Source organism: Bombina bombina, chromosome 6 (assembly GCF_027579735.1).
Source record: "Bombina bombina isolate aBomBom1 chromosome 6, aBomBom1.pri, whole genome shotgun sequence".
NCBI lineage: Eukaryota > Metazoa > Chordata > Amphibia > Anura > Bombinatoridae > Bombina > Bombina bombina.
In genome coordinates, this window is record NC_069504.1 from 660982763 (window position 1) to 661126941 (window position 144179).

At 41.2% G+C, this 144179-nt stretch overlaps 1 protein-coding gene and 2 non-coding genes across 3 annotated transcripts; all 3 read left to right on the plus strand.

Annotated features, from left to right (window-relative positions):
- Nucleotides 1-7390: 7390 nt before the first annotated feature.
- Nucleotides 7391-102041, plus strand: LOC128663414 (TP53-binding protein 1). The gene is made up of 7 exons (XM_053717735.1): nucleotides 7391-7529; nucleotides 12982-13169; nucleotides 13851-13944; nucleotides 27238-27325; nucleotides 59570-59640; nucleotides 59831-59986; nucleotides 101838-102041. The coding sequence occupies exons 2-7, from the start codon at nucleotides 12990-12992 to the stop codon at nucleotides 101918-101920; spliced, it is 672 nt and encodes a 223-aa protein (XP_053573710.1). The 5' UTR covers nucleotides 7391-7529; nucleotides 12982-12989; the 3' UTR covers nucleotides 101921-102041.
- Nucleotides 44326-44439, plus strand: LOC128665327 (U5 spliceosomal RNA). Its single transcript, XR_008403088.1, has one exon. It is a non-coding gene; the product is annotated as a U5 spliceosomal RNA (small nuclear RNA).
- A 5467-nt stretch (nucleotides 102042-107508) lies between the features above and the next one.
- Nucleotides 107509-107675, plus strand: LOC128665292 (U1 spliceosomal RNA). The gene has a single exon (XR_008403063.1). It is a non-coding gene; the product is annotated as a U1 spliceosomal RNA (small nuclear RNA).
- Nucleotides 107676-144179: the final 36504 nt, after the last annotated feature.

Sequence of the window (144179 nt, forward strand, 5' to 3'; positions counted from 1 at the left end):
AGAGTAACCCATGAGTCGAGAAGTGCATGTGGGGCTAAGTGTTCATGAATAGCATTGACTATTCTGTTATGTCTGAGTTGTTTAGATGTGAGTTTGGTGATGCCCTCTATGTGTTTGGACAAATTGATATTGAAATCTCCTGCTAATATAATCTTATGTTGTGACCAATTAGTAAGTAAAGTGGAAATGTTCTGAAAAAAAGTATGCTGGTTTTCATTGGGGGCGTATATATTACATAAAATAATATGTGAATCGAGCAGGCGGCCTGTAACAATAAGATATCTCCCCTCCTTATCCGCTATAGTGGATTCATGTTCGAAAGGAAGGCCCGAGTGAATCAAAATTGATACCCCTCTTCTTTTGGAGTGTTGTGTAAAATGTTTAGCCCAATATTTAGGGATTATATTCTGTGTAAAGTGTGTTTCCTGGAGGAAAATGACATTGGCTCCTATATGTTGGTACTGTGACATTGCTGTGCGACGTTTAATATTAGTATTTAATCCTCTCACGTTATGAGAGATGAGGTGTATCTGAGGGGTCATATCAGTATTAAGATGGAGGATCTTAGCAATAGCAAAATAGCTCTAGAGCTGTGTGATACATACTGACTGGGGTTATTCGGCTTGTCCATTGGTTGCCTGAGTGTGTAGGTTGCTAAGTCAGGGAGGAAGGTGGCCCCGGCATCCTTGAAAAAAGTAAGAGATAGAATAAGAAACATTAAACAATAAGAGAAAACATGTACATAACGGTACAACTTCGACCCACCTAGTGGGTGAACATACAGCAAATACAATAACATTACCGTGTCAGGGTTAGAGCTGCTAATACCTTAATAATAGTAAACAAATTAAAAAGTCAGCAACAATTAAACTTATAGTATTTGGTGAACAGAGATGATATTATGTAAAAGCTATCATATGAACAGCTAGACTTTCCAGTAAGGGGAGAGAGGGGAGGGGAGGGTGGACAATGTCAGCCCAACTCCGCATGAGGGCGTGAGGAGGGTTGTCTCTTTAGTAGGCCCTGTGAATGTAGGATGCTAGTACTTTGTAAGGACATGTTAGGGCAAAAAGTGAAGGACTTCGAGTCCTGTAGGGTATTTTGAGTGATAGAAAAAGGGGACGATCTCTCTTGTAAGGAGTCATTTCTTGTTTCCTTTGCGATTCATCTTTGTCCATCTATTTTGTCTGATAAGGGTAGACTGAGATTGCGGTAGGTCCTCAGTAGGTATGTGTGGGATATCAATACCCATAAGTTTGCATGTTGGATCTATTTCTTCCTGTTCTCGAACTGTATAGGTCTTGTTGTCTTTGAGAATATATAGGGCGAAGGGGAATCCCCATTTGTATTTGATTTGGAGTTTCCTTAAGAGAGTAGTCAGAGGACGAAGAGAGCTTCTTTGTTGAAGTGTCCGAATGCTAAGGTCTTGGAAAAACTGAATAACAGTTCCTTGAAACTTGTAGGTCGGCTTGGTTCTAGAGGCCTGGAGGATTTTCTCCTTGTCTTGGAAGAAAGAGAGTTTAACGATAACATCCCCTGGGGGTGCATCTCCTTTAGGCTTCGCTTTAAGTGCTCTGTGCGCTCTTTCTATTTCATAGTCAGAATCCTCCGGGTCACTTGTGATGCCACAAAAGAGTTGTTGTAAGTATGTGTGGAGGTCTGAGTTGGCAATGGTTTCTGGGACACCTTTCAATCTTATATTATTTCTGCGTGATCTGTTTTCAAGATCGTCGACCTTGTCCTGTAGGTCTGCAATGGCTTGTTGTTAGATTTGAATGGTTTGAGAGGACGCTGCTAATTCATCGGTAACTGTATCCTTGTGTTCTTCCAGTATGTCGAGTCTGCCTCCTAAGTCGGCCATATCTGATCGAATATCAGAGAGGCTCGAGGTGACTGCATTGTGCATGTTGTCGATCTTTTCCCAGAGTCTATCAAAGTTGCTGGTAATATCTTGTTTTGAGACCAAATCTCTCAGGTCGGCTTTTGTAACGGGAGTCATGTCCTCCCCAGAGGTGTGGGGTGTTGTGTCTGATTCTGAATCACCTCCCGCCTCCATTGCTACCAGTTCTGTATTCTTATTGATTTTGGAGGGTTTAAAAAAGGTGTTCACAGTGGCAGACTTGCTAGATTTCTCTCCCTTAGTTGGCCTTCTGGATGACATACTAGGAGAGCAGAAAATAGTCGGAGAGTTAGAACTTTGGCTCAGCTGGGTCAGGGAAATATATATGGTTAAAGTTTGCTGTATAGTCCTTTAGTGTGGGGAATCCATTGGCATCTGTAGTGTAAAAGCTGGGGGAGTGGGGGTTGTATTATAAGATGATTTGTAGTCCCAAGGAAGTCAGGGTGACCCCTCCCTGTATCAAGAGGTCTCTATGTAAGCTGTAAAAGGGAGGGAAGATAGTACAAAGAAATTATGTTGATATGTCCTTGAGGCTGTTTAAAAGAGGCATCAACCAGTTGCTAGATCTTGTGAGAAGAAAAAATAAAAAATCTTCTATCTTCCTTTTTGCTGCTGGGTGTGGGTACACCTAAGTGGATAGTTCCCCCTTCTTATTATATTGTGTTCTCTTTTCTCTAGGGCTCACGCTGTAATAGATTCCTTCCCCCTCTCACATACACCTCATCAATAAAGCTGCGTGCTTTCATCCTTTTTCCCCTTCTCCGTATAACATATAGTGTAATTTTAAGTGCTGCTGCTAATTCTCTGCCCCAATATATCAGAGTTCATTGTTCAGTGTTCATTCATGGCAATATATCGCCTAACTATGGCTGTTAGATCCCCCAGGGGTTTTATTCCCTGCTGCAAATTTACCGCCCTGTAAAGCCCCGGCCCGTTACATTTGTCCGCTTCCGCGGCCTACCTGCGTGTCATTGTGGGACCGGGAGAAAGCAGAGGAGGGAGTCTCGCGTGAGTTGCTGTTACCGGGAGGTATTCTGTATCTCTGGACTTCAGTCCGGTGCTGCGGTATGTTAGGCAGCTCCGGTATGACTGCTATGGCTTTGTAGCGCTTCTCCCGGTAGTCAGGGCCTTGGGTCTTTTGGCGCGAGTCCTCTAGTCTGGGTAGGGAGGTGATTCTAAGAGCTGCGGCTGGAGATAGAAGGCAGGGAAAAAAAGAAACTTTCTTTTACAGGCGTAGTATCAGCCTTCTCATAGCTGCCTTGAGGGGTGAGTTTTGTCTCAGTAGGATGTTTTTGCTGCCGACTTTAGCTAGATGCAGCGTGGAGCTCAGAGATTACACGTCCATCTCTAAGCTCAGTCAGGCTCCGCCCCATGTTATTTAATTTAAAGGGCCATTCCGGTCAAAATTAAAATCTTTATAAATGAATTACATCTTTGAGTAGAAACATATTTGCAATATACATGTATTGACAAAAATGCTTCTAGTAAACGCTATCACTGTTTCAGTGTTAACATTTTTCTCTGCACGTGCATGTGAAGCATAACTAGATATTCTCAGTGCACCAGCATCTTAAAGGGACAGTCAAGTCCAAAATAAACTTTCATGATTCAAATAGGGCATGTGATTTTAACCCCTTAGTGACCACAGCACTTCAATTTTCTTACCGTTTGGGTGTTTGTGTTTAGTTGTAATTTTCCTCTTACTCATTTACAGTACCCACACATATTATATACCGTTTTTCTCGCCATTAATGGACTTTCTAAATATACCATTATTTTCATCATATCTTATAAATCACTATAATTTTTTTTTATAAAATATGATGAAAAAAACACACTTTTTCTAACTTTGACCCCCAAAATCTGTTGCACATCTACATTCACTTAAAAACACCTATGCTAAATAGTTTCTACATTTTGTCCTGAGTTTAGAAATACCCAATGTTTACGTGTTCTTTGCTTTTTTTGCAAATTATACAAGTAGCACTTTGCTATTTCCAAACCATTTTTTTTCTCCAAAATTAGCGATAGTTACATTGGAACACTGATATCTTTCTCTTTCAGGAATCCCTAAATATCCCGTCACGTGTGTGTGTGTGTGTATATATATATATATATATATATATATCCTATATAATAAAAGGCCAAGTGTGTTTGTCCGAAGCTGTCATGCGCAGTAGAGACAGCACGAGGACAAACACACCTGGCCTTTGAGTCCCTAGCTGATCTGCGACAGAAGTGGGCGTGGCCGGGCATGAGCGGAGGCGTGGCGACATGAAGGGGACGTGACCCGACGTGAAGGGGTCGTGGCCGGGCTTGAAGGGGGCATGGCCGGGCGCAGTCGCGCTAGAGAGGGGAGAGAGATGGGGAGGGGAGAGAGATGGGGAGAGAGAGAGCGCAAAAGAGAGGGGAGAGAGAGAGCGCAAAAGAGAGGGGAGAGAGAGAGCGCAAAAGAGAGGGGAGAGAGAGAGCGCAAAAGAGAGGGGAGAGAGAGAGCGCAAAAGAGAGGGGAGAGAGAGAGACCACAAAAGAGAGGGGGAGAGAGAGACCACAAAAGAGAGGGGGAGAGAGCGAGTGCAAAAGAGAGGGGTGAGAGAGAGCGCAAAAGAGAGGGGAGAGAGAGGGGGGAGAGCACAAAAGAGATGGGGGAGAGAGAGAGCACAAAAGAGATGGGGGCGAGAGAGAGAGCAGAAAAGAGATGGGGGCGAGAGAGAGCACAAAAGAGAGGGGGGAGAGAGCGCAAAAGAGAGGGGGGAGAGAGCGCAAAAGAGAGGGGGGAGAGAGCGCAAAAGAGAGGGGGGAGAGAGCACAAAAGAGGGGGGAGAGAGCGCAAAAGAGATGGGGGCGAGAGAGAGTGCAAAAGAGAGGGGGGAGAGTTTAGCGCAAAAGAGAGGGGGAGAGAGAGAGCGCAAAAAAGGGGATGAGAGAGTGCAAAAGAGAGGGGGAGAGAGAGAGCGCAAAAAAGGGGATGAGAGAGTGCAAAAGAGAGGGGGGAGAGAGAGTGCAAAAGAGAAGGGGGGGAGAGAGAGAGCGCAAAAGAGAGGGGGGAGAGAGAGAGCTCAAAAGAGAGAGGGGAGAGAGAAAGCTTAAAAGAGAGGGAGAGAGAGAGAGCAAAGGAGAGGGGGGAGAGAGAGAGAGCAAAGGAGAGGGGGAGGGAGAGAGCGCAAGGGGTGGGACCGCTGTACTGCAAAAAATGGCCCATGTGAACAGGCTTTAGGACTAGTATGTATATATATATATATATATATATATATATTTTTTTTTTTTAATAGACAACCCAAAGTATTGATCTAGGCCCATTTTGGTATATTTAATGCCACCATTTCTTTGGCATTGCTTTTTGGTAATTAGAAGGCCGCTAAATGCTGCTGCGCACCACACGTGTATTATAATCAGCAGTGAAGGGGTTAATTAGGTAGCTTGTATGGTTAATTTGAGCTTTAGTGTAGAGATCAGCCTCCCACCTAACACATCCCACCCCCCTGATCCCTCTCTTTCCTCCCCACCTCACAATTGTCACCGCCATCTTAAGTACTGGCAGAAAGTCTGCCAATACTAAAATAAAAGGCATTTATTATTTATTTTTTTATATTTAGTCTTCAGTGATGGATCCCCCCACCCCCATACAGCTCTCTAACCCTCCCCCCTCTACCTATTTGCCACCATCTTGGGTACTGGCAGCTGTCTGCCAGTACCCATTTTGCCATAAAAAAATGTTTTTTTGTTTTTAAATATTAGAAAGCATTTTCTGTAGTGTAGCTGCCCCCCTCAACACCCGCCCCCAGCCCAACATTTTATTCCCCCCCTCTCCCTCCTTCCCATACATTTACAATAGATTTATGTAAATGTGGCTTCCACGCGCAACCCCCCACGTCCACCTGGCCGCACTCCCGCGCATACCGCAAACTACTCTGTGAACGGATCCGGAACCAACGATGGGCTGCCCCCCCGCTACAGCTCCCACCCACCAACGATCTGCACCATTGATGGCCGATGCAGAGAGGCACAGAGTGGCCCTCTCTGCATCGGTGGGTAAAAAAAGGGTATTGCAGTGATGCCTCAATATTGAGGCATCACTACAATACCCTGAAAGCGTCTGGAAGTGATCACCATTGCTTCCAGAGCTTGAAACCCCATAGGACGTGCCTGACACGTCCTTGGTCGTTTAGGGATTAAACAACTTTCCAATTTACGTTTATCGCCAATTTTGCTTTGTTCTCTTGGTATTCATAGATGAAAGCTAAACCTAGGTAGGCTTATATGCTAATTTCTTAGACCTTGAAAGATGCCTCTTATCTGAATGTTTTGACAGTTTTCCACCACTAGAGGGTGTTAGTTCATGTGTGTCATATAGATAACATTGAGCTCACGCACGTGAAATTAACTAGGAGTCAGCACTGATTGGCTAAAATGCAAGTCTGTCAAAAGAATTGAAATAAGGGGCAGTCTGCTGAGGCTTAGAAACAAGGTAATTACAGAGGTAAAATGTGTATTATTATAACTGTGTTGGTTATGCAAAACTGCGGAATGGGTAATAAAGGGATTATCTTTTTAAAAATAAAATTCTGGTGTTGACTGTCCCTTTAAATACTGCAGCTGCTCAGATCTCCAGTGAGGCTTGTTTCATGTTGGAAATGAACAAATTGAGTCATTGCCAGATGGTACAAGCACCTTAGGCTCTCTGAGCAAGTGCTGTATTCACAATGCTGGTGCACGGTGCATACTTAAATACACCTTTGAAACAGCTATAGCTTTCATTAGAAGCATTTTTGCTAATGCATGTATATTACAAAAATGCTTCTATTCGAAATTGAAATGCATGCATGTGGATTCCAATTTTGGCTAGAATGTCCCTTTAACCCTTTCGTGACAGGGTTAAAGTGTCTACATCGGAACACCTGTTCCGATGTAGACAAATTGAAACTACGCGATCGTGCATACGATCGCGAGATTTCAATTATTGGATCGCATCTGGGGGGCGTCCCTACAACCCTAGGAACGCCCTCCAGACCGCGATCAAGTCCTTGAAGCGCAGAAGGCTTCAGGACAGCCGTTTGATATGACGTTCTATTCCGTCATAACGGCTTTAAAGCCCAGTGTAAATATGACGGAATAGAACGGCATAACGGCGTTAAAAGGTTAATGTTGTATTTCGCTCCGTTTGGCAATATATCTTTGAAGCAGTTCTCATAGGATGACGCAAAACAGCAAGCTGTCTGTTAGTTTTAACCCCTCCAATGCAAAAGCACCATGACGTTGTATTGCTATTGCATGCAGTTGCAGTAGCTATGGGGTTAAAGGTCTCAGCCATAGACTCCCGGTAGGCTAGTAGGAGGTATGATCTGCTGTTCACTTAGTAACAGTAACCATGGAGAGGCGGAGCTTTTACAGAGGTAGGATTTCCTTTGCATGGAACCAATGTATACGTTTGCAGGGATTTGCGTTATTTTTTCGGCTGCCCAATAGGAAGGCGTCTTCCTGACGTGGTTCCCGGGCAAGAGGCAGCGTGTTCTGGCGGCTTGCGTAGTGTTGCCCCCCTCTGCTCAGTGTTGCTAGCCCCGGTGTCAGCAGCTCAGGCCCTTGTTTTTGTGCGGCACTGCGGAGCAGGCGATGATGGATATTTTACTCGGTAGGGGAATAGTGGGTGATCGTGCTCTGTCAGTACAACTTATCAAAACAATAGGTTATTGCTAATTCATGAGGACTATGCACACTGGGTTTGTTGTTCGTTACATATTACAAGCTTAGGCAGCACTACACAAGTCTGTCATACAAACTAGATTATTAAACACAGCTGAGGAAAAATGACAGAGCAGCGTGTTTGTAAATGCTTATTTTTAAAACTTGGAATCTCTAGAAAATGGTGACATTTTCTTTCGGTATTCTTGCATCCTGTCTATTATCAGCCATATTATGTATTTCACCTACCTCCCAACAAAGCAAGAGATTGTTTATTCAAACTAAAACCCTAAATCTATTATTAATATGTACTGAAAAAATAGGGTATTTTAATACTGCATTTCTAATGTATGTGATAAGGATTTATGGAAACTTTTCAGGCATAGGCTTGCAATTAATTTTTGGGGCTATCATGCCCAATTTAAAGGAAAATTTGTTTATGTAATTTGGTATCAAAGTGTATAATACATGTTTACTTTCAGAAAGCTAAAAATAAAAAAAAATCTGCCAAAACTGCTTCAGACTGTAGTAAAAAAGGTAATTATATTGATACCATTACCAAATACTATTTCTAGTCCTAACGAAATGGCTAGTCATGTTTGACTTTTTTTAAGCTATTTGCTTATAATATGCTCCCTTTCATTGATGTACATTATAGAAACACATCCAATAGGGGATCACAGCACTGACACTCACTTCCCAGTTTTCTTGTTGCTAATGGGGTTTTTGCTCACCCCAGATTCCATGAAATACAATAACCAAGCAACAGCATTACTGTTCAATGTGGACACATTTTTATTGAGGTGTAATGTTCATAAACGGCATTGTATCGGTCTCTTTTAAGCCCTTAATAATGCATGTGGTGAGCGATACCCCATTAGCCACGAGCACACTGCAAAGTAATTGTCAGAGTTCTGAGCTCCACTATTGGATTTGTAACTTTTAAATAATGTATAACAATGAAGAGGTGTGCATATTACATATAGTCTATTTCTAACAGTAGTAATGTTTCTTGGTGATTTGTATTTCATTATTTTAAAGGGACAGTAAAGTCTAAATAAGACAACTTTATTTACTTTTATGACAAAATATGGTTTCTACGTTTTGTATCTTGTCGAACATTAAAGGGATAGGAAAATCGAAATTAAACTTGCGCAGGACATATAGGTCAGCATGCTACGGCACTGTGGCTGAGCTCTGTAGCAACCCAAGGTTCGATCCCCAGCGAGGTCCACTCAGCCTTTCATCCTTCCAAGGTTGATAAAATGAGAAGCGCCTTGAGACCGTTAAGGGTGATTAGCCGCTCTTTACAAGTACATGTCATTTTAAGATTCGTTAAAGACACTTTTAAATTCACTTCTATTCTCAAATGTGCATTGTTCTTTTAGTATCCCTTGTTAAAAAATAAATATGTGCATATTATACACTAGTATGAGCTGCTGCTTATTGGTGCCTGCACACATTTGTCTCTTGTGATTGGCTAAATAGATATTTTTAGCTTCCTGACAGTAGTGCAATACTGTCCCTTCAGCAATGGATAACAAGAGAATGAAGAAAATGTGATAATATAATTAAATTGGAAAGTTGTTTAAAATTGTATGTTCTATGTGAATCATAAAATAAAGTTATGGGGTTTACTATCCCTTTAAAGGGACACTAAACCCATTTTTTTTTCTTTCATGATTCAGATAGAGCATGACATTTTAAGCAACTTTCTACTTTATTCCTATTATCAATTTTTCTTTGGTCTCTTGCTATCTTTATTTTAAAAGCAGGAATGTGAAGCATAGCAGTCAGCCCATTTTAGGTTCAGCACCATGGATATCGCTTGCTTAATGGAGGCTTACAGTTAGCCAAGAGAACAAAGAAAAATTGATAATAGGAGTAATTAGAAAGTTGCTTAAAATTGCATGCTCTCTGAATCATGAAAGAGAAAATTTGGGTTTAGTGTCCCTTTAAGCTTAGGTAGGCTGATAGGAGCTTATGAGTGTGCACCTGCCTTATAAACTTTGTTGCATACTCTGTATGTATTTGTTGCAAACACTGCCGGACAGATAGGTCAGCATGCTAAGGCACTGTGGCTGAGCTCTGTAGCAACCCAAGGCTTGCAGGTTCGATCCCCAGCGAGGTCCACTCAGCCTTTTATCCTTCCGAGGTTGATAAAATGAGCCGCGCCTTGAGACCCTTACTGGTGATTATCCGCGCTTTACAAGTACCCAATACATACATAGTGCTGCCAGGTGGCTAAGGACAAGTGTACATTACTGAGCTCACTTCGGGTTACCAAGATAATTAAAGGGATACTGAACCCAAATTGTTTTAGTGATTCAGATAAAGCATGCAATTTTAAGCAACTTTCTAATTTACTCCTATTAATTTTTGTTCATTATCTTGCTATCTTTATTTGAAAAAGAAGGCATCTAAGCTAAGGAGCCAGCCAATTTTTGGTTCAGAACCCTGGACAGTACTTTTTTTATTGGTGGCTGAATTTATCCACCAGTCAGCAAGAACAACCCAGGTTGTTCACCAAAAATGGGCCGGCTTCTAATCTTAGTCTTGCTTTTCAAATAAAGATACAAAGAGAATGAAGAAAATGTGATAATAGGAGTCAATTAGAAAGTTGCTTAAAATTGCATGCTCTATCTGAATTAAGAAAGACATTTGGGTTCAGTCTCCCTTTTAAAGGGATAGTGTAGTCAAAATTAAACTTTAATGATTCAGTTAATTAAATTTTTTAAACTTACTCCTTTTATTATTTTGTCTTCATTCTCTTGGTTTCTTTATTTGAAAAAGCAAGAATGTAAGCTTAGGAGACGGCCCATTTTTGGTTCAGAACCTGGGTAGCGCTTGATAAATGGTGTCTAAATATAGCCACCAATCAGCAAGCGCTACCCAGGGTTCTGAACCAAAATTGGGCCAGGAGCCGAAGCTTAAAAACCAGCCTTTTCACATAAATATACAAAGAAAAATTTATAATAGGAGTGAATTAGAAAGTTGCTTAAAATTGCATGGTCTATCTGAATCATGAAAGTTTTTAATTTTGACTAGGCTATCCCTTTAAGGAAAATTAATATAAGTAACCGGGGGACATGTGTTTAAAATTCCTTGCTCTATCCGATACATTTAAGTTTGACTTTACTGTTTTTTTAACATATCTAATAAAAAATAAGTGTGGTAGCAGTTGTGCACATTATATTGTTGTGTAGTGTATGTATAAATAGTTTTAGCAAATATATATATATATATATATATATATATATATATATATATATATATATATATATATATAAAAATAAAGAGAAGGTTGTTGTCAGCACTATCAGTTTTACCAATAAAAGGGGTAGTATACAAAGGTCCAAATATTTAGTACTTATCAGACCTTTGGTGCAAGTGGAAAGTAGAAAATTTTTATTCACAAATGTAGAGATAATGAGCCTCTCCTGTCCAGCACTAACCAATCCCTAAAAATTGTAATGGAATAAGCAATTCCAAAGTGATAAACACTATAGAAGCATAAAGAAATAGTAAATATCAAAAACATCAATCAATTGCCGCAACCAGACATTGATTGATTTTGGAGCCGGAAGAAGCCCCACAGCCTTAGGGGTGAAACGCGCGTAGCTGGCTGGAGTGTTTGTTGGGAACTCCATGAGATAAAGAATTTTGCTGTGAACTGCAAACTAACTGCAAACTAAAGGTTACTAAGAAGTGCGAGAGGAGCACCCCTGGAGGTGTGGCACCGCGATAGTGGGACTCTCAGACAACGCAAGTATAACCGCTACGGCGGTAGATATTTTCAGACACAGTATCTGCTATTTGTACCAAGACTGGTAAACATCATTACCGCTACAGCGGAGTTTGTTTCTCTAACAATATGAAGTATTGCTGACAGCCAAGAACTGGTTAATACTTACCGCGAAGGTGGAATTGTTAGTTTAAAATTGTGCCTGGAAGTGAAGTGTGGATTATATCTTGCATTATACTAGAATATCCTTTTCACGAATCTCTGCATAACAAGGAAGATAATGTAACCATTTTTGCAGGTTGCTACAATATTTATGATTGATCTGCTGGGAACTCTTTTTACACTACCTACTGGGACTTTATTACCTGTGATCCAAACAGGTTTTTTTCTTTTTTTTTGGTTATTCGTAGAATTTAGCTCTATATCGTTTCAGCATTATTATTATTATTATTATTATTATTTTTAATATTATGTTTTTGCATCCAGCTGGTAGGATATTTCATAGTGCACTATGATCGGAATTGTCTAGAGTAACCTTCTGGTTGTTTAATATTACACTCTCTCATGGTTTTCTCCAATAAATCACTCCTTTTAATGCTCCCTGGTTGCGGCAATTGATTGATGTTTTTGATATTTACTATTTCTCTATGCTTCTATAGGGTTTATCACTTTGGAAAGCTTATTCCATTACAATTTTTAGGGATTGGTTAGTGCTGGACAGGAGAGTCTCATTATCTCTCGGATATAAAAAAAAAAAAACACTTTCAAGCACAGGTAATTGTTTCATCTGCTGTGGCTTGACTCTCTGAATAAGCTATTGAAAGGAATAAAAAAATAATAATAATAATAATTTGGAAGTCAGTTTCATATACAGGCATTTATATGTGAGAAGTTGTTGCACAAAATAGTTGAAATAAATGTGAATAATACTCAGGCTTGTAGATACTAAATTTATATTTTATTAAAAGAAACCTTTTAAACATACATAATACTTAGGTACTTACCTGTTCCATCTGAAAATAGTTATACACAATTATGTATTGTTTGTTTCACTTTACATTTAAACCGTGTTTACTTAAATGGACATAAGTGCAAACAGTAATGTTCTTGGTTATATAATTTTATTATTGCACTATTGCTTTCATATTACTACGTGTTTAACCCCTACAAACACACAAAGTCAGCTCATGAGCAGTAATACACTATTGAGACCTAGATTAATACATCTGGTCAGCCAGTAACAGGAGTCATATATGTGTTTAACCAATCACCAGCTAGCTCCTAGTAGTTTCTTGCTTCTATTGAGCCTGCCTAGGTATGCTTTTCAACACAATGCAGAGAAAATAATGTACATTTTGTAATAGAAGTATATTGGAAAGTCTATTTATAGCATGTTCTACCTGAATCATAAAAGTTTAATTTTAAAACTTTTATGACCCTTTAACTTTTTTAATTTAAAGAATATTTTTAACATATCTACCTTCCTGCGCCATAGCTACATGTTACTGTATATAAATAATTCACATTTTAGCAAATTTGTGTTTTAATTTGATATATATAGCTTTCCTTCTTACCTCTTTCTATAATTAATAGCAATGGCACTAACCAATGGATTGCGATTCAGATTATTAATGGGTATTTTTTTTTTTTTTTTTAGCATAGCTGATGGACCCCTCTAAAATCCAGCTGGATTCCGATTTCTCTCAGCAGGATACACCATGCCTTATAGTTGAAGATTCTCAGCCTGAAAGTGTGGGGGTGGAGGATGATTTGGAACAAGCCCGATTTGGTTTGCTAGCACAGCATTTACCAAATCTACAGGCTCATGCTGAAAGCCCTGTATTGGTAAGCTAAACTTGTGTCCTCCCACTGAAGTTTGCTCATGTCTCTGCAGAGCAGCTTCCTATCTGATTACAACTGTGCATGCATTAGAGCAGGAGCCATAGATAAGCTTTGATAGCATAATCAGGCGTGCGTTCACAAATTTATTCCATAGCGCGACAGAAATTTTAGCAATAGGTGGATGGCCATTACTTTGAAATAGAAAAAAAAGGCAGCGGAGCGGTAGATAAGCTTTGATAGCATAATCAGGCGCGCGTTCACAAATTTATTCCATAGCGCAACAGAAATTTTAGCAATAGGTGGATGGCCATTACTTTGAAATAGAAAAAAAAGGCAGCGGAGCGGTAGGCGGCAAGTAATATACAAGGGGGCTAAAATTTTAGATAAAATTAGTAACGAAAAAATACATAAATATGAAAATTGATGAATGAAACTTATTGTGATTACATCTTGCAAATGCAAAATTGAAGCATTAATTTCTTAGTTTACTGTCTCTTTTTAACTCAGTACAAACTCGAACTATAACTACTTTTTTTTTTTAAACATTTGTCTATTTAACACAATCTTATTAAATATATTCTTCAGCTGAGTATGATAATTGAGTTATGTTTATGTAGTATAGAATGTGTATATTATTTAAACCATTTGATATTTTTGGTTCAGTTCAATTTGTATATTTTCTAGGAGTTTGTGGCTGACTGTCGGAACAATAAAGTTTCTGCTGGTGATAAAGGAGAACCAAACTTAATTGACCCTTTGAAAGAAAATCATCTAGCTGGTAAACTCATATTAATTTTGTTTAATAAAGTAAATAAAAAATGTTTTATTTAAATTTCAGGAACAGATGCATTCCAAATCAGGGTGGATTTGATTTAAATTAAATAGATTTAAATCGGGGCTTCTTAAAATTAGGCCCTAAAATAATATATTAGATAGTATTACAATTATATGAATATAATGCCACCCGGCTAACAACATTTTCTGTGGAGAACATTGATGTCAAAGGGATGGCAAAAGTTTAAATTACTAGTCAGTAAGGCTCAATTTAAATGGTGGTGTTCTACATAAAGACTTATTCTTGCTGGTGGTTGTTATCTTGATATTTACAAGATGAAAGTTTAATTTTTAGAATAACATTTCAGAATAGGTTTACAGTCATATCAGAAAATTACTAATTTGATTATATACCATTAGAAATACAGGTAGTTCACCTTGCAATAATTTCATAATTATCTATCTACAATTTAAGCTTTCTTATTTGAATATATTTCTGCTGTACTTTATTAGAAATAGAAAAAATCATTACCTTAATAATGACAATTTCAATTTGTTTAATTTAACTAAAACAATATAATAAATTTCACTTTAACTGCCCGTCCCTTTTTCATAATACTTGGCCCCTTTTGCTAGCTGTGTGACATTATGAAGTAGCCTGTTGGGGAGAGTGTGCTCACAGATAATTTAAATCATATTTCAAGAATTAAGCCAGACTGAGTTAGATGTTATAGTTCACCTAGGTACAAATGATCTGGCTAGCGATGATGTTGTGCAAAAGGAGTTTTTTAGACTAGCAAATTGTTAAGCTCATGTGGCTGCATCTACCTGTATGTCTCTTTCTGCTGTTTTTGCCTGTTTATGTACAGTAGGAAGAATACACAGCGTGTTACAGATTTTAACTCTTGGTTAAGAAGTTCTGACTGAGTAAAGAATTTAAAGACTTTATTAGTGGCAATTTTAACATGCCAATCTGTCCCCCAGAGCATGACAAAACAGTTAACCAAAGTTTACATTCTTGTTTGTTTAATGAAAAAAAACACTACGTTTAGGAGTAAGACCTTGACTAATGTAAGCAGGGGATGCATTGACCATGCAAAGGGATATGAGAATTTTAGAAAAGTTCTTTGTGCAATGTGCAAAAATGCTCACAGTTTAGTAAATACATTACCTGAACTTACACTGAACAAATGCAAAGCACTAAAGCTTGCTACTAATATATATATATATACATGCACAGAAAGCAGTATTTAAAACTTTAGATTCTTGCAAAAATGTATCTCTCTATACATATTTCACTGATACAGCACACTAGTAGGGCTGCAACAACTAATCGGTAAGATTGATCATAAAAATAATTGTCAAAGAATCTCATTATCAATTAGGTGGTCAGCGATTAGTTGGTTAATTGCACAGCACCAGCTGCTTCAATCCGATGAACTCCTGCACATGGTATTGTGCAAACATTTTTATTTATTTATTTTTTTTCTATCCGATTAATCGGATGATTATTGTCCAATTAATCGGATAGAAAAAAAGATTAAAAAAATAAATTCAATTTTTTTTTGCACAATCTTAGTTGCAGTAGAGAATCAGATTAAAGCAGCTGGTGCTGTGCAACTGACCAGCTAATCACAGACCACCTAATTGATAATGAGATTTGTTGACAACTATTTTTATGATCAAACTTACTGATTAGTTGTTGCAGCCCTACTATACAGCTATAGTATTATTTATAAACAGACAGATATCTCTCTCTATTGGTGGTTTAATTAAGACATGTACCAGAAAAAAAGTTACATTAACATCAATTGCATACAAACGGAATGGAAGACTTATTAAAAGGATATATTCGTATGCAGTAGTAAAATCACAGATTCCTGGTCAGAGTGTACAGTCCACACTGCTGCTCCTTCATAGACTCACCGGTAGGAAAGGGTGATACTAAGAAACAAGCAAAAGAGAGAAAGGAGACAGGAGTGCAAGAGACTGATCTAAGAGTAGTATAAAAAGACACCTTTTAATTGTCACACAATAACATCTCACTCACACTCTGTGACTTCAATCTTATGAGGTATATAAACAGCACATCAATAGGTGGACAATACAGTCCGGTCTCTCTCTATGGAAATTCAGAGTCCCAGTCTTATTACCAAAACTTCCAGTCGGTGCTTGTCAGCAGGAACAGCTGTATTGCTCCCCTCCTCATCAGTTTGCACAATGTAATCCGTCAAGGTATAGCAGGGGCTCCGGGTCCGTGACTGCTGTCTAAGTCCACACTAAATTGTCTCTTGACATTGACAGACACTTGCAACCTAGAAACACACAGCGTTCTAGCCGGCTTGTGAACGTCTGTTGTGTTTTGATTATTGGTAGCGGTCTTGTTGTTTTTTTGGACTTACACAGCAGTCACGGAGCCGGCTAGAACGCTGTGTTTGTTGGTTGCAAGCATCCGTCAATGTCAAGAGACAATTTAGTGTGGACTTACACAGCAGTCACGGACCCGGAGCCCCTGCTATACCTTGACGGATTATATCATGCAAACGGTTGCGGAGGGGAGCAATACAGCTGTTCCTGCTGACAAGCACCGACCGGAAGTTTTGGAATAAGACTGGGACTCTGAGATTACCTGAACTTGGATAACAAGAGAATGAAGAACATTTGATAATAGAATTAAATTTGAAAGTTGTTTAAAATTGTATGTTCTATCTGAATCATAAAATAAAATTTTGGGGTTTACTATCCCTTTAAGGGATGAAATAAACAAAATACAATTAAGGGCAAAGTTATATAGTAGTGGGGGACTTTAATATGCTTGATGTAAACTAGGAAGTATGCGTTGCTAAATCAACTAGAAGTATATTCTGGAAACTTTACAAGGGGAATCTCTTGAACAACTAGTAAAAAAACCAACACGTAAAGGAACTATATTAGATTTAGTACTTACAAACAGTGATATAGTATCTGAAGTGTCTGTGGGTGAGAAATTAGGCTCTAGTGATCATCAGTCTGTATTAGGGCTGGGCGATATGGGTAAAAATGAAAAATTACTCAAACACTCTCACATGAAACATTACTGCTGCTAACACGGGGTCGTGATCTATATAGAGCTTGTGCTGAAACCCTGCTGATGCCTATGTATCCCATATGTACCAATAATACACATCCCAAAAATACCCGCGCTGTACCTGTGGCCTTGTGCTCCGTCTGACACCTACATATCCCAAAATCACTAGTGATAAAAACTAAATAGCCCGATAGTCTTTGGTGAGATCCTGCCTAAGCCTACATACCCCAGAATTACTAGCGATAGGAACCACATACCCCATTAGTCTCTGCGATGAAATCCTGCCAAAGCCTACATATCCCAGAATTACTAGATAGGAACTGCATACCCCATTAGTCTCTGCAGTGAAATCCTGCCAAAGCCTATCCCACTGCAGCACACAGGGAAGAGAAGGGCACACAGGTAGCGGATCACTCTGCTGGGCTGCCTGGGGTGTGATGTCACTGGCAGGCGGCTTTCAATTCCGGGGCACTGCATTGTCCCGAAATGAAGGTACCTAGGATCGACCTGCACACGGCACAATCGTCGTGACGTGATGTCCCCCCAGGCACCGTCCCCATAAAAACTGCGGACTCTTGCGGTTTTTAAATCGCATTGGTTAATCGAGGTTTAAAACGGCATATGAGGTTAATCGCCCAGTCCTAGTCTGTATGGTTTAATATTCAGGCAAATGTATTGTGCAATCATAGTTTTAGACTTTAGAACGACTGAATTTTCTTACCCGGGCAAATACCTAAATTTGTCTCTAAAAGGGATGGCACAGATTACAGGAGTACAAGAACATTGGTAATATTTTAAAAATGCTATTCTAGATGCAACATAACAGTGTATTAGGCTTGTTTGTAAAAGTAAAAGAAAGCTAATATGGTTTTCAAGAGAAGTAGCACATACAGTTAAGACAAAAAAGAAAGTCTATAAAAAATTTCAAACTCACTGGCTCAGTAGAGTATAAGGGAAAATGGAGAACCCAACAACAGATGAAAAAACAGTTAATTAGAAAGGCCACCAATCGGCAAGTGCTACCCTGGTGCTGAACCAAAAATGGTCTGGCTCCTAAGCTTTACAGTCCGGCTTTTCAAATAAAGATAGCAAGAGATTGAATAAAAAATGATAGAGCAACTTTCTAGATTACGTCTATCTGAATCATGAAATAAAACATTTGGGTTTAGTATCCCTTTAGGTTAGAGGGTAGCAGATTCAGGAGAAATGTGAGGAAATATTTATTTACAGAAAGGGTGATGGATTCATGGAATAAACTTCCAATTGAGGTGGCTGATTTTAATGAAATTGTTGGCTGCAATGTCTTTATAGAAAAGAGTAAGTGCCCTTGGGATTGGATTCCAAGATTCTCACTCTTTTCCCACTTAATTGGTACCCTGAGAGCAGAGTATGTAAAACCCCAGGAATGAAGAAAGCTTGAAAGTCCAAGTGACTTAAACTTTAAGAAAAATCTATCTATTGAGAATATTGTGCCTGAAACGGTTTAAAACAGCATATTGAACCCTTATGGCATCATGAGATGTTTAATGAGATGCCACAATTCTGTCAAGAAGTTGGATGGTATTCAGGGTGGGCAAATAACAGCCCCCTTACAGTGCGTAAAGGTGATGGATGGGGAGAGATAATCAAGTAATAGTGTGTCCTGTTCCAGAGCATCAAATTTAACCTGATTATAAAATTACTTGACAAAAGGGGAGATCTGCAATGTTTTGGAATCCAAAGTACATCAGTTGGTGTTGAACCTTGAGGAAGAGCAGCTTGTTCTAGCTCTTTCAACCAGCTATTAAAAGCAGTGTCTCCCCATGAAGTGATATGGGATAATCTAGTTGCTTTGTGTTACATCATTAAACGGACATTGTTCTGTAATTTTTCTCCACTCCTAATTATCTGTTTTACATGTTGGATTGTATAAAATTGTTGATCAGTATCTCCTTTATCTTGATTTTGCCATTTGACATAACTGCTTTTGTACCACCCACTGCAAATATGAATACATTAGTGTTCTCTATAGCAAAGCTATGAAAACAAGATACAATTAGCAGCAGTCAAGTTCCCAGTGGGGGGGTGGGGGGGGGGGGGAGAGAAGTAATGTTTCTTTTCAATTGCCATTGTGTAAAGATAGAAACAATAGAGGCGTTAATGTATATTATAGAGAGATAAGATTTAGGATTCCTATTTCTGCAGCCTTAATTAATTTATATTTGCATGTTCTTGAGAACAATAAACGGAGGCTTCAATCAGCAAAAACAGGTATTTTATATAATAAAAATAAACCTAAATAATTGATTTTATAGTCTGCAGCTACTATAATTGGTCATTTAAGAATACATCAAGTGGAAACTAATTTTACAGTACATTGTCCCTTTAAGTTAGGAGCAGTTATTCCATTAGATAAGTTGCTGAAGGATCCTTGTTGCCACCCTAGGTTTTGTATATCTCCATACAAAGCTGCTGAAACTGAGCAATAAGTGATTTGGGGGTGGGAACCTGTAGGCCCAGAGACAGAACTTTTTTCAATTTCTGCGATTAGATTTTTTTGTGTGAATTTCTCTGCAGGTCATTTTTAAATAAAATTGTAAATTTGTCAGTTGCACTAAAGCACCAGATCAATTGCAATGAGTTGGTTAACTGGAGAATAAAGCAATATTTAAAGTTGTATAATCTAGTGCAGTAGTTGAAAATTGCATTGCAAATTAGCTGCAGGCAAAAAAAGTAATTGTAAAATGTCTCTTGAATTCATTTGTATCCTTTTCTCTTAGTCTAACATAGAAATGTAGTAATAAAAAAGGTGCATTGCTCATACCGAACATCTTGCATTCAGAGAAAAACATCTTTGCAGACTGTGAAAAGGTAGGGAACGAACTTGCAAAAATCTCAAAGCCAGACAACAATCAATGCACTGCTGCATATTTGACTGTTGTCTTCAAACAGCACTTTGCCCTGGATGCACTGTGTTAAGGAAAACTTATACAATGCAGCCAGGGAACAGCTCTGTTTAAAAAGAACAGCCTAATGTGGAGCAGCACTGAAAAGTTACGGTGCTAACAGTTCCTGTTCTTTCTGCAGACATGCTGCATTTTCTGCGATGACATCTCATATCACTCTATGTTCTGCGGACCTGTAGGGAAAGAAAAAGTTGTTGGTTTTAGTTTCAGAAGCAGATTCATTTTGAAGGCTACAATCCGGCCCAGCCAGGATATAAATGGGAGTTGCCATTCACTGAAACTCTCTTGCAAAATACGTGGAACTAGATTGAAATGAAGAATATAATCTATCTACCTCTTGTTAGCTCCCAACTTGCAATTCTATCTACAAATTCTTGCCAAATGTCTATACATCGAAATGCTCCAATTTAATACACAGCTTACATGCAGCATCACACTTTTTTTTTTTTTTTTTAATAAGGGCTAACATATCGGATTTCTTCATTCTTTGCATAATGCAAACAATCACACTCTGACTCGCCAACCCACTCCACACGTCATTGAGGGTGAACTATCCAATCAGTAAACAATTCTTCATCTCCCTGTTCATTAATCTTTCGACAGGGGAGGGATAATAATGCTTCCCTTTATATCGTTGAGAGAATGGCCTCCTAAAACATTCCCTGTGACACCCCTACTGTCGGTGTCCATGGGATGTGGATAGTTCCTATTTCTGTTTGGGAAGTGGGCGGCAAGACACAGCTCGGGTAACGCCAATTTCTTCTGTTAAGTGTGATCAGTCCACGGGTCATCATTACTTCTGGGATATTACTCCTCCCCAACAGGAAGTGCAAGAGGATTCACCCAGCAGAGCTGCATATAGCTCCTCCCCTCTACGTCACTCCCAGTCATTCTCTTGCACCCAACGACTAGATAGGATGTGTGAGAGGACTATGGTGATTATACTTAGTTTTATATCTTCAATCAAAAGTTTGTTATTTTAAAATAGCACCGGAGTGTGTTATTACCTCTCTGGCAGAGTTTGAAGAAGAATCTACCAGAGTTTTTGCTATGATTTTAGCCGGAGTAGTTAAGATCATATTGCTGTTTCTCGGCCATCTGAGGAGAGGTAAACTTCAGATCAGGGGACAGCGGGCAGATGAATCTGCATAGAGGTATGTAGCAGCTTTTATTTTCTGACAATGGAATTGATGAGAAAATCCTGCCATACCGATATAATGTCATGTATGTATACTTTACACTTCAGTATTCTGGGGAATGGTACTTCACTAGAATTACACTGTAAGAATTACATAAAGCTGTTTAATAACTAGAAATTATGTTTAACGTTTTTGCTGGAATGTAAAATCGTTTTCATTTGCTGAGGTACTGAGTGAATAAATGTTTGGGCACTATTTTTCCACTTGGCAGTTGCTTAATCTTTTTTCTGACAGTTTCTGTTCTCTCTCACTGCTGTGTGTGAGGGGGAGGGGCCGTTTTTTGGCGCTTTTGCTACGCATCAAATATTTCAGTCAGCAGCTCATTGTATTCCCTGCATGATCCGGTTCATCTCTACAGAGCTCAGGGGTCTTCAAAACTTATTTTGAGGGAGGTAATTTCTCTCAGCAGAGCTGTGAGAATTATAGTTGACTGAGATAAAAAACGTTTATTCTGTAATTTGTTTCCTGCTTTCAGAATTTGTTATCTTTGCTAATGGGATTAAACCTTTGCTAAAGTTGTGTTGTTTACACTATAACTGTTTTCAATTTATTAATTTTCAACTGTCATAGATCTTCTGTGCTTCTTAAAGGCACAGTACGTTTTTAATATTATTCTAATTGAATTGTATTCCAAGTTGCAAGTTTATTTGCTAGTGTGTTAAACATGTCTGATTCAGAGGATGATACCTGTGTCATTTGTTGCAATGCCAAAGTGGAGCCCAATAGAAATTTATGTACTAACTGTATTGATGCTACTTTAAATAAAAGTCAATCTGTACAAATTGAACAAATTTCACCAAACAACGAGGGGAGAGTTATGCCGACTAACTCGCCTCACGTGTCAGTACCTGCATCTCCCGATCGGGAGGTGCGTGATATTGTAGCGCCGAGTACATCTGGGCGGCCATTACAAATCACATTACAGGATATGGCTACTGTTATGACTGAAGTTTTGGCTAAATTACCAGAACTAAGAGGTAAGCGTGATCACTCTGGGGTGAGAACAGAGTGCGCTGATAATATTAGGGCCATGTCAGACACTGCGTCACAGGTGGCAGAACATGAGGACGGAGAACTTCATTCTGTGGGTGACGGTTCTGATCCAAACAGACTGGATTCAGATATTTCAAATTTTAAATTTAAACTTGAAAACCTCCGTGTATTACTAGGGGAGGTGTTAGCGGCTCTGAATGATTGTAACACAGTTGCAATACCAGAGAAAATGTGTAGGTTGGATAAATATTTTGCGGTACCGGCGAGTACTGAGGTTTTTCCTATACCTAAGAGACTTACTGAAATTGTTACTAAGGAGTGGGATAGACCCGGTGTGCCGTTCTCACCCCCTCCGATATTTAGAAAAATGTTTCCAATAGACGCCACCACACGGGACTTATGGCAAACGGTCCCTAAGGTGGAGGGAGCAGTTTCTACTTTAGCTAAGCGTACCACTATCCCGGTGGAGGATAGCTGTGCTTTTTCAGATCCGATGGATAAAAAATTAGAGGGTTACCTTAAGAAAATGTTTGTTCAACAAGGTTTTATATTGCAACCCCTTGCATGCATTGCGCCGATCACGGCTGCAGCGGCATTCTGGATTGAGTCTCTGGAAGAGAACATTAGTTCAGCTACTCTGGACGACATTACGGACAGGCTTAGAGTCCTTAAACTAGCTAATTCATTCATTTCGGAGGCCGTAGTACATCTTACTAAACTTACGGCGAAGAATTCAGGATTCGCCATTCAGGCACGCAGGGCGCTGTGGCTAAAATCCTGGTCAGCTGATGTTACTTCTAAGTCTAAATTGCTTAATATACCTTTCAAAGGGCAGACCTTATTTGGGCCCGGGTTGAAAGAGATTATCGCTGACATTCCAGGAGGTAAAGGCCATGCCCTGCCTCAGGACAAAGCCAAAGCTAAGGCTAGACAGTCTAATTTTCGTAATTTCAAAGCTGGAGCAGCATCAACTTCCTCTGCACCAAGACAGGAAGGAGCTGTTGCTCGCTACAGACAAGGCTGGAAACCTAACCAGTCCTGGAACAAGGGCAAGCAGACCAGGAAACCTGCTGCTGCCCCTAAAACAGCATGAATTGAGGGCCCCCGATCCGGGATCGGATCTAGTGGGGGGCAGACTTTCTCTCCGCCCAGGCTTGGGCAAGAGATGTCCAGGATCCCTGGGCGCTAGAGATAATATCTCAGGGATACCTTCTGGACTTCAAATACTCTCCTCCAAGAGAGAGATTTCATCTGTCAAGGTTGTCAACAATCCAGACAAAGAAAGAGGCGTTTCTACGCTGCGTACAAGAGCTCTTGTTAATGGGAGTAATCCATCCTGTTCCACGATCGGAACAGGGACAGGGGTTTTACTCAAATCTGTTTGTTGTTCCCAAAAAAGAGGGAACTTTCAGACCAATCCTGGACTTAAAGATCCTAAACAAATTCCTAAGAGTTCCATCGTTCAAGATGGAGACTATTCGGACAATTTTACCTATGATCCAAGAGGGTCAGTACATGACCACTGTAGATTTAAAAGATGCCTACCTTCACATACCGATTCACAAAGATCATTACCGGTACCTAAGGTTTGCCTTCCTAGACAGGCATTACCAGTTTGTGGCTCTTCCATTCGGATTGGCTACAGCTCCAAGAATCTTCACAAAGGTTCTGGGTGCTCTTCTGGCGGTACTAAGACCGCGGGGAATCTCGGTAGCTCCATACCTAGACGACATTCTGATTCAAGCTTCAAGCTTTCAAACTGCCAAGTCTCATACAGAGTTAGTACTGGCATTTCTAAGGTCACATGGATGGAAGGTGAACGAAAAGAAAAGTTCACTCGTTCCACTCACAAGAGTTCCCTTCCTGGGGACTCTTATAGATTCTGTAGAAATGAAGATTTACCTGACAGAGGACAGGCTAACAAGACTTCAAAGTGCTTGCCGCACCCTTCATTCCATTCAACACCCATCAGTGGCTCAATGCATGGAGGTAATCGGCTTAATGGTAGCGGCAATGGACATAGTACCCTTTGCACGCTTACACCTCAGACCACTGCAACTGTGCATGCTAAGTCAGTGGAATGGGGATTACTCAGACTTATCCCCTTCTCTGAATCTGGATCAAGAGACCAGAAATTCTCTTCTATGGTGGCTTTCTCGGCCACATCTGTCCAGGGTGATGCCATTCAGCAGACCAGACTGGACAATTGTAACAACAGACGCCAGCCTTCTAGGTTGGGGTGCCGTCTGGAATTCTCTGAAGGCTCAGGGACAATGGAGTCAGGAGGAGAGTCTCCTGCCAATAAACATTCTGGAATTGAGAGCAGTTCTCAATGCCCTCCTGGCTTGGCCCCAGTTGACAACTCGGGGGTTCATCAGGTTTCAGTCGGACAACATCACGACTGTAGCTTACATCAACCATCAGGGAGGGACAATAAGCTCCCTAGCTATGATGGAAGTATCAAAGATAATTCACTGGGCAGAGTCTCTCTCTTGCCACCTGTCAGCAATCCACATCCCGGGGGTGGAGAACTGGGAGGCGGATTTTTTAAGTCGTCAGACTTTTCATCCGGGGGAGTGGGAACTCCATCCGGAGGTCTTTGCCCAAATACTTCGACGTTGGGGCAAACCAGAGATAGATCTCATGGCGTCTCGACAGAACGCCAAGCTTCCTCGTTACGGGTCCAGATCCAGGGATCCAGGAGCAGTCCTGATAGATGCCCTGACAGCACCTTGGGACTTCAGGATGGCTTACGTGTTTCCACCCTTCCCGATGCTTCCTCGATTGATTGCCAGAATCAAACAAGAGAGAGCATCAGTGATTCTAATAGCTCCTGCGTGGCCACGCAGGACTTGGTATGCAGACCTGGTGGACATGTCATCCTGTCCACCTTGGTCTCTACCTCTGAAACAGGACCTTCTGATACAGGGTCCCTTCAAACATCAAAATCTAACTTCTCTGAAGCTGACTGCTTGGAAATTGAACGCTTGATTTTATCAAGACGTGGGTTTTCCGAGTCAGTTATTGATACCTTAATAAAGGCTAGGAAGCCTGTTACCAGAAAGATTTACCATAAGATATGGCGTAAATACCTATATTGGTGTGAATCCAAAGGTTACTCTTGGAGTAAGGTTAGGATTCCTAGGATATTGTCTTTTCTACAAGAAGGTTTAGAAAAGGGTTTATCTGCTAGTTCATTAAAGGGACAGATCTCAGCTCTGTCCATTCTGTTACACAAACGTCTGTCAGAAGTTCCTGACGTCCAGGCTTTTTGTCAGGCTTTGGCCAGGATTAAGCCTGTGTTTAAAACTGTTGCTCCACCATGGAGTTTAAACCTTGTTCTTAATGTTTTACAGGGCGTTCCGTTTGAACCCCTTCATTCCATTGATATAAAGTTGTTATCTTGGAAAGTTCTATTTTTAATGGCTATTTCCTCGGCTCGAAGAGTCTCTGAATTATCAGCCTTACATTGTGATTCTCCTTATTTGATTTTTCATTCGGATAAGGTAGTTCTGCGTACTAAACCTGGGTTCTTACCTAAGGTAGTTACTAACAGGAATATCAATCAAGAGATTGTTGTTCCTTCCTTGTGCCCAAATCCTTCTTCGAAGAAGGAACGTCTACTGCACAACCTGGATGTAGTCCGTGCTCTAAAATTTTACTTACAGGCAACTAAGGAATTTCGACAAACGTCTTCTCTGTTTGTCGTTTACTCTGGGCAGAGGAGAGGTCAAAAAGCTTCTGCTACCTCTCTTTCTTTTTGGCTTCGTAGCATAATTCGTTTAGCTTATGAGACAGCTGGACAGCAGCCTCCTGAAAGAATTACAGCTCATTCTACTAGAGCTGTGGCTTCCACTTGGGCCTTCAAGAATGAGGGCTCTGTTGAGCAGATTTGCAAGGCTGCAACTTGGTCTTCGCTTCATACTTTTTCCAAATTTTACAAATTTGACACTTTTGCTTCATCGGAGGCTATTTTTGGGAGAAAGGTTCTTCAGGCAGTGGTTCCTTCTGTATAAAGAGCCTGCCTATCCCTCCCGTCATCCATGTACTTTTGCTTTGGTATTGGTATCCCAGAAGTAATGATGACCCGTGGACTGATCACACTTAACAGAAGAAAACATAATTTATGCTTACCTGATAAATTCCTTTCTTCTGTAGTGTGATCAGTCCACGGCCCGCCCTGTTTTTAAGGCAGGTAAATATTTTTTAATTTATACTCCAGTCACCACTTCACCCTTGGCTTTTCCTTTCTCGTTGGTCCTTGGTCGAATGACTGGGAGTGACGTAGAGGGGAGGAGCTATATGCAGCTCTGCTGGGTGAATCCTCTTGCACTTCCTGTTGGGGAGGAGTAATATCCCAGAAGTAATGATGACCCGTGGACTGATCACACTACAGAAGAAAGGAATTTATCAGGTAAGCATAAATTATGTTTTTACATGTTAAAATAAGGATCTGATACCTCTCATATTTATCTTTGTAATACTGTATAGAACAGGTGTGGGCAATAATCGGCCCTCCAGATGTTATGGACTACATCTACCATAATGCTCTTTGAGCCATAATGCTGGCAAAGCATCATGGGAGATGTAGTCCATAACATCTAGAAGGCCGATAGTTGCCTACCCCCGGGAAGGTAGGTAATCTATCTCATTATTCACATCAATGTATATAACTAAAATGTTGCTTTCTATAATACGAAAAATAAAGACAATGTTAAGACTGGTTGCTCATGCATGAAAGTGTATGGTGGTATGTGTACCACCAGTGTTATCTAAAGGAGATTTTGTAATTTCCTCATCAGTTTCACACATCGGTCACCAAGAGTTAACTATTATAATTGAGTAAGGTTTACATGTTTGATAACACGCACATGTACACAACTCAGATGTGCAACTGCTTGGTACCAGCAGTGCACCATCGGTCTTGAGTGGCATTTCTACTGTGTGTTTAACCCCTTTTGCGGTGGTTAAACACAGTAGAGGGGGTTTGATAGCATAAAATTACATGATGTAACAGAGTAGACATATTGATAACTGAACTATATCACTATGTTGTATAAAGTACACTGTTACACTTATCTTCTATATTTTAGGTTCTATGGAATCATCACCTACATCAGAAGGTGCTGCTCCTCTAAGTCAAGTGATTGAACGGATTTCCTGTCCAAGCAATAGAATAAGGTACTAGAAATTATTACTTTTTGACCTGCTGCGAAAAAAACCCAAGTTTTCTTCTGTTAAGTGTGATCAGTCCACGGGTCATCATTACTTCTGGGATATTAACTGCTCCCCTACAGGAAGTGCAAGAGGATTCACCCAGCAGAGCTGCATATAGCTCCTCCCCTCTACGTCACTCCCAGTCATTCTCTTGCACCCAGCAACTAGATAGGTCGTGTGAGAGGACTATGGTGATTATACTTAGTTTTATATCTTCAATCAAAAGTTTGTTATTTTAAAATAGCACCGGAGTGTGTTATTACCTCTCTGGCAGAGTTTGAGGAAGAATCTACCAGAGTTTTGCTATGATTTTAGCCGGAGTAGTTAAGATCATATTGCTGTTCTCGGCCATCTGAGGAGTGAGGTAAACTTCAGATCAGGGGACAGCGGGCAGATGAATCTGCATAGAGGTATGTAGCAGTTTTTATTTTCTGACAATGGAATTGATGAGAAAATCCTGCCATACCGATATAATGTCATGTATGTATACTTTACACTTCAGTATTCTGGGAGAATGGTACTTCACTAGAATTACACTGTAAGAAAGACATAAAGCTGTTTAATAACTAGAGATTATGTTTAACGTTTTTGCTGGAATGTAAAATCGTTTTCATTTGCTGAGGTACTGAGTGAATAAATGTTTGGGCACCATTTTTCCACTTGGCAGTTGCTTAAATCTGTTTTTTCTGTCAGTTTCTGTTCTCCCTCACTGCTGTGTGTGTGGGGGAGGGGCGCTTTTACTATGCATCAAATATTTCAGTCAGCAACTCATTGTATTCCCTGCATGATCTGGTTCATCTCTACAGAGCTCAGGGGTCTTCAAAACTTATTTTGAGGGAGGTAATTTCTCTCAGCAGAGCTGTGAGAATTATAGTTTGACTGAAATAAAAACTTTTATTCTCTAATTTGTTTCCTGCTTTCAGAAATTGTTATCTTTGCTAATGGGATTAAACCTTTGCTAAAGTTGTGTTGTTTACAAGGATTGAGGCTATAACTGTTTCAATTTATTAATTTTTAACTGTCATAGATCTTCTGTGCTTCTTAAAGGCACAGTACGTTTTAATATTATTCTATTTGAATTGTATTTCCAAGTTGCAAGTTTATTTGCTAGTGTGTTAAACATGTCTGATTCAGAAGATGATACCTGTGTCATTTGTTGCAATGCCAAAGTGGAGCCCAATAGAAATTTATGTACTAACTGTATTGATGCTACTTTAAATAAAAATCAATCTGTACAAATTGAACAAATTTCACCAAACAACGAGGGGAGAGTTATGCCGACTAACTCGCCTCACGTGTCAGTACCTACATCTCCCGCTCAGAGGGAGGTGCGTGATATTGTAGCGCCGAGTACAGCTGGGCGGCCATTACAAATCACATTACAGGATATGGCTACTGTTATGACTGAAGTTTTGGCTAAATTACCAGAACTAAAAGGTAAGCGTGATCACTCTGGGGTGAGAACAGAGTGCGCTGATAATATTAGGGCCATGTCAGACACTGCGTCACAGGTGGCAGAACATGAGGACGGAGAACTTCATTCTGTGGGTGACGGTTCTGATCCAAACAGACTGGATTCAGATATTTCAAATTTTAAATTTAAACTGGAAAACCTCCGTGTATTACTAGGGGAGGTGTTAGCGGCTCTGAATGATTGTAACACAGTTGCAATACCAGAGAAAATGTGTAGGTTGGATAAATATTTTGCGGTACCGACGAGTACTGAGGTTTTTCCTATACCTAAGAGACTTACTGAAATTGTTACTAAGGAGTGGGATAGACCCGGTGTGCCGTTCTCACCCCCTCCGATATTTAGAAAAATGTTTCCAATAGACGCCACCACAAGGGACTTATGGCAAACGGTCCCTAAGGTGGAGGGAGCAGTTTCTACTTTAGCTAAGCGTACCACTATCCCGGTGGAGGATAGCTGTGCTTTTTCAGATCCAATGGATAAAAAGTTAGAGGGTTACCTTAAGAAAATGTTTGTTCAACAAGGTTTTATATTGCAACCCCTTGCATGCATTGCGCCGGTCACGGCTGCAGCGGCATTCTGGATTGAGTCTCTGGAAGAGAACATTGGTTCAGCTACTCTGGACGACATTACGGACAGGCTTAGAGTCCTTAAACTAGCTAATTCATTCATTTCGGAGGCCGTAGTACATCTTACTAAACTTACGGCGAAGAATTCAGGATTCGCCATTCAGGCACGCAGGGCGCTGTGGCTAAAATCCTGGTCAGCTGATGTTACTTCTAAGTCTAAATTGCTTAATATACCTTTCAAAGGGCAGACCTTATTCGGGCCCGGGTTGAAAGAGATTATCGCTGACATTACAGGAGGTAAAGGCCATGCCCTGCCTCAGGACAAAGCCAAAGCCAAGACTAGACAGTCTAGTTTTCGTTCCTTTCGTAATTTCAAAGCAGGAGCAGCATCAACTTCCTCTGCACCAAAACAGGAAGGAGCTGTTGCTCGCTACAGACAAGGCTGGAAACCTAACCAGTCCTGGAACAAGGGCAAGCAGACTAGGAAACCTGCTGCTGCCCCCAAAACAGCATGAATTGAGGGCCCCCGATCCGGGATCGGATCTAGTGGGGGGCAGACTTTCTCTCTTCGCCCAGGCTTGGGCAAGAGATGTTCAGGATCCCTGGGCGCTAGAGATAATATCTCAGGGATACCTTCTGGACTTCAAATACTCTCCTCCAAGAGAGAGATTTCATCTGTCAAGATTGTCAACAATCCAGACAAAGAAAGAGGCTTTTCTACGCTGCGTACAAGAGCTCTTGTTAATGGGAGTAATCCATCCAGTTCCACGATCGGAACAGGGACAGGGGTTTTACTCAAATCTGTTTGTGGTTCCCAAAAAAGAGGGAACTTTCAGACCAATCCTGGACTTAAAGATCCTAAACAAATTCCTAAGAGTTCCATCGTTCAAGATGGAGACTATTCGGACAATTTTACCTATGATCCAAGAGGGTCAGTACATGACCACTGTAGATTTAAAAGATGCTTACCTGCACATACCGATTCACAAAGATCATTACCGGTACCTAAGGTTTGCCTTCCTAGACAGGCATTACCAGTTTGTGGCTCTTCCATTCGGATTGGCTACAGCGCCAAGAATCTTCACAAAGGTTCTGGGTGCTCTTCTGGCGGTACTAAGACCGCGGGGAATCTCGGTAGCTCCATACCTAGACGACATTCTGATACAAGCTTCAAACTTTCAAACTGCCAAATCTCATACAGAGTTAGTGCTGGCATTTCTAAGGTCACATGGATGGAAGGTGAACGAAAAGAAAAGTTCACTCGTTCCACTCACAAGAGTTCCCTTCCTGGGGACTCTTGTAGATTCTGTAGAAATGAAGATTTACCTGACAGAGGACAGGCTATCAAGACTTCAAAGTGCTTGCCGCACTCTTCATTCCATTCAACACCCGTCAGTGGCTCAATGTATGGAGGTAATCGGCTTAATGGTAGCGGCAATGGACATGGTACCCTTTGCACGCTTACACCTCAGACCACTGCAACTGTGCATGCTAGGTCAGTGGAATGGGGATTACTCAGACTTATCCCCTTCTCTGAATCTGGATCAAGAGACCAGAAATTCTCTTCTATGGTGGCTTTCTCGGCCACACCTGTCCAGGGGGATGCCATTCAGCAGACCAGACTGGACAATTGTAACAACAGACGCCAGCCTTCTAGGTTGGGGTGCCGTCTGGAATTCCCTGAAGGCTCAGGGACTATGGAGTCAGGAGGAGAGTCTCCTGCCAATAAACATTCTGGAATTGAGAGCAGTTCTCAATGCCCTCCTGGCTTGGCCCCAGTTGACAACTCGGGGGTTCATCAGGTTTCAGTCGGACAACATCACGACTGTAGCTTACATCAACCATCAGGGAGGGACAAGAAGCTCCCTAGCTATGATGGAAGTATCAAAGATAATTCGCTGGGCAGAGTCTCACTCTTGCCACCTGTCAGCAATCCACATCCCGGGAGTGGAGAACTGGGAGGCGGATTTCTTAAGTCGTCAGGCTTTTCATCCGGGGGAGTGGGAACTTCATCCGGAGGTCTTTGCCCAAATACTTCGACGTTGGGGCAAACCAGAGATAGATCTCATGGCGTCTCGACAGAACGCCAAGCTTCCTCGTTACGGGTCCAGATCCAGGGATCCAGGAGCAGTCCTGATAGATGCTCTGACAGCACCTTGGGACTTCAGGATGGCTTACGTGTTTCCACCCTTCCCGTTGCTTCCTCGATTGATAGCCAGAATCAAACAAGAGAGAGCATCAGTGATTCTAATAGCACCTGCGTGGCCACGCAGGACTTGGTATGCAGACCTGGTGGACATGTCATCCTGTCCGCCTTGGTCTCTACCTCTGAAACAGGACCTTCTGATACAGGGTCCCTTCAAACATCAAAATCTAACTTCTCTGAAGTTGACTGCTTGGAAATTGAACGCTTAATTTTATCAAGACGTGGGTTTTCTGAGTCAGTTATTAGTACCTTAATACAGACTAGGAAACCTGTTACCAGAAAGATTTACCATAAGATATGGCGTAAATACCTACATTGGTGTGAATCCAAAGGTTACTCTTGGAGTAAGGTTAGGATTCCTAGGATATTGTCTTTTCTACAAGAAGGTTTAGAAAAGGGTTTATCTGCTAGTTCATTAAAGGGACAGATCTCAGCTCTGTCCATTCTGTTACACAAACGTCTGTCAGAAGTTCCTAACGTCCAGGCTTTTTGTCAGGCTTTGGCCAGGATTAAGCCTGTGTTTAAAACTGTTGCTCCACCATGGAGTTTAAACCTTGTTCTTAATGTTTTACAGGGCGTTCCGTTTGAACCCCTTCATTCCATTGATATAAAGTTGTTATCTTGGAAAGTTCTATTTTTAATGGCTATTTCCTCGGCTCGAAGAGTCTCTGAATTATCAGCCTTACATTGTGATTCTCCTTATTTGATTTTTCATTCGGATAAGGTAGTCCTGCGTACTAAACCTGGGTTCTTACCTAAGGTAGTTACTAACAGGAATATCAATCAAGAGATTGTTGTTCCTTCTTTATGCCCAAATCCTTCTTCAAAGAAGGAACGTCTACTGCACAACCTGGATGTAGTCCGGGCTCTAAAATTTTACTTGCAGGCAACTAAGGAATTCCGACAAACGTCTTCTCTGTTTGTCATTTACTCTGGGCAGAGGAGAGGTCAAAAAGCTTCCGCTACCTCTCTTTCTTTTTGGCTTCGTAACATAATTCGTTTAGCTTATGAGACTGCTGGACAGCAGCCCCCTGAAAGAATTACAGCTCATTCTACTAGAGCTGTGGCTTCCACTTGGGCCTTCAAGAATGAGACCTCTGTTGAACAGATTTGCCAGGCTGCAACTTGGTCTTCGCTTCATACTTTTTCCAAATTTTACAAATTTGACACCTTTGCTTCATCGGAGGCTATTTTTGGGAGAAAGGTTCTTCAGGCAGTGGTTCCTTCTGTATAAAGAGCCTGCCTATCCCTCCCGTCATCCGTGTACTTTTGCTTTGGTATTGGTATCCCAGAAGTAATGATGACCCGTGGACTGATCACACTTAACAGAAGAAAACATAATTTATGCTTACCTGATAAATTCCTTTCTTCTGTAGTGTGATCAGTCCACGGCCCGCCCTGTTTTTAAGGCAGGTAAATATTTTTTAATTTATACTCCAGTCACCACTTCACCCTTGGCTTTTCCTTTCTCGTTGGTCCTTGGTCGAATGACTGGGAGTGACGTAGAGGGGAGGAGCTATATGCAGCTCTGCTGGGTGAATCCTCTTGCACTTCCTGTAGGGGAGCAGTTAATATCCCAGAAGTAATGATGACCCGTGGACTGATCACACTACAGAAGAAAGGAATTTATCAGGTAAGCATAAATTATGTTTTTTTCTAACTTACTTTCACTTAGATACATTAAGCATATATATATATATATATATATATATATATATATATATATATATATATATATATATATATATATATATATATATATATATATATATATATATATTTGTGACAAAATACTATCATGAAAGACCACATGTAGTGTCTTACTTATAAGACACTGTGCTTGCTAGTTAAAGGGACCTATTTTTTTTCTTTTATGATTCAGATAGAGCATACAAATTTAAACAACTTTTTAAATTGACTTCTTGTATTTAATTAGCTTTGTTCTCTTGGTATAATTTGTTGAAAATCATACATAGGTAGGCTCAAGGAACTAGGAGTTAGCTGCTGATTATTGACTGCACAAATATGCCTCTTGTGATTGGCTTAACAATGTGTTCAGCTAGCTCCCAGTAGCGCATTGCTGCTTCAAGAAAGGATAGAAGAGAATGAAGCAAAATTGATAGTAGAAGTAAATAGGAAAGTTGTTTACAAATTAATTTTAAAGGGGAATTTATGCTTGGGAAAATATAATTATTTGCATGAACATGCCATTAAATAAAAAAAAAAAGACTTGCATTTAGGAGTTAAACATTTTTTTCTTAAACGAGTCCACAGCTGCATTCATTACTTTTGGGAATTCAGAACCTGGCCACCAGGAGGAGGCAAAGACACCCCAGCCAAAGGCTTAAATACCTCCCCCACTTCTCTCATCCCCCAGTTATTCTTTGCCTTCACCGTCACAGGAGGTTGGCAGAAAAGTGTCAGAAGATTTCGGAGTAGTCTCTTATGGAGGGTAGTACTCTTCGAGATGGGATGGGAGTTTTAAAGGGACACTCAGGTTAAATTAAATTTTCATGATTCAGATACAGCATGTAATTTTAAACAACTTTCCAATTTACTTCCATTAAAAAAAATGTGCACAGTCTTTTATATTTACAATTTTTGAGTCACCAGATCCTACTGAGGATGTGCAAGAATTCACAGGCTATACGTATATGCATTTGTGATTGGCTGATTGTTATCACATGGTACAAGGGGAGTGGAAATATACATAACTTTGAAATTTATTATAAAAAAATCTACTACTCATTTGAAGTTCAGACTAAGTGCTATTGCATTGTCTTGTTATCTTGCATTTGTTGATTATGCAAATCTAATGTGTTGACTGGTCCTTTAAGTAGTCCTGTCAGCCTCTCATTGAGAGCATGGATGAAAGTTAAAGGGACACTCTAGTCAAAATTAAACTTCATGATTCAGATACAGCATGCAATTTTAAACAACTTTCCAATTTACGTCCATTAACAAAATGTGCACAGTCACCAACTCCTACTGAGCATGTGCAAGAATTCACAGCATATACGTATGTGCATTTGTGATTGGCTGATGGCTGTCACATGATACAGGGGGAGTGGAAATAGACCTAACTTTGCAATTTATTTAACAAAAATCCACTACTCATTTGAAGTTCAGACTAAGTGCTATTGCATTTTTTTATCATGCATTTGTTGATTATGCAAATCTACTGTATTTACTGTTTTTTTAACATTTTTAAACAATACACTAGAAAACGTTAAATGTAATTTTAATGCAGTGTTTCATGCAGCGTTTCATGCAGCTGGTGATAGGTGGCATGAGTCATGTTCTTGATTGAAAATCTTAACGCTTCAATTGATTATGAATACTGTTGCTTGATTTTAAAAGGACATTATACACATTTTTTTCTTTGCATACATGTTTTGTAGATGATCTATTTATATAGCCCATAAAGTTGTTTTTTTTTTTTTTTTTTTTTTTTTTTTTTTATGTATAGTTTTGCTTATTTTTAAATAACATTGCTCTGATTTTCAGACTCCTAACTAAGCCCCAAAGTTTTATCAAAATACAGTCGGCTACCTTCTCCAGCTTGCCCCTGTTTGTGTAAAGGGTCTTTTCATATGCAAAAGAAGGGGGAGGGGGGAAGTGTCTTATTTGCCACTTGCAGTGAGCTTTCCAACTACCTTTTCAACAGAGCTAAACTGAGAGCTTCTAAGTAAGTTTTTAAACAGTTTTATACTGGATTTTTATATCAGTATCTGTATATATTCTTTATAGTAGTGTCTATTACATGCAGTTATATGAAAATGAGTGTATACTGTCCCTTTAAGGCGAGTTTTGACATCAATCAATCAACGGTTTCAAATTATTTTCAATAGGCATATCTAATTCCTTTACATCATCAACCACTGTTCACCCTATTTTTCTAATGATTACTCCCCATCATCTTAATTTTCTCAGTACTTTCTCCCACAGCCTCTGCTTCACTCTTTCCTGCTCTCTGTCTCTATATTGCCCTCTTTTCTTCTCTCACAGATTGCCTTCTCTGTAACTCAGTCTCGTATCCCACTTTTGTTTCCTCAAACATTGCCTTATCTTTACTCTACAGACCTCTACGTCACATATTGGTACCCTCTTATCCTCATAAATCACATTTCTTTTCTATTACATGGAGAGTCCACAACGTCATTTCAATTACTAGTGGGATATTCAACTCCTGGCCAGCAGGAGGAGGCAAAGAGCACCCCAGCAAAGCTGTTAAGTACAACTTCCCTTACCCATAATCCCCAGTCATTCTCTTTGCCTCTGTCAATGGAGGATGTGCGAAGTTGGTGTCTGAAGATATTAATCCTTTTTATAGGTATTTTTCCCTGCAAGCAAGGATTGGTGTCTAGCTGTGTCCATGTCATTCTCTTTAGTAAGAGTAGTGGTGGCTTTTAGTAGTTAAAAGGCGGCAAGGTTGTCTTTGCTTTACTTTTAACACTTTGCTGCCCTGTTTGTAGAATGCCAGAGTTAGTTACTCTGTTCTTTCTTTTCCTACAGGTCCATGACGGGGAGTGAAATACCTGCCACACCTAAGGAGCAGCACCTGTCCTGCATTTGGATCTAAGGTAAGTGCCTTTGCCTTCTAGGTACAGGAGGACAGCAGCACTTGAGAGGTTAATCCTCATTATCAGATCCTTTTTTGGGGGGGACTTAATAATCCTTATCAATTAAGGATTCATATTGGGGACAAGGCACTTGTGTGTTTATTTATACAAATATGAGACTTAAAAAGGGAGATTTCACTTGGTTTAGGGATATGCAATAGGTTAACGGTAGAGGACTTTCTTTATTAGTTGCCTTCCATACATCTATGCTTCTATGTTTAGCGGCTTGTATATGTATTTAACTTTGATGGGGTTATTTTACATGGTAATTACGGTCTGGATGCCGTTTTTTAACTGCAGGTTGAGTTGCGCTCTTTCTTAGTGAGACAATTTCTGTTACGCAGTTACTGTTTGCCTCGCTCACGTGATGATCACACTTCCGCTTTTACGGAGCGGAGCGGTTAGAGAGTGAATTCAGTCTAGTTTACTCAGCTAGAAGCTTATTATCACGGCTCTGTTATATCATCTCATCGGATTATCTAGAGGAGAGGATCATCTACAAGAGTTCCATTTATTCTCTTACTAGTGGGATGTCCTTTCTGGCCGGTAGGAGCCTCAGTCAATCTAAGGCTGTTTTCAAGATTTGTGGTGTTTAACTTTTTATAATTTTTCCATGAGAATTAATTTTATTTCTCTTGTTAAGTGTATCCAGTCCACGGATCATCCATTACTTGTGGGATATTCTCCTTCCCAACAGGAAGTTGCAAGAGGATCACCCACAGCAGAGCTGCTATATAGCTCCTCCCTTAACTGTCATATCCAGTCATTCTCTTGCAAGCCTCAACCAAGATGGAGGTCGTAAGAGGAGTGTGGTGTTATATACTTAGTTTATTCTTCAATCAAAAGTTTGTTATTTTTAAATGGTGCCGGAGTGTACAGTTTATCTCAGGCAGTATTTAGAAGAAGAATCTGCCTGCGTTTTCTATGATCTTAGCAGAAGTAACTAAGATCCATGGCTGTTCTCACATATTCTGAGGAGTGAGGTAACTTCAGAGAGGGAATGGCGTGCAGGTTTTCCTGCAATAAGGTATGTGCAGTTAATATTTTTCTAGGGATGGAATTTGCTAGAAAATGCTGCTGATATCGAACTAATGTAAGTAAAGCCTTAAATGCAGTGATAGCGACTGGTATCAGGCTTATTAATAGAGATGCATACTCTTATAAAAGTGTAATATAAAACGTTTGCTGGCATGTTTAATCGTTTTTATATGTATTTGGTGAAAAAACTTATTGGGGCCTAGTTTTTTTTTCCACATGGCTGGCTTGAATTTTGCCTAGTAACAGTTTCCTTAGGCTTTCCACTGTTGCAATATGAGTGGGAAGGGCCTATTTTAAGTGCTTTTCTGTGCAGCTAAAAATACTGAGAGACATTCAGCTTCCCTCTGCATGATCCAGGACATCTCTGGAGGGCTCAAAAGGCTTCAAAGTCGTTTTTGAGGGAGGTAAAAAGCCACAGTAGAGCTGTGGCAGTTGTTGTGACTGTTTGAAAAAAAAAAAGTTTTTGTCTTTTATTATTCAGTTTTGGGTATTAAGGGGTTAATCATCCATTTGCAAGTGGGTGCAATGCTCTGCTAACTTGTTACATACACTGTAAAAATGTTGTTAGTGTAACTGCCTTTTTTCACTGTTATTTCAAATTTTGACAAAATTTGGTGCAGTAACGTTTTTTATATTGCTTGTAAACTTGTTTAAAGTGTTTTTCAAGCTTGCTAGTCTCATTGCTAGTCTGTTTAAACATGTCTGACACAGAGGAAACTACTTGTTCATTATGTTTGAAAGCCATGGTGGAGCCCCATAGGAGAATGTGTACTAAATGTATTGATTTCACCTTAAACAGTAAAGATCAGTCTTTAACTATAAAAGAAATATCACCAGAAGATTCTAACGAGGGGGAAGTTATGCCGACTAACTCTCCCCACGTGTCAGACCCTTCGCCTCCCACTCTGGGGATGCACGCTAATATGGCGCCAATTACATCAGGGAACCCCATAGCGATTACCTTGCAGGACATGGCTGCAATCATGAATAATACCCTGTCAGAGGTATTATCCAGGTTGCCTGAATTAAGAGGCAAGCGTGATTGCTCTGGGGTTAGGAGAAATACAGAGCGCGCAGATGCTGTAAGGGCCATGTCTGATACTGTGTCACAATATGCAGATCATGAGGACGGAGAGCTTCAGTCAGTGGGTGACATCTCTGATTCGGGGAAACCTGATTCAGAGATTTCTAATTTTAAATTTAAGCTTGAGAACCTCCGTGTGTGGGGAGGTATTAGCTGCTCTGAATGACTGTAACACAGTTGCAGTACCAGAGAAATTGTGTAGGCTGGATAAATACTATGCGGTGCCGGTGTGTATTGATGTTTTTCCTATACCTAAAAGGCTTACAGAAATTATTAGCAAGGAGTGGGATAGACCGGGTGTGCCTTTTTCCCCACCTCCTATATTTAGAAAAATGTTTCCAATAGACGCCACTACACGGGACTTATGGCAGACGGTCCCTAAGGTGGAGGGAGCAGTTTCTACATTAGCAAAGCGTACTACTATCCCGGTTGAGGACAGTTGTGCTTTTTCAGATCCAATGGATAAAAAATTGGAGGGTTACCTTAAGAAAATGTTTATTCAACAAGGTTTTATTTTACAGCCCCTTGCATGCATTGCGCCTGTCACGGCCGCGGCGGCATTCTGGTTTGAGGCCCTGGAAGAGGCCATCCATACAGCTCCATTGACTGAAATTCTTGACAAGCTTAGAACACTTAAGCTAGCTAACTCATTTGTTTCTGATGCCATTGTTCATTTGACTAAACTAACGGCTAAGAATTCCGGATTCGCCATCCAAGCGCGTAGGGCGCTATGGCTTAAATCCTGGTCAGCTGACGTGACTTCGAAGTCTAAATTACTCAACATTCCTTTCAAGGGGCAGACCTTATTCGGGCCTGGTTTGAAGGAAATTATTGCTGACATTACTGGAGGTAAGGGTCATACCCTTCCTCAGGACAGGGCCAAAGCAAAAGCCAAACAGTCTAATTTTCATGCCTTTCGAAATTTCAAGGCAGGTGCAGCATCAACTTCCTCCGCTTCAAAACAAGAGGGAACTTTTGCTCAATCTAAGCAGGCCTGGAAACCTAACCAGTCCTGGAACAAAGGCAAGCAGGCCAGAAAGCCTGCTGCTGCCTCTAAGACAGCATGAAGGAACGGCCCCCTATCCGGCGACGGATCTAGTAGGGGGCAGACTTTCTCTCTTCGCCCAGGCGTGGGCAAGAGATGTTCAGGATCCCTGGGCGTTGGAGATCATATCTCAGGGATATCTTCTGGACTTCAAAGCTTCCCCTCCACAAGGGAGATTTCATCTTTCAAGGCTATCTGCAAATCAGATAAAGAAAGAGGCATTCCTACGCTGTGTGCAAGACCTCCTAGTTATGGGAGTGATCCATCCAGTTCCGCGGACGGAACAAGGACAGGGTTTTTATTCAAATCTGTTTGTGGTTCCCAAAAAAGAGGGAACCTTCAGACCAATTTTGGATCTAAAGATCTTAAACAAATTCCTCAGAGTTCCATCTTTCAAAATGGAAACTATTCGGACCATCCTACCCATGATCCAAGAAGGTCAGTACATGACCACAGTGGACTTAAAGGATGCCTACCTTCACATACCAATTCACAAAGATCATCATCGGTTTCTAAGGTTTGCCTTTCTAGACAGGCATTACCAATTTGTAGCTCTTCCCTTCGGGTTGGCTACAGCCTCGAGAATCTTTACAAAGGTTCTGGGCTCACTTCTGGCGGTTCTAAGACCGCGAGGCATAGCGGTGGCTCCGTATCTAGACGACATCCTGATACAGGCGTCAAGCTTTCAAGTTGCCAAGTCTCATACAGAGATAGTTCTGGCATTTCTGAGGTCGCACGGGTGGAAAGTGAACGAGGAAAAGAGTTCTCTATCCCCACTCACAAGAGTCTCCTTCTTAGGGACTCTTATAGATTCTGTAGAAATTAAAATTTACCTGACGGAGTCCAGGTTATTAAAACTTCTAAATGCTTGCCGTGTTCTTCACTCCATTCCGCGCCCTTCGGTAGCTCAGTGTATGGAGGTAATCGGCTTAATGGTAGCGGCAATGGACATAGTGCCATTTGCGCGCCTTCATCTCAGACCGCTGCAATTATGCATGCTGACTCAGTGGAATGGGGATTACACAGATTTGTCCCCTCTGCTAAATCTGGATCAAGAGACCAGAGATTCTCTTTTCTGGTGGTTGTCTCGGGTACACCTGTCCAAGGGTATGACCTTTCGCAGGCCAGATTGGACAATTGTAACAACAGATGCCAGCCTTTTAGGTTGGGGTGCAGTCTGGAATTCCCTGAAGGCACAGGAATCGTGGACTCAGGAGGAGAAACTCCTTCCAATAAATATTCTGGAGTTAAGAGCGATATTCAATGCTCTTCTGGCTTGACCTCAGTTAGCAACACTGAGGTTCATCAGATTTCAGTCGGACAACATCACGACTGTGGCTTACATCAACCATCAAGGGGGAACCAGGAGTTCCCTAGCGATGTTAGAAGTCTCAAAAATAATTTGCTGGGCAGAGTACCACTCTTGCCACCTGTCAGCAATCCATATCCCAGGCGTGGAGAACTGGCAGGTGGATTTTCTAAGTCGTCAGACTTTCCATCCGGGGGAGTGGGAACTCCATCCGGAGGTGTTTGCTCAGTTGATTCATCGTTGGGGCAAACCAGAGTTGGATCTCATGGCGTCTCGCCAGAACGCCAAGCTTCCTTGTTACGGATCCAGGTCCAGGGACCCAGAAGCGACGCTGATAGATGCTCTAGCAGCGCCTTGGTTCTTTAACCTGCCTTATGTGTTTCCACCGTTTCCTCTGCTCCCTCGACTGATTGCCAAAATCAAACAGGAGGGAGCATCGGTGATTCTGATAGCACCTGCGTGGCCACGCAGGACTTGGTATGCAGACCTATTGGACATGTCATCCTTTCCACCATGGACTCTGCCTCTAAGACAGGACCTTCTGATACAAGGTCCTTTCAATCATCCAAATCTAATTTCTCTGAGACTGACTGCATGGAGATTGAACGCTTGATTCTATCAAGGCGTGGCTTCTCAGAGTCAGTCATTGATACTTTAATACGGGCACGAAAGCCTGTTACCAGGAAAATCTACCACAAGATATGGAGTAAATATCTTTATTGGTGTGAATCCAAGAATTACTCATTGAGTAAGGTTAGGATTCCTTGAATATTGTCCTTTCTCCAAGAGGGCTTGGACAAAGGATTATCAGCTAGTTCCTTAAAGGGACAGATTTCTGCTCTGTCTATTCTTTTGCACAAGCGTCTGGCAGAGGTTCCAGACGTCCAGGCTTTTTAGAATTAAGCCTGTGTTTAAACCTGTTGCTCCCCCGTGGAGCTTAAACTTGGTTCTTAAGGTTCTTCAAGGAGTTCCGTTTGAACCCCTTCATTCCATTGATATTAAACTTTTATCTTGGAAAGTTCTGTTTTTGATGGCTATTTCCTCGGCTCGGAGAGTCTCTGAGTTATCTGCCTTGCAATGTGATTCTCCTTATCTGATTTTTCATGCAGATAAGGTAGTTCTGCGTACCAAACCTGGGTTTTTACCTAAGGTTGTTTCTAACAAGAATATCAATCAGGAGATTGTTGTTCCATGATTGTGTCCTAATCCTTCTTCAAAGAAGGAACGTCTTTTACATAATCTGGACGTAGTCCGTGCCTTGAAGTTTTACTTACAAGCTACTAATGATTTTTGTCAAACATCTTCCCTGTTTGTCGTTTACTCTGGACAGAGGAGAGGTCAAAAAGCTTCGGCAACCTCTCTTTCCTTTTGGCTTCGGAGCGTAATACGCCTAGCCTATGAGACTGCTGGACAGCAGCCCCCTGAAAGGATTACAGCTCATTCTACTAGAGCTGTGGCTTCCACCTGGGCCTTCAAAAATGAGGCCTCTGTTGAACAGATTTGCAAGGCTGCGACTTGGTCTTCGCTTCACACTTTTTCAAAATTTTACAAATTTGATACTTTTGCTTCTTCGGAGGCTGTGTTTGGGAGAAAGGTTCTTCAGGCAGTGGTTCCTTCCGCTTAATCCTGCCTTGTCCCTCCCATCATCCGTGTACTTTAGCTTTGGTATTGGTATCCCACAAGTAATGGATGATCCGTGGACTGGATACACTTAACAAGAGAAAACATAATTTATGCTTACCTGATAAATTTATTTCTCTTGTAGTGTATCCAGTCCACGGCCCGCCCTGTCCTTTTAAGGCAGGTCTAAATTTTAATTAAACTACAGTCACCACTGCACCCTATGGTTTCTCCTTTCTCTGTTTGTTTTCGGTCGAATGACTGGATATGACAGTTAGGGGAGGAGCTATATAGCAGCTCTGCTGTGGGTGATCCTCTTGCAACTTCCTGTTGGGAAGGAGAATATCCCACAAGTAATGGATGATCCGTGGACTGGATACACTACAAGAGAAATAAATTTATCAGGTAAGCATAAATTATGTTTTTTGTTATTAAAATTTCTTTACTGACCTTACTAATGAGCCTGTTATTCTAAGGCTATGGATTCATAACAGGATCAGTCTTCCTCTATTGATAGATGTTTACTTTGTTTAGAGAACCAGATTGCCCTACCTATGCAGTTTTGTTCTGCATGTTTAGCGAAAACTTTAAAATTTTAAAGAAAAAATTCTCCCTTCTGAGCCAAGTGTCTCTCGAGATAATGCTGTGTGTGACATGCCTCGGCTTTCTCCTCAGACATCCCAAGCTATAGTTGTCTCTCATACTGTGCCTTTTAACTGTCCTCTCATCCACCTGGGGGTGTTTATTTACCTGGTGATTTTCTTCTTAAAACGGGGAAAGTCTACATCTGCATCCATTACTTTTGGGAAATACAGAACCTGGCCACCAGGAGGAGGCAAAGACACCCAGCCAAAAACTTAAATACCTCTCCCATTTCCCTCATCCCCCCCAGTCATTCTTTGCCTTCACCGTCGCAGGAGGTTTGCAGAAAAGTGTCAGAAGATTTTGGAGTAGTCTCTTATGGAGGGTAGTACTCTTCGAGATGGGATGGGAGTTTTAAGTAGTCCTGTTTGCCTCTCATTGAGAGCATGGATGAAAGTTAGTCAGGAAATGCAGGGAGAGTCTTTCTGCGAAACCATATTATATTAACAGCTCCTTAGCAATCAGCGTTGACGAGTTTCGTTGCCTGCTTTGTTCACTCAAGTCCATGTCAAAAGCGAGGCTACTATCTGTCACACTTGAAGGGCTGTGTTCCTGTTCCACAGCTTAGATTCCAGTAAGATTGTTTCATTTTACTTCACTGTGTGAAATGTAATGTAAATAAAGAAGTCAGGGTCTCAGTGGGACTTCTTTATCTTATGAAATTGAGGGTTAATATCTCCCGAGGGGGGGTTATCGAACAGGGGGGACTTTAATCATGTTTGTTATGTGATTCTGTCTGCTAATGTGTAGTATTGCTTGGGCTCGTGGCTACATCAGAACATTACGGCTTTTTTTTTTTTGTCAGGCTGCGTGGCCCTTGTGGCCTTGGCGTGATATTTTCTGGCCTGCATGGTGTACCTTCTGACTAGTCGTGGTTACGGACGGCAAGCTGGGTTAGACGTGAGGGGATGAAGTTAATGTCCTTGTCTCCAATTTACCTTTTTTATTTGGGGTATCTTATTCCAGTTCTGAGCTTCGGGAGAATGGGGTCTCTGATTGGCTGGTCCTGTCAGTGTACCCATTTTTCTTGGGGGTTCACCTGCGGGTGCTGCCCTCCTTTTTCCGGTTGGAAAATATTTCTTCTCTGGAATTTGATACTAGGGATTTTGTGTTGTCGCTTGGGCACTTCCGCGGAAGTTGCATGTTAAGGTGTTAGTACATTATATAGATCCTTTGTCGATCCCCACTGGTGTTTCAATTTTTTTTGTGGCCTGGGTCAGTTCTGGAGTGCCCTATGTAGCAGGCTGGTCCTGGTTGGGTGCTGGTTTCTGTTCCTTAAGGTCTATATCATCCACATGGTGCCGGTGTAACTGGCTGACCTAGTTGGGTGGTGAATTGCTCACTCGGATGAGGAGTTTATGTGCTGGTTTCTCTTCAGATCGAATAAATCTTTCCCCCTTTGTCTAAAGATTTAGTGGAGAGGAACAACCATGAGTTTTGAAATTTTTTTGAGACTCTGCCCTATGCAGGGCTCAGAAATGGTAGAGGAGGTCTTTTGTTCCTAGATGTCAGGCTAGTTCTTGTTTTCTTCTTTTGGATGGGTAATCAAACAGTTTGTAGGCAGTCCTTATTGTCCTGTACCTGATTGTTGCTGGGGTTCCAGAAGCGGATCCTGCTAAGTCTTATTCTGGGGGTTCCGGAGGCTCTTTGGCCTTGGAGCTAGAGTTCTCCATTCCCAAGTGGACTGGAGGTCTTAGAGGACTCTTTAGACATCTTGGGTACCAGGTTGGGGTTTTTATCTCCTCTGTGGTATTCTTCTTGGCCTGCCTTTTTTTTTGAGGCTTTGACATCGGTACCTCTTACTTAAGGGGTTGAGGTGACATAGGCTTCCTTTTTCCCCTTATGGGGTTGATTGTTGGGTCATCTGTTCTGGCATTTACGGCCTTTTTCTTCCTCCAACCGTTTTCTCGTCTGCTCCCATGTTTTTGGGGGCTCTGGAGAATGTGTTTTGTCTCTGTTCTTTCCTGGAGCTGCCCTTTACTTAAGACGTCTCGGTTTAAGCTGTCGCTCCCTGGGATAGTAATGCTTGTTCATCATTAATTCCTTGATCTGTGGGGTTTGCCGGAATGATCCTGAAGGATTGTCTGGAGACTATATTGTAGACTCTCTGTTGCATAGGTGCACTATTTCTTGTTAGCTCCTTAGCAGTTGGACTTGTTGGTGTTGCCCCTCGAGTCTTTAGGAGTTATGCTCTCTGTCTCTGGGATGCTTAGTGAACGACCAGTGTCCAAGGACCTTTGGATGTGGCTGTGATTGCATCTACTAGGGTACAGGTTTCTCTGTATGAGGTCACGCTATGGTTCCTCAGGGGTTACTAGCTTGTGGCCGGGCTCCGGTTTCCGGGGGTCCGGTTTTCTGGACTTGTTCTTGTCCGGTATTTCTGTCTGGATCTCTTAAATGGGTCTTGGGCTATTCAGTCCTTTAACGGTTCTGAGACATCTGCTTGCTCCTTCAGGTGTTTTGTCTTTCTCTATCGGAAGCTTGGAAATAGCCTGATGGTTGGTTTAGCTGCCTAGCAAGCGGGAGATTGTGGTTGCAATCTGTTACAGCTATTTGCACTTTAAAGGTGTGCTCGATGGCTGTTTGTTTTTCTACTGGACCGGCTGTTGCAGCCGGATGGTCCTCTACAGTCGGTATTGACTCTGTCTGCTGCTGCACTCTTCATGCTTGAGGGCGGGTAAGCGGTTGTATTTTGCCTTCCCTTCCCCTTAGGGGATTGGGGCATACCACACTATCCACCTGCTGCCCCGGAGGTCTTCTTCTGTTCAGTGGGGTTTCCCTGCCTTGAGTGTAGGGATGCCATGTAGGGTTGGATCCTGGTATTGTGCAGTCACTGTTTCAGTGTAGTCTCCCTTTGGCCTGGGAGTGTCCCTTCTTGTATGGAAAGGAACTGGGTCTGGGTTCTGGACCCGAGCTTGTCCTATGTTCTGTCATAAGCTTAGTTTGTTAGTATGCCAGTCGTCTTAGCAAATGGTTGGGGTTTGTTCTACCCCTTGGTACCGTTTAGTTCCCCCCTTTCTTCATTTTGAGGATCTGGAAGGTCCGGGGAATTGTTTATTTCCCTGCTTTCGGACATTACCAGTAGCTTGGGTGCTGGGTCCGTTGCCTCGAAGAGGGGGTCAGCGATCTGACTGCTCGGTGGAGCCTTGACCGCGTATCTTACCTTGATCTTGTGTTCTCTCCTTAGGTGGGACGTTTAGCAGTGTTTATTTCCTCAGCTTTGAGCCTATCTCTGCTGGTTTTGGATGCCCTCCTGCTTTTCTGTTTTTGCCTGGGAGGGAGTTGATTCCTGCACTTCTTAAGGAGGTTCCCTCTGTGGGAGTCCTGGTGCAATTCCTAGCTCGGTAGGCTAGTGTTAGCGGCTGGTGTCTGCTAGTCTTCTGTCGTAGATTTGAAGCCGATGAGATCTTATGGTGCTTTTTTTTTTTAATTTTTTTAATGTTTTTTAGGCAGTTCCCGGGGGTGTTTTTTTTCCCCTCTGTCACACTTTTTGTGTAGTGATTCTTTGTCTTTTGGCTGCTCAGTTCGATGGCGGTTTCCTAATAAGGAAGTTACCGCCACACTATGTGAATAGAAGCAGCCTCTGAGTTCAGCGAGATTGTAATTTTCTTCGCACAGGGTCAAGCAGACTTTCTGGTGGTCGCATGGTAGAACGAAGCGCACTGTTAAAAAAAATATTGTGCGCTTTATTCCTATACTGTTGGCTGTGTCTCCGCCTCCTTCACATAGAAGCTGTGGCACCATTTCCGTCTCTGGCCGGGTCCGGTCATGTGACCCCGCCTCTCTGTCAACTCCGGCTGAGAACGGAGTTTACATTTCTTTTTATTAAACACAATGTTAATCTGCAAATTTTTTTCTATCCAAACGATATTGTAGATATAAAACGTTCTTTAACATGTTTATGGAGAACGTTTCTTAGGATATGATGTTTCTTTATTTTGTATGCGCAGAAAACAATCATCTCTGCATACTCTGTGTCTATTACGTCATTTAAATTATTTTTAAATTACTGTTTTTAAAGCGACAGTCTTGTTTTTCATTATAATATTTAGATATTAAAATTGAAGTTAATTTGCCTCAGTTTTTTTTGGCAGAGAATTCTGTTTGGTTTTTAGACACTAATATTGTTTGCAAATATACAATTGTGTGTTCTTGTTTCGTTAAATCTCCTGAGATAAGGATAACACGTTGCCTCTAAACCCAATGTCTCCCAGGATGATGCAGTGTAGGTATTTCCACAGTTTTTCTCCTTCCACTTCCCAAGCCTTTATGGGGTCACCTGCTGTGCTCTGCGGTTTCTCATCTCCTGGAGGAGTTATTTGCTGCAGAATCTGCTGCTCGGGTATCTTTTGGGTATCTTTAGCATTTTCTGTTTTTCCTTTTTTCAGGGGAAAAATTGCAGGAGGAATTTTAGATATTCAGATAGTAAGGTTTCTGTACCGCATGCTGCTACTCTGTTTGCCTTCCTCGTAGGTCTGATGAGGAGGATACGTTGGTAGCCTCTGGGGATAAAATCTCAGATGTGGACAGTATAATTCCTTTATCTGTTGCTGAAGCTGTATCCTTCAGATTTCAGCCTGAACACCTTCGTGTGTGATTAAAGGAGGTTTTCGGCTGCTTTGGAGCGACTCAGATACGTCTGTCGTTGTCAATCCCTAAAGAATCTAGTGAATTTTATAGATACTAGGATTCTTCTGTGGCAAATCGTGCTCACAGGAATGGGAGAGCTACTCTTGGAGTTTTCTCTGTCTCCTGTCCTTAAGAGGACGTTTCCTGTCTTTGTCTCAATAAATGTAGGTTTACTTGGAAATTTGGTTTTGTCAGTGCGGCATCTTATTGGTGTGACACCTTATTTGTTCCAATTGGTAGGGACTCCTTTAAAGGGACATTAAAACCAAAATATTTCTTTCATGATTCAGAAAGAATACAATTTTAAACAAAATTCCAATTTACTTCTATTATCTAATTTGCTTCAATATTTAAATATCCTTTGATAAAGAAATAGCAATGCACATGGGTGAGCCAATCACATGAGGCAAATATGTGCAGCCACCAATCAGAAGCTACTGAGCCTATCTAGATATGCTTTTCAGGAAGGAATATCAAGAGAATGAAGCAAATTAGATAACAGAAGTATATAAGAAAGTTGTTTAAAATTGTTTTCTATTTTTGAATCATGAAAGAGAAAATTTGGGTTTAATGTCCCTTTAAGGAGGAGATCCTGAACTGAATTAAGGCTCTTGAACTAGCCAATTCCTTTATTTCTGATGCTACCATGGTAGTCTTTAAGCAGAGAGCCAAGATATCTAACTTCGCCGAGCTAGCCTGCGGAGCTTTGTGGCCATAACATGGTCAGTGGATTTTTCCAAGCTTCTGGCATTTCCTTACAAGGGTAAGACCAGATGGCGTCCAGACAAAATTGCAAACTACCTTGATATGGGTCGAGGTTCAGGGATCCCCAGGCAGTGCTGATAGATGCCTTAGTGAATCCTTGGGGATTTTGCCTAGCTTACATTTTTCTTCCGTTACCACTTCTATCTCGCATAGTGGCACGTATCAAGCAGGAGCGGGCCTCGGCCATTCTGATTGCTCCTTCGTGGCCGCGGAGGACGTGGTTTGCGAATCTGGTTGGGATGTCATCCTCTCCGCCATGGAGGTTACCCTGTCGCAGGGATCTGCTGTCACAGGGCCCCTTACAGCATCAAAATCTGGAATCTCTGAGGCTGACTGCGTGGAGATTGAACGCCTAGTCTTGGCCAAGAGAGGCTTTTCAGAAAGTGTGATTGATACTCTAATTCAGGCAAGGAAGCCAGTCACTCGTCGCATCTACTATAAGGTGTGGAGGACTTACTTATCCTGGTGTGAGAAGCATAGATATCCTTAGCATAAGGTGAAGGTATCCAGGATTCTGTCCTTTCTCCAAGATGGTTTGGAGAAGAGTTTTGCCGCTAGTTGCTTTTTAAAGGGACAGATTTCGGCATTATCAGTTTTGTTGCCTAGGAGACTCGCTGAGCTCCCTGACATTCACTCATGCCTGTCTTTAGACAGTCGGCTCCGCCTTGGAGCTTAAACTTAGTCCTTAAGGTCTTGCAGAGGGTTCCGTTTGAACCTATGCATTCCATAGACATTAAAATTCTGTCCTGGAAGGTTCTCTTCCTGTTAGCTATTGCATCGGCACGCAGAGTATCTGAACAAGCTGCCTTGCAATGTGATCCTCCTTATCTGGTGTCTCATGCGCATAAGGCTGTACCTCGCACTGGGTTGGGGTTTCTCCCCAAGGTGGTGTCTAACCGTAACATCAATCAGGAAATAGTTGTTCCTTCTTTGCGTCCTAACCCTTCCTCTTCAAAGGAGAGGTTACTTCATAACCTGGATGTGGTTCGTGCCTTAAAGTTCTATCTTCAGGCTACAAAGGATTTCAGACAGTCTACATCTCTTTTTGTGGTTTATTCTGGGAAGCGCAAGGGGCAAAGGGCCTCTGCTACTTCTTTGTATTTTTGGTTGAGGAGCTTGATTCGCTTGGCTTATGAGACAGCGGGACATAAGTCTCAGAGGATCACGGCTCATTCAACTAGAGCTGTGGCTTCGTCTTGGGCCTTCAAGAATGAGGCCTCTATATAGCAAATTTGTAAGGCGGCTACCTGGTCCTCCTTACACACTTTTACAAAGTTTTACAAATTTGACGTTTTTGCTTCTGCGGAAGCTGTTTTTGGAGAGAGGTTTTGCAGGCTGTGGTGCCCTCAGATTAGGGTCCGCCTTTTACCCTCCCGGTTTCATTCAGTGTCCTCTAGAGCTTAGGGTATATGTTCCCAATAGTAATGAATGAAGCCGTGGATTTTCCTCCCCTTTAGATGGAAAACATAAATTATGCTTACCTGATACTGTCATTTCTTTCTAATGACATGATGAGTCCACGGATCATCATTAATTACTGTTGGGAATATCACTCCTGCCCAGCAGGAGGCGGCAAAGAGCACCACAGCAAAGCTGTTAAATATCACCTCCCTTCTATCCCACCCCAGTCATTCTCTTTGCCTACGTTAGAGCAAGGAAGTGGTAAAGTTAGGTGTTAGTAAAAGATTCTTCAATCAAGAGTTTATTTTTAAAGTAGTACAAGATTGTGCTGCTTTGTTCTGGGGTTTAGCCGTAGTCCATATCAGTATCTTCAGTAGAGCAGTGGTGGCTTTAGAGCAATGGGAACTTGTGGGACATAATTCTCACTGTGCTTCCCAATGTAATTTATGCTGCCCTAATCCTGATAGCCTAAGTAAGATTAATCAGGTTTTATCTTTCTCCACAGGGAGAAAGAGGACCTCTCAAACCTGGTGAGCTGCCTTGCTGTCTGGCAGATTTACAAGGTAAGTGCTGCCTTTTTATTCTGGGTCTGGGAAATAAAAGATCACAGAGGAGCACTTTATTTATCCTGGGACATAGAGCCTCCTATATATAAAAGGAGGGGATTATATGACAGCACTTTTTAGGCAGGCGCTGGGGCTGAGGAGAGAGACTCAAAATGAGGTTTTTTTTTTTTTTTTTCCCACTGCTCACGGTGGCTCAAATCGCTGGCTCTGTGTGAGGTGGTTCACTGTTCTGATATAGCAATGGCTAAGCAGCTGCCTAGCAGTTACGAAAGGATTATAAAGCGGTAAAACTAAACAAGAGGCTTGACAGAATGTTTATTTTACTCCCGGTGGCTTAACTTTACAATAAACATGGCGACCGGGAGATTGCCTTTTGAAACGCCCACGATGGGCAGAGCTATGTGTGGTGCCAATTTGCATTGCACACCACTTTCCCTGCACTTCCTGTTATCGGAAGGTACGGAGCAGAGTCCTCAGTGTTTACACATGTTTTAGGACCGGACAGTGCTACAGCTGAGTTCCGGATCTTTTACTGACAGGATGTAACTGGTGTCAGAAGGGCTTATAGGCACCTCAGCAAAGTTAAGCTGAGGTGTAGAGGGGTTCTGCAGTTTTTGTGTACCTAATTAACTTTTTCTGCACACAAAAATAAAAAAGTTAAGTTTTAAAATTTAAAGAGACAGTAACGTTTTTCTGTTAATTTTTATTAAAAAAATTTAAGAAGTGTATTTGAATAATTAATCCATTGAGTCAGAATGGACCAAGAGGCACTGCAAAGTGTCACTTGTTCTTTGTTTTTGATACCAATGTGGAACCACAAATCCCTTTCTGCTCCTCATGTATTGAGAGAACTTTAAATTATAGTGATAGACTTTTTTTTCTGAGCCAACTCCTCCTAAAGCGGATGCTGTTAAGGAGTCTAATGACAATGTTCAATAATGCCGCAACTGTCTCCTCAAGTGTCCCAAATTTATCGCCCGCTCATGCAGTGCTCTGCGCTTCCTCTAACTCCACCTGGAGTTACCTTGCAAGACATCACTTCTCTAATGTCATCGGCGGTATCTAATGCATTGTCTGCCTTTTCCCATGCTGCAGGGAGAGCGCAAGAGGAAATGTTTTCAATCAATAAAAGTTGCTAATACAGTAGTGGCTATTCCGAAATTTTTCTTCCCAGACGCCTGAAGAGGAAGATACTTTGGTAGTATCTGAGGGGGAAACTTCAGACTCAGACAGTGTAATGCCTTTATCGGATACTGATGTTGTTTCCTCCAGGTTTAAGCTTGGACACCTCCGTTTGTTTTGGCTACCCTGGATGACACTGTCACTACCGGCGTAGTCAATCCTAAAAAGTACGGTAAAACTAAACAAGTATTTTGACGTGCCCTTCATGGTGGAAGTATTTCCTGTACCAGAAAGGGCTACAGAGATTATGGCTAAGGAATGGGAGAAATCGGCTATCCCTTTTTCTACATCTCCTAATTTAAAAGGATTTTTCCTATAGCACACTCTATTAAGGAGTCTTGGCTGAGGTTCCCTAAGTGGAAGGGACAATTTCCACGCTAGTCAGAGGACTGCTATTCCCATAGAGGATAGTTGTTTCTTTAAAGGGATACTAAACCTAATTTTTTTTCTTTCATGATTCAGATAGAGCACGAGATTTTAAGCACCTTTCTAATTTATTCCTATTATCAATTTTTCTTTGTTCTCATGCTATCTTGATTTGAAAAAGCAGTACTGTAAGCTTTAGAGCCGGCCCATTTTTTGTTCAGAACCTGGGTAGCACTTGCTGATTTGTGGCTAAATGTAGCAAACCAATCAGCAAGCTCTACCAAGGTGCTGAACTAAAAATGGGCCTGCTCCTAACCTTTTATTACTGCTTTTTCAAATCAAGATAACATGAGAACAAAGAAAAATTGATAATAGGAGTAAATTAGAAAGTTGCTTAAAATTGCATGCTCTATCTGAATCATGAAAGAAAAAAATGTGGGGTTAGTATTCCTTTAAAGATCCTATGGATAACAAGTTAGAGGGGTTGCTCAAAAGAATGTATGTACACCAGGGTTTACAATGGCTACCTGCAGTGTTAACGTTACTAGTGCGGCAGCATACTGGTTTGATGTGTTGTCTGTTTCTATCGGACAGACACTCCCCTCGAAGACATCCAGGATTGGATAAAGGCTTTGAAGTTAACCAACTTCTTTATTTCAGATGCTTCACTTCAGGTTATTAAGCTGGGAGCTAAGATTTCAGGCTTCCTATATTAACCGCAGAGCGTTATGGTTAAAATCCTGGTCTGCGGATGTCTCATCTAAGTCTAAACTTTTGGCGATTCCTTACAAGGGAAAGACCTTGTTTAGACCCGGTTTGACAGAGATAACTCTGATATTACGGGAGGTAAGGGATATATCCCTCCCTCAGGATAAGAGAAATAAAAAGAATGTCAGAGTAATTTTCGTTCCTTTTCGAATTTTCAAGAAAAATCCTTCCACTCCCTCTTCCAAGCGTGAGCAGTCCAAGCCTTCCTGGAGACTCAGTCAGTCTTGGAATTGGGGAAAACAATCCAAAAAGCCTGCTGTTGAATCAGACATCATGAAGAGCCTGCCTCCGATCCGGGACCGGACCTTGCGGAGGGCAGGCTTTCCTTCTTCGTTCAAGCTTGGTTTCGAAATACAAACTGGAGTTTAATTTTTTCCTCCCAGGGGCAGGTTCTGCCTTCAAGATTCTCTGCAGACCAGACAAAAAGAGAGGTGTTCTTACACTTGTACGGAACCTCTCTGACTTGGGAGTGATAGTTTCTGTTCCAAAGCAGGAATGAGGTCTGAGATTCTTTTCCAATCGGTTCGTGGTTCCCAAGAAGGAGGGAACCGTCAGACCAATTTTACCCATGAGTCTAATCAAGTTTCTCAGAGTGCTGTAAGATGGAAACTATTTGTTCCTTTCTTCCTTGGGTCCAAGAGGGTCAGTTAATATGACCACGGTGGATTTAAAGAATGCTTACTTGCAGGTTCCCATCCACAAGGACCATCCAATTTTCTGAGGTTTGCCTTTCTAGACAAACACTTCCAGCTCGGGGCTCTTCCATTCGGCCTTGCCACAGCTCCAAGAATTTTCAGGAAATCAAGGAATTTTTAATTCTTGCCTAGCACTTCAGTCCTCTCCTCGGTCATCAGTGGCTCAGTGCATGGAGGTAATTGGGCTGATGGTAGTGGCAATGGACATCATCCCGTTCGCCCGTTTCCACCTCAGACTTCTGCAGTTAATCATGCTTAGGCAGTGGAACGGAGATTATGAGGATCTGTCTCTGCGATTACAGCTGGAGCAGGAGACAAGGGATCTCTACCTTAGTGGTTGTCTCAGAATCATCTCTCCCAGGGAACCTGCTTTTGCAGATCTTCCTGGGTGATTGTGATGCCAACAGATGCCAGCCTTCTGGGATGGGGAGCAGTTTGGGGCTCTCTAAAGGCTCAGGGAACATGGACTCGGTCGGAGTCTGTTCTACCCATAAACATTCTAGAATTGAGAACAATCTTCAATTCTCGCCTGGCCTCAGTTAGCTTCGGCCCGGTTCATCACGTTTCAATCGGATAATATAACTTCAGTGGCTTACTCCACTCGTCAGAGAGGAACTCGGAGTTTCTTGGCCATGACAGAGGTAGCCAAGATCATTCAGTGGGTGGAGACCCACAATTGCTGTCTGTTGGCGATCCACATTCCAGGAGTGGACATCTGGGAGGCAGACTTCCTAAGCAGGCAGGCCTTTCACCCGGGGGAGTGGGATCTCCATCCGGAAGTGTTTTCCAGCCTGATTCTCAAATGGGATCAGTCGGAATTGGATCTCATGGCTTCTTGGCAGAATGCCAAGCTTCCATGGTTCGGGTCAAGGTCGAGGAACCCTCAGGCTGTACTGATAGACACTCTGACTGTACCTTGGAATTTCAGTCTTGCATACCGATTTCCTCAGTTTTTCTCTTCTACCTCGGGTCATTGCTCGAATCAAGCGGGAGAGGGCGTCGGTGATCCTCCTTGCACCGGTGTGGCCTCGCAGGATTTGGTATTCAGACCTGGTGGACATGTCATCTCTTCCACCTTGGAGACTTCCTTTGAGGAGAAGGACCTTTTAATTCAAGGACCTTTCTTTCATCCAAATCTAGTTTCTCTAAAGCTGACTGCTTCAAGATTGAATGCTTAATTTTATCCAAGCGTGGATTTTCGGAATCGGTCATTGAGACCATGATTCAGGTTTGTAAACCTGTGACTTGGAAGATTAACCATAAGATATGGCGTAAATATCTATACTTGTGTGAATCCAAGGCCTACTCTTTGAGTAGAGTTCGGATTCCTAGAATTCTGTCCTTTCTCCTAGAATTTTGGAGAAGGGATTATAGGCAAATTCTCTAAAGGGTCAAATATCTGCCTTGTCTATTTTGTCACACAAACGTCTGGCAGACTTCCCAGACATACAGTCGTTTTGTCAGGCCTTAGTTAGGATCAGGCCCGTATTCAAATCAGTTACTCCTTCTTGGAGTCTTAATTTAGTTCTTAAAGTTCTTCAAGGGGCTCTGTTTGAGCCGATGCATTCCTTAGATATTAAGTTGTTATCTTGGAAAGTTTTGTTTCATGTCGCTATTTCATCTGTTCGTAGATTTTCAGAGCTCTCAGTATTGCATAGTTTCAGACCGGAACATTAATCAGGAGTATGAGTCTCTCTCTTTTTTTCATACTAAATTAGGGTTTCTCCCTAAAGTAGTTTCAGACCGGAACATTAATCTGGAGATTGTTGTTCCTTCCTTGTGTCCTAATCCTCCTCCTCAGGAGGAATGGCTTCTACACAATCTGGACGTGGTTCGTGCACTAAAATTCTATTTACAGGCGACTAAGGATTTCTTCAGTCTTCTGTTTAACGTACGGGACAGAAAGCTACAGCTACTTCTCTTTCTTTGTGGCTGAAGTGTATCATTTGCTTTGCCTATGAAACTGCTGGACAGCAGACTCCCGAGGGAGTAACGGCTCTTTCTACGAGGGTTGTTTCCTCTTCCTGGGCATTCAAAATGAAGCCTTTATGGAACAGTCTTGCAAGGCTGCAACTTGGTCCTCTCTTCTCTCTTTTTCAAACTTTTATAAATTTGACTTTTTAACCTCGGCTGAGGTCGCTTTTGGGAGAGAGGTTTTTCAAGCAGTGCTGCTTTCCGTTTAGATTTCCTGTCTTGTCCCTCCCTTATCTCTGTACTCTAGCTTGGTTATTGATTCCCAATAGTGATTAATGATGATCCGTGGACTCATTGTGTCATTAGAAAGAAAACAAAATTTTATGCTTACCTGATAAATTTCTTTCTTTCTTGACATGAGTCCACGGCCCGCCCTGTTATTTAGACAGGTTGTTAGTATTTTATAAACTAACAACCTGTCTAATTAAAGTTCTTCAAGGGGCTCTATTTGAGCCGATGCGTTCCTTAGATATTAAGTTGTTATCTTGGAAAGTTTTGAGGGGAGGAGAGTTCACGGCTCCCGCCCGTATCTCCGTTGGGCGGCCCTAAATTTATTCATCTTCTGGCACCTTTTTTTTACCCTGATATTTCTCCTACTGTTCCTGGTTCCCTCGGCAGAATGACTGGGGGATGAGGGAAGTGGGGGAGTATTTAAGCCTTTGGCTGGGGTGTCTTTGCCTCCTCCTGGTGGCTAGGTTCTTAATTCCCAATAGTAATGAATGAAGCCATGGACTTTCCTGCTGAATCCAAATATGAGGGTCAACTAAAAGAAAGTCCAATGTTCAGAGAGTTCCAAAAATGAACATCAATATAAATGGTCTCTCCAGGTATGTCTTCCTATGTGGTTGGCAGCTCCTCACGTGAAGATAGATGGAAAAACTGGAATCTGTGAAGAAATCACAAAGAGAGGGCGCCTCCTAGTGCCACTCTGTTGGAATATGATAGTAACAGATCAGGTAGATGGTAAAATACTCACAAAATGAGCAGCACCCATGTGCTAATTGATGCAGGCTGGGGAATTTCAGTGACCCAGGTACACTGATCCTGCAACAGGATGATGGGTCCAGGTAATCCAGTGGATAACAAAAGCACAGGCTTCCAAACCGTAGATTAAAAGGTAATTTATTAAGAAGTGAGGATGTACACAGTACAACCCAACTGGAGTAATAACAAATGTTTAAAAACAGTTGCAACACGTTTCTCAGCCAGACTGGCTGTTTCATCGAGGGGAGGAGAGTCCACGGCTCCTGCCCGTATCTCCATTGGGCGGCCCTAAATTTATTCATCTTCTGGCACCTTTTTTTACCCTGATATTTCTCCTACTGTTCCTGGTTCCCTCGGCAGAATGACTGGGGGATGAGGGAAGTGGGGGAGGTATTTAAGCCTTTGGCTGGGGTGTCTTTGCCTCCTCCTGGTGGCCAGGTTCTTAATTCCCAATAGTAATGAATGAAGCCATGGATTTTCCTCCCCTCGATGGAAATTAAATTATCAGGTAAGCGTAATTTATGTTTTTGTTACATAAGCATTTGGCGCATGTTCCAGACGTGCAATTGTTTTGTCAGGCCTTGATCAGGATCCGGCCTGTGTTTAAACTGGTTACTCCTCCCTGGAGTCTTAATCTTGTTCTCAAGGTTTTACAGCAGGCTCCGTTTGAGCCTATGCATTATTTAGATATTAAGTTATCTTGGAAGGTTTTGTTTCTTGTTGCTATTTCCTCTGCTCTGAGAGTTTCAGAGCTCTCTGCGCTACAGTGTGATTCCCCTTATTTTATCTTTCATTCTGATAAGGTGGTTTTGCGTACTAAGTTGGGTTTCTTGACTAAAGTTGTTTCATTCAAGAATATTAATCAGGAAATAGTTGTTCCTTCTTTGTGTCCTAACCCTTCTTCTCATAAGGAACGTTTGTTGCATTACCTAGATGTTGTTCGTGCACTGAAATTCTTTCTGCAGGCGACTAAGGTCAGTCCTCTGCCTTATTTGTTTGTTTTTCTGGGAAACGCAAGGGTCTGAAAGCTACGGCTACGTCGCTTTCTTTTTGGCTGAAGAGTGTTATCCGTTTGGCTTATGAGACTGCTGGACAGCAAGCTCCTGACGAAATCACAGCTCATTTCACGAGGGCTGTCTCTTCTTCCTGGGCTTTCAAGAATGAAGCTTCTGTGGAACAGATTTGCAAGGCTGCAATTTGGTCATCTTTACATACTTTTTTCTAAATTCTATAAGTTTGATACTTTTGGGAGAGAGGTTCTTCAAGCTGTGGTGCCTTCTCTTTAGGTTACCTGTCTTGTCCCTCCCTTATCTGTGTCCTCAAGCTTGGGTATTGATTCCCAACAGTAATTGATGATGATCCGTGGACACACCGTGTCAAGAAATTTATCAGGTAAGCATAAATTTTGTTTTTCCTCCCTTCTTTCTCTTCGGTCGTTTTGAGTTCATTTCTATGCATTTTTGTCCTTTTGCAACCTTGGTTTGCGCTTGGAGTTTCTGCTGGGTTTCTTTTTGCCCTAGTTGTTGGTCTTTAGATCTGTTGTTGAGTCCTTTTTCTTCTGCTTCTTCCCTTCAGGGGTTATGTGGAAATTGTGCGGGCTTGGAGCCTTCTGGACTTGCCTCCTCGGGGGGTTTTGTGCTCGGTGGAATCTAGTGATTCTGAGCGGTCTCTAGCTAGGGCCTTACTGGGTTTAACTGATGGGCAGTTACTTGGTCCTTTCAGTTTTTATCCTTCTGTTTCTGGTGAAGCAGTTTTTTTTTGTCTGGTGTTTGAGTAATTTCAGGCTGTGGTGCCCTCCGAATGGGCCGCTTCGTCTATCTGCCCTTTTTTTGCATTCAGTGTCCTCTATAGCTTGGGTATTGCTTTCCCAAAAGTAATGAATGCAGCTGGGGACTCTCTCCCCGTTTAAGAAGGAAAAACTGAAATAATGCTTACCTGATAATTTTCTTTTCTTCTGAGGGGGAGAATCCACAGCTCCCCGCCCACGTTTTTTTTTTATATGGGACGGCCATATTTTTTTTTTTTTTTTATTCTTCTGGCACCTTTTTTTTTTCACCCTGATATTTCTCCTACTGTTCCTTGTTCCCTTGGCAGAATGACTGGGGGATAAGGGAAGTGGGAGAAGTATTTAAGCCTTTGGCTGGAGTGTCTTTGCCTCCTCTTGGTGGCCAGGTTCTGAATTCCCAAAAGTAATGAATGCAGCTGTGGACTCTCCCCGTCAGAAGAAAAGAAAATGATCATGTAAGCATAATTTTTTATAAGTTTTTGCATATCTTTTAATTGTAAATATAAGCTTGGCTTCATTTGATCATGTAAAAACAATTCCTGGATCCCCAGACATTCAAATATTTATTAGATAGTCTGACCCGAAGGCCCATGATTCATGTGGACCTAAGCAGCCTGATGAGCTGGTTTATGAGTTCTGGTCATTTCATTTCTAGAATATACCTTAAGTAGTACACAAAATTAATCAGCTGCTACCAACAATAGGATTAATCTTAAAGTGATGGCAAACTGTACATGTTTTTAAATCAGGTCTGGAACCTAAGCAATATTTTAGATGGACTTTAATTGATCACCTCTAATGAAGATGCGTTGAAACTTTTTAATCCAGCTGTGCCATTCTAATACCCTGCGCTCCAGCTGCCCACTTCAAAGCTCATATTTATTTTTAATGGCAGTGAGAGTCCACAAATTAAATTCATAACCTTGAAGTGGGCGGCCAGAATGCGGGGTATTAGAATGGCACGCTAGACTAAATAGTAAGTTACAGCGCATCTTAGAGGTGATCAATTAAAGTCAATCTAAAATATTGCTTAGATTCCGGACCTGATTTTAAAACATGTAAAATTTACCATCACTTTAACTAATTGGTAACACGTTTTGTTGGAGCTGCATTTAAAATATTCATGAGGTCAACTTTCCTATCTGAAATGCTAATTCTGGACTACTTGTTCTAATTCTGTCTCTGTACAGAAGAATTTGTTACTTACTTTAAAGCGTTTTTATCATGCCTCTTGCATCCACAAGTAACCAAAAAGTAAGCTGAAAACTACAAATATGAACTACAGGATGGTCATCCCTCACTTGAAAAGCAAAGAAAAAAAAATTCTAACCTTTTTTTTTTTTTGTTAACTCAAACTGGCTTCCTGATTATGAGCAATATTTTGTTTTTTTAAGCCATCTAATGGCGAACAGAGAAATCTATATTTACTAGTTTTTTATGTGTACAGATGCAGTTTCTTTAGAAATATGTTTTATGTTTTTTTCAGTGTTTTTATATCTGAAGAAAATACCGAACAAGATGATGCAAACTGCTCAACACAGTCCCTCCAAGCGGAAGGTAATATTTTAACGTCTTACAAAACAGAGACTTTAATTATGTTTTATGTATGAATACTTGAATAGACATGATTAGGCAGGTGCACATTATGTCAGATTTCCTTTTAAATATATGCTCTTGATATTAATTTGATAACTACACTATTCAGGCTCAACCTGTGCCACATATTTTATGGATGCTTTTATTCTAGACTCTGGCACATCTCAGTTGGCCTTCGGGCTTTTAGAACTGTCTCAGAGCCAGGATTTAGAAGGACACAGCTTGCTTGAGGAAGATAAAAAATTCACACAACCCCAGATCTCCTCTACTGAACCTAAGGCAGCTGAATGTAACCAAGCTTTTAAAGGTAAGACCATCCTTTTATCTCTATCCAAATCTTTTTTGACACAGACACCCAGTAGTATGTATTTCATTTAGTTTTATGGGAGTCATCTCATTTTATTAAAGTGATGGTAAATCCTAGCATTTGTGAAACCCTAGGATTTACCAGTGGAACAAATAAAGGGGACTTTCATTCATGAAGTATAAAATACTTCATACTGAAAGTTCCTTTATTTCTCTGAAGCGTTTGCAACACTGAGCTCCTCAGGCAGCCCACAGCAGATAGCTAGTTTGCTGTGAGGTGATGTTTCTACCTCTTAGCCAATAGCCGTGCAGGCCAGCTGGCACCATGCCAGATAGCTAGCACGCAATTGGCTAAGATCACCTCACAGAAAATAGCGTTCTGCCATGGGCTGCCTGAGGTTCTCAGCGCAGCGAATGCTTCAGACAAATAAAGGAACTGGTAAATACTAGCTTTTCACAAAAGCTAGGATTTACTATCAGTTTAACTTTGTTGAAATAGATAAGATAGCAGTGTTCTCCCCAGGACCTTTTTACCGGCTGATTTTACTGACCACCTGCCTAAAATTTAAGTTAGTATTCAGGTAAAATTAGTTCATATTAACATTTTTCAAAGTTTATTGCACAAGTTATCATTAAATAAATTTGTGAGGTTATGAAATTAATTTGTACTTTAGATACAATAAAATTTTACATACATTTAGCCACCAATTAGCAAGTACTACCTAGGTGCTGAACCAAAAATGGTCCGGTTCATAAGCTTACATTCCTGCTTTTCAAATAAAGATATCAAGAGAAAGAGGAAAAAATTATAATAGGAGTAAACTAGAAATTTGCTTAAAATTGCATGCTCTATCTGAATCATGAAAGACAAAAATTGGGTTTAGTATCCCTTTAAGCAATGTTGTGAGCAGAAAAATTCAGCTGTAAGGCGAAAAATGCCAGACTGGGAAAGATGACAGTCTATCTTGTGTGTTTGAGGTTATGTCAGTGAAGCATGGTGGGCTGAGGATTAAGAGACAGGGAAGAATCTTGGATTTTTGTAAGGGAAAGGTGGAGCTGTAACTTTTTTTTTTTTCTTAAGGAGATGAGATGATATTGTTAGGACAAGAAAGAATATTTGTAACATTTGTAAATGAAAATTTAATATATGAAAGAGATTAGAAATATCCAGGTACGTCAGTAGTTGTAGTTAACGCCATTGTCCAGCTCCTTGTCCAACTCAAATATACTCTTTGAATACTTTACACAGTTAGAATAACTGCACTTATACAACTTTGTTTCCAATTTATGGTTAATCTCAGTGACAAGGTCTTAAAGGGACATCAAACCTAACATTTTTCTTTTGTGATTCAGACAAAGCATACAATTTTAAAAAGTTTCTAGTTTACTATTATTCAATTTGCTTAAAGGGACATACACAGGTTGAGATCTCCTGTCCTAAAAGTGCCAATTAATTAAATACTTGCTGGCAAGTATTTTAAAATAATTTTCAAAAATAAGCAAAATGAATTACATAGCTAAGCTTCCTGGAGCATCCAACTCCACCCCTCTTATCAGTGTTTAGACACAGGTATTGTATTTCAACTGAGTTCACAGCTTCTAGGCATGCTCCAGCAGATAATCCCTATGCATTTTTGCATTCTACCAAAAGAGAACAAAAGATATAGATACAGCCATAGAAGGAAATGTGTGTGTGGGGGGGGAGTTAGAGCTTTACAATTCAGAAAGTAAAAAGAAAGGGTTAATGGTGAGGTACTGCAGTATAAATTTGCAGGTAAAGTACATATTATATTTCCTTCTTAATATGGGAAGAGTCTACAGCTCCATTCCTTACTTTTGGGGAATACTGAACCTGGCCACCAGGAGGAGGCAGACACCCCAGCCAAAGGCTTAAATACCTCCCCCACTTCCTCATAACCCCAGTCATTCTTTGCCTTTTGTCACAGGAGGTTGGCAGAGAAGTGTCAGAAGATTTCGGAGTAGTCTCTTATGGAGGGTAGTGCTCTTCGAAATGGGACTGGAGTTTTAAGCGATGCTACTATCAGAAGCGACGCTACTATCTGTCAAACTTGAAGGACCGTGTTACTGTTCCACGGCATAGATTCTGATAAGATTGTTTCATTTTTTATACATGTATGATAACGCAAGAAGACAGGGTCACAGTGTGACTCCTTTTATCTATATAGAATCAAGGGTTAATATCTCCTGAGGGGGATTATTGAACAGTGGGGAATAATCTTATATGTTTATTTGATTTTATGCTGCTTTTATGTGAGAGATGTTATGGGCTCATAGGCTGTTATGGAATATACAGGTTTCACTTTGAGAGCTGAGCAGCTTACAAGTTTGGCACGGTTTTTCTCATAGCAGATACAGTCCTGCATTACACAGTTTTCATTCCCTCTTTCCTGACCGGGTGTTTATCAGAGAAGAGTCATAAATCTCTGTACTGTCTGGGTCATAGGAGGTGGGGAATGCCCCAGCCATTGGGGTATAAGGGTGCTGTTTTTGTGAATAAAATTATTTTATTTTCTATAGTTCTCTGCTTATTGCACTAGGGACGGAGGATTCTGTTACTTTAGAGGGTACTCCCTCTATTCCTAAAGAGTAATTCCTGTTTAAATTGTGAAGAGGCTTTAGATCCGCCCTCTCTATTATGTTCCATATGCCTTGATAATGTGATAATATCAAACATGTTTGATACCACTGAGCCATCCACCTCTGTAGAGTTGTCGTCCAATGAGGTGCATACCCTACATTCTTCTCTCTCTACACATGCATTTTCCCGTAGCATTGCTGATCCTCCATCTGGAGGGGGCCTTTTTTCACCAGACGTTACTGCACAGTTCAGACGGCGGTGTCTGCGGCCTTTAATGCTATACCTCGCCCTGCCAAGCGCAAGCGAAAAGTTACATATTGCACTACTTCCCAGAGTACATCAGATAATTTATTGGATTTAACTGATACGGTTATCCGAGGATGAAGTTCTTTCCGAGACTTCAGAGTATGAACATTCTGGGTCGGAGTCTGCTGCCTCTAAACCTCTGGCTGCGGAGGAACCAGACTTTAGTTTTAGGAATTTGTGATTTCTTCTAAAAGTTTTTGGCGAATTCAGAGGTTCCAGAGGCCAAATTGCCTGACGAATCTTTGATTCCTAAATTGGTTGGGATTTGAGGACATGGTGGTACCTTATCCTTCCCTGCGCCTGTTAGATGGCGAACATTATTAAGAATAAATGAGACCGGATTGGATTCCTTTTTCCCCTCTTCTCCTTTTAACAAATTGTTCCCGGTCCTGGACTCTATGGAGTTGTGAGGTTCCGTCCCTAAAAGGGATGGCGCTATCTTCACCCTTGCTAAACGTTCTCCTATCCCGCTTGAGGATAGCTCTTCGTTTTAGGAGCCCATGGATAAAAGATGGAAACTCTTTTAAGAAAGATGTTTCAACATACAGGATATTTGTTTTTCAACAGGCGGCGGCTGTTGCCGCGGTTGCTGGAGCAGTTTCCTATTGGTGCGACTCCTTATGGGATTTGATCGAGGGGGAGGGTCCCCGCGACGTTATTCAGGAAATAATTAATTTTATCTGTAATGCTGATATGCAGATTATTAGTCTGAATGCTACGGCTTCATATTTTCTGTTCAGGCCCATTGGGCTCTGGCTGAAATCATGGTCTGCGGATACGACTTCCAAGTCTAGACTTCTTTCCCTCCCCTTTTAGGGAATGATTTTGTTTGGTCTAGGCCTGGACACAATTATCTCCACGGTCACAGGGGGCAAGGGTGCTCTCCTACCGCAAGAGAATATGAAGGACAATTTTTGTTTGTTTTTCTTTCTGATAAAGCCCATGTCAGCAGTCCTCTGCTAAGCCAGAGCAAAACAAGAGCTCTTGGACGCCGACTCAGTCCTGGAATAAATCCAAGCAGGGCAAGAAGCCTGCCGAGTTTAAGTTAGCATTAATGGGTGGTCCCCGGTCCTCTTCTGGATCGTGTAGGGGGCAGACTGTCGCTCTTTTCAGTCGCTTGGTTCAGGGACGTGCAGGATCCATAAGTCCTGGAGGTCGTAGCTCAGGGTTACAAGATTAGGTTTCAAGTCTCAGCCACACAAGGGCAGATTCCTCCTCTCTCTCCTGTCTTCCTGATCACAGAGGAAGGAAGCCTTTCTGGGGTGCGTACGGGATCTGTCCTCTTAGAAGTTATTATCCCGGTGCCTATCGCAGTGAGAGGTTTGGAATACTATTCAAACCTTTTCGTGGTCCCAAAGAAGCAGGGAACTTTACGTCCGATTCTGGACCTAAAGTGCTTAAACAAGTTTTTCAATGTCCCCTCGTTCAAGATGGAGACAATAAGGTATATTATTCCCCTCGTCTGAGAAGGGCAGTTCATAACCACGATAGATCTGAAGGATGCTCCCTTCACGTACCAATTCTCAAGGACCTCTTCTTTATTGCACTTCCGTTTGGTCTAGTTATGGCTCCAAATTTTTTTTCCCGATAAGTGGACCATTCGGAATCTCTCCTCTGTCTTCTTCGATCGCATGGATGGAAGACAATTATAGAGAGTTATAATAAAAAAAACAGGTATTGGCGCTCATCCAAACATATAAGACCACCAATGTTCCCTCTAATTTTTTTTCCTTGCGTGCAATTATTTTTTTCTGTGTGCGGGCTTGATACCGCTTGTGTGCGGCAATATATATATATATATATTTTTTTTTTTTTTAACATTTTATTACAGATTATATTATTAAATATTTCAAGCTTTTTACACTGGTTTTACTTTAACCACGTCTATAAAAACATCCTAACATAAAATATTCCTGCTTTAAAATATAAACACATATATATATATATATATATATATATATATATATATATATATATATATATATATATATATATATATATATATATATATATATATATATATATATATATATATATATATATACACAGCATAATGAAATAAACCTGGAGACAGTAAATGTTGTTATAAGGTGATTATAACCCTGAGACCTGGGGTGTGAGAATATTTTGTTGGAATATTCACAATTCTTAAAGTCCATGTGAATACACTCAGTTTTTACCAACTTCTAGTGCAAAAAACAGGCCCCCTTTATTTAATTGCTGATAACTGATTTTAGTATATATATATCACATTGCTGTTAACTGATTTTAGCAAATATAGAAGAGAGAAAAAGTCTAAAAATAAGATTAAATGAGATCTTTGAGAAAAAAAAATAGGCCCGGGCATTTTAAGGCAAAGCAGCCCTCCCATACATACTTACACACAAACATCACAGGTACATTCCGATGCATGCACACTACATATAAACACACTCATATGCACACACCACACACACACACAAACACCACATACACACACTCATATGCACACACGCCACATACACACACATATAAATACCCACCACATGCCCACACTCATATGCACACACACACACTCATAGGCACACACACCACACATCACACATACGCACAAACACATGCACACATGAGCTTCATCAAACACGACAATATAAAGGGGACCAAAGGAACACATCACTTTGCAATGAAGCACATATCCTGAAAGTCAGACTGCTGTATAAATACTGCAAACACACCTATGCCTCCTTGCAGTATAAAAGGCTACTCCTGGCAACTAGTTTACTTCCCAAAACACTAAATCTTACTGTTCTGAAATATTAAAATGACTTCACAGACTCTGTAAAATAAAAAGTTTCAAGACAACAAATAACTAACCGTTACCTTCCACAGCCTCAATCCACCAGTTAATGTCAGGAAACCACAAGCACCTAACTCCTTCTCTAGCCTCACCATGTAGGAGCATCCCTGGACAAGTTTCTTACAAAGAAAGCTTCCACCTGCATTACAACCAATAACTTATGGGATCTGATAACATGCCGGCGGGTGTGTAAATGAGTGCAGCCTACTCGCTCCACCCAAAAAGCGGACCTGCTTGCAGCATTGTGTCCCCACATTATTTTCATAAGTAGAAGCCCATGTGCAGCAACAGTGAAGAAAAAAACAAACAAAAAAAAATTATATATATATATATATATATATATATATATATATATATATATATATATATATATATATATATATATATATAAAATCAACCAGCCCTTATACATATACAATAGTTTACAAAAGATTAAATATCTAGAAGCATTGAGAGGACTCAGGGTTTATATATATATTTTATGTATAGACAGCAGCCCCTCTGTTGCTAGTGCCACCCACAATACACAGAGGGACATGATATGTACTTTGCTTTCTTCAAATAAGGGATTTAATTTGATGTACTTGTAGCTGCCTTATATTTCTACTAATAACATATATGAATGTATGTGTACATATGTGCCATTTCTTTAAAATTATGTTGAATAATTGAATAATTTGCAAACATTTGAAAGCATTTTATGTATAATATTGGGGTATTTTTGAAACTGCAAAAAAAAAAATGATTGGCTCAATTAAAACAAGTTAACTCTATGAAAAAATATTTAATTACCCCTGCCCTTACTTTTTTTCTTTTTCTTATTTTTTTATGCACATGGCAATAAAATATCAGCTCGTGGTGGATACATGAGTATGTTAGAAATAGGATGGAGGATCATTTTGAAGAAATTATAATTACTAGAAAGTTCACTCATTTCCTATATATACAGATTCATTTATTAATTAGTCATAAAATATGTATGACACTCAGTGGCGTATTTAGGTTTTGTGCTGCCCTAGGCACTCAAAATTCTGCTGCCCCCCCCCCCAACATACACAAACACACACAAAAAAAAAATTAAAAAAAAATATATATATATATATATATACACACACATACATACATACATATGCACATACATACACAAATGCACACCAACATACACAGATATACACTCATACATACACACTATGTGGCAAAGTCTGAAGAAGGGGTTAATAGTTATTCTGAAATAGGAATCCCCAACCCCCAGCAACACATTTCCCATGTGATTTATTTTTTCTGATAACCTATTGACATCATCCTCATGACAAGTAGGTTAGAGATAGATAACAGGAGGGGAGATGCCACACAGTCTTGAGAAGGAATTGAGGAAATGAGAGCACGGAGGGGGGAGACTACCAACAGAGTCAGACACAGCTACTTTGAAGCATAGATTCATGTAAAGGAGTATGAACAGCTTCAAACATCTAAGGCACTACTGACAACAAATAATGAATGAGTTTGTTACTCACGCTGTCTAAAGGGTCCTGCTCTAACTCCACCAACATGAACATACTTCCTACAGCAGCACGCACGCAGTGTAAAATTATTCTGTGTGCTGGGGGCGATCAGGTGACCTCTGTCTTAGATTGCTCTGTCTTAGATTGTATAATAAATTAAGGGTTTTTGGAGGCAAGTGTCAGTTTTTTTTATGAATGAAGGCTATAGTAACTGCTGTTATTGCCGGTCCCTTCTTGCTGTGCCTCATTTAGCTTTCCCTCAGCGTCCTATGCTAACAGGGCAGGCCAATCAGTTTAGCTAGAGAAGGAGCCGGTCTTATGGCTCTGAGTCTGTAGTCAAAATTAGTGTAGCGACAGCAACTGCTTATTACTCAGTCAGTCTGGGGTTTTTAGTGTAGCGCGTACAGGATGTATAGCGCTCTCCAGGGCCGGACTGGTACCAAAAAGAGGCCCAGGCATTTTAGGGTAAAGAGGCCCACTCCCCCCGCTCATCATTTCTTAGTTAACCATATACCAAACATGGAAAGTATAATACTTGTTTAAGTGACAAAAACATATTTGACAAATCAAACATGCTTTTTTTAAAAAAAAATAGTGTATAGTAGATGACAACTGTATATACAATTAGTATGAATGACTAGCACAATATTCAATTTTGGGGCATTTTAGCATGATTGTCAGTGCTATAATGGGTATTAGCTGAATAAGGCTTGTGCAATGTTAAAGGGACATTAAACCAAATTTTTTTTCTTTCATTATTCAGATAGCGAATACAATTTTAAACATCATTCCAATTTACTTCTATTATCTAATTTGCGTCATTCTTTAGATAGCCTTCGTTTAAGAAATAGCAATGCAGATGTGTGAGCCAATCACAAGAGGTATTTATGTACAACCACCAATCAGCAGCTTCTGAGCCTATCTAGATATACTTTTCAACAAAGAATATCAAGAGAATGAAGCAAATTAGATAATAGAAGTTAATTAGAAAGTTGATTGAAATTGCATTCTCTTTCTAAATCATGAAAGAAAAAATTTGTGTTTAACAAATAACAAAATAGCTAATGTGAGAGTCTAACTGGAATGGAAATGTTTCCAAGTTATACAGCATATAACACTGAGATTGAAGTAAGCTTGTTGATCTTTCTGTGGGTATATGTGTTTAACATGGGTGTTTGTAAACTTGCATACCAACCTGAGGATTGTATCCCTTTAAGGTCATGAGCTAATGACAGGCTTATATTATGTATGCTGTTTCCCTATTTTCACCACATCTGTGTAAGAAAGCCTGCTTGTTATTGAGGTAAATAGAAGTAACCGTTTACATTAACAAAGGTGTTCGTGAACTTTAATACCATCCAGAGAATTATGTCCCTTTAAGGTTATGAGTTAATGACAGACTAATATTATATATGTGGTGTCCCTGTTTTCACCACATCTCTGAAAAAAGCCTGCTAGTTGTTTAGGTAAATTTGAGTAACTGTTTATTTAAACAAAGGTGTTTGTGAGATTAGATACCAACCAAAAATGTATGTCCCTTTAAATGTCAGGCTTATATTGTATATGCGGTGTCACTATCTTCAGAATCACCATATCTCTGTTAAAAGCCTGCTTGTTGTTTGTATAAATTAGAGTAACCATTCAAATTAACACAGGTATTTATAAACTTTAATACCAACCAGAGGATTATATCCCTTTAAGGTCTTGAGCTAATGACAGGTTTATATTATGTATGCAGTGTCACTATCTTCAACACATCTATGTTAAAAGCCTGCTTGTTATTTGGGTAAATTAAAGTAACTGTTTGCAGTTCAATATCTTTGGCAATGTGGCTGTGTTAATTTGAATGGTTACTCTAATTTATCCAAATAACAAGCAGGCTTTTAACACAGATGTGTTGAAGATAGTGACACTGCATACATAAATAATATAAGCCTGTCATTAACTCATGACCAGATGACCTTAAAGGGATACAATCCTCTGGATGTTATGTAAGTTTACAAATACCCATGTTAAACACATATACCAACAGAAAGATCAACAAGCTTACTTCAATCTCAGTGTTTGTTATATGCTGTAAAACTTGGAAACAGTTCCATTCCAGGGAGACTCTCACATTAGCTATTTTGTTATTTGTTAAACATAAAAGGATGTTATAACCTTTTTTTCCCCATTTTTTATTTGATAATATTAAGTTTGAAAACTTTTATAGCAGTCAATGCTTTTAAAACTGTATTGATAAATTTGTTTTTATAGCAGGCTGCAAGAATTAAGCTGGGTAAGTCTGCAGCCTTTCTGAAATGCCAGCAGTTAAGAGGTTAACTCTGCCCTTCAGCTTAGTTGCTACACACAGTCTGCTAAAAAAAATATGTTGGAGTTCAATTCAAAGCACTGCAGTAAATTATGTCACCTTTAATTTGTTGCTCCTAAAGAGATAACGGCACCTCAGCAGCACACTCTGGAGCACATCAGCATGCACATCGCAAACACAAATCATTAGTTGGCCGATGGGAAGGAAGCACTTACATTCCTTCCCATCGGCCAACTAATGATTTGTGTTTGCGATGTGCATGCTGATGTCATGTGCTCCAGAACAGGAAGTTTCACAAACATTGACTCCAAAGAAAAAGAAAAGGTCGGGTCCTCTCTCTCTCTCTCTCTCTCTCTCTCTCTCTCTCTCTGAGAGACCAGAGTGACCTCACCTACCTGGCCACCTGCTGAGTCACAGCCTTGCATCTTCACAGTGCACTCGCAGCTCTCCTCACCTAACAGTCTGGCAGTTGAGTCTGGCACACACGGTCGCACCGCACACGTCACGCACTGCTGCTCCCCAGGTCTCACTGAATGACAGGCAATATGCATGATGGAGCATTGGCCTGGCGGCAGCATCTTTTCCAGCCTGAGGCCTCCCTCCAACCACTGAGTGACAGTCACACACGTGACACACAGGCAGCCGCAGCAGCACACTAGTCTGGCTCACCTCTGTCTGACAACAGCTGTCTCAGCTGCTCGCTGCTTCTCTCTGTGTCACGTGGACCCGGTACGCGGCATGCTGGTATCAATGTAGTGCAGCCGCGTGCCGGGTGTCGTCAACATCACTCAGTGCGCTCAGACCTCCTCCTGTCAGCTCATTAGCATTTGCGTATGGCCGGAAGCAGTGCGCCTGTGTGCGGCCTATCCGAATGGGGAATGTATTATGGCGGCAGCCGCCGGCCTGAACTAGAATGTGATGTGCTGAACTGTGTGTGCAAATATATACACAAGAGTCGATAATAAAGTTTAAACAAAGTTAAAAAAAATATTAATAACATTAACTTCAAATTTATTAAATATTGGAAAACAAAATTCAGTTTATTTTTTTATGCCGTGATGTTGCAGTGGGCGGGGCTAAAATACCTTGCGGCCTACCGGGCATTTGCCTGCTATGCCCGACGTCCAGTCCGGGCCTGGCGCTCTCTTCCACTTCCGGCTCCAACATTCCTACTAGCACTAAGATTAAAAATACTGTGTGCAACACTTATGAGCTAGTGGTGGCAATGCAGAAACCGGGACAGTTGGGAGGCATAGATAGTGGAGGCAGTCAGGCAGGTGCAGAGCTGAGATCCCAAAAATGTAGAACTAATTTGCCAAGTGCCGCCTGCACTGCGCATTGGACCCAGCAATCTGTCACTCATCTAGCCTGATTCTGTGTTCCTGTATACAGCGCTGCTGCCAGCACTGAGCTAATATACTTTTAAGCTGAGTACATTAGCTCGGTGCTGGCATACAGGAACACAGAATCAGGCTAGATGAGTGACAGATTGCTGGGTCCAATGCGCAGTGCAGGCGGCACTTGGCAAATTAGTTCTACAGGCATTTTCCTCTCTCTGCTTCTGCTCACAGCAGGTGCTGCGCGGCCTGATATTCTGCCTGCGCTACACCAGAAGGGAAGGTGCGCGGCCACGCAGCCGCGCACCTTAGAGGGAACAGTGAAGACCACATATATATTCACATATTTTTAACATATTTATAAATGCTGCAAAATATTTGCTTAAAATTTTTAAACTTTTACATTTTTAAATAAAGTTGGGATATTAGTCACACAATATGGCCATATTCTGCTCAGCCAGTCACCACTTACAAGGTGTCCCAAAATAGACTGGTCCTAACACTATAAAACTAAGCCTTACTGGGTTAAATCATTAGATTCATATTTACCAAAATAGAATTAGAACACTGCAGTGCTTGCCACAAATCAAGACTGCAAGAATAAGACTCCCTGGCTTTTTATATATAACTCAATTAAATTGCCTTGGAACACACCTGAGCAGGGTGGTGTGCTTTAACCAGTAGAGATTTGGTCAGTCTCCCTGAGATTTAAGAACCACAACAAGAGGGTTTGGTTTTGCACACCTGTCAAAAACATTTTATATATTGGCACACATACTGTGGGAGTGCTGCCAAAATGTCCAAAATAATTCATAATACAAAAACAGGTATTGGCGCACATCCAAACATATAAGACCACATATATATTCACATATTTATTTTACAAGATACAATGAGTCCATGGATTTCATCCTTGTGGGATATCGCCTCCTGGTCAGCAGGAGGAGGCAAATAGCACCACAGCAGAGCTGTATATTTAGCTCCTCCCTTCCCTCCCACTCCAGTCATTCTCTTTGCCTGTGTTAGTGATAGGAAGAGGTAAAGTGAGGTGTTAGTTTAGATTCTTCAATCATGAGTTTATTATTTTTAAAATGGTACCTAAGTGTGCTATTTTTCTATAGGGTGTAGCCGTATTCCTTGTCAGCCTCTAGAGTAGAGCTACAGGTGGCTTTAAAGCAACGGGAACTGGTGGGGTTTTACCCTCACTGTGCCTCCCATACTAGTGCTGCCCTTTGTATACTGATGGTCTTAGCAATATTAACTAAGGCCCTTTTGTGTCCACAGAGCTGCTGGAGGGAGAAGACCTCTTGATCCTGTGGACCTTCTCGTGCTGTTGATCAGCACTGAGGTAAGTGCAGTCTTCTATTTTCTGGGACACTGGCTAACTCAGAAGGGACTGTGTACTTGGGAGCTGTGGAACAAGAGCCTTTGCAAAGGTTAACAGGGCTGTTCTATAACGGTGTGTGTGAGAGTTGTCCAGGGGTCAACCGGCACAAGGGGGGTTACATTAGAGGCTAATGTTTATTAAAATGGCCTATTGTGATCCCATGAATGGGGCTTTTATGTATCGCTAGAATGTTTCTCACAAAGAGCTATGGTGCCTATGTGTTAACGCTGGGAGTGCTTACCGGAGTCTTGCATTAGGACTCCGGTTTACGGCTGCATATTGATTTTTCACTGTAGCAGTGGTTGAGACTCGGCTTTTCATTGCCACGCGGGGAACTTCATAGAATATGGAAGTTCTTTACCGCGCGGAGTTACGGCCGATGCGACGCCCACGATGGGCGGGACTTCCTTTGGCCCGCTGTTAAGCCGCGCAGACTATCATTACATCCGGCTGCTGGATCATACTAAGCTCACGCCGTGACCGCATGGTTATTAGTGAACACGAGCAGTCTTGGGCGTTTAATCATATTCCTCCGGTTCCTTTGTCAAGTGTGGTCGGAAGACCGTGGGGGCAGGTAGGCGCCTCAGCAGAGCTGTTGAGGTGAGGGGCTGAAGTAAAATCTATACAGTGTACTTAGATTGTTGACCCTTTCAGGCTTTGACATTGTTAATACATATTTAGCTTTTAAAGGCACAGTAGCTGCCCAGGTTTAAAATAATCTGTGCTTGTTAACCCTTTTAGGCTCTGACATTAATACATGTTTAGTTCTTAAAAGCACAGTAGCTGCCCAGGTTTATTATAATCTGTGCCGCTGTTTTTTCTATGCTAATTGGTTATAAATATTTTTAAGACCAAATTGCTTCTTGCTTTCTTTTATGATGGATGCAGATGATATCCAAACTGTAGCATGTTCAATGTGTTTGGATGCCACTGTGGAACCCCCTGCTCCTTTTTGTCCCTCATGTATTGAGAGGGCCTTGCATTTTAGAGACAAAATTTTTTTGACAAATCTTTGACTAAGATGAATGCTTCTCAAGAGTCTACAGATGAGATGCAGAGCATGCTGCAGCTTTCTCCCCTAGCGTCTCAGCCCTTAACACCCGCTCAAGCGGGACCTTGTATTTCACCAGTCTCTGCAGCTTTTTTTTTTTTTTTTTTTAAAGATACATTTTTATTGATTTTGACAACAAATAAAACATCCTTTTAACACAAGAAAAGAAATCACAGGATTCTGGATTCAGCATACAAATCATAAAGATCAAAGATCAAAACAACTTGACTGCGAGTAGCCACAATTTTCAAACAACAGATATCTGATCCATGGATTTCTGGAATATAATGTCTAAGTTTTACAATCATTAACTATGGCTTTTATTATCCATAATCGTTTTCTGGAGATGTTAGTAAAATTCTTGCCTATAAGTCATAGGTGGTATGGAGCAATTGTCATGTGCTATAATTCCTGAAACTCAAGTCTAAAATCAATCCTTAATCAAACTAAGGATAAGTACAGAGAAATAGCAGAGGGGGAAAGGGGGGACAGGGGAAAAAAAGGGGGGGAAAGGTTGGCATCTGACAGAGACATCCCTGATGCAATGCTTGCGACTAAGTTTTTAAAGCCGCCGCGCCTGTGGTGTAAAAAGAATTGTATGATCCGAAAAGTGTTCCCAATTTCCTTACTCTAAAGATGCGTCTAGTGTATATGGGGTCTATTGTGTTTGTGTGGCAGTAATTGAGTCCCAATAAAATCGGACATCCGCATAGAATGCAGATTTGCCCCTTTTAAAATAGCCATATTCTTCACATGAGAGCATCTTGTCTGTATTTTGTAGCCAACTGTCTTGTGATGGTATTGTGGGGGATTTCCAGTGTAAGGCGATCAGTGATTTAGCGCTGTTTAGACCAATGCGTATTAGTGTTTTCCTAATTTTACATTGGAGAGGGGGGGTCTCGTTTAAGAGGATCAATTTAGGGTTTAGAGAGAAGGCCGTCTCTGTTAATTCTCCTAGTGTGGATTCTATTCCCTTCCAATATGAGTTAAGTTTGGGACATGACCACCACATATGCAAAGTGGTGCCCCTTTCACTGCAGCCTCTCCAGCACAAAGATGAGGAGGCGGGGTAAATGTTGTTTAACCTGACTGGTGTCAAGTACCAGCGCATAAGTACTTTGTAGTTGAGTTCAATGACCTTAGGGGAAGTGGATGAGGTGCGTGTGTTCTGATATATTTGCAGCCATTGTTTAGTATCTATCGCTATATCTAGTTCTCTGTGCCATTTAGCCACATATGGGGGGAGTGAAGGGGTTTGTGCATTTTGGAGTATCCCTTTAGCTAGTGAAAGTGTACCTCTGGTCGTTGTCCCTGCTAAGCAGATTTGCTCAAATGGTGTTGGTACTCTTAGAAGGTCTACCTTATTGGGAGTTGTCATAATAAAGTGTCGCAATTGCGCATATTTTAGCCACGGGACAAAGGACCCAAATAGGATTGGTGCTAGTTCTTCTCTAGTTCTTAGTTTGCCTTGCGTAATCAGGTTTGCTACGGGAACAGAGTCTAGCAGCTCGGTGATTAGTGCATCCTTTTTCCTGTTATCATAGCCCCCCATCAGTTCTATGTTAGGGAAGATTGGCTTGAGTGGGGAGACAGGTGTAGACAGTGTCGGGGCCGTTTTGATTGTGATCCCAAGTGCTAAATATATGTCGATAGAGTATAGACGATTGACAAGAGGGGGTGCGCCTGGTTTTAGGAAGCCAGCAAAGGGGGCCTGGATTGGGGGATCTAAGTAACTGAGAATCAATCGCTACCCATGCCTTAGAATCTTTTCTACAATGCCAATCTAGTATTCTCTGTAGCACCGATGCATGATAATATAAGCTTATGTCTGGCAATCCCAGTCCTCCGTTCTGGAGGGATCTATACATTGTTCCCCTCGCTATCCTTGGACGTGATTTACCCCACACAAAGGCATTCACAGCTTTTTGAAGCTGTTGTAGAAATGTTTTAGGGAGGGCGATTGGCATTGCCTGCAGAATATATAAAATTTTCGGAAGTATTGTCATTTTAATTGACTGTATTCTACCCCACCATGATAAAGGTTTGTCCTTCCAAGAGGATAGAGAGTGTAGTAGGGGCTGGTAGCTCAGAGCGAACCATCGCCCTGGATTAGAGGACAACACTATGCCTAAATATTTTAGGTGCAGGTTTTGTATTTTAAATGGACATGTTGGTGTGAAGGTTGTAAAGGTATTGGGAGTCATGGAGATATTTAAGAGTTCTGATTTTGAATAGTTTATGTGAAAATGTGAAAATCTACTGAACTTGTCAAATTCCAGAGTCGGGTTGGGCATGGATATGTCAGGGAGCGTTAAGGTGACCAGCACGTCGTCCGCAAACATAGCTAGTTTGTGTGAGTCTGGACCAATGTTAATGCCGTGTATGTCTGGGTTTTTCCTAATATGACAAGCTAGGATCTCCATCGTGAGGACAAAGAGTATGGGTGAAAGTGGGCAACCTTGCCTGGTCCCGTTATTAATATGGAAGCTATGTGATAGTACCCCATTTGCGCGGACTTTTGCCGAGGGACTATTATATAGGTGAAATATTCGTTTGATCATTAGTTCCCCGAAACCAAAATGTTTAAGGGTACTAAGCAGGAAAGGCCAGTTCAGTCTATCGAAGGCCTTTTCCGCATCAGTGGAGACCAGGACAGCAGGGATATGTTTTGTTTTTACAAATTCCATTAAATGGAGAACCCTAATTGTGTTGTCCCTGGCCTCCCTGAGCGGAACAAAGCCGGCTTGGTCTACATGCACTAGAGTTGGAAGTACTTTGCTAATCCGGTTCGCTAGTATTTTGGCATATATTTTTATATCCCCATTTAATAGGGATATAGGGCGGTAACTACTTGGTTCCGTGGGGTTTTTTCCTGCTTTGGGGATTATCGATATGTGTGCTTCTAATAGATTGTGAGATAATTGTCCATTTTTATCAAGGGAGTTGAACAGATTAGTGAGGTGGGGTGCTAGGATGGACTGGAACTGCTTGTAATATGAGGCCGATAGGCCATCAGGGCCAGGGCTCTTACGCAGCGGTGCACCATTTATGGCTGCTATGACTTCTTGTAGGGATATGGGGTCCTCCATTTGTTTTGAGGTGTGGTTAGGTAGAGTTGGAACATTGGCCCCTAGAATGTAAGAGTCTATTGCCTAATTGTCTGTGGAGTGCGGGGTTGTAGGAATGTTATAGAGCTTTTTGTAATAGTCTCCAAACCCATTTGCAATTTCTCTACTGTCGTGGGTGTATTCCCCTTGTGTGGTTGGCAGGGACAATTTACGAATAAATTGGTTATTTGTACGATTTCTAAGGGCTCTAGCCAGTAGAGGACCTGCCTTATTACCTTCTACAAAGTAAAGTTTGTTTAAATAGATTGCCTTCCGTTGTGCCTCTTTATTGAGTAGGTCATTTAACTCTCGTCTAGTCTTAGTCAATTGAGTTATGTGCTGTTCATTGGATGGGGCTTGCATATGCAATCTCTCAATATCTCGGAGTTGATGGATTAATATGTTATATTGTCCATTATAGTTTTTCTTTGCAATAGATTTCTGCTTTAGGAATTCCCCTCTCACAACTGCTTTATGTGCTTCCCATATGAGGGCGGGGGATGTGTCTGGGGTAGCGTTATGTAAAAAATAGTCTTTGAGCGTGCGCGTAATTTTATCTTTAATTAGTGGCTGCAGTAGAAGCGTTTCGTCTAGTCGCCAATGAGGGTCAGATAGGGGTTTATCTGGTAGGGCCAGAGATAGTGTTACCATCGAATGGTCAGACCATGGGGTCGGCAGAATTTCCGAGTGTTTCACTAGGGGTAGGCTCCTCTGGTCTATAAATATGGGGTCTGTTCTGGAATATGACTTTTGGGGGTTTGAATAAAAGCTATATGTTCTTTGTTCGGGGTGTTGGATTCTCCACGAGTCTAATAGTGTTGCACTACGCAGGGCCCTAGAAATGGCACCCAGGGAGCTTTTGGGCATTGAGCTCCTTTTGTTAGAGCAATCTAATGGTGGTTCCATAGCTACATTGCTGTCACCTCCCAGGATCAGCACCCCTTGTGTTACCTCCAATAAGTTTCTAATCAGTTTTTTGAAAAAACGGGCTTGGCCAGTGTTTGGCGCATAATATGTTGGAAATGTGGTTGGGTGGTTGTATATGGTACCTACTAAGATCAGAAATCGTCCCTCATTGTCTGTATATTGTTGAGTGAGTTGGAAGGGGATATTATGTCTAAATAGAATGCCTACTCCGTTCCGCTTAGTAGGAGCTGAATTAAAATATCCTGTTGGAAATTGTTTAGAGGAACATTTCGGTGTCAGATGTTTGCAAAAGTGTGTCTCTTGTAGGAAGATCACCTCACCTTTGTGTTTATGGAACCAATTAAGGGCAATGGATTTTTTAGTGGGCGAGTTTAGGCCTTTAACATTTTGGGAAATTAATAACAAATCGGGGACTGCCATATGTGTTTTGAAGAGAAGTGTTTATGTAGTGTTGTTTGCAGAGCCTATCAGTTGCTACATATAAATTAAAAGGGATGTCTGCTCGTTCAATGTGATCGTGTATGTGCTGCATTGCACAATACCTGAGTATGAAAGCTCGCTGCTGATGTCTTACCGCTGCGTCTCTGTCAGAAAAAGGGTAGGAAGGAAGAGGGAGGTTGCATAGGGAACAGCTATCTCCTCTAGTGTAAGGATCCGCTGGAAACAATAGAGAAAATAAGTAAAACATATAATGCATTAACAATAACACAACAAAACAACAATACTTAAAACAGTATCTCGTACTAGATGGGGGGGTCATAGTAAATAAAGGGAATTACTATGACGGAGCATTTCCATCTGAGGTTTAAATATTAAGTAGTGGGGATTATCTGGGGGGTGGCTAGTATTTGGCATATTAGCTTTAAGCTATTCTACAATAATAATATAGTTGCATATGAATTCAAAACATTTCCTACACGGGTTACTAGAAAATTCTAGAGTCCTGGCATAGTATTATACTGGATACTTGGCAAGTATGAGGTGGACCAGTTTCTTAAGTCCTTTATTTTCAGGTTATTTCACCATCCTGTTGGACTGCTTTCTGGTTCCCTTTGTTAGTTTTCTTGGCAACTTTCGTCCAGGCAAGTCTTTGTTGTTTCAGTGCCGGGAGTAGTGAATTATCTCCTGGTCTTGAAGTAGAATCAGATGAGCTTATAGATGGAAGCGGAATCTTTAAGCTGCTGCAAAATTGCTCTAGGTCATCTGGGTGACTATATGTGACGATCTGGGAGTTGTGCAGCACTTTAATACAGAAAGGAAAGCCCCATCTATAGGGTATTTTTAAGTCCTGTAGATGCATTGTGAGGTATCTCGCCTCCCTGGGTTTGGAGAGTGTAATGTTACTTAGGTCTGCATATATCTGTATTTCATCTACTTCAAATAAAATTCGACGTGTTTTCCGCGAGGCTGTCATCACTTTCTCCTTATCCTTAAAGTTTTGAAATCGCAGAATTATGTCTCTGGGTGGCTTATCTTCAGGTGGCTTTGGACGTAGGGCTCGATGGGCTCTGTCTAAGGGGATAACTGGTGTATCTTCTTGTAGGATGTGTTGGAACAGTTGCTGTAGGTGCTGTTGGATTTGGGATGTTGAAACTTTCTCTGAGACACCTATTATTCTTAGATTCTGCCGTCTCCCTCTGTTGTCTAAATCCTCGACTTGGTTTTGGAGCTGTAGTATCATATCATCGTGCACTTGAAGAGTACGGTTTTGAAGCTCTGTAGTATTGGAAAATTGTTCCAGATCCTCCTCTGCCTGCATAACTCTATCCCCCAAGTCTGAGAGATCTTTCCTGACGTCAGATAGTCCATCTTTAATAAGTTTCCCAACCTGGGTGAAAAAAGAGGCAAAGTCCGCTTTAGTCGGCAGATTCTGTATATCAGCTATAGTGAGGAGAGCAGGAGAATCCATCTCCGAAGCGATCTGTTCAGCATCTGGCTGTTCAGCTGTAGCAGACATGGAGGATTCCATGACTTTAAAGAAGTTGTCCATTTTAGCATTGGGAGTTGTTAGGCCCTTAGTATTTTTGTCTGGCCTGGGTGTGCGTCTAGACGCCATTTCTGGCGCTAGAGAGTCAGTGTGGTTAAGGATCAGCTTGTACACTTTGCTGAGGTATGGTGACAGGTGTTATCACAGCACAAGGTGTAGATATAATAAAAAAATAAATAAGCAAAAGTCCTTTTTACCAAGTTGTAAAACAGTGTCCTTACAGTTAGATCGTTACCAATCTGTATTAATCTGCCTAGGTACCACTTTTGGGGTTTGGTTTGATAGCTTTCAGGCTTTTTGTACCTCTGCAGATCAGTGTCGTTTTCAGCTGCTTAAAGCGGTGCGTGGTAGGAGCTGTTCACATGTTCAAAGCTGAGTTCTAATCAGTAGCAGTATACCCCCAAATGTTGTGTTGCGTGGTTTTTACAGGGCTGGGATTGCGGGGGACATAGTGCTTCTGCCCCAGGGGTTTATAATCAATTGTCCGGAGAGGGCCTAAACCGGCTCCATTAATTAATACTATGTTGGTCTGTTTCCCAAACAGTAATGTGTGCTGCCGATTAAGCCTCCGTTTATTTTCTCAAAGAGGGTAACTGTAAGGCATGTATGTAACGGATGGAGTGTTGTAATCTTACCCCTTGTAGCGATGGCGCGAGCGTCGGCTTTTCATTTTAACATGGTGCGCACTTAGGCCTGACACGCTCCGGGATATGGTGCAGTTTTCAGTCTCCTCGGTAAAGCCTCAAAAGTTTTTAGTTCGATGCCTCTAGGTTTCGCCTGCTATTTGATTGTTTTTCCCGGCTCTGTAGTTACCTGTATGTCCCCTAATATTGCCTTGGAAAGAGCTCCTCTAACCGGAGCTAAAAATCATGCGGCCATTACGATCCTCGGCCGGCTCCGCCCCCCCCCCCCTCTGCAGCTTTTACATTAAAATACATTGCTGCAGTGATGTCCTCTACACTTTCTGATGCGTTAGCTAATTTTCCCATATCGCACGGCAAGCGTTCTAGACAGGACAACTATGTAGTAAATTCTGCCTCTGATTCTATGATGGCGATTACGGACGTACCCGCCCGGGGTTCTGAGTTGGAGAGTACTGCGGTACTCTCAGAAGGTGAACTGTCTGATTCAGGGAGTACCTTACCTCTGACTGATTCTGACATTGTTTCTTTCAGGTTTAAACTTGAGCACCTCCGTTTATTACTGAGGGAGGTGTTGGTTACTCTGGATGATTGTGACTCAATAGTGGTCCCTCCAGAGAAATTGAGTAAGTTGGACAGATATCTGGAAGTCCCATCTTATTCGGATCTCTTTCCAGTCCCGAAAAGGACTTCAGAGATTATTGCAAACGAGTGGGAGAGACCAGGTATTCCCTTCTCTCCTTCTCCTGTTTTTAAAAATTTTTTATCCTATAGCCGACGCTATTAGAGATTCTTGGCAGACGGTCCCTAAAGTTGAGGGGGCTGTTTCTACTATGGCTAAGAGTACTACTATTCCTGTTGAGGATAGTTGTGCGTTTAAGGACCCTATGGATAAGAAATTGGAGGGTCTCCTTAAAAAGCTTTACGTTCATCAGGGATTCCTGTTACAACCTGCGGCTTGCATTGTCACAGTCACCACTGCGGCCGCTTATTGGTTTGATGCTCTGGAAGAGTCTCTTAAGACTGAGACTCCTTTGGAAGAAATACAGGATCGGATTAAAGCTCTTAAGTTAGCTAATTTATTTATTACAGATGCTTCCCTGCAGATTACTAAATTGGCGGCTAAGAGTTCGGGCTTTGCCATCTTAGCACGCAGAGCTTTATGGTTAAAATCTTGGTCTGTGGATGTGTCATCCAAATCTAAGCTTTTGACTATTCCTTACAAGGGGAAGACCCTGTTCGGGCCTGACTTGAAGGAGATCATTTCTGACATTACGGGAGGCAAGGGTCATCTCCTCCCTCAGGATAAAAGGTCCAAACAGAGAGGACGACAGAGTAATTTTCGTTCCTTTTGAAATTTCAAGGGAGTTTCCTCTTCCTCTTCCGCTAAACAGGAAGGGAATTATCCACAAACCAAGGCCACTTGGAGAACCAACCAATCCTGGAACAAGGGTAAACAATCCAAGAAGCCTGCTGCTGCTACAAAGTCAGCATGAAGGGTCGGCCCCTGATCCGGGGCCGGATCTGGTGGGGGGCAGACTCTCTCTCTCTTCATCCAGGCCTGGATAAGAGATGTTCAGGATCCCTGGACATTGTGTCTCAGGGATATCAGTTGGAGTTCAGAAACTCTTCCCCCAGAGGAAGGTTTCTTCTTTCAAGATTATCTGCAAACCAGATAAAGAGAGGCGTTCTTACGTTGTGTAGGAGACCTTGCTTCCATGGGAGTAGTATGTCCCGTTCCATTACAGGAACAGGGTCAGGGGTTTTATTCAAATCTCTTTGTAGTTCCCAAAAAAGAGGGAACGTTCCGACCTATTCTAGATCTCAAAAGTCTAAACAAGTTTCTCAGAGTTCCATCCTTCAAGATGGAAACTATTCGTACCATTCTTCCATTGATCCAGGAGGGTCAATTTATGACTACTGTGGATCTAAAGGATGCATATCTACATGTTCCTATCCACAAAGATCATCACAAGTTCCTCTGTTTTGCCTTTCTGGACAAACATTTTCAGTTCGTGGCTCTTCCTTTCGGTCTGGCCACGGCGCCCAGAATTTTCACAAAGGTTCTGGGGTCTCTGCTGGCGGTTCTCAGACCGCCGGGGCAGTGCAGTGGCGCCTTATCTCGACGATACTCTGATCCAGGCGTCGTCTTATCAGCTAACAAAGTCTCATACCGACATTGTTCTGTCCTTCCTAAGGACTCATGGGTGGAAAGTGAATCTAGAAAAGAGTTCGCTAGTTCCACAGACAAGGTTTCCTTTCTTTGGAACTCTAATCGACTCTCTATCCATGAAGATCTTTTTGACGGAAGTCAGAAAGTTAAAGATTCTGAATACATGCCGATCCCTTCAGTCCAATCCTCGGCTGTCAGTGGCTCAGTGCATGGAGGCAATTTGATTGATGGTAGCGGCAATGGACATCATTCCGTTTGCTCGTTTTCATCTCAGACCCCTGCAACTGAGCATGCTCAGACAGTGGAATGGAGATTATACAAATTTGTCTCCTCTAATAAATCTAGATCAGGAGACAAGGGACTCTCTTCTATGGTGGTTGTCGATGGATCATCTGTCCCAGGGGACATGCTTCCGCAGACCCTCATGGGTGATAGTGACAACGGACGCCGTCTGATAGGATGGAGAGCAGTCTGGAACTCCCTGAGGGCTCAGGGTGTATGGACTCAATCGGAGTCTCTACTTCCCATCAATATCCTAGAGTTGAGAGCAATATTCAATGCACTTCAAACTTGGCCTCAGTTGGCTTCGGCCAAGTTCATCAGATTCCAGTCGGACAACATTACGACTGTAGCTTACATCAATCATCAGGGAGGAACAAGGAGTTCCTTAGCGATGACAGAAGTAGCCAAGATAATTCAGTGGGCGGAGGCTCACTCTTGTTATCTGTCGGCAATCCACATCCCAGGAGTGGGAAGCGGATTTTCTGAGCAGACAGACTTTTCATCCAGGGGAATGGGAACTCCATCCGGAGGTATTTGCCAACCTGATTCTCAAGTGGGGCAGGCTGGAGTTGGATCTTATGGCATCTTGTCAGAATGCCAAGCTTCCGAGATACGGGTCCAGGTCCAGGGATCCCCAGGCCGAACTGATAAATGCCTTGGCAGTGCCTTGGTCGTTCAGCCTAGCTTATGTGTTCCCTCCATTTGCTCTCATTCCCCGGGTGATTGCTCGAGTCAAACAGGAGAGGGCTTCAGTGATCCTCATCGCTCCTGTGTGGCCTCGCAGGACTTGGTATGCCGATCTGGTGGACATGTCATCTCAGCCACCATGGAAGCTTCCATTGAGGAAAGACCTTCTCATTCAGGGACCCTTCCATCATCTGAATCTAGTTTCTCTGCAGCTAACTGCTTGGAGATTGAACGCTTGATTTTATCTAAGCGAGGGTTCTCCGATTCGGTCATTGATACTTTGATTCAGGCACGTAAGCCTGTTACTAGAAAGATTTACCATAAGATATGGCGTAAATATCTTTATTGGTGCCAATCCAAGGACTACTCATGGAGTAGGGTTAGGATTCCCAGGATTTTGTCTTTTCTCCAAGAAGGATTGGAGAAAGGGTTGTCAGCTAGTTCCTTAAAGGGACAGATTTCGGCTTTGTCTATTTTGTTACCCAAGCGTCTGGCAGATGTTCCAGATGTGCAATCTTTTTGTCAGGCTGACTAGGATCAGGCCTGTGTTTAGACCAATTGCTCCTCCTTGGAGTTTGAATTTAGTTCTTAATGTTCTTCAAGGGGTTCCGTTTGAACCTATGCATTCCATAGATATTAAGTTATTATCTTGGAAAGTTTTATTTTTGGTTGCTATTTCTTCTGCTTGCAGAGTTTATGAGCTTTCAGCATTACAATGTGATTCTCCTTATCTTATTTTCCATTCTGATAAGGTGGTGTTACGTACCAAACCTGGTTTTCTTCCTAAGGTTGTTTCCAATAAAAATATTAATCAGAAAATTGTTGTTCCTTCCTTGTGTCCTAATCCTTCTTCTAAGAAGGAGCGGCTGTTACATAATTTGGACGTGGTCCGTGCTTTAAAGTTTTACTTACAGGCCACTAATGATTTTCGTCAATCGTCTTCCCTGTTTATTGTGTTTTCTGGGAAGCATAGGGGTCAGAAGGCTACTGCTACCTCTCTTTCATTTTGGCTGAAGAGTATCATCCGGTTTGCATATGAGACTGCTGGACAGCAGCCTCCTGTACGAATTACGGCTCATTCCACTAGAGCTGTGGCTTCTTCATGGGCCTTCAAAAATGATGCTTCTGATGAACAGATTTGCAAAGCTGCAACTTGGTCGTCTCTTCACACTTTTTCCAAATTTTACAAATTCGATACTTTTGCCTCGTCTGAAGCTGTTTTTGGGAGGAAAGTTCTTCAAGCAGTGGTGCCTTCCGTTTTAGGTTCCCTGTCTTGTCCCTCCCGTTTCATCCGTGTACTATAGCTTTGGTATTGTATCCCACAAGTAAGGATGAAATCCGTTGACTCATCGTATCTTGTAAAAGAAAAGGAAATTTATTCTTACCTGATAAATTTGTTTCTTTTACGATACGATGAGTCCACGGCCCACCCTGTTTTTCTGAGACAGGTCTTTAATTTTGTTAAACTTCAGTCACCTCTGCACCTTGGCTTTTTCTTTCTCTTCCTAACTTCGGTCGAATGACTGGAGTGGGAGGGAAGGGAGGAGCTATATATACAGCTCTGCTGTGGTGCTCTTTGCCTCCTCCTGCTGACCAGGAGGCGATATCCCACAAGTAAGGATGAAATCCGTGGACTCATCGTATCGTAAAAGAAACAAATTTATCAGGTAAGAATAAATTTCCTTTTTTAACATATTTATAAATGCTGCAAAATATTTGCTTGCTTAATATTTTTCAACTTTTACATTTTTAAATAAAGTTGGGATCTTAGTCACACAATATGGCCATATTCTGCTCAGCCAGTCACCATTTACAAGATGTCCCAAAATAGACTGGTCCTAACACTATAAAACTAAGCCTTACTGGGTTAAATCATTCGATTCATATTTACCAAAATAGAATTCCAACACTGCAGTGCTTGCCACGAATCAAGACTTAAAAAATTTAAAAGTTTAAAAATATTAAGCAGGCAAATATTTTGCAGCATTTATAAATATATTAATATGTGAATATATATGTGGTCTTATATGTCTGGATGTGCGCCAATACCTGTTTCTCTTACATGGTGTATCCAGTCCACGGATTCATCCTTACTTGTGGGATATTCTCATTCCCTACAGAAAGTGGCAAAGAGAGCACACAGCAGAGCTGTCCATATAGCTCCCCCTCAGGCTCCACCCCCCCAGTCATTCACTTTGCCGCTCTAAAAAGTAGCATCTCCACAGGAGGGTAAAGTGAATGTGGTGTTAGATTTGTAGTTTTTATTTCTTCAATCAAAAGTTTATTTTAAAATAGTGCCGGTTTGTACTATTTACTCTGTGGCAGAAAGTGATGAAGATTTCGGCTGAGAGGAAAATGATTTTAGCATGTTGTAACTAAAATCCACTGCTGTTCCCACACAGGACTGTTGAGCATCCGAAAACTTCAGTTGGGGGGGAACAGTTTGCAGGCTTAACTGCTTTGAGGTATGTTTCAGTCATTTTTTCTAGTCAAGACTTAGTAATGCTAGAAGACTGACAAGAATCCCCATGTGGGAAAGGTAAGCCATATTCTGAGACTTAGTATTGAAGGAAGGCTTATTTGAAAGGGCTCAAACACTGGTGGACACTGTTAAGGGGCAATCGATAATTTTTTTACAAAAATCTGATATTTATACAAGTTTATATTACATTTGAAACACTTTTTTGGGGTTTATTCCGCATGGCATCTATTTAGACGCCTATTTTGGCTTGGGAAGGCCCCACATCCCGAGAGGGAAGGGGCCTGAAATTCGTGCCTCAGTTGCGCAGTTGATTTTACAGACAGCTTCATGCAGCTCCATGTGAAGAGTACAGAGATTACTTGAGGACTTCAGAGAGTCTTATTTTCGATTAAAACTAATCCCCAAGGAAGGTAGGGCCACAGCAGAGGCTATGGCATGGTGCTATAGTTTTACTAACCAGTTGCCAGCTTTAATTTGCTCCGGTTTGGGCAGTAAGGGGTTAATTGACTTGAAATGTGCTGTGCAATCATTTCAAAGCATTAGGATCATATGGTGAAAATTTCATAAAGATTGGATGATTTTTGGAGATTTAGTAAAAAAGTGTGCGCTTTTTATTATTTAAAGGCACAGTACCGTTTTTTCAAAAATTGTATTTTACTGTATTTGATTGCTGTCTAAGTCTGTTTAACATGTCTGAGCCTACTGATAGACCTTGTTCTATGTGTTTAATAGCCATGGCGGTACCCCCTTTACATTTGTGTTTAAAGTGTGCTAAGGTATCTAAACATTTTAAAGAGCATGCAGTGACACTTAAAAATGTAGCCCAAGATGATTCTTTAACGGAAGGTAACGAAGATAGTCCTCCTTCCTCTCCCCATGTGTCGACACCAGTAACGCCCGCGCAAGCGATGCCTAGTACCTCTAGCGCATTGGCCCCTATTACCTTACAACAATTAGCAGCAGTCATGGATAATTCCCTTGCGGCATTTCTATCCAAACTGCCAGTTTTTCCTAAAAAGCGTGATAGCTCAGTTTTAAGAACAGAGGATGAGCAATCAGAAGTTTTGGATGATTTATCTGTTGTACCCTCACAACACTCTGAAGTGGCAGTGAGGGATGTACTGTCTGAGGGAGAAATTTCTGACACAGGAAAGGTTTCTCAGCGGGCAGAATCAGATTCCTTAGCGTTTAAATTTAAGCTGGAACACCTCCGCGTACTGCTTAAGGAGGTTTTAGCTACGCTGGATGATTGTGACCCCATGGTGGTCCCAGAAAAATTGTGTAAAATGGACAAGTTTCTAGAAGTCCCTGTATACACTGATGCGTTTCCGATCCTGAAGAGGGTGGCGGATATTGTGGATAGGGAGTGGGAGAGACCAGGTGTACCCTTTGTTCCCCCCCCTATCTTTAAGAAAATGTTCCCCATTATTGATCCCAGGCGGGACGCATGGCAGACGGTCCCTAAGGTAGAGGGGGCAGTTTCAACACTAGCCAAGCGCACAACCATACCAATTGAAGACAGTTGTGCGTTCAAAGATCCTATGGATAAAAAATTGGAAGGTTTACTAAATATTTGTGCAACAAGGTTTCCTTCTCCAGCCTATTGCCTGCATTATTCCTGTAACTACTGCAGCGGCTTTCTGGTTTGAGGCGCTGGAGGAGTCGCTCCAGATGGAGACCTCATATGACGAAATTATGGATAGAATTAAGGCGCTAAAGCTGGCTAATTCTTTTATCACAGATGCCGCTTTTCAATTAGCTAAGTTAGCGGCGAAAAATTCTGGTTTTGCCATCATGGCGCACAGAGCGCTTTGGCTTAAATCATGGTCGGCCGATGTGTCGTCTAAGACAAAGTTACTGAATATTCCTTTCAAGGGAAAGACCCTTTTCGGGCCCGAGTTGAAAGAGATTATTTCGGATATCACTGGGGGAAAGGGCCATGCCCTCCCGCAAGATAGGCCTTTTAAGGCTAAAAACAAGGCTTATTTTCGTTCCTTTCGCAACTTCAGGAGCGGTCCTGCTTCAACCTCTGCGACCGCAAAGCAAGAGGGTAACTCCCCACAGCCCAAGGCAACCTGGAAGCCTATGCAGGGCTGGAACAAGGGTAAACAGGCCAAGAAGCCTGCAGCTGCTACTAAGACAGCATGAAGGGGTAGCCCCCGATCCGGGACCGGATCTGGTAGGGGGCAGACTCTCTCTCTTTGCTGAGGCTTGGGCAAGAGATGTTCACGATCCCTGGACATTAGAGATAGTTGCTCAGGGATACCTTCTAGAATTCAAGGACTCTCCTCCAAGGGGAAGGTTCCACATTTCTTGTCTGTCTTCAGACACGACAAAGAAAGAGGCGTTCTTACGCTGTGTAGAAGATCTACTCAAGATGGGAGTGATATATCCAGTCCCAATTACAGAACGGGGACTGGGTTTTTACTCAAACCTGTTTGTGGTTCTCAAAAAGGAAGGAACTTTCAGACCAATCCTGGATCTAAAAATTCTAAACAAATTCCTCAGAGTTCCATCATTCAAAATAGAAACCATTCGGACAATTTTGCCATTGATCCAGGAAAGTCAATATATGACTACCGTGGATCTAAAGGATGCGTACCTACATATTCCTATCCACAAAGATCACCATCAGTTCCTAAGGTTCGCCTTTCTGGACAAGCATTACCAGTTCGTGGCCCTTCCTTTCGGGTTGGCCACTGCTCCCAGAATTTTTACAAAGGTGCTAGGGTCGCTCCTAGCGGTACTAAGACCGCGGGGCATTGCAGTAGCACCTTACCTAGACGACCTCTTAATACAGGCGTCTTTTCACAGAGCCAAGGCTCATACGGACATTGTTCTGGCCTTTCTAAGGTCTCACGGGTGGAAGGTGAACGTCGAAAAAAGTTCTCTGTCCCCGCTCTCAAGGGTTCCCTTCCTGGGAACACTAATAGACTCGGTAGAAATGAAAATATTTCTGACGGAGGTCAGGAAGTTAAAGCTTTTAGCTACTTGCCGAGTTCTTCATTCCATTACTCGGCCTTAGGTAGCGCAGTGCATGGAGGTAATCGGATTAATGGTTGCGGCAATGGACGTGGTCCCTTTTGCCCGAATTCATCTCAGACCACTGCAACTGTGCATGCTCAAACAGTGGAATGGGGATTATGCAGATTTGTCTCCTCAAATCCAACTGGACCAGAAAACCAGAGATTCTCTTCTCTGGTGGTTGTCTCAGGATCACCTGTCTCAGGGAATGTGCTTCCGCAGACCGGAGTGGATCATTGTAACGACCGACGCAAGTCTGTTAGGCTGGGGCGCGGTTTGGGGCCCCCTGAAAGCTCAGGGCCTATGGTCTCGGGAAGAGTCTCTTCTCCCGATAAACATTTTGGAACTGAGAGCGATATTCAACACGCTCCAAGCATGGCCTCAATTAGCGGCGGCCAAATTCATCAGATTTCAGTCGGACAACATCACGACTGTAGCATACATCAATCAGGGAGGAACAAAGAGCTCCCTAGCGATGAAGGAAGTAACCAAGATCATCAAATGGGCGGAGGATCACTCCTGCCACCTATCTGCCATTCACATCCCAGGAGTAGACAACTGGGAGGCGGATTTTCTAAGTCGCCAGACTTTTCACCCGGGGGAGTGGGAACTCCACCCGGAGGTTTTTGCTCAGCTGACTCTCAGCTATGGGGCATTCCAGAATTGGATCTGATGGCGTCCCGTTAGAACACCAGACTTCCTCTTTACGGATCCAGGTCCAGGGACTCCAAGGCAGCACTGATAGATGCTCTAGTAGCACCTTGGTCCTTCAATCTGGCTTATGTCTTTCCACCGTTTCCCCTTCTCCCTCGGCTGGTAGCCAGAATCAAACAGGAGAAGGCTTCGGTAATTCTGATAGTGCCTGCGTGGCCACGCAGGACTTGGTATGCAGACCTAGTGGACATGTCATCTGTTCCACCTTGGACACTGCCATCAAGGCAGGATCTTCTAATTCAAGGTCCATTCAAGCATCCAAATCTAGTTTCTCTACAACTGACTGCTTGGAGATTGAACGCTTAATTCTATCTAAGCGTGGGTTCTCTGAATCGGTTATAGATACTATGATCCAGGCTAGAAAGCCTGTCACAAGGAAGATTTGCCATAAGATATGGCGGAAATATCTTTGTTGGTGTGAATCCAAGGGTTACTCGTGGAGTAAAATTAGGATTCCCAGGATATTGTCTTTTCTCCAAGAAGGATTGGAGAAAGGTTTATCTGCTAGTTCCTTAAAGGGACAGATATCTGCTCTGTCTATCCTGTTACACAAGCGTCTGGCAGCAGTACCTGACGTTCAAGCGTTTGCACAGGCTTTAGTCAGAATTAAGCCTGTCTATAAACCTGTGGTTCCTCCATGGAGTCTTAATTTAGTTCTTTCAGTTCTTCAAGGGGTTCCGTTTGAACCTTTACATTCCATAGATATTAAGATATTATCTTGGAAGGTTTTGTTTTTGGTAGCTATTTCTTCTGCTCGAAGAGTTTCAGAATTGTCTGCTTTGCAGTTTAATTCACCCTATCTGGTGTTCCATGCAGATAAGGTTGTTTTGCGTACCAAACCTGGTTTTTTTCGAAAGTTGTTTCTAATAAGAATATTAACCAGGAAATCATTGTTCCTTCTCTGTGTCCTAATCCAGTTTCTAAGAAGGAACGACTATTACACAATCTTGATGTGGTTCGTGCTTTAAAATTCTATTTAAAAGCAACTAAAGATTTCAGACAAACATCATCCTTGTTTGTTGTCTATTCTGGTAAGAGGAGAGGTCAGAAAGCGACTGCTACCTCTCTTTCCTTCTGGCTGAAAAGCATAATCCGATTGGCTTATGAGACTGCTGGACAGCAGCCTCCTGAACGAATTACAGCTCATTCCACCAGAGCTGTGGCTTCCACATGGGCTTTCAAGAATGAGGCTTCTGTTGAACAGATTTGTAAGGCAGCGACTTGGTCTTCTCTGCATACTTTTGCCAAATTTTACAAATTCGATACTTTTGCTTCTTCGGAGGCTATTTTTGGGAGAAAGGTTTTGCAAGCAGTGGTGTTTTCCGTTTAGGTTACCTGACTTGTTCCCTCCCTTCATCCGTGTCCTAAAGCTTTGGTATTGGTATCCCACAAGTAAGGATGAATCCGTGGACTGGATACACCATGTAAGAGAAAACAGAATTTATGCTTACCTGATAAATTACTTTCTCTTACGGTGTATCCAGTCCACGGCCCGCCCTGGCAATTAAGTCAGGTTCAAATTTATTTTTGTAAAACTACAGTCACCACTGCACCCTATGGTTTCTCCTTTTTCTCCTAACCGTCGGTCGAATGACTGAGGGGGAGCTATATGGACAGCTCTGCTGTGTGCTCTTTGCCACTTCCTGTAGGGAATGAGAATATCCCACAAGTAAGGATGAATCCGTGGACTGGATACACCGTAAGAGAAAGTAATTTATCAGGTAAGCATAAATTCTGTTTTTTGTATTATGAATTATTTTGGTCATTTTGGCAGCACTCCCACAGTATGTGTGCTAATATATAAAATGTTTTTGATAGGTGTGCAAAACCAAACCCTCTTGTTGTAGTAACTATAGAGAGTTCTCTTGTATCGAGTACCAGAGTAGAATTCACGGGTACTATAATGGATTGAGAATTTTTCTAACAGACCAGAGATGTTGCTAGCTGGCTTCAACATGTTTTGCCCTCCTGCCCTCCCTTAGGCCTTCTGTGGCTCGGTGTATAGAGGTGATTGGTCTCCTGGTGTCCAGCATGGACACAATTTCCTTTGCCAGGTTTTCACCTCAGACTGTTGCAACTGCACATGCTGAACAGTGGAATGGCGATCATTCGGATCTGTCTCAACAGATTTCTCCGTACAACCAATCGAGAGAATCGCTCTCTTGGTGTTTTTGTCCGGATTACTTGTCCCGAGTAACGTCCGTCTTAAGACCATCCTGGGTGATTGTGACTATGGTTGCGAGTCTGTCAGGATAGGGAGCTGATTGGGGTGCCAGGAAGGCACAGGGCCTATGGACTCAGGAGGAAAGCTCCCTTCCGATCTCATTTGGATCTTCGGGCAATATTCTATGCTCCTGAAGGCTTGGCCTGTGCTGGGTTTGTCACGTTTTCAGATTCCAATCAGACAATATAACCTCGGTGGCTTACATCAACCATCAGGGGGTATCAAGATGCTCCATAGCTATGAGGGCAGTATCTTGGATTCTGGAGTGGGCGGAGACCCACATTTGTTCGCTGTCAGCGATCTACATTCCGGGTGTGGACAACTGGGAAGCAGATTTCCTCAGCAGACGATCCTTTCATCCGGGGGAATGGTCTCTCCATCTTGAGACCCAGATATGGGTCGAGGTACAGGGATCCTCAGGCAGAGCTAACAGATGCATTAGCGGTGCCTTGTAGGTTCAGTCTCATTTATCTTCTCCAGCCGTTACCACTACTTCCTAGTGTAGGGGCTCAAATCAAGCAGGCGTCAGTGATACTGATTGCTCCGTCTTGGCCGTGAAGAATATGGTTCGCATCTAGTGGGGTTGTCCTCATCTCCTCCGTGGAAGTTACCTTGTCGCAGGGATCTGCTGAACAAGGTCTCTGTGTTCATCAATGTCTAGATTCTCTGAGGCTGACTGCGTGGAGATTGAACACTTAGTCCTAGCCAAGAGAGGGTTTTCTGAGAGTTATTTTTTTCTCTTATTCAAGCTTGTAAGCTGATTGCTCGTTGCATCTATCATAAGGTGTGGAGGACCTACTTATTTTGTTCTCCAAGATGAACTGGAGAAGGGCTTTTCTGCAAGTCCCCTGAAAGGACAGTTTACGACCCTGTCTGTGTTACTGCACAATAGGTTCGCTGAGCTTCCAGATGTGCATTTGTTAAGGCTCTGCTAGGTTCAGACCTGTGTTTAGATCTAATGCTCTTCCTTGGAGTTTACATCTTGCTCTTAAAGTTTTGCAACGGGCTACGTTGGAGCCTATGCATGAAGGAGACATTAAATTGTTGTCTTGAAGGGTTCCTTTTCCACTGGCTATTGCTCCTGCGCGCAGAATATCGATTGCTGTCTTGCAATTGCGTCCCTCCTTATCTAGCTTTTATGCTGATAAGGCTGTTCTACGAATTAAGTTAGGGTTTCTTCCTAAGGTTGTGTCAAGGAACCACAATCTCTTGATTGATGTTGCGAATTATGTCCTAATCCTTCTTCGTAAAAGGAACATTTTATAACGTAATTCTGTATGTGGTTTGTGCCTTGAAGTTCTATCTTCAGGCCACGGAGAAATTTAAGCAAACTTTTTTCTCTGTTCTCCTTTCCGGGAAGCGTAGGGGTCAGAGGGCCTCTTCGACTTCCTTATCTTCTTTGGCTGAGGAGTGTCATCCGTTTAGCATAGAGTCAGCGGGACATAAGCCTCCTCTGAGGATTACAGCTCATTCTACGAGAGCAGTGGTTTCCTCTTGGGCCTTCAAAAATGAGGCCTCTGGATCAGATTTGTAAGGTGGCTACCTGCTCCTCCTTACATACTTTTTCCAGACTTTACAAGTTTTATGTTTTTGCTTCTGCTGAAGCAGCCTTCGGGAGAAAGGTGGTGCCCTCAGATTAGGGTCCGCCTCTTTTCCCCCTCCCATTAGAATTCCGTGTACTCTAGAGCTTGGGTATATGTTTCCCAAAAGTAAGGTATGCAGATGTGGACTCTTCCCATATTAAGAAGGAAAACTTAAATTATGCTTAACAGATAATTTATTTTCCTTCTATATGGGAAGAGTCAAGAGCTCCTGCCCATGCTCTTCGATGTGCGTCCCTAAATTTAAATTTCTTCTTCTGGCACCTTTTTCACCCTGATATTTCTCCTACTTTTCCTTTTTCCCTCGGCAGAATGACTGTGGTTTTGAGGAAGTGGGGGAGGTTTTTATGCCTTTGGCTGGGGTGTCTTTGCCTCCTCCTGGTGGACAGGTTCAGTATTTCCCAAAAGTATGGTGGCCAGGTTCAGTATTTCCCAAAAGTAAGGAATGCAGCTGGGGACTCTTCCCATACAGAAGGAAAGAAAATTATCTGGTACACATAATTTAAGTTTTTGTGTCAATCCCAGCTTGTTTTATGTCCCTTTAATTCTCATGGTACTCTTTGTTTAAGAGATTCCTAGGTAGATTATGTGCATGTCTGGAGCACTATGTGGCAGGAAATAGTGCTACCATCTAGTGCTCTTGCAAATGGATAAGTTATGCAAAACTGCTGCCTTATTGTGCTGCAGACACATGCACGCTTCTGAACTTACCTCAATTGCTTTTCATAAAAGGATAACAAGAATGACAGGAAAAAAAATTAATAGAAGTAAATTAGAGAGTTATTTAAATTGTATGCTTTATCTGAATCATAAGAAAAACGCATGCAGAGCAGACACAGGAAACAAACTAGAAATGGACTACAAAGGTCACAGAAATGTTAAGATATTAAGTAAGCAAAAGCGGTTTCACTAGGGGTTGCAGAGGGAAAATGGCAGTGCATACTAGTACGACGGGTTACAGCAGTCAAAAAAAAATAAAAATCCTGGGGTTATAGGAGTCTGCACCATGTTATTGGAAAACATAGGCATAAATACTCCACCATGGAACTACACTAAGATACCTATGAAATGTAGGCTTTATAGTTTATATATCTAGTATCTCTGTCTATAGGTGCAAGTATGCATGATCTTCTTTTCACTTAAAAAATCAACAAAGTATGTTAACTGATCGAAGGTGCCCAAACTGTTGTATACAGTTATGGCAATGTGGGACTGAGATTTGCTGGGCTTGAGAGTAAAGATTTAACATTAATTACCTTTTAAAAGTTTGCCTTAACCTTACATTACTATAACCTTTCTGTGAATGTCAGTGTTAAGCTGAAATTCACACAGTATTTTATATGTGTATCTGATTCTCTCCCCTCAAAGGGAAATTTCTAACACAAAAGTAAAATGCTTTTGTTTGTTATTGTTATAGTATATTATTTTTGTAGGTGTGTCCCCTTCTGATTTTGTTTAAACCTTTCAAATGTGTAGCAGATATAGCTAAAGTCCTGTTTGGGAGGCTCAATTCAATACCGCACTTAGCATGACATGCTGAGCCAATAGAAGTATAAACCCAAGTCAACAATCACAGGCCGGTTCCTACTCAGGAGCAAAATTTGTTGTGGCTCTTAAGCAGGACTTACAAACGAAATGTACAAAAAATATACACAATGGTGATAAATGTGATCTAATAATAAAAATATCATAGGATATGTTTATCTAAATAATGGTGACAAATTAAGTGATCCGATGATCTAGCTGATCCTCAAAGGAAAGAAAACGTAAAATTGTGTAATACTGTAGAAAATGTGAATTCAAATCTCAATGGACGATTCAGTACTCACGTGAAATAGTTTGTGGACTGTTCCAATTTCGGACCCCGACCATCATCTATATGCACTGAAAATCTGACGTTTTCATGTATTTTGATACGTTTTAAATAAATGTTATTGTCTCTATGGGATACTGTTTGCCTACCAGTATAAACGTGTGTGTGTGCGCCTTTAGAGAGCTTATTATAGCTCCATTACATGTGAGTAGTGACTTGTTCATTGAGATTTGAATTCACATTTTTCTACAGTATTACACTATTTTACGTTTTTCTTTCCTTTTGAGGATTTCCTAGATCATCAGATTACTTCATTTGTCACCATTATTTAGATAAACATATCCTTTATTTGATATTTTTATCTTAAGCAGGACTTTACATATGTGTTTTGGTGGTATTTTTTGCCTTAGAATGTCCATTTTTACAGTCATGCTTACGGATGTAAGGTGCTGTTGTTATTGTTTTTTCTTTTACAAGATACGATGAGTCCACGGATTTCATCCTTACTTGTGGGATATCGCCTCCTGGTCAGCAGAAGGAGGCAAAGAGCACCACAGCAGAGCTGTATATATATAGCTCCTCCCTTCCCTCCCACCCCAGTCATTCTCTTTGCCCGTGTTAGTGATAGGAAGAGGTAAAGTGAGGTGTTAGTTTAGATTCTTCAATCAAGAGTTTATTATTTTTAAAATGGTACCGAGTGCTATTTTTCTAAGGGTGTAGCTGTATTCCTTGTCAGCCTCTAGAGTAGAGCTACAGGTGGCTTTAAAGCAATGGGAACTGGTGGGGTTTTACCCTCACTGCTCCTCCCATACTTGTGCTGCCCTTCAATTTTGATGGTCTTAGCAGATAGTAACTAAGGCCCTTTCTGTGTCCACAGACCTACAGGATGGAGAAGACCTCTTGATCCTGTGGATGTGCCATGCTGTCGATCAGCATAGAGGTAAGTGCAGTCTTTATTTTTCTGGGCAAAATTGCTATCTCAGAAATGGCTGTACTTTTTCTGTTGGGGATAAAAGGCTCTCTGGGAGGGTTTTCCTTGCTAACAGAGTGTGGGTTCTCATGTGTCATGTAAACCAACACTATAGTGTAATTTTGCCATTAGTAATATTCTTGCTGCACTTTATCATGGCTTTTACTGTAAGGCACATTACTATTTTCTGACTAGTTGTACTGGCTGACGCTGGGGATACTGGACACTCCGGTTCAGGGTGGTGTATTTGTGGCACTAAATGGATTTTATTGTGCTGCAAGCATGTCTGTGTCGGTCTGTTATTAACATATTACAGTGGACGGCGTGTTTCTTGAACGACTTAGGTGACGCCCACGAAGGGCGGGACTTCCTTTGGCGCGCTGGGACTGGAAAATAGCCGGAAGGTCCCGACTGCCACGATCGCATGGTTAGGTGCTAAGCAGGGGGTCTTGGTTGTTATAAGATCGATCCGGACCTTGTGCCTTAGAGTGGTCGGTGGACCTTGGGGGCAGGTAGGCGCCTCAGCAGAGCTGTTGAGGTGAGGTGCTGTTTCCATATTTTTTTAACATTATTTAAGAACCTTAACGATTGATATATAGGTTTTCATTTTTTTTAAAGGCACAGTTGTTTTTCAGAATCCTTTGCTCTGACAAGTATTCTGTTTTTGCGGCTAAGCTCCGTGTATTTTGGCTATTATTTCTGTACCTTTAATATTTAAAGAGACTAGACCAATTTTTTTTTTGCTTGTTTTTTTGTGATCATGGATTCAGATGTTATTCGAACTGTACCATGTTCTATGTGTTTGGATGCCACTGTGGAACCCCCTGTTCCTTTTTGCCCTTCATGCATTGAGAGGGCTTTACACTATAAAGACCACATTTTTTTTGATAAATCTTTGCCTAAAGCGGATGCTTCTCAGGAATATACGGATGAGATGCAGAGTATGCCACAGCTTTCTCCCCAAGCGTCACAGCCCTTAACGCCCGCTCAGGCGGTGACTTGTATTGCGCCAGTTTCTGCAGCATTTACGTTAAGACATAGCGGCAGTAATGTCTTCTACACTTTCTGATGCGTTATCTAACTTTCCCATATTGCACGGCAAGCGTACAGGAAGTGACAATTGTGTAGTCAATGCAACCTCTGATTCTCTGATAGAAATTACGGACATACCTTCCCGGGGCTCTGAGTTAGAGGGTACGGAGGTCCTGTCTGAGGGTGAACTCTGATTCAGGGAGTGCCTTGCCCCTGACTGATTCTGAGGTTTCTTTCAGGTTTAAGCTTGAACACCTTTGTTTATTACTGAGGGAGGTGTTGGTTACTCTGGATGATTGTGACTCAGTAGTGGTCCCTCCAGAAAAATTGAGTAAGTTGGACAAATATTTGGAAGTTCCTTCTTACTCAGATGTTTTTCCTGTTCCGAAGAGGACTTCGGAGATTATTGCGAAAGAATGGGAGAGACCAGGCATTCCCTTCTCTCCTTCGCCCGCATTTAAAAAGATGTATCCTATTGCTGACGCTATTAGGGATTCTTGGCAGATGGTCCCTAGAGTAGAGGGAGCCATTTCTACCCTGGCTAAACAAACTACTGTGCTTTTAAGGACCCTATGGATAAGAAGTTGGAGGGTCTCCTTAAGATGATTTATGTTCACGAGGGATTTCTTTTGCAACCGGCGGCCTGCATCATTAAAGTTACCAGTGCGGCCGCTTATTGGATTGATGCTCTGGAAGAGTCTCTTAAGACAGAGACTCCTTTGGAAGAGATACAGGACCGGATTAAAGCTCTTAAGTTAGCTAATTTGTTTATTACGGATGCTTCTCTGCAGATTACTAAATTGGCGGCTAAGAGGTCGGGTTTTGCCATTTTAGCGCGCAGGGTTTTATGGTTGAAGTCTTGGTCTGCGGATGTGTCATCCAAGTCTAAGCTTTTGGCTATTCCTTACAAGGGAAAAAAGACCCTGTTCGGGCCTGACTTGAAGGAAATTATTTCTGACATCTCGGGAGGCAAGGGTCACCTCCTCCTTCAAGATAAAAAGTCCAAACAGAGAGGGTGACAGAGTAATTTTCGTTCCTTTCGAAATTTCAAGGGAGTCCCCTCTTTCTCTAAACAGGAAGGGAATTATTCGCAAACCAAGTCCACTTGGAGACCCAACCAGTCTTGGAACAAGGGTAAACAATCCAAGAAGCCTGCTGCTGCTACCAAGTCAGCATGAAGGTTTGGCCCCCTATCCGGGACCGGATTTAGTAGGGGGCAGACTCTCTCTCTTTTTGTCCAGGCTTGGATAAGAGATGTTCAGGATCCCTGGACACTAGAAATTGCATCTCAGGGGTATCAGAGTTCAGAAATCCACCCCCCCCCCCAGAGGAAGGTTCCTTCTTTCTCGATTATCTGCAGACCAGATAAAGAGAGAGGCGTTCTTACGTTGTGTAGAAGACCTCTCCTCCATGGGAGTAATATGTCCTGTTCCAGTACGGGAACAGGGACAGGGGTTTTATTCAAATATGTTTGTAGTTCCCAAAAAGGAAGAAACGTTCCGACCTATTTTAGATCTCAAAAGTCTGAACAAGTTTCTCAGAGTTCCATCTTTCAAGATGGAAACTATTCGTACCATTCTTCCATTGATCCAGGATGGTCAATTTATGACTACCGTGGATCTAAAGGATGCATATCTTCATGTTCCTATTCACAGAGATCATCACAAGTTCCTGAGGTTTGCCTTTCTGGACAACCATTTCCAGTTTGTGGCTCTTCCTTTCGGCCTGGCCACAGCTCCCAGAGTTTTCACAAAGGTTCTGGGGTCTCTGCTGGCAGTTCTAAGACCGAGGGGCATTGCGGTAGCGCCTTATCTAGACGATATTCTGATCCAGGCATCCTCTTATCATCTAGCAAGGTCTCATACCGACCTTGTTCTCTCCTTCCTGAGGACTCACGGGTGGAAGGTAAATCTGGGAAAGAGTTTGTGATTCCACAGACAAGGGTTCCCTTCTTGGAACTCTAATCGACTCTCTTGCCATGAAAATTTTCCTGACGGAAGTCAGGAAGTTAAAGATCATATCTACATGCATATCTACATCTACAGTCCAATCCTCGGCCGTCAGTGGCTCAGTGCATGGAGGTAATCGGATTGATGGTGGCAGCGATGGACGTCGTTCCTTTTGCTCGGTTTCATCTCCGGCCTCTACAACTGAGCATGCTCAGGCAGTGGAATGGAGATTATACAGATTTGTCTCCTCAAATAATTCTAGATCAGGAGACCAAGGACTCTCTTCTATGGTGGTTGTCGCTGGCTCATCTGTCCCAGGGGACATGCTTTCGCAGACCCTCGAGGGTGATAGGGACAACGGATGCCAGCCTACTTGGATAGGGTGCAGTCTGGAACTCTCTGAGGGCCCAGGGTGTATGGTCTCAGGCGGAGTCTATTCTTCCCATCAATATTCTAGAGTTGAGGGCCATATTCAATGCGCTTCAAGCTTCGGCCCGATTCATCAGGTTTCAGTCGGACAACATCACAACGGTAGCTTACATCAATCATCAGGGAGGAACAAGAAGTTCCTTAGTGATGACAGAAGTCTCCAAGATAATTCAGTGGGCGGAGTTGCACTCTTGCCATCTGTCAGCAATCTACATCCCAGGGGTGGAGAACTGGGAGGCGGATTTTCTGAGCAGACAGAAGTTTCATCCGAGAGAATGGGAACTCCATCCGGAGGTATTTTCCAGCCTGCTTCTCAGATGGGGCAGGCCGGAATTAAATCTCATGGCATCTCGCCAGAATGCCAAGCTTCCGAGATACGGGTCCAGATCCAGGGATCCTCAGGTGGAGCTGATAGATGCCTTGGCAGTTCCTTGGTCGTTCAACCTAGCTTATGTATTCCCTCCATTTGCGCTTCTTCCCCGGGTAATTGCCCGAGTCAAACAGGAGAGGGCATCACTGATCCTCATCGCTCCTGCGTGGCCTCGCAGGGTTTGGTACGCTGATCTGGTGGACATGTCATCTCAGCCACCGTGGAAGCTTCCATTGAGGAAAGATCTTCTCATTCAGGAACCCTTCCTTCATCCGAATCTAGTTTCTCTGCAGCTGACTGCTTGGAGATTGAACACTTAATTTTATCTAAGCAAGGTTTTCCTGATTCGGTCATAGATACTTTAATTCAGGCACGTAAGCCTGTTACGAGGAAGATTTACCATAAGATATGGCGTAAATATCTTTATTGGTGTGAATCCAAGGGCTATTCATGGAGTAGGGTTCGGATTCCAAGGATTCTGTCTTTCCTCCAAGAGGGATTGGAGAAGGGATTGTCGGCTAGTTCCTTAAAGGGACAGATTTCGGCTTTATCTATTTTGTTACACAAGCGTCTGGCAGATGTTCCAGATGTGCAAGCTTTTTGTCAGGCTCTGACTAGAATCAGACCTGTATTTAGACCAATTGCTCCTCTTTGGAGTTTGAAATTAGGTCTGAGAGTTCTTCAAGGGGTTCAGTTTGAATCTATGCATTCCATTGATATTAAGTTATTATCTTGGAAAGTTTTATTTTTGGTCGCTTTTTCCTCTGCTCGAAGAGTTTCTGAGCTTTCGGCGTTAGTGTGATTCTCCTTATCTTATTTTCCATTCGGATAAGGTGGTTTTACGTACTAAACATGGTTTTCTTCCTAAAGTTGTTTCAGACAAGAATATTAATCAGGAGATTGTGGTTCCTTCCTTGTGTCCTAATCCTTCTACGAAGGAACGTTTGTTACATAATTTAGACGTAGTCGGTGCTTTGAAGTTCTACTTACAAGCAACTAAGGATTTTCGTCAATCGTCTTCCTTGTTTGTAGTTTTTTCTGGAAAACGTAGGGGTCAGAAAGCTACGGCTACCTCTTTCTTTTTGGCTGAAGAGTATCATCCGCTTTGCTTATGAGACTGCTGGACGGCAGCCTCCTGATAGAATTACGGCTCATTCCATTAGGGCTGTGGCTTCCTCAGGAAATTGTTGTTCCTTCCTTGTGTCCTAATCCTTCTTCTAAGAAGGAGCGGCTGTTACATAATTTGGACGTGGTCCGTGCTTTAAAGTTTTACTTACAGGCCACTAATGATTTTCGTCAATCGTCTTCCCTGTTTATTGTGTTTTCTGGGAAGCATAGGGGTCAGAAGGCTACTGCTACCTCTCTTTCATTTTGGCTGAAGAGTATCATCCGGTTTGCATATGAGACTGCTGGACAGCAGCCTCCTGTACGAATTACGGCTCATTCCACTAGAGCTGTGGCTTCTTCATGGGCCTTCAAAAATGATGCTTCTGTTGAACAGATCTGCAAAGCAGCTACTTGGTCGTCTCTTCACACTTTCCAAATTTTCCAAATTTGATACCTTTGCTTCTTTGCTTCTTCTGAGACTGTTTTTGGGAGGATAGTTCTTCAAGCAGTGGTGCCTTCTGTTTAGGTTCCCTGTCTTGTCCCTCCCGTTTCATCCGTGTACTATAAGCTTTGGTATTGTATCCCACAAGTAAGGATGAAATCCGTGGACTCATCGTATCTTGTAAAAGAAAAGGAAATTTATTCTTACCTGATAAATTTGTTTCTTTTACGATACAATGAGTCCACGGCCCACCCTGTTTTTTCGAGACCGTTTTTTATTTTTGTTAAACTTCAGTCACCTCTGCACCTTGGCCTTTTCCTTTCTCTTCATAACTTTGGTCGAATGACTGGAGTGAGAGGGAAGGGGGGAGCTATATATATACAGCTCTGCTGTGGTGCTCTTTGCCTCCTCCTGCTGACCAGGAGGCGATATCCCACAAGTAAGGATGAAATCCGTGGACTCATTGTATTGTAAAAGAAACAAATTTATCAGGTAAGAATAAATTTCCTTTTTTACATTAGGGACATTTTATGGTTTTGTTTTTTGTTTTTCTTTCTTTTAGAACCTCACTGTGTTGGCACTGAAGCTTTTAGAAGAAAAGAAGAATCTGTAGAACGTAGTCTGGATGAAGAGCCCATACAGTAATATAATGCTAGCATATTAAGTTTCTCTGTTTAATTATTATACTGATTAATTTAAATAGTAGTACATTTCCTTGATCTTTCTATAGATGTTTGTTTATGTCTAATAAAACCACTTCATATTATATTATTATATTTAAACCAAACATAAGCAAAACAAGCTAAAACAATAATTGAAAGCCAAAGTTATATAAAATCACATATAAAATGTACAAGATTTCAAGCCTTTCCCAATAAGATAGATGTTATTTCTGGTAAGTGTCAAGTCTCCAGCAGAATAATAGTTTCCCTGGGCAATTGTGCTGTGAACATCTAATTTTTGTAGCAGTGCAGGGATGACAAGGTTTCCAAAGATATCTTCCAAAATTACACATTCTGCACCTTCAGAATAGATAAGTCACCACATGGCTACATTTCAACAAAGCTCCACGTGTCCTGCAGCCACATTATTATAGGGATCCCTCCAGTTCGTTCATCCTCCTCATTCCAAGGGGTGTTCCAGTTTCCATGGTATTGGTCATTCCTCAATCGCTAATCATAGACAATGCAGACACTACCTGTGTGGACTAGCTTCTAAGTAATACTCAGCAAACAGCTGTTTGTATTAGGTCTGTGTCACATGACCAACATGACGCATTTTGCTTCTCCCCTCGTGGTTTGGTCTTGGGGCTTCATTGGATGTATCCATTTCAAGTTTGGAGATTCCTTATATTAACACCAGCCATTACGTAATCTAGTGTCCTCTTCTTTGCTTTATATGTTCATTATTTATTTTGCCCTCTTCATCTAATTTAGCTCTTAAAAACTGAGGATTTCTTTCTTATGACATGGTAGTCCATGGGATCATCATTTACTGTTGGGGAATATCACTCCTGGCCAGCAGGAGGAGGCAAAGAGCACCACAGCAAAGCTGTTAAAGGGATACTACACCCAAATTTTTTATTTTATGATTCAGATAGAGCATGCAGTTTTAAGCAACTGTCTAATTTACTCCTATTATCAATGTTTCTTCCTTCTCTTGCTATCTTTATTTGCAAAAGCAAGAATGTAAGGTTATGAGCCAGCCCATTTTTGGTTCAGCACCTGTGTAGAGCTTGCTGATTGGTTTGCTACATTTAGCCACCAGTCATCAAGCGCTACCCAGGTAGTGAACCAAAAATGGTCCAGCTCTTAAGCTTATAATTCTTCTTTTTCAAATAAAGATAACATGAGAACAAAGAAAAATTGATAAATAGGAGTAAATTAGAAAGTTGCTTAAAATTGCATGCTGTATCTGACACATGAAAGAAATAAAAATTGGGTTTAGTATCACTTCCCTTCCCACAATCCCCAGTCATTCTCTTTGCCTCTAGTGCAAGGAGGTGGTGAAGTAATTAGGTGTCTGATAAAGATTCTTCTATCAAGATATTTTTTTTTTGTTTGTTTTGAAGCCAGGGCAGGCTTGCTCTATCTTCCATCACAAGCTGGGTCTAGCCGTTCTCCACATTAGTCTCTTCAGCAGGGCAGTGGTGGCTTTAAAGCAGTTAGGAACTTGTGGGGTGGGCCTTACTGCGTTTTCCTAACATGCTGCTGCCCTGGTTTAGAAAGCCTGAGTAGGTTTACTCTTTCTTTTTCCACAGGTCTCTGTGAGAAGCGTCATCCTCTCATACCAGGTGAACTGTCCTCCTGCCGGACAGCTGGATGTGCAGGTAAGTGCCTTTTTTGTCTTCTGGGGCTAGGAGGCTGGCACTGCAGAGGTTAAGGACTCTAGGCTGATGCTGCACTTAATATGGGACATAAATACCTTCATAGAGAAGTTTTTTCTCTGGCAGGGGCAGGCACTGAAATGTATGTGATTATGGAGAGGAAGGAGTTAATTCCTCCTTTGTGGCTCAGCTTACTCGTAATTTGTGTACTTTTTGTGGGTGCACATTAAATAACAGAGGCTTTGCGTTTCAGTTAACTGTAGACCTTTTAATATTTTTATTTAGTTTCAGGTCCTACTGTGTGGCCATTAGGAGAGCGCAAGTTTTAATGAGGGCACCATTCCTATAACTGTCTTAAAAGCTACACCGCTCTTTTGTTAACTCAATTTTAATAAAGCTTCTGTTCCCTGCTAAAATTTTGGAGGTTCCGTTTTTCTTGTGCCCTGCTGTGACAGAGACCTCCGTGTCTCTTGGGGTATGCCGTTGATTTTGATATTAAGGGTTCTCAGGAGAACGGAATACTAAAATTCTCGTCTTTTGTTGATGGTCCCGCCTCCTTCTTTTAACAGAGTGGAGTAGCGGCGCCATCTTTAGCTGATCGAGCACTCATGTTAGGAGCCTGATCCACTCGGTTTTTAGATGCGGGGTATTGCTAGAATGGGAGCGCAGTTTCTTGCTACTTAGTCCTTTCCTAGCAAGTTTTATAAGTTTTTCTTAGCCCCTTATGAAGGTAGTATGTAATCAGAATATAACTACCCTGTTTTCTTTGTCAAATGAGGGCGCAGTTTTTTTGCTAGAATTTTCCTTTTAGCATATTGGTTCTGAATAGTAGCTTGCGCTGGGCAGCAATTGCTCATGGATTGAATCCTTGGATGTCTGTAGATATTCAATCACATTCACCATGTGGACTTCTCTTAAAGGGACAGTAGTGTTTTTTTTTTTTATGAGAATAAAATGTTGTTATGCTTTGGGGAAGTAATTCTGCATGTTAATGTAAAGTTTCCGTTTCATTTTTATAAGACCTACTTCCCTGTATGTCAATTTTATATGATAAAATCTAAGAACAATAACTAGATTGCTAGAGTATATAAATAATTTTATTATGAGCCTGATGTTTCCCAGGAAGAAGCTGTTTAGGCAATGCCACAGCTTTCTCCTCTTTTGTCCCAAGCTTTACAACCGTCACATACAGTGCCCGGTGGTTCCTCTCAATCTCCTGGAAGAGTGTATTTGCCCGCAGATTTTACAGCTCAGCTACTCTCTGTGGTATTTGTAGCTTTATCTGTTTTTCCTTTTCAGAAGAATAGCAAGAGGAAAATTAGATATTCAGATAGAAAGGTTTCTGTTGCTCCTGCTGCTACTTAGTTTTCTCTCCCTCATAGGGCTTATGAGGTGGATACGTCAGTAGCCTCTGAGGGTGAAGTTTCAGAGTTGGACAGTATAATTCCTTTATCTGATGCTGGAGGAGTATCCTTCAGATTTTAGCTTGAACACCACCTGTATGGTTGAGGAGGTTTTGGCTACTTTGGAGCGACTCCGATACGTCTGTCGTTGTCAATCCCTAACAAATCTAGTAAGCTTTATAAATTATAGGATTCTTCTGTGGAAGTTTTTCCTTCCATTTGTCTTTTTATAAGGATGTCCTGTTGCTGTCTCCTTGTAATATCATGACGCATGGTGCTTTCCGTAGTAGGATCTTTCTACTCTGGCCGAGAAAACTACGCTTTCTAGAGAGGGTAGCTGTTCTTCTCAGGATCATTTGTCTAAGATGATGGCGTACAGGGCAAGTGTGGCATCTTATTGGTGCAACGCTTTGGTTGATCCATTTGGGAGGATCTCCTTTAAGGAGGAGATCCAGGACAGAATTAGGTTCTTAAGCTAACCAATTCCTGTTTTCTGAGGTTACCATGCTAGAGCCAGTATATCTGGCTTCTCTTTGCTAGACCAAGCAGCCCATGTAATCTAGTGGTTAGTTTTTGTGGCTTTGTAACTCAGAGTTTGTTGGCTCAGATCCAGCTGCTGGCGCTGGATGTCCATTATCAGGTCCATTGGATGTTTCGTCAGAGTCCTAGCTTCTGGCGTTTCCTTACAAGGGTTAGACCTTGTTTGGGTCTGATCTGTCAAAAAAAAATTTCTGATAGGTCAGGAAAAAGGTTCCATAGACCTAAGGAGTTGGCCCCAACCCAGGATCAAGGTTCAGGTGAGGGGCTGAATCTCTCTGTTGGATACGAGATGTCTCACATAGGCTGAGGACATAGTATTCCAGGTGGTCTGCATAGAATTCTTTCATGCTTCCAGAGGCAGGTTCTTCCTCTTTATCTGCAGGTCAGATAACGGTGAGACATTATTGAAGCGCGTCTGGACCTCTCTTGCTTATAAGTGATAGTACCAGTTTCTACATGTGAACAGGGTTTCATCAAGTTTTCTCAGAGTACTGTCCTTCAATTGGAAACCAGTGGTTCCATTCTTCCTTGGGTCCAAGAGGGTCAGTTCATGGTGACCATAGACCTGGAGGACGTGTGTTTTCAGTTCTTGACCTTTGCTTCTCTGTCAAACTCTTCAGTTTTGTGAGGTCTTTCTTCATTTCCTCGGAGAGCAGTGAATCTGAAAATGAGTTCCCTTGTTCCAGCTGCAAGGGTATTTTCTTAGGGGATTATATATTTGGCCTTTCAATGGCTTAATGTATGGAGTAAGTGGTCTGATGGTTGTTTTATTGGACATCATCCCTTTGCCCGATTCCATTTTAGAATCTGCTGTTAGGCAAATTCAGAAAGTGGTCCAAGGATCTTGTGACTCTGTCTTGTAGGGTAGATCTAGATCTGTCAACATGAGATCTTCCCCGTGGAAATTAGTGGCAGAGCGCTCGCTTAGCTTGCAAGAAGTAGCGGGATTGTTCCCACATTTTTCAGAATATTTAGGGTTCTCAGAGGGTGCATGCTTTCGGAGACCTTCCTGAGTTATGGTAACCCGGTCGTTAGCCTATTGGGTCGGTGACTAGAGATTTGGGAGTCTGCGCTCTCTGTATCCTTCTTGATTTTCAATTCTCTGAGGGATTGGCCTCAGTTGTCATTTCCGAGTAGCCGGATTCTAGTGGAACATTTTCTTTTCTGTGATTTTTATTAACCACCTGGGAGAAACCTGGGTTCCTTGGCCGCTTATTGGCGTGAATTGTTCGGGGACGAACAATCATACAGTTTTTTTATCCACTATTCTCAATTCACGATACCGGGAGCGGACTTGTTGAGTAGTCAGATCTCTCATCCCTGGGAGTGGGTGCTTCTCCCGGAGGTGTTCTCCAGTCTACACCTCAAATGGGGGGTGCTGGAGTTGGAGATGGCAGTATGCCTAGTTTCCGAGTTATGTTAATGGTCTGGAATTTAGCAGGTTGTTCTGTTAAATATCCTGGTGGTTACTGAGGTTGTCAGTCTGAGATCCCTTTTCCTCTGTTTGCTCTCCTTCCATGAGTCATTGCTTGTACCAACTTAGGAGTGAGCTTCGATTTTTGTAATAGTTCCTTTTATTCTAACAGGATCTGGTATTCAGATCTAACGGAAATGTAATTTTTCCACCTTGGTGGTTTTTCCTGAGAGAGGACCTTTCTAGTTCAGGGTCCATTCTTTTTTCCTTAGAGTTTTCTGTGTGGAGATTGAATGCTTAGTTCTGTCTGAGCATTGTTTTTCTAGGACTTAGTGGCCTAAGGGATAACTACCCTGTCTGGCAAACTGAAGGCTTAGAGTTTGAATCCTGCTGTGGCAGCTTTCTTTAATTTGTGACCATGATTCAGGCTTGCAGCCTGTTTCTGGTGTTTTTTCCATAAGGTATGTGTAAACTCCCTGATGGAGGTAAATCCCAGGACTACTCTTAGAAATAGGGTCAGGATTCCTAGGGGTTTTGATCTTTCTCTATCATGTTTACCTGGCAGGGGGATCTTAGCATGATTACTAAGGTGGCTCTCCAAGGGCGAGGCTGGTTCATTGCTCCCTGAGCCCGCTGACTTCTGTGATTTCCCCACATGCGGAAAACTCAACTGCACAATTTTTTGGGAGTGAGGTTCTGCGTGTGCATTTTCCCATGAAAACTACACAGGCGTGTGGCGGATGTTCCAGAGTTGCTACCTTTTTGTCAGGCCCTGGACAGAATCAGGCCTGTGTTTAGATCGGTGTGTCCACCTTGGAGTCTTGACTTTGTTCTTAGAGTTTTGCTTCAGGCTCCTTTTGGGCCTATGCAATCCATAGATAAGTTTTTTTTTTTTATTTTGTAAGGTTCAACGAAGGAAAAATCAACGATGTTAGGTAAATATAAGAGCCTCTATTTAGGAACTGTGTCCTGTATTGCCCTATATTAGGGTAGATAAGCCACTTTTTTACACTAAATATCCCTTCCCCATCCTTCCCACAATATGCCCCAAATGTTACAACAAATGTTACAAACACCAAATAAAAATGTAAATTAGTAGATAGTCTGAAATTAACAGAGTGCAGTTAAAATAAACACGAAGCCCCTAACGCGGTCGCGTTTCACTTATACGCTTCCTCAGAGGGGTCCGGCGCGCCGTTTGACTCAAGCTATTATTGGGTTACTAAACCCTCCTACTGTGCTTCAGATTGGTCCGTTGTGTGGAGCAAAAATGTAAGCTATTGGTACATTGAGCTGTCAATACAGATCAGTTAATTGAATGAAAACAACTTAACTCTGTGTGCGCCGTATAAAATACAGAGTTGGAGGTTTGTGCACACTTCGACAAATTGTGTTACATAGGATTTTAATTTGATTGGAATTTGTAGAAAAATGTGTAGATTTTCCGTGTTCTTTCTCGAAAGATAATAACTAAAAGTAATGACTGCGTATAAGTATGTTATGATAGAAGACATAAATATTGATAACCCATGTCGGGGTTCATGAAAAAAAATATTGCTTTTTATGTAATAAAATAAAAGTAGATCATTCTGAGAGTACAGTACTGCATTATGTGTATATGGTGATAATAAATAGCTTAAAAAATATTTATTTTTATGTAATAAGATAAAAGTAGGTCATGCTGATCATGCTGTGTTGGTACATTGAGCTGCCAATACAGATCAGTTAATTGAATGAAGACAAATTAACTCTGTGTGTGCCGTATAGGATACAGAGTTGGAGGTTTGTGCACATATCGACAAATTGTGTTACATAGGATTTTAATTTGATTGGAATTTGTAGGGAAATGTGTAGATTTTCTATGTTCTTTCTCGAAAGCTAATAACTAAAAGTAATGACCGCGTATAAGTATGTTATGATAGAGGGCATAAATATTGATAACCCATGTCGGGGCTCATACAAAAAAATATTGCTTTTTATGTAATGAGGTGAAAATAAATCATGCTGAGTACAGCACTGCATTATGTTTATATAGTTGCTAATAAATAGCTTAAAAATATTGCTTTTTATGTGATAAGGTAAAAGTAGATCATACTGATTCTGCTATTGGTACATTGAGCTGTCAATACAAATCAGTTAATTGAATGGAAACAAACTAAGCTCTGTATGCGCTGTATAGGATACAGAGTTGGAGGTTTGTGCACACATCGTTTCAGGGTTCATACAAAAGAATATTGTTTTCTTTCATGTAATTAGCAAGAGTCCATGAGCTAGTGACGTATGGGATATACATTCCTACCAGGAGGGGCAAAGTTTCCCAAACCTCAAAATGCCTATAAATACACCCCTCACCACACCCACAATTCAGTTTTACAAACTTTGCCTCCGATGGAGGTGGTGAAGTAAGTTTGTGCTAGATTCTACGTTGATATGCGCTCCGCAGCAAGTTGGAGTCCGGTTTTCCTCTCAGCGTGCAGTGAATGTCAGAGGGATGTGAGGAGAGTATTGCCTATTTGAATGCAGTGATCTCCTTCTACGGGGTCTATTTCATAGGTTCTCTGTTATCGGTCGTAGAGATTCATCTCTTACCTCCCTTTTCAGATCGACGATATACTCTTATATATACCATTACCTCTGCTGATTCTCGTTTCAGTACTGGTTTGGCTTTCTACAAACATGTAGATGAGTGTCCTGGGGTAAGTAAATCTTATTTTCTGTGACACTCTAAGCTATGGTTGGGCACTTTGTTTATAAAGTTCTAAATATATGTATTCAAACATTTATTTGCCTTGACTCAGAATGTTCAACTTTCCTTATTTTTCAGACAGTCAGTTTCATATTTGGGATAATGCATTTGATTTAATCATTTTTTCTTACCTTCAAAAATTTGACTCTTTTTCCCTGTGGGCTATTAGGCTCGCGGGGGCTGAAAATGCTTCATTTTATTGCGTCATTCTTGGCGCGGACTTTTTTGGCGCAAAAATTCTTTTCCGTTTCCGGCGTCATACGTGTCGCCGGAAGTTGCGTCATTTTTTGACGTTATTTTGCGCCAAAGATGTCGGCGTTCCGGATGTGGCGTCATTTTTGGCGCCAAAAGCATTTAGGCGCCAAATAATGTGGGCGTCTTATTTGGCGCTAAAAAATATGGGCGTCGCTTTTGTCTCCACATTATTGAAGTCTCATTTTTCATTGCTTCTGGTTGCTAGAAGCTTGTTCTTTGGCATTTTTTCCCATTCCTGAAACTGTCATTTAAGGAATTTGATCAATTTTGCTTTATATGTTGTTTTCTCTTACATATTGCAAGATGTCTCACGTTGCATCTGAGTCAGAAGATACTACAGGAAAATCGCTGTCTAGTGCTGGATCTACCAAAGCTAAGTGTATCTGCTGTAAACTTTTGGTAGCTATTTCTCCGGCTGTTGTTTGTATTAATTGTCATGACAAACTTGTTAATGCAGATAATATTTCCTTTAGTAAAGTACCATTGTCTGTTGCAGTTCCTTCAACATCTAAGGTGCAGAATGTTCCTGATAATATAAGAGATTTTGTTTCTGAATCCATCAAGAAGGCTGTCTGTTATTTCTCCTTCTAGTAAACGTAAAAAATCTTTTAAAACTTCTCTCCCTACAGATGAATTTTTAAATGAACATCATCATTCTGATTCTGATGACTCTTCTGGTTCAGAGGATTCTGTTTCAGAGATTGATGCTGATAAATCTTCATATTTATTTAAAATGGAATTTATTCGTTCTTTACTTAAAGAAGTACTAATTGCTTTAGAAATAGAGGATTCTGGTCCTCTTGATACTAATTCTAAACGTTTAGATAAGGTATTTAAATCTCCTGTGGTTATTCCAGAAGTTTTTCCTGTTCCTAATGCTATTTCTGCAGTAATTTCCAAAGAATGGGATAAATTGGGTAATTCATTTACTCCTTCTAAACGTTTTAAGCAATTATATCCTGTACCGTCTGACAGGTTAGAATTTTGGGACAAAATCCCTAAAGTTGATGGGGCTATTTCTACCCTTGCTAAACGTACTACCATTCCTACGTCAGATGGTACTTCGTTTAAAGATCCTTTAGCTAGGAAAATTGAATCCTTTCTAAGAAAAGCTTATCTGTGTTCAGGTAATCTTCTTAGGCCTGCTATATCATTGGCTGATGTTGCTGCAGCTTCAACTTTTTGGTTGGAAACTTTAGCGCAACAAGTAACAAATCATGATTCTCATGATATTATTATTCTTCTTCAGCATGCTAATAATTTTATCTGTGATGCCATTTTTGATATTATCAGTTGATGTCAGGTTTATGTCTCTAGCTATTTTAGCTAGAAGAGCTTTATGGCTTAAGACTTGGAATGCTGATATGGCTTCTAAATCAACTCTACTTTCCATTTCTTTCCAGGGTAACAAATTATTTGGTTCTCAGTTGGATTCTATTATCTCAACTGTTACTGGTGGGAAAGGAACTTTTTTACCACAGGATAAAAAAATCTAAAGGTAAAAACAGGGCTAATAATCGTTTTCGTTCCTTTCGTTTCAACAAAGAACAAAAGCCTGATCCTTCATCCTCAGGAGCAGTTTCAGTTTGGAAACCATCTCCAGTCTGGAATAAATCCAAGCCTGCTAGAAAGGCAAAGCCTGCTTCTAAGTCCACATGAAGGTGCGGCCCTCATTCCAACTCAGCTGGTAGGGGGCAGGTTACGTTTTTTCAAAGAAATTTGGATCAATTCTGTTCACAATCTTTGGATTCAGAACATTGTTTCAGAAGGGTACAGAATTGGTTTCAAGATGAGACCTCCTGCAAAGAGATTTTTTCTTTCCCGTGTCCCAGTAAATCCAGTGAAAGCTCAAGCATTTCTGAAATGTGTTTCAGATCTAGAGTTGGCTGGAGTAATTATGCCAGTTCCAGTTCCGGAACAGGGGATGGGGTTTTATTCAAATCTCTTCATTGTACCAAAGAAGGAGAATTCCTTCAGACCAGTTCTTGATCTAAAAATATTGAATCGTTATGTAAGGATACCAACGTTCAAGATGGTAACTATAAGGACTATCTTGCCTTTTGTTCAGCAAGGGAATTATATGTCCACAATAGATTTACAGGATGCATATCTGCATATTCCGATTCATCCAGATCATTATCAGTTCCTGAGATTCTCTTTTCTGGACAAGCATTACCAGTTTGTGGCTCTACTGTTTGGCCTAGCTACAGCTCCAAGAATTTTTACAAAGGTTCTCGGTGCCCTTCTGTCTGTAATCAGAGAACAGGGTATTGTGGTATTTCCTTATTTGGACGATATCTTGGTACTTGCTCAGTCTTTACATTTAGCAGAATCTCATACGAATCGACTTGTGTTGTTTCTTCAAGATCATGGTTGGAGGATCAATTTACCAAAAAGTTCATTGATTCCTCAGACAAGGGTAACCTTTCTGGGTTTCCAGATAGATTCAGTGTCCATGACTCTGTCTTTAACAGACAAGAGAGGTCTAAAATTGATTTCAGCTTGTCGAAACCTTCAGTCACAATCATTCCCTTCGGTAGCCTTATGCATGGAAATTCTAGGTCTTATGACTGCTGCATCGGACGCGATCCCCTTTGCTCGTTTTCACATGCGACCTCTTCAGCTCTGTATGCTGAATCAATGGTGCAAGGATTACACAAAGATATCTCAATTAATATCTTTAAAACCGATTGTTCGACACTCTAACGTGGTGGACAGATCACCATCGTTTAATTCAGGGGGCTTCTTTTGTGCTTCCGACCTGGACTGTAATTTCAACAGATGCAAGTCTCACAGGTTGGGGAGCTGTGTGGGGATCTCTGACGGCACAAGGAGTTTGGGAATCTCAGGAGGTGAGATTACCGATCAATATTTTGGAACTCCGTGCAATTTTCAGAGCTCTTCAGTTTTGGCCTCTTCTGAAGAGAGAATCGTTCATTTGTTTTCAGACAGACAATGTCACAACTGTGGCATACATCAATCATCAAGGAGGGACTCACAGTCCTCTGGCTATGAAAGAAGTATCTCGAATTTTGGTTTGGGCGGAATCCAGCTCCTGTCTAATCTCTGCGGTTCATTTCCCAGGTGTAGACAATTGGGAAGCGGATTATCTCAGTCGCCAAACGTTGCATCCGGGCGAATGGTCTCTTCACTCAGAGGTATTTCTTCAGATTGTTCAAAGGTGGGAACTTCCAGAAATAGATCTGATGGCATCTCATCTAAACAAGAAACTTCCCAGATATCTGTCCAGATCCCGGGATCCTCAGGCGGAGGCAGTGGATGCATTATCACTTCCTTGGAAGTATCATCCTGCCTATATCTTTCCGCCTCTAGTTCTTCTTCCAAGAGTAATCTCCAAGATTCTGAAGGAATGCTCGTTTGTTCTGCTGGTAGCTCCGGCATGGCCTCACAGGTTTTGGTATGCGGATCTTGTCCGGATGGCCTCTTGCCAACCGTGGACTCTTCCGTTAAGACCAGACCTTCTGTCACAAGGTCCTTTTTTCCATCAGGATCTGAAATCCTTAAATTTAAAGGTATGGAGATTGAACGCTTGATTCTTGGTCAAAGAGGTTTCTCTGACTCTGTGATTAATACTATGTTACAGGCTCGTAAATCTGTATCTAGAGAGATATATTATAGAGTCTGGAAGACTTATATTTCTTGGTGTCTTTCTCATCATTTTTCCTGGCATTCTTTTAGAATACCGAGAATTTTACAGTTTCTTCAGGATGGTTTAGATAAGGGTTTGTCTGCAAGTTCCTTGAAAGGACAAATCTCTGCTCTTTCTGTTCTTTTCCACAGAAAGATTGCTATTCTTCCTGATATTCATTGTTTTGTACAAGCTTTGGTTCGTATAAAACCTGTCATTAAGTCTATTTCTGCTCCTTGGAGTTTGAATTTGGTTCTGGGAGCTCTTCAAGCTCCTCCCTTTGAACCTATGCATTCATTGGACATTAAATTACTTTCTTGGAAAGTTTTGTTCCTTTTGGCCATCTCTTCTGCCAGAAGAGTTTCTGAATTATCTGCTCTTTCTTGTGAGTCTCCTTTTCTGATTTTTCATCAGGATAAGGCAGTGTTGCGAACTTCTTTTGAATTTTTACCTAAAGTTGTGAATTCCAACAACATTAGTAGAGAAATTGTGGTTCCTTCATTATGTCCTAATCCTAAGAATTCTAAGGAGAAATCATTGCATTCTTTGGATGTTGTTAGAGCTTTGAAATATTATTTTGAAGCTACTAAATCTTTCCGAAAGACTTCTAGTCTATTTGTTATCTTTTCCGGTTCTAGAAAAGGCCAGAAAGCTTCTGCCATTTCTTTGGCATCATGGTTGAAATCTTTAATTCATCTTGCCTATGTTGAGTCGGGTAAAACTCCGCCTCAGAGGATTACAGCTCATTCTACCAGGTCAGTTTCTACTTCCTGGGCGTTTAGGAATGAAGCTTCGGTTGATCAGATTTGCAAAGCAGCAACTTGGTCCTCTTTGCATACTTTTACTAAATTCTACCATTTTGATGTATTTTCTTCTTCTGAAGCAGTTTTTGGTAGAAAAGTACTTCAGGCAGCGGTTTCAGTCTGAATCTTCTGCTTATGTTTTTCATTAAACTTTATTTTGGGTGTGGATTATTTTCAGCAGGAATTGGCTGTCTTATTTTATCCCTCCCTCTCTAGTGACTCTTGTGTGGAAAAATCCACATCTTGGGTAATCATTATCCCATACGTCACTAGCTCATGGACTCTTGCTAATTACATGAAAGAAAACATAATTTATGTAAGAACTTACCTGATAAATTAATTTCTTTCATATTAGCAAGAGTCCATGAGGCCCGCCCTTTTTTTGTGGTGGTTATGATTTTTGTATAAAGCACAATTATTCCAATTCCTTATTTTATATGCTTTCGCACTTTTTTATCACCCCACTTCTTGGCTATTCGTTAAACTGAATTGTGGGTGTGGTGAGGGGTGTATTTTATAGGCATTTTGAGGTTTGGGAAACTTTGCCCCTCCTGGTAGGAATGTATATCCCATACGTCACTAGCTCATGGACTCTTGCGAATATGAAAGAAATGAATTTATCAGGTAAGTTCTTACATAAATTATGTTTTTTATGTAATGAGGTAACAGTAGATCATGCTGAGAGTACAGCACTGCATTATGTGTGTATAGTTGCTAATAAATAACTTGATGAATATTGCTTTTTATGTGATAAGGTAAAAGTAACTATAAAGATGAGATTATAGCCAACGCTGAGAAAACATATTTAACTCAAAATTATCCTAAGGTTGCAACCTTATATTTCATTCCAAAAATTCATAAAAATCTGAAATGCCCTCCAGGCAGGCCGATAATCTCTGGTAATGAAAGTGTTACTGAAAGCCAGTAAATATGTTGATGCAAGACTCAGAGAATATCTTTACACTCTACCTTCTTATGTGAAGGATACTATGGAGGTCCTGTAAAAATTGGAGAATATACACCTTACACACAACTCAATTCTAGTAACAGCGGATGTTGAATCCTTATATAGAAACATTAAACATTACTTAGGGGAAAAAGCTATCAAGTATTTTCTCAGTACAAACCAAACTGACAATGAATCGCATTATCTCTTTATGATAAAGTTGTTACATTTTGTGCTGAACTCAAATTTCTTCACTTTCCAATACCAATTCTACCTTCAAACCCAGGGGACAGCCATGGGCACAGCGTGCGCTCCCACCTATGCCAATTTATTTCTAGGCTGGTGGGAGCAACTCCAAGTATTCTCTCATGGCAATGATCATTTTTCCTAAGCATATACCGGTCTGGATAAGATATCGATGACATTTTTTTCATCTGGGAAGGCCCAGAAAATGTATTGCTTGAATTCATGAAAGAATTGAACACAAACGATATCAATTTAACACTATTTTATGATTTCAGCTCTCATCAAATTAACTTTCTCGATCTTACTATCTATAAACAGTTTGATGGATCTATTGCAACTTCTCTATATAGGAAACCTACTAATACACTCCTTCATTCCACAAGTGCTCACTCATATAACACAATAAAGGCAATCCCAAAAGGAGAGTTCCTAAGATTAAGACGCAATTGCACTAATGTTAGCACTTATAAAAATTAGTCAATTAAATTAATGTCTAGGCTAAGAGCCAGAGGTTACAGCAACAGATCACTAAAAAAAGCAAGAATTCATGCCTTAAAAATTAAACGAGAAAGTTTAAGAGCAATGACAACATTAGGTTAATCACTACATATAATTCACAAATGTCTGAAGTTATTCAAATCATGTACAAAAATTGGTATATCTTATTACAAGACAAATTGTTAGCTAGCCAGATTGGTACAAGGATTGACATTGGATACAAGAGACCTAAAAACCTGAGAGATAATCTTGTAAAAAGTAATTATGTGCACTTTCCAAAAAAAGGAAAGTCAGAATCCAGGCATGTTCCCTTGTTGTACATGTAATGTCTGCCCAAAAGCATGGAAATTTCAGGAAATTAGACAAATATAAACCTAAGCTAACTATTCATTTCTTTTACAAGATGTGACGAGTCCACAGATTTCATCCTTGTGGGATATCGCCTCCTGGTCAGCAGGAAGTGGCAAAGAGCTCCACAGCAGAGCTGCATATATAGCCCCTCCCTTCCCCCCCCCAAGTCATTCTCTTTGCCTGTGTTAGTGATAGGAAGAGGTAAAGTGAGGTGTTAGTTTAGAATTCTTCAATCAAGAGTTTTTTTATTTTAAATGGTGCCTGTGTGCACTATTTTTTTTTTTTTTTTTTTTTTTTTAATCTTTATAACAAGAGATAAATAACAAATATTATACACAGGTTGGCACTTATTTAACGACTATGTAGGTTCATAACATTTACAAGTGCCTGAATAACAAAAGGATAACACCACATATACAGTCCAAACCCCTAATATCTAACATCAATGCTAATAAACATCCTGCATATAGTATTTACACATCATATACATGTATCCTGTTAAGTTTTATAATAAACCAACACCTTACACATATACAGAACAACATTACAAAACAAACACGTACAAACAGACCTAAACAAAACAACCCAAAAAAAAATAAAATTAAATAAAAAAAATAAAAAAATAATTATAATATCCCCTACTCCTCCGCCCCTCCCTCCCACCACTTCTCCTCACTCGCTCCCCTCTGCCCAGTGTTCAGGGAAAAGTTCAGCATATATATTTATTTGGACAAATGCAGAGTTACAGAATGGTTTGATCAATTTCTTTTGACAAGATATTGGTAATGACAAAATAAATTTTCCCATTTCTTAAAAAATGGAGCCAAGTATTCTTCGTACGGGTATGATAGATTAAATTGCTCAGCCGTGTATTGTGAAATTAAGGCATTTTTAAAGTGTGAAATTTTGGGCGCTGAACATGACTTCCACTGTTTCAGAATAAGATTACGTCCAGTTAATACAATTGTGTTTATAAGGTTATAATTTTTAGATACACCAAGAAATCTAACCAGGAAGAAAATCTCCATAGATTTCAATTGATGATCCAGATGTAAGACTGCATTCATCCAATAATTAATTTTTTGCCAAAACTGGAAAATTTTGGGGCATTGCCAAAAACAATGAAATAGATCTGCTTCTGCAGCCTTACATCTAGAGCAAAGCACCTTAGTTTTGTACCACTTGGATAGAATTCCTGGAGTAAGATAACTCTGAAGACAAATTTTAATCTGAGATTCTCTCCATGATGTTGGTACCCAAGTTTGTTGTATTATTTTAAAACTCTTAGTAATAATCTGATCATTTATATCCGGGAACCTATTATGCCATCTAGCTACCATATCATTGACTTGTAAAGTAGATGATTTTTGAATTAATAACGAGTACAATGGGGAAATTGTATATAGTCCAGTTAAATAGCTGGATATCCTGTTCTGCAATTCACCCAATGACCAATTTGTACCATATTTTTGAAGTAGTTCTTGGAGGAAGTGTCGTGCTTGGAGGTAAGCATAAAATTCATGTGATGTAAGATCAAATTTACTAACTAATTCCGCAAACATTATTGGATGTCCATCTGTTCCCAGAATTTGACTGATCGATTTGAGCCCTTTTAGCTCCCAAGGTTTAAAAATCCTGTTTGACATTCCGGAACTAACATTAGGATTACCACATATGGGTAAATAGTGAGATATGTACGGAGAGCAATCCAGTTCAACACACAGTTTTTGCCATGCTACTATAACGTTTTTAAACATAGATAAAATACATTTGAAGGAAGTGAAGTTAAAGAGCAATGAAGTAGCGCCTTCAATTGGAAGGGTGCCACCAATTGGGATTCCCATCTAAATGTGAAGATTTGATCTTTTTCGGTTATCCAGTCTAATGCAAATCTTGCGGAAATATCTAGATTATAAGCTTGAATATTAGGTAGTGCTAGGCCGGCTGCCAATTTAGAATTCATAAGTCGATGGGAGGCAATCCGTGGTTTGGCTCCTTTCCATAGGAATCTAGAACATGATTTATTATACTTGAGAACATCCCTCTTAAGCATAAGAATCGGAATATTTTGAAAGATGTATAAAAGTTTGGGAAAAATAATCGTTTTAATCATAACAACACGGGCTGATAGTGAAATAGGCAGAGAGGTCTAAGACCTAAGTATGTGATTTGGGATACTTCGGAAAAAAGGATGATTAATTCTAATTTTGTGCAACCATAGGAGCCTGAAATTACTCCAAACTGTTGGATGATATTCTGCAGTATTGGGAGTGTATTCCTGAAATTAGATAAAAATAGTAATAGGTCATCTGCATATAAAAGCAGGACCAATTTGTCTCCCGCCAATGAAATATCTTCTAGTTCCTGACGGAGTAATATAGCTAAAGGTTCCAAACAAATATTGAAAAGCAGGGGGGAGAGTGGACATCCCTGTCTAGTACCTCTCTGTAAGATAAAGCGTTGAGAGGTCATATTATTAGTAATGATTGCTGATGCGGGAGAACTATAAATTAATCGGATATAATTACTAAAATGTCCAGAGAGCCCGAATTGATCTAAAGAAAAAAACCCAGATGGTCCCAACTAATCCGATCAAAAGCCTTCTTGGCGTTGACCGTTAAAATAGCTTCATCCTGCATCTCGTGCGTTCTGGAATCCCTATGTATATTCCAAAGAGATTCTATAAGCACTAAGACTTTCCTCATGTTCCTTACCGGATTCCGCCCTGGCATAAACCCAGATTGGTTTCCGTGAATTAGATCCCCAATATGAGGCTTCAGTCGATTGGCTAAAATAGCGGCTAAGAGCTTGTAATCGGTATTGAGGACTGAAATGGACCTATATGAGCTCGGTAGTTCAGGATCTTTATCTTTCTTTAAAATTAAAGAAATATTCACCGCAGCGAAATATGGTGAACATGTAGTATTTTCCTAGAAATAGAAATTGAATAACTTATTCAGAGTGGGTAAGGCTTGGGTTTGTAGAATTCTGTTGAATTCTATGGGCAGCGCATACGGCCCAGAAGCTTTATTTAACTTAACCTTCTTAATAGCGCATAAGACTTCCTCTTCTGAGATAGGGGCATTAATGGTAGTCATAGCTTCTAGCGATAATTTTGGTACCTTGATCTTATTCCAAAATTCTATTTTCTCTGAAGTATTGTGAGGTTCTGCTTTGTATAACTCTTGAAAAAAGTCAAAGAACACTCTCTCAATATCTGAATAATTAGTATACCTGTTTTGGCCCAGTTTAATGGCGGGGATAGCTTGCCTTGAGGTAGCTTTGGCAATCCTAGCTAAAAATTTAGCGGATCTTCCGGTGTATCCGCCATATAGTGCTTTTGCTCTAAGATCTTCTTGAGCGCTATTCTGTTTAAGATGGATGTCTCGGAGTGCCTTCACTCTCGCATATCTATCCCAATAACATTTTATAGGGTTGTCTATATATGCACTGTAAGCATTTTTGACCTGGTTGGCTAGTTGTCTTCCAATATGACTACATATGACTTCCAATGTGACATAACTTTTGATCTCACCACGTAGAACAGCTTTAGCCGCTTCCCAATACACTTCAATTTTCCCGAGATAGTTTACATTATCTTTGGAAAATTCTGCCCACTTTTGACGCAACCAACACTGGAAGCTAACATTGTTACTTAAGTGTTTGGGAAAATATATATAATTATTACCCGAACTACTTATATCAGAGTTACAATTCAATGATATGGCCGCATGATCCGAAATTATAATGTCCTCAATTTTGGCCACCCACCTCCACTTAAGCAACGACTCTGAAATAAAAAAATAATCAATTCTGGATAATGTTTGATGAACTTGGGACATACATGTATATGCTCGACCATCCGGATTCTGAACCCACCATATATCAATAAGACCTAAATGTGAACAGAATTTTTGAAGAATCCGTACTCTCCTATCCCTGGCATTTGTGGATTTTTTTCTTTTGAGGCTATCCAGGGTGGAGTCTGCTAATAAATTAAATTCTCCAGCAATAATTAGATTCTGTCCTATAAATCTGTGCAATTTTACTAATAAAGAAGTCCAAAAATCTTGGTCAACTTGATTGGGCCCGTAAATGTTACATAATATATATTTAACCTTGTTGACACTTATTTCCAAAATTAAAAACCGACCATCCGGGTCGATATCTGAATCTATAATCTGATAATCCAAATTTTTATTCAAAAGTATAGCAACCCCTCTTTTCCTGGAATCGTATGGGGGGGGGGGCGATAACCTCCCCAACCCATTTAGTTTTAAGTTTGGGAATCTCTGGGGATTTAAGATGTAATTCTTGAAGTAAGACTATATCAGGCTTAAATTTCCCCAGATGTTTTATTATAGATTTCCTTTTGATTGGGGAGGTTATCCCGCCAACATTCCAGGAAACACAATTGAACTTAGATTCCATCAGATTCAATTAAATACGGGTAATACAATCAGGAACCATAATTAGAGCAGAAACCAAGGGCAGGGAGAACGAGGGGGAAGCGAGCGGGCGAGGAGTGGGGAGAGGAGAGAAAAAAAAAACACACACAAGGAACAAAATAGAACCACCAACAGACATAAATCTAAATTATCTCCCATTCCTACGGTCTGAGACCAACAATAGTACAGCTTACCAACCAGCATTTGCCTAAGGTACTCCGACTTCTCTACAAAATACCTCTGCTTCTATGGTATTGTTTAAAATGTGGGACCTTCCCTCTCTCAACACAACTAACTTCGCTGGATAAATTAGTTTAATGTTATAATTAGTTTTCAATAGTCTAAGCAAAAGAAGAGAAATGTCTCTCTTTTATGGTAGAGTCTCTGATAAAAAATCTTGGAAGATTAGTAGTCTATGTGAACCCAATAGAAGGGGGTTACATTTCCTGTAGTGTTTAAGATATAATAATTTGTCTTGGAAGTTAACAAATTTAAATTTCTTTCATGTAATTAGCAAGAGTCCATGAGCTAGTGACGTATGGGATATACATTCCTACCAGGAGGGGCAAAGTTTCCCAAACCTCAAAATGCCTATAAATACACCCCTCACCACACCCACAATTCAGTTTTACAAACTTTGCCTCCGATGGAGGTGGTGAAGTAAGTTTGTGCTAGATTCTACGTTGATATGCGCTCCGCAGCAAGTTGGAGCCCGGTTTTCCTCTCAGCGTGCAGTGAATGTCAGAGGGATGTGAGGAGAGTATTGCCTATTTGAATGCAGTGATCTCCTTCTAAGGGGTCTATTTCATAGGTTCTCTGTTATCGGTCGTAGAGATTCATCTCTTACCTCCCTTTTCAGATCGACGATATACTCTTATATATACCATTACCTCTGCTGATTCTCGTTTCAGTACTGGTTTGGCTATCTACTATATGTAGATGAGTGTCCTGGGGTAAGTAAGTCTTATTTTCTGTGACACTCCTAGCTATGGTTGGGCAATTTGTTTATAAAGTTCTAAATATATGTATTCAAACATTTATTTGCCTTGACTCAGAATGTTCAACTTTCCTTATTTTCAGACAGTCAGTTTCATATTTGGGATAATGCATTTTAACATTTTTCTTACCTTAAAATTTGACTTTTTCCCTGTGGGCTGTTAGGCTCGCGGGGGCTGAAAATGCTTCATTTTATTGCGTCATTCTTGGCGCGGACTTTTTTGGCGCAAAAATTCTATTTCCGTTTCCGGCGTCATACGTGTCGCCGGAAGTTGCGTCATTTTTTGACGTTATTTTGCGCCAAAAATGTCGGCGTTCTGGATGTGGCGTCATTTTTGGCGCCAAAAAGCATTTAGGCGCCAAATAATGTGGGCGTCTTATTTGGCGCGAAAAAATATGGGCGTCACTTTTGTCTCCACATTATTTAAGTCTCATTTTTTATTGCTTCTGGTTGCTAGAAGCTTGTTCTTTGGCATTTTTTCCCATTCCTGAAACTGTCATTTAAGGAATTTGATCAATTTTGCTTTATATGTTGTTTTTTCTCTTACATATTGCAAGATGTCTCACGTTGCATCTGAGTCAGAAGATACTACAGGAAAATCGCTGTCAAGTGCTGAATCTACCAAAGCTAAGTGTATCTGCTGTAAACTTTTGGTAGCTATTCCTCCAGCTGTTGTTTGTATTGATTGTCATGACAAACTTGTTAAAGCAGATAATATTTCCTTTAGTAAAGTACCATTGCCTGTTGCAGTTCCTTCAACATCTAAGGTGCAGAATGTTCCTGATAATATAAGAGATTTTGTTTCTGAATCCATAAAGAAGGCTATGTCTGTTATTTCTCCTTCTAGTAAACGTAAAAAATCTTTTAAAACTTCTCTCCCTACAGATGAATTTTTAACTGAACATCATCATTCTGATTCTGATGATTCCTCTGGTTCAGAGGATTCTGTTTCAGAGATTGATGCTGATAAATCTTCATATTTATTTAAAATGGAATTTATTCGTTCTTTACTTAAAGAAGTCCTAATTGCTTTAGAAATAGAGGATTCTGGTCCTCTTGATACTAAATCTAAACGTTTAAATAAGGTTTTTAAATCTCCTGTAGTTATTCCAGAAGTTTTTCCTGTCCCTGATGCTATTTCTGCAGTAATTTCCAAAGAATGGGATAATTTGGGTAATTCATTTACTCCTTCTAAACGTTTTAAGCAATTATATCCTGTGCCGTCTGACAGATTAGAATTTTGGGACAAGATCCCTAAAGTTGATGGGGCTATTTCTACCCTTGCTAAACGTACTACTATTCCTACGTCAGATGGTACTTCGTTTAAGGATCCTCTAGATAGGAAAATTGAGTCCTTTCTAAGAAAAGCTTATCTGTGTTCAGGTAATCTTCTTAGACCTGCTATATCTTTGGCTGATGTTGCTGCGGCTTCAACTTTTTGGTTGGAAACTTTAGCGCAACAAGTAACACATCGTGATTCTCATGATATTATTATTCTTCTTCAACATGCTAATAATTTTATCTGTGATGCCATTTTTGATATTATCAGAGTTGATGTCAGGTTTATGTCTCTAGCTATTTTAGCTAGAAGAGCTTTATGGCTTAAAACTTGGAATGCTGATATGGCTTCTAAATCAACTTTACTTTCCATTTCTTTCCAGGGTAACAAATTATTTGGTTCTCAGTTGGATTCCATTATTTCAACTGTTACTGGTGGGAAAGGAACTTTTTTACCACAGGATAAAAAATCTAAAGGTAAAAACAGGGCTAATAATCGTTTTCGTTCCTTTCGTTTCAACAAAGAACAAAAGCCTGATCCTTCATCCTCAGGAGCAGTTTCAGTTTGGAGACCATCTCCAGTTTGGAATAAATCCAAGCCAGCTAGAAAGGCAAAGCCTGCTTCTAAGTCCACATGAAGGTGCGGCCCTCATTCCAGCTCAGCTGGTAGGGGGCAGGTTACGTTTTTTCAAGGAAATTTGGATCAATTCTGTTCACAATCTTTGGATTCAGAGCATTGTTTCAGAAGGGTACAGAATTGGTTTCAAGTTGAGACCTCCTGCAAAGAGATTTTTTCTTTCCCGTGTCCCAGTAAATCCAGTAAAAGCTCAAGCATTTCTGAAATGTGTTTCAGATCTAGAGTTGACTGGAGTAATTATGCCAGTTCCAGTTCCGGAACAGGGGATGGGGTTTTATTCAAATCTCTTCATTGTACCAAAGAAGGAGAATTCTTTCAGACCAGTTCTGGATCTAAAAATATTGAATCGTTATGTAAGGATACCAACGTTCAAGATGGTAACTGTAAGGACTATCTTACCTTTTGTTCAGCAAGGGAATTATATGTCCACAATAGATTTACAGGATGCATATCTGCATATTCCGATTCATCCAGATCATTATCAGTTCCTGAGATTCTCGTTTCTGGACAAGCATTACCAGTTTGTGGCTCTGCCGTTTGGCCTAGCTACAGCTCCAAGAATTTTTACAAAGGTTCTCGGTGCCCTGCTGTCTGTAATCAGAGAACAGGGTATTGTGGTATTTCCTTATTTGGACGATATCTTGGTACTTGCTCAGTCTTTACATTTAGCAGAATCTCATACGAATCGACTTGTGTTGTTTCTTCAAGATCATGGTTGGAGGATCAATTTACCAAAAAGTTCTTTGATTCCTCAGACAAGGGTAACCTTTCTGGGTTTCCAGATGGATTCAGTGTCCATGACTCTGTCTTTAACAGACAAGAGACGTCTAAAGTTGATTACAGCTTGTCGAAACCTTCAGTCACAATCATTCCCTTCGGTAGCCTTATGCATGGAAATTCTAGGTCTTATGACTGCTGCATCGGACGCGATCCCCTTTGCTCGTTTTCACATGCGACCTCTTCAGCTCTGTATGCTGAAGCAATGGTGCAAGGATTACACGAAGATATCTCAATTAATATCTTTAAAACCGATTGTTCGACACTCTCTAACATGGTGGACAGATCACCATCGTTTAATTCAGGGGGCTTCTTTTGTGCTTCCGACCTGGACTGTAATTTCAACAGATGCAAGTCTCACAGGTTGGGGAGCTGTGTGGGGATCTCTGACGGCACAAGGAGTTTGGGAATCTCAGGAGGTGAGATTACCGATCAATATTTTGGAACTCCATGCAATTTTCAGAGCTCTTCAGTTTTGGCCTCTTCTGAAGAGAGAATCGTTCATTTGTTTTCAGACAGACAATGTCACAACTGTGGCATACATCAATCATCAAGGAGGGACTCACAGTCCTCTGGCTATGAAAGAAGTATCTCGAATTTTGGTTTGGGCGGAATCCAGCTCCTGTCTAATCTCTGCGGTTCATTTCCCAGGTGTAGACAATTGGGAAGCGGATTATCTCAGTCGCCAAACGTTGCATCCGGGCGAATGGTCTCTTCACCCAGAGGTATTTCTTCAGATTGTTCAAATGTGGGAACTTCCAGAAATAGATCTGATGGCGTCCCATCTAAACAAGAAACTTCCCAGGTATCTGTCCAGATCCCGGGATCCTCAGGCGGAGGCAGTAGATGCATTATCACTTCCTTGGAAGTATCATCCTGCCTATATCTTTCCGCCTCTAGTTCTTCTTCCAAGAGTAATCTCCAAGATTCTGAAGGAATGCTCGTTTGTTCTGCTGGTAGCTCCGGCATGGCCTCACAGGTTTTGGTATGCGGATCTTGTCCGGATGGCCTCTTGCCAACCGTGGATTCTTCCGTTAAGACCAGACCTTCTGTCACAAGGTCCTTTTTTCCATCAGGATCTGAAATCCTTAAATTTAAAGGTATGGAGATTGAACGCTTGATTCTTGGTCAAAGAGGTTTCTCTGACTCTGTGATTAATACTATGTTACAGGCTCGTAAATCTGTATCTCGAGAGATATATTATAGAGTCTGGAAGACTTATATTTCTTGGTGTCTTTCTCATCATTTTTCCTGGCATTCTTTTAGAATACCGAGAATTTTACAGTTCCTTCAGGATGGTTTAGATAAGGGTTTGTCCGCAAGTTCTTTGAAAGGACAAATCTCTGCTCTTTCTGTTCTTTTTCACAGAAAGATTGCTATTCTTCCTGATATTCATTGTTTTGTACAAGCTTTGGTTCGTATAAAACCTGTCATTAAGTCAATTTCTCCTCCTTGGAGTTTGAATTTGGTTCTGGGAGCTCTTCAAGCTCCTCCGTTTGAACCTATGCATTCATTGGACATTACATTACTTTCTTGGAAAGTTTTGTTCCTTTTGGCCATCTCTTCTGCCAGAAGAGTTTCTGAATTATCTGCTCTTTCTTGTGAGTCTCCTTTTCTGATTTTTCATCAGGATAAGGCGGTGTTGCGAACTTCTTTTGAATTTTTACCTAAAGTTGTGAATTCCAACAACATTAGTAGAGAAATTGTGGTTCCTTCATTATGTCCTAATCCTAAGAATTCTAAGGAGAAATCGTTGCATTCTTTGGATGTTGTTAGAGCTTTGAAATATTATGTTGAAGCTACGAAATCTTTTCGTAAGACTTCTAGTCTATTTGTTATCTTTTCCGGTTCTAGAAAAGGCCAGAAAGCTTCTGCCATTTCTTTGGCATCTTGGTTGAAATCTTTAATTCATCTTGCCTATGTTGAGTCGGGTAAAACTCCGCCTCAGAGAATTACAGCTCATTCTACTAGGTCAGTTTCTACTTCCTGGGCGTTTAGGAATGAGGCTTCGGTTGACCAGATCTGCAAAGCAGCGACTTGGTCCTCTTTGCATACTTTTACTAAATTCTACCATTTTGATGTATTTTCTTCTTCTGAAGCAGTTTTTGGTAGAAAAGTACTTCAGGCAGCGGTTTCAGTTTGAATCTTCTGCTTATGTTTTTCGTTAAACTTTATTTTGGGTGTGGATTATTTTCAGCAGGAATTGGCTGTCTTTATTTTATCCCTCCCTCTCTAGTGACTCTTGTGTGGAAAGATCCACTTCTTGGGTAGTCATTATCCCATACGTCACTAGCTCATGGACTCTTGCTAATTACATGAAAGAAAACATAATTTATGTAAGAACTTACCTGATAAATTCATTTCTTTCATATTAGCAAGAGTCCATGAGGCCCGCCCTTTTTTTGTGGTGGTTATGATTTTGTATAAAGCACAATTATTCCAATTCCTTATTTTATATGCTTTCGCACTTTTGTATCACCCCACTTCTTGGCTATTCGTTAAACTGAATTGTGGGTGTGGTGAGGGGTGTATTTATAGGCATTTTGAGGTTTGGGAAACTTTGCCCCTCCTGGTAGGAATGTATATCCCATACGTCACTAGCTCATGGACTCTTGCTAATATGAAAGAAATGAATTTATCAGGTAAGTTCTTACATAAATTATGTTATCACAGGTCTCGGTTTGTTAATCTCGCTATTTTCTTTACGATATCCTATCCTGTGTACTCTCTCTACTTGAAAGGGAATATCTGGAATTGGAATTTGTAGTGTCTGAGGTAAAGGGGTAGTGACAAAAGTCATCAGGTCTTGGAATTCTAACGATTCGGGAAGACCAATAACTTTCAAGTTATTACGTCTTGAGCAATCCTCAAGGTCTTCGATTTTTGCTTGTAATGATGCAATAACTTTACTATGTGCTACTGTAACTGGGTTTTGTGCATTATATCTATCCTCCAAATCAGAGACTCTGTTTTCAACCTCATCCAATCTAAAGGAGAACTGTCTGACCTCTGTAAGACTAGATATCTCTTTCTTAATCTCAAGTTTAATCAGGTCGAATTGAGGGGTCAAAATTTTTGCAACTTCAGCTGCAAATTCTACCATATTGTTACTCATTGGGTTCGTAGAGCCTTTATCTTGAGATGTATCAATACTTGAGTCAAGGTTCCTACTACTCCCTTTTTTTCCCTTTTGCTTAGGGGGCATATTCAGTGATGCGCTCTTATTGATCATATAACTGTCCATGGACCAAAATTCCAAAGACCTAGTGTTTATTATCGTGAATACGTCAATGCAGTACTTAGTGACACCTCTATAATATAGTGTTTACTCAAAGAAAAAATTCAAATACGTAATGTGTAGTACCATTAGTACATTAGTGAAGTGTACAGTGAATGAAACCACTAACTAAGAAACCACTCCAGAAGAAAGAAAGAGAAAAAAAATATATATTTTTTTTAATCGTCATTAATTATTAATCTTATATTACTGACCTTATGATGCAATCCCTGATACCCAAGAAATAATGTTTTACTAATACTCACACAAGGATATGACAAACTACCTCTTATCATGATTGTGCTTCACCTGTTGGTGCAAACAGCAATTTATCCTTAGAAAAAACTATAATGCAATCCCTAAAGCTAATAGAATGTTGTTTTACTATTACCCCAGCAAATATATGTCGGGCCACTTCTTATTATGACTGTGTTTCACCTATTGATACAAACATTAATTTATCCATAGCGAGTAAAAGGTTTGAAAACTATGATCCCAGATCCAATAGGCAGTAACTATATTGACCCAAAAATATAAAACTCTTAAATGTATATCACACAGTATGAAACAAACCCTCGTGATCCCCTGCTGTCTTGGAAGAAACAGTTTTCATATAAACTTTACAGGTGTCAGAAGGGAGAGAGAAACTTTTCACACGACTTTGTATCAGTATGTAACTATATATGTAACTCTATTCTATAACACTTATATATAGTTTCAGACAATATGGAAGATACACTTTGCACTTAGGTAACGGTCTTGCAGCGGCAGAACTTGTATTACACGCCTTCTCATGATATCATCATAGCCATGTTGTCTGGACATTTAAACAGCCCAAATGCAAAGCACTTTTTGTAAGTCTTATATAAACCAGTGCACAGTTATATTTTATACTTAGTATTTTAAAGCCCAGCAGCTATTCAGGCTCCCATGAGAAGGAATTAAGAGTCCTGCAAGCCTAGTTTTTCAGCCTGCTTTCCATGTCAAATAAATAACCAAACACTTGGAGCGTAGTTTATACACAGACTAGGCATAGGTATGAGTCAAATGTTTTGTCGGCACTTAATCTCTTCAGCACCCCTATAACTTTAGAGCCAATTTCACCTGGTCCGCAGAGGATTATATGCAGGTACTTAACAGACCCCGCAGGGCACAGTAATAAACAGGGCTCCAAGATGCAGATAATTCACAGCGTACCCTGCTAATAAGTGACTTCACTACAAACCCACTTGGCTCACCACCTCTTAGCACATAGCATCTGAGTCCACGAAACTCCTGAGACAGACTTCTTAATCCACTGCGGGACAAATTTACAAGCCCGGTTGACGATCCGCGTGCACTATTTTTTCTAATAGAGCAGCTTCAGAGTAATAGCCACTTAGGCTGTGGGAACTAGTGGACTTTTTAAGCTCACTGCACCTCCCTTACTTAGGCTGTTTTCTATTTCATAGTCTTAGAGAATGGAAACTAAGACTGTTCTGTCCTTGCAGTGCCTCAGGAGGAAGAGTGGACTTCCTGACACTGAAGGATCATGATGCTGTTCTTCAGCATGCAGGTAAGCACAGTCTACTATATCTGGGGCTTGTATGCTATCTCAGTTGGGCTGTAACACTTCCCCTGTTGGTGAAAAATGTTTCCCTTCTGCTAGTGTGGGTTCAGATTGGACCGCAACATGTAGCTTCCCATCTCCCTCCTTCAGATCATAATTATTTAGAGGGTCTGGGACCTGTTTATCTGCACAGTATTAAAGAAGGCTGTGTGAGGGCGTTTGTTTATTATACATGTTGGTGTTTGTGACATCATATGGGCTGACACTGGGGCACCGGAGTCGAGAGGGAACTTACAATATTTTCTGAGACTCCGGTGTATGGCGGCAAGATGATATCAGGGTTTGTTGTTTAATACGTCCACGAAGGGCGGGGCCTAATCGCGCGTGCGCTTCTGTGACGCAGCTTGTAGTGTGAACGTTAGTGCCTTTCATTTCCGGCTCCTATACTCGCTTAGAATCATATGCGCAGGAGCTTTTGAGGATCGCTGTGTCTTAGTATTCCAGCAGTGATCGTGGAGGAAGGTAGGAGCCGCAGCAGAGCTGCGGCGAGGTGCTGACGTTTATTGGGCATATTTTTTTCTGGAATTAATAAGTGTTAACAATAGTTCAGTTTCACTCCGGGGGTTTTGAGATTCTTTTACAATCAGTTTGTGGTAATTTTCATTAAGGATACAGTACACATACAGTTTGTGGTAATTTTCATTAAGGATACAGTACACCATTTTTTTTAATTTCAGATTAACGACCAAGCTGGCTTTTATATTTGTTCAACATGGAGGATCTAGAACATACTACGTGTGTCATGTGTTTAGATGCCATTGTGGAGCCCCCTGTTACAATGTGTCCCTCATGTATTGAGAGAGCCTTACTATGTAAAGAAAAAAATATTTTTTGATAGACATGTCTGTAGAGGATTCTAGGCCTAATGATAGTGAAGATATGCCGAAATTTTCTTCCCCAACGTCACAACCCTTAACGCCCTTACAAGTTCTTCAGCGGCGTCTGCGTCTTTTACACTGCAGGATATGGCTGCAGTTATGTCATCTATTCTCACTGAAGTCTTGTCTAAGTTGCCTGTGTTACAAGGCAAACGTAGCAGGGCTGAAACCCGTGGGGTCCCTGGGACTTCGGAGGGTTTGATGGCTATCTCTGATTTACCCTCCTAGGCATCTGAATTGGTGGGTAGGGAGACTCTGTCTGAGGGTGAACTGTCTGATTCAGGTAGTGTTACCCCAGACAGATTTGGATGTCGTGTCCTTTAAATTTAAACTGGAACACCTCCGCCTGTTACTTCGGGAGGTCTTAGTGACTCTGGATGACTGCAACTCTATTGCAGTTCCCCCAGAGAAATTGTGTAAGATGGACAGATATCTGGAAATTCCTTCTTATTCTGATACCTTTCCGGTTCCTAAAAGAATTTCGGAAATTGTTACACGGGAATGGGAAAGACCGGGTATCCCGTTCTCCCCTTCTCCGCTGTTTAAGAAAATGTATCCTATAGCTTACACTGTGCGGGATTTTTGGCAAACTGTCCCGAAGGTGGAGGGAGCTATATCTACCCTGGCTAAGCGTACGACTATTCCTATTGAGGATAGTTGTGCTTTTAAAGACCCTATGGATAAAAAGTTGGAGGGTCTTCTCAAGAGACTATTTGTTCACCAAGGGTTTCTCTTACAACCGACGGCTTGCATTGTACCGGTTACAACTGCGGCTGCCTTCTGGTTTGACGCCCTAGAGGAATCTCTGAAGACTGAGACTCCTCTAGAGGAGATATTGGATAGAATTCAGGCCCTTAAGCTGGCTAATTCCTTTGTTACTGATGCCGCCTTTCAGGTCGCCAAATTGGCGGCTAAGACTGCAGCTTTTGCCATTTTAGCTCGCAGAGCCCTATGGTTAAAATCTTGGTCTGCGGATGTGTCTTCTAAATCCAAACTTTTGACTATTCCTTTTAAAGGTAAGGCCCTTTTTGGCCCTGAATTGAAGGAGATTATTTCTGACATTACGGGAGGTAAGGGTCACTTGCTACCTCAGGATAAGTCAGCCAAACAGAGAAGACAGAGTAATTTTCGTGCCTTTAGGAATTTCAAGGGAGTCCCTGCTTCCTCTGAGGCTAAGCAGGACCCGGGAACCTTGCCCAAACCAAGTCGGTCTGGAGACCTAACCAGACTTGGAACAAGGGTAAACAATCTAAGAAGCCCGCTGCTGCTCCCAAGACAGCATGAAGGGGCGGCCCCCGATCCGGGACCGGATCTTGTTGGGGGCAGACTTTCTCTCTTTGCCCAGGCTTGGGTAAGAGATGTTCAAGATCCTTGGACACTAGAGATCGTGTCCTAGGGGTATCTACTGGAGTTCAGAAGCTCTCCCCCAAGGGGAAGGTTTCTTCTTTCACGATTGTCTTGTAGACCAGATAAAAAGAGAGGGGTTCTTACGCTGTGTAAGAGACCTCTCCACAATGGGAGTAATTTGCCCCATTCCAAGACAGGAACAGGGGCAGGGGTTTTATTCAAACCTTTTCGTGGTTCCTAAAAAGGAGGGAACGTTCCGTCCCATTTTAGATCTCAAGAGTTTAAACACGTTTCTCAGAGTTCCATCCTTCAAGATGGAGACTATTCGGACAATTCTTCCATTGATCCAGGAAGGTCAATATATGACTACCGTAGACTTAAAGGATGCATATCTCCATATTCCTATCCACAAGGATCATCACCATTTTCTAAGGTTTGCCTGCCTGGACAAACATTTTCAGTTTGTGGCTCTTCCCTTCGGGTTGGCCACGGCACCCAGGATCTTCACAAAGGTTCTAGGGTCTTTGTTAGCGGTTCTCAGACCGCGAGGGATTGCAGTGGCGCCTTATCTGGACGATATTCTAATTCGAGCGTCGTCTTACCAACTGACAGTCTCATACCGACATGGTTCTGTCCTTCCTAAGGACTCATGGGTGGAAGGTGAATCTAGAAAAGAGTTAACTGATTCCACAGACAAGAGTTCCTTTCCTGGGAACTCTAATAGATTCCGTATCCAGGAAAATCTTCTTGACGGAAGTCAGAAGGTTAAAGATTCTGGATACATGCCGAACCCTTCAGTCCAATCCACGGCCATCAGTGGCTCAGTGCATGGAGGTAATTGAATTGATGGTGGCGGCAATGGACATCATTCCGTTTGCTCGTTTTCATCTCAAACCTCTGCAACTGAGCATGCTCAGGCAGTAGAATGGGGATTATGCAGATTTGTCTCCTCAGATAGATCTGGATCAGGAGACAAGAGACTCTCTTTTTTGGTGGTTGTTGCTGGATCATCTGTCCCAAGGGACGTGTTTCCGCAGACCCTCATGGGTGATAGTGACAACGGACGCCAGTCTACTAGGATGGAGTGCAGTCTGGAATTCCCTGAAGGCTCAGGGAGTGTGGACTCGAGCGGAGTCTCTACTTCCCATCAATATTCTGGAGTTGAGAGCAATATTCAATGCGCTTCAAGCCTGGCCTCAGTTGGCTTCGGCCAAATTCATCCGATTTCAGTCGGACGACATCACGACTGTGGCTTACGTCAATCATCAGGGAGGAACAAGGAGTTCCTTGTCGATGATAGAAGTATCCAAGATAATTTAGTGGGCGGAGGCTCACTCTTGTTATCTGTCAGCAATCTACATCCCAGGAGTGGAAAACTGGGTGGCGGATTTTTTTGAGCAGGCAGACATTTCATCCGGGGGAATGGGAACTCTACCCGGAAGTCTTTGCCACTCTGATTCTCAGGTGGGGCTGCCCGGAGTTGTATCTAATGGCATCTCGACAGAATGCCAAGCTCCCAAGGTACGGATCCAGGTCCAGTGATCCTCAGGCCGAACTAATAGATGCATTGACAGTGCCTTGGTCGTTCAACCTAGCTTATGTGTTCCCTCCATTTGCTCTCCTTCCCCGGGTGATTGCACGGATCAAACAGGAGAAGGCTTCGGTGATTCTAATCGCTCCTGCGTGGCCTCGCAGGACTTGGTATGCCGATCTGGTGGACATGTCCTCTCTGCCGCCGTGGAAGCTTCCATTGAGGCAGGATCTTCTCATTCAGGGACCCTTCCATCATCCGAATCTACTTTCTCTGCAGCTGACTGCTTGGAGATTGAACGCTTGATTTTATCTAAGCGGGGGTGCTCTGATGCGGTCATTGATACCTTGATTCAGGCACGCAAGCCTATTACTAGAAAGATTTACCATAATATATGGCGTAAATATCTTTATTGGTGCAAATCCAAGGGCTACTCATGGAGTAGGGTTCGGGTTCCCAGGATTTTATCTTTTCTCCAAGAAGGATTGGAGAAAGGGTTGTCAGCTAGTTCCTTAATGGGACAGATTTCTGCTTGGTCTATTTTGTTACACAAGCGTCTAGCAGATGTTCCAGATGTTCAATCTTTTTGTCAGGCTCTTGACTAGAATCAGGCCTGTGTTTAGACCAATTGCTCCTCCTTTGAGTTTGAATTTAGTTCTTAATGTTCTTCAAGGGGTTCCGTTTGAACCTATGCATTCCATAGATATTAAGTTATTATCTTGTAAAGTTTTATTTTTGGTTGCTATTTCTTCTGCTCGCAGAGTTTTCTGAGCTTTCGGCTTTGCAATATGATTCTCCTTATCTTATTTTCCATGCAGGTGGTGTTACGTACTAAACCTGGTTTTCTCCCTAAGGTTGTTTCTAACAAGAATATTAATCAGGAAATTGTGGTTCCTTCCTTGTGTCCTAATCCTTCTTCTAAGAAGGAACGTCTGTTACATAATTTAGACGTAGTTCGTGCCTTGAAGTTCTACTTACAGGCGACTAGAGTTTTGTCAAACATCTTTATTATTTGTTGTTTTTGCTGGGAAATGTAGGGGTCAGAAAGCTACGGCTACCTCTCTTTCTTTTTGGCTGAAGAGTATAATTCGTGTTGCATATGAGACTGCTGGACAGCAGCCTCCAGAACGAATTACGGCTCATTCTACTAGGGCTGTGGCTTCCTCATGGGCATTTAAAATTATGCTTCTGTTGAACAGATTTGCAAGGCTGCAACTTGGTCGTCTCTTCATACTTTTTCCAAATTTTACAAATTTGATACTTTTGCTTCTTCTGAGGCTGTTTTTGGGAGAAAGGTTCTTCGAGCAGTGGTGCCTTCCGTTTAGGTCCCTGTCTTGTCCCTCCCTTTCATCCGTGTCCTGTAGCTTTGGTATTGTATCCCACAAGTAAGGATGAAATCCGTGGACTCGTCATATCTTGTAAAAGAAAAGGAAATTTATGCTTACCTGATAAATTTATTTATTTTACGATATGACGAGTCCACGGCCCACCCTGTCATTTCTAGGACAAGTATTTATTTGTATTAAACTTCAGTCACCTTTGGCTTTTCCTTTCTCTTCCTAACTTCGGTCGAATGACTGGAGGGGGAGGGAAAGGAGGGGCTATATATGCAGCTCTGCTGTGGAGCGCTTTGCCACTTCCAGCTGACCAGGAGGCGATATCCCACAAGTAAGGATGAAATCCGTGGACTCGTCATATCGTAAAAGAAATAAATTTATCAGGTAAGCATAAATTTCCTTTTTTCCTGCTCCACCACGGGTGTAGTGTACATTCTAAAATGTTCTTGTAACTTGTTTTACACAGGTATGACTACTAGGAAGATCAGTATCAGAATACAGGAACATTGTCGCAATATCCGCAATGCCCCAAAAGACATACAAGCTGGCAAAACTATTACAAGTGTAGCCAAGCACTTTCATTCACATCATAACTCAAAAGACAGAAAAAAGTGGAAGAACCAGGCGCCAACTAACGAAGGCTTGGTGAAAAATGAGAGTAAAATAACAGAAGTTTTAATGCTAAATTAATAACATATATAGATACAATGAATATAATAAAATTTCAATAAAATTCCTAGTCTGTGGATCCAAGACTTCTTACAGTATAAAAATATATGACCATGCAATAATCAATATAATTGAACATATAAGTGATATTCAACGTTAAAAAAGTCCTGGTAGAAGAGATAGAGGAGTTTTCTCAAAAGATATATATGTGTGTATTCTACTGTACTTTTAGATACAACCTTGCTGCAATCAAAGGTTATACAAAATAGTCCATAAGTTGATGTTCAGTATAATGGGTATTGGTGTTGGTTTTTAAAAATAAACGATATTCAAATGTTAAGTGTTCAATATCAGTTCCTGAATTGTGTCCTAATGTGATAATCCAAAAAATACAATCCAAAAGATAACTTGAAAGCCAAAAAATTGCTAGTGAAATCCAATAAAAATTAAATAATAATAATAAAGTCAAATGTCAAATTCCAGAAAAATAATTAGTGCCAAAAAATCCAATGTTACAAAAAAAAAAATTATGCCTAAGTACTTGGCAGAGTGAAAAAATTCTGTTAACCTAGGTGTGAAAAAAATTCTTGCTGTTTCAACACCAGAAGCAAAACAAATAAACCTCAAAAAAAGTTGTGATTCCAATGCAAAATGAATATGCGTGAAGTTTATGCAAAACAATGCAAAAAAATAATGATGTGGCGAAATGTGCTAATTTACAACACCAAAAAATAATGTGCTATTTCAACACCGAAAAACAATAAGTCATAAGTTGTAGATCCTGGGGTAAAAGATGGGTTTTGTTCCAAACCTTTAAACACAGAGGGTCAACTCATACAATGGGAGAACAATCCATAGTAGATGGTAGAAGTGTTAAAGCAAAAATGGCAAACACTTAAAAAAAATAAAAATAAAAATGCTGATGAAAAATACCTGTGCAGCAAGGTTGTATCTAAAAGTACAGTAGAATACACACATATATATCTTTTGAGAAAACTCCTCTATCTCTTCTACCAGGATTTTTTTAACGTTGAATTTCACTTATATGTTCAATTATATTGATTATTGCATTGTCATATATTTCTCCAACATAGGTGTGTCCGGTCCACGGCGTCATCCTTACTTGTGGGATATTCTCTTCCCCAACAGGAAATGGCAAAGAGTCCCAGCAAAGCTGGTCACATGATCCCTCCTAGGCTCCGCCCACCCCAGTCATTCTCTTTGCCGTTGCACAGGCAACATCTCCACGGAGATGGTTAAGAGTTTTTTGGTGTTTAAATGTTTAGAAAAACGGCAGGCACTGTGTTGGACACCTTTTTCAGATGGGGCCTTTTCTAGTTATAGACAGAGCCTCATTTTCGCGCCACTAATGCGCAGTTGTTTTTGGAGAGCAAGGCATGCAGATGCATGTGTGAGGAGCTAAGAATCACTGAAAAAGCTTATAGAAGGCATCATTTGGTATCGTATTCCCCTCTGGGCTTGGTTGGGTCTCAGCAAAGCATATAGCCGGGACTGTATAGGGGTTAAATGTAAAAACGGCTCCGGTTCCGTTAATTTAAGGGTTAAAGCTCTGAAATTTGGTGTTCAATACTTTCAATGCTTTAAGACACTGTGGTGACAGTAACGGTTTTATTTTAAAACGTTTTTTATGCTTTGTTGACAAGTTTAAGCCTGTTTAACATGTCTGTACCATCAGATAAGCTATGTTCTATATGTATGAAAGCCAAGGTGTCTCCCCATTTAAATTTATGTGATAATTGTGCCATAGTGTCCAAACAAAGTAGGGACAGCAATGCCACAGATAATGATATTGCCCAAGATGATTCCTCAAATGAGGGGAGTAAACATGATACTACATCATCCCCTTCTGTGTCTACTCCAGTTTTGCCCACACAAGAGGCCCCTAGTACATCTAGTGCGCCTATTCTTATTACCATGCAACAATTGACGGCTGTAATGGATAACTCTATAGTAAACATTTTATCCAAAATGCCTACTTATCAGAGAAAGCGCGATTGCTCTGTTTTAAACACTGTAGAGCAAGAGGACGCTGATGATAACTGTTCTGACATACCCTCACACCAATCTGAAGGGGCCATGAGGGAGGTTTTGTCTGAGGGAGAAATTTCAGATTCAGGAAAAATTTCTCAATAAGCTGAACCTGATGTTGTGACATTTAAATTTAAATTAGAACATATCCGCGCACTGCTTAAGGAGGTATTATCTACTCTGGATGATTGTGACAATTTGGTCATTCCAGAGAAATTATGTAAGATGGACAAGTTCCTAGAGGTTCCGGTGCCCCCCGACGCTTTTCCTATACCCAAGCGGGTGGCGGACATAGTAAATAAAGAGTGGGAAAGGCCCGGCATACCTTTTTGTCCCCCCCCCTATATTTAAGAAATTATTTCCTATAGTCGACCCCAGAAAGGACTTATGGCAGACAGTCCCCAAGGTCGAGGGGGCGGTTTCTACTCTAAACAAACGCACTACTATTCCTATCGAAGATAGTTGTGCTTTCAAAGATCCTATGGATAAAAAATTAGAGGGTTTGCTTAAAAACAGAATTTATGTTTACCTGATAAATTACTTTCTCCAACGGTGTGTCCGGTCCACTGCGTCATCCTTACTTGTGGGATATTCTCTTCCCCAACAGGAAATGTCAAAGAGCCTAGCAAAGCTGGTCACATGATCCCTCCTAGGCTCCGCCTACCCCAGTCATTCGACCGACGTTAAGGAGGAATATTTGCATAGGAGAAACCATATGATACCGTGGTGACTGTAGTTAAAGAAAATAAAATATCAGACCTGATTAAAAAACCAGGGCGGGCCGTGGACCGGACACACCGTTGGAGAAAGTAATTTATCAGGTAAACATAAATTCTGTTTTCTCCAACATAGGTGTGTCCGGTCCACGGCGTCATCCTTACTTGTGGGAACCAATACCAAAGCTTTAGGACACGGATGAAGGGAGGGAGCAAATCAGGTCACCTAAATGGAAGGCACCACGGCTTGCAAAACCTTTCTCCCAAAAATAGCCTCAGAAGAAGCAAAAGTATCAAACTTGTAAAATTTGGTAAAAGTGTGCAGTGAAGACCAAGTCGCTGCCCTACATATCTGATCAACAGAAGCCTCGTTCTTGAAGGCCCATGTGGAAGCCACAGCCCTAGTGGAATGAGCTGTGATTCTTTCGGGAGGCTGCCGCCCGGCAGTCTCGTAAGCCAATCTGATGATGCTTTTAATCCAAAAAGAGAGAGAGGTAGAAGTTGCTTTTTGACCTCTCCTTTTACCGGAATAAACAACAAACAAGGAAGATGTTTGTCTAAAATCCTTTGTGGCTTCTAAATAGAATTTTAGAGCGCGAACAACATCCAAATTGTGCAACAAACGTTCCTTCTTCGAAACTGGTTTCGGACACAGAGAAGGTACGATAATCTCCTGGTTAATGTTTTTGTTAGAAACAACTTTTGGAAGAAAACCAGGTTTAGTACGTAAAACCACCTTATCTGCATGGAACACCAGATAAGGAGGAGAACACTGCAGAGCAGATAATTCTGAAACTCTTCGAGCAGAAGAAATTGCAACCAAAAACAAAACTTTCCAAGATAATAACTTAATATCAACGGAATGTAAGGGTTCAAACGGAACCCCCTGAAGAACTGAAAGAACTAAGTTGAGACTCCAAGGAGGAGTCAAAGGTTTGTAAACAGGCTTGATTCTAACCAGAATGGAAGATAAACAAGGGGCGCCAACATAGTGTGAATCGTTCAAACAACAAATATAAAAGTGATGTGCAAAAAACTACTCACAAGGAAAGTGGCACCTTAAATGAATAAGGTGCGATAAAGCAGGCTGACATTCAAATTCCAGCAGTCAGTACGCTGGAGGTCTCACCCAGAGGACCTGTGGAATCCAGATAGGCGTCTAGAAAGTAGCACCCACGTTTTTCAGGGCCAATGGCCGGACCAGGTGAGCTGCAAGCTGATAGGTGTTCTCCTGCTGCACTCACGCCACCGAGACTTTTCTCCAAAAACGACAGTGTCAGTGTATGAAAGGTTCCGTGGTAAAAGTCCTGTTTCAAAAACAAGTGGATCGTGGAAAGAAGCAAAAATACCGGGTCGTGGTATAAAACAAACAGTATTTATTTTGCAACGCGTTTCTCAGTCTATTCCAGACCGTTTCATCAGGCATAATCATAGTTAACAATAGAGATCTATTTAAACCCACAGTGACCCGGAATTGAAACAAAAGGTCAACTCTATTAACAATGTTGCAATTGCAAAAACATTTAACTTTTGATACATTGTATAAATTGGTTTGAACAATTGTGACCACACAGATAACACTTAAATAAAAAGTATATAAAAAACCCTATTCGCAATTACCAAATATATCTGGAAAAAAATAAAATATCTCATAGTAAACTGGACATATATTAACATGTGTGTATATGTATATCTCATCTCCTGGTTGGATTCGAACCCAGGACCTAATGTGTGCTAGGCAATGGAAAAATCAAAAGGATACCTTTATGTCTTGTTTGAATTTCTTGCAAAAAGGATTAGTATTGATACAAAATATATAAATTGATCTACATGTCTCACAATGTCTAGAAGATAATCTTATTTGGTCTTTTTAATAAATGACTCTAATTTTTAAAACCAAACTAAAAGGAATTTTCTTATAAATATAAAACTAAAAAAGAAATGTTCGTGACAAATGCTTACTATAAATAAGTGACATATAAAAATTGTAAAAAATATATATGTATATATATATTTTATTTTATGGCTCCACTGGACTTGAACTTGGGACCTTCTGTATGTTAAGCGAGCATGAAATTGATAAGGCTATCTTGAAGGGCTATTTTTATGTTATATATTGGAGCAGAAATATGTTAGGAATTATGTGATTAATAATATGTATATATATATTTGGGACTCCACTGGACTCGAACTTGGGACCTTTTGTATGTTAGGCGAACAAGAAATTGGTAAAGCTATCTTGAAAGTTTATGTTATATATTGGGGCGGAAATATATTTGGGAATTATGTTATTAATTGTTTCCAATCATATACAACAACCAAATAGACTAAAAAGTGTATCCAGAATGTATATAAACAATTGTAGGTGTATGTATTGATGAATAATCAAACAATTGTTTATATACAAAGGTCCCAAGTTCGAGTCCAGTGGAGTCCCAAATATATATATACATATTATTAATCACATAATTCCTAACATATTTCTGCTCCAATATATAACATAAAAATAGCCCTTCAAGATAGCCTTATCAATTTCATGCTCGCTTAACATACAGAAGGTCCCAAGTTCAAGTCCAGTGGAGCCATAAAATAAAATATATATATACATATATATTTTTTACAATTTTTATATGTCACTTATTTATAGTAAGCATTTGTCACGAACATTTCTTTTTTAGTTTTATATTTATAAGAAAATTCCTTTTAGTTTGGTTTTAAAAATTAGAGTCATTTATTAAAAAGACCAAATAAGATTATCTTCTAGACATTGTGAGACATGTAGATCAATTTATATATTTTGTATCAATACTAATCCTTTTTGCAAGAAATTCAAACAAGACATAAAGGTATCCTTTTGATTTTTCCATTGCCTAGCACACATTAGGTCCTGGGTTCGAATCCAACCAGGAGATGAGATATACATATACACACATGTTAATATATGTCCAGTTTACTATGAGATATTTTATTTTTTTCCAGATATATTTGGTAATTGCGAATAGGGTTTTTTATATACTTTTTATTTAAGTGTTATCTGTGTGGTCACAATTGTTCAAACCAATTTATACAATGTATCAAAAGTTAAATGTTTTTGCAATTGCAACATTGTTAATAGAGTTGACCTTTTGTTTCAATTCCGGGTCACTGTGGGTTTAAATAGATCTCTATTGTTAACTATGATTATGCCTGATGAAACGGTCTGGAATAGACTGAGAAACGCGTTGCAAAATAAATACTGTTTGTTTTATACCACGACCCGGTATTTTTGCTTCTTTCCACGATCCACTTGTTTTTGAAACAGGACTTTTACCACGGAACCTTTCATACACTGACACTGTCGTTTTTGGAGAAAAGTCTCGGTGGCGTGAGTGCAGCAGGAGAACACCTATCAGCTTGCAGCTCACCTGGTCCGGCCATTGGCCCTGAAAAACGTGGGTGCTACTTTCTAGACGCCTATCTGGATTCCACAGGTCCTCTGGGTGAGACCTCCAGCGTACTGACTGCTGGAATTTGAATGTCAGCCTGCTTTATCGCACCTTATTCATTTAAGGTGCCACTTTCCTTGTGAGTAGTTTTTTGCACATCACTTTTATATTTGTTGTTTGAACGATTCACACTATGTTGGCGCCCCTTGTTTATCTTCCATTCTAGACACCCTGACCCATCGCACCGCGGGACACAAGAGGAGCACGCCAAACACCTGAACACATCACTGTTCACATATTAGGATTGGACACTTATTTTTTACATCACAGCAATTTTTGGGACATTGATAAGTACTTTTTTTATATATTTTACTAATCGCCACAAATATCATTGTTTATCTGTGATATCTGATTATTTCAATGTATCACTAATATTATACACAAATTGTCCTGAGCACTTGTTTTACACACAATTTATTTTCGTCATTATTATAATTTTTTACACATACCAAACACTGTGCTGTTTATAAAAAAAATAATTTTTTTTTTTTTTTTTTTTTTTTTTTTTTATGCATACGGGTACAAACCCAATCATAAAGTGGTAGGTCCCACTTTGATAACCTGTGTTCCAAGCGCATCCTCTTAAGTTTTTTCCTCCTCAGGAATTTCTTTTTATATTATTTGATTCTAACCAGAGCCTGAACAAAGGCTTGAACATCTGGCACAGCTGCCAGCTTTTTGTGAAGTAACACAGACAAGGCAGAAATCTGTCCCTTCAGGGAACTTGCAGATAATCCTTTTTCCAATCCTTCTTGAAGGAAGGATAGAATCTTAGGAATCTTAACCTTGTCCCAAGGGAATCCTTTAGATTCACACCAACAGATATATTTTTTCCAAATTTTGTGGTAAATCTTTCTAGTTACAGGCTTTCTGGCCTGAACAAGAGTATCGATAACAGAATCTGAGAACCCTCGCTTCGATAAGATCAAGCGTTCAATCTCCAAGCAGTCAGCTGGAGTGAGACCAGATTCGGATGTTCGAACGGACCCTGAACAAGAAGGTCTCGTCTCAAAGGTAGCTTCCATGGTGGAGCCGATGACATATTCACCAGATCTGCATACCAAGTCCTGCGTGGCCACGCAGGAGCTATCAAGATCACCGACGCCCTCTCCTGATTGATCCTGGCTACCAGCCTGGGGATGAGAGGAAACGGCGGGAACACATAAGCTAGTTTGAAGGTCCAAGGTGCTACTAGTGCATCCACTAGAGCCGCCTTGGGATCCCTGGATCTGGACCCGTAGCAAGGAACTTTGAAGTTCTGACGAGAGGCCATCAGATCCATGTCTGGAATGCCCCACAGTTGAGTGACTTGGGCAAAGATTTCCGGATGGAGTTCCCACTCCCCCGGATGCAATGTCTGACGAATCAGAAAATCCGCTTCCCAATTTTCCACTCCTGGGATGTGGATAGCAGACAGGTGGCAGGAGTGAGACTCCGCCCATAGAATGATTTTGGTCACTTCTTCCATCGCTAGGGAACTCCTTGTTCCCCCCTGATGGTTGATGTACGCAACAGTTGTCATGTTGTCTGATTGAAACCGTATGAACTTGGCCCTCGCTAGCTGAGGCCAAGCCTTGAGAGCATTGAATATCGCTCTCAGTTCCAGAATATTTATCGGTAGAAGAGATTCTTCCCGAGACCAAAGACCCTGAGCTTTCAGGGATCCCCAGACCGCGCCCCAGCCCATCAGACTGGCGTCGGTCGTGACAATGACCCACTCTGGTCTGCGGAAGGTCATCCCTTGTGACAGGTTGTCCAGGGACAGCCACCAACGGAGTGAGTCTCTGGTCCTCTGATTTACTTGTATCTTCGGAGACAAGTCTGTATAGTCCCCATTCCACTGACTGAGCATGCACAGTTGTAATGGTCTTAGATGAATGCGCGCAAAAGGAACTATGTCCATTGCCGCTACCATCAAACCTATCACTTCCATGCACTGCGCTATGGAAGGAAGAGGAACGGAATGAAGTATCCGACAAGAGTCTAGAAGTTTTGTTTTTCTGGCTTCTGTCAGAAAAATCCTCATTTCTAAGGAGTCTATTATTGTTCCCAAGAAGGGAACCCTTGTTGACGGAGATAGAGAACTCTTTTCCACGTTCACTTTCCATCCGTGAGATCTGAGAAAGGCCAGGACAATGTCCGTGTGAGCCTTTGCTTGAGGAAGGGACGACGCTTGAATCAGAATGTCGTCCAAGTAAGGTACTACGGCAATGCCCCTTGGTCTTAGCACAGCTAGAAGGGACCCTAGTACCTTTGTGAAAATCCTTGGAGCAGTGGCTAATCCGAAAGGAAGCGCCACGAACTGGTAATGCTTGTCCAGGAATGCGAACCTTAGGAACCGATGATGTTCCTTGTGGATAGGAATATGTAGATACGCATCCTTTAAATCCACCGTGGTCATGAATTGACCTTCCTGGATGGAAGGAAGAATTGTTCGAATGGTTTCCATCTTGAACGATGGAACCTTGAGAAACTTGTTTAAGATCTTGAGATCTAAGATTGGTCTGAACGTTCCCTCTTTTTTGGGAACTATGAACAGATTGGAGTAGAACCCCATCCCTTGTTCTCCTAATGGAACAGGATGAATCACTCCCATTTTTAACAGGTCTTCTACACAATGTAAGAATGCCTGTCTTTTTATGTGGTCTGAAGACAACTGAGACCTGTGGAACCTCCCCCTTGGGGGAAGCCC

Coding starts and splice junctions, on each gene's coding strand:
- LOC128663414 (XM_053717735.1), top strand. CDS start 12,990: ATGGACCCCTCTAAAATCCAGCTGGATTCCGATTTCTCTCAGCAGGAT. Junction 27,326..59,569: donor TGTCCAAGCAATAGAATAAG/GTACTAGAAATT, acceptor TGTTTTTTTCAG/TGTTTTTATATCTGAAGAAA. Junction 59,987..101,837: donor ATGTAACCAAGCTTTTAAAG/GTAAGACCATCC, acceptor TCTTTCTTTTAG/AACCTCACTGTGTTGGCACT.